Genomic DNA, 129,858 nt, shown 5'->3' with positions numbered 1-129,858 from the left:
CAATTATTTAATTTTCAAGAACATGCTTTAAGATAAATAATATTTTTTTAAAAAAAAGAAAAGGAATTTAACAATAAATAGGAAAGTCCGATGGACTAGTGAAGGAATTGGGATTGTTTTAAGGGCTTTCTATTAGTAAGCATGCTTAATTTTAATTGTTCAAGTTGTGATTTTGAATAGCTTTTATGAGTGGGGCAGGGTATTATTGTGGTGTCCTAGACTCATTTTCTTAATTGGTTTTGATGAGGGACAGTTCAATAACTCTATTTTAAATACATATGTAAATATTGTATACTGAATTTATTATTTTATTCGAATATTAAGATCAGTTTTTATGTAATAAAATTCATGGTGTCCTTTTGAGATGTTTCAAAATTAATATTCTTAATTTACATGGACACTTATCATTCCCAATGAACAATAAGCAACCGTTCATTGTTTTTTTTAATAATATGAAAAAATCAAAACATATATATATATATATGTTCAATTTCATGTATTGAAGGAGGACTTAAGTCTTTGACTTTGCACATAAAAATCAAATGCTTTAATTATTCCGCCATTATATATGATAGTGGTCTTTCATTATTTTTAGATTATTTTTTCATTAAATAAAATTTTTATTTTTAGGCTATTGGTAAAAATTTTAGTTTATTATATAAATTTTGGATTTTTAAACTAATAATGTTATTTCAACATTTGCAAGTATTATTTAATTTTTGGTAATGAACAAAAAGTCCCTTTGAAGTTAAGGTATTCACAAAAAAATCTTATGATTTTGATTATTTCCAAAATGTCATTTATTCTCACATATTATTTTTCAGACCTTTCTACTATAAAGGTGGTTGATGTTGACATAAAGGTAGTAATGTAAACAGGTTTGGCTCTCAGTTTTTTAAGTGGAAACACTAAATTTTAAGCGGGAAAGGCAAATTTTAAACGCAAATGTACTATATATTAAAGGGCTGTTTGGTTGGTAGTAAATCAAATTACATGTAAGTGGACTTACAGAATAAGTGAAAATACTGTATTTCAATTTACATCATTATTGTTTAGTTTGATGGAAGTGAAATGCTGTATTTACTTTGTGTGTTTGGTTTGATGTAAATGTGGATGTAAGTGATATGGTGAAATTACCTTCATTAATTTTTATTACTAATTATTTAATTCTTATCATACAAATTAATTTAAACCAAAATAATTAATTAAGTTAATACAATATTTATTTAATGAAAAATATTTAATATTTATTTTTTTAATAGCATTAAATTTAATTAGCAAATAATATATTTTTTTAACATAATTATCATAAAATTAACCAAGATCACCCGGATCCAACATAATTATCATAATATTTATTTTTTAAAAAATTAACATTAAATTTAATTAACAAATAATATTTTTTAACATAATTATCTTAAAATTCACCAATTGTCCTTTCCCAAGTTACTGTTGTTCTAGGTCTCACCAAGATCCAACTTCACAATTATCATAAAATTGACAAAAGGGCTTCCTACTCATCTGAATTCTTGAATTACCGCATCATCAGAATAGATCTTCAAATTTTTAACTCCAAGAAAAGATGAATAATAGCCGAGAGTTGGTAATCTCAGACTATCCAAAAACACCACCGGAATCATCCATCTATTTCATCCACATAACAAAATAACAACAAAAAAAACCCACATCTGATCCTCTCCACCAGATACAACAACAATGAGATAGATCTAAGACGGCAATCAGCAATCACAGATAACAGAACAACAGTGGGAGATTAACAACAAATCCCATAAAAAACACCAAATAAGCAAATCAATCTTCCATGACATAGATCGCACATCAAGACTGAGCAATCAAGACCGGTTTTTCCAGAAAGCTCAGAGCTTCTTGAGGATTCAAGGGCAGGAAGATGGAGAGAAGGCGATAGCTTGAAGCATGGGCATGGTGGCGGAGATTAATGCCGCTCATTCGCTCGCTGGCTCTCGTTTTTGGAAAAAGAGAAATCAAGGTTTTACGGTATTTCAACTCACAGCTATTTTTGCTGTGAGTTGAATCACTGTAAAATAAGGGTGAGAAGTAACAAGTATTACATGTTAAATGTACTTTTTACCTCAAACCAAACATCAAAAAGTAACTTTTACATGTAAAACTAGTTACTTCACTTCTACTTACACCTACTTACTACCAACCAAACAACCCCTAGGTGAAAATTTTATGGTTAAACGAAAACGTGTAATTTTAAACAGAAAATATATATTTTAAGCCAAAAGTACAGTAAAATAAAATAAACTAACGGAGTGAACCGCATTAATTAAAAAGTAAACTGTCATGCTTGAAACATAAACTGTTAAAAAAAAAAGAAAAATTGTTTGGCAAATACTAATATCAGAGGATCCGGAATGTTTTGAAAATTTTAAGGAGTTATAATTCATTTTTCTTTTTATTTTGTTAGTGCAACCGCACTATTTAAATTGGCATGATTTGACAGCAAAGCATATGGCGTGGCAACTATGTTGACAAGGCATAATTGATGACGTGACAAATATGGTGACATGGCAAGAAGACTTGGAATGCAAGGCAAAGATCTTGGTGAAGATATTGTTAGTAAGTCTACAACATGTGGCAAAATATCTTGAAGATCATGGTGAAGATCTTGGTGGAATTATTCTTGGAAACATAAAGACAAGATCATATCAAGACCATACTTAGAGACATATGATTGAAACCTAAATATGGTGGAGCTTAATTAAGGAAAGATCTATTCATGGTGAAGACTAATTGAAGATATGATTTGAAGAATCATTGAAGTCTTTTGAAGGCAAGATTTGAGGACCAAACTTGGGTGAATTGAAGATCAAGTTTGGAGAATCTTTGAAGACCAAACTTGGAAGATTGAAGACGAAGTTTGGCAAGTTTCAGTAAAAGACGCACAGGGACGTGCGCCTCTGCGAGGGGACTCGCGTGATGAGGAACCGAGGAGGTAGGCTAGTTGCTGGCGATCGGGATCGGGAGATTTGGGTCGCGATCGACTCGGACTAAGCATGACCGGGAGGTTGATGGGTCTCGAGGTCGTCCGCAACGTAACCGAACTCGATCAAGTCGCGATCGAGGGCCATGTTGCAATTTATGTTATAACAGGGAGTTGCAATGACTAATTTCGGAAGGTTTTTAAATTAGTAGCTGCGGAGATTCTAAAAGAGGTATGTGCTATATTTGGGACGTTGAGGCGTCTATATAAGCTACCTTGCTCGTAGATTGTAAGTGTGACTCTTGAGTGTCTCTTGGAGGAGAGTGGGAGAGCACTAGACAATCTAGAGAGGGTAGTGATCTTAATTGTTGAGTGAGTGAGTGACAAGTGTTTGTACTCATGTATTTTTACCTCTTTTAGTAGATTGTTTAACTCCCAGCTGGCCCCAGGGACGTAGGCGAGTGGACGCCGAACTGGGTTATCAATTTTGTGTGTCTCCTTCTTGTTTTGATTGTGTGAACTTTTTATGATGATTGTGTGAGATCTATGAGTGTTTGAGTGTTTTCTAAAACACACAAATCATACCAGTGGAACTAACATATTTTATTTAAAAGAAAAATTGTTTCACTTCAACCTAACTAAATAATGACATCAAGATGATGATTGTATGACATGGTCTCAAACATCCCTCCTAGCAACATGACATCTGTCAATCACAAGAAACCGGATAAAAAGGGACATTTCAACAACTTAATATTCAAAAGAAAAGCATTAATTATCCCCCCAAAAAATAACCTCATGTCATTTGACAAGGTTTAAATATATTAGGAAAATTACATGAGCATATTAGAAACTAGAATGATTGGCAACATGACAACCTGAGTTGGGAATGAATGTATAATATAATGATTTTCTACTTTATTTATATTTCAGAGGTCTCGAATTTAAAATTTTTCAAAATATAATATAAAAAAATAAAAAAATATTAAACACTAATTTATAAAAAAAATATTATAATTTGAGTCAAAAATATTAGGGTCATTCTATTACTTACACCAGGAAAAGAACCTTGATTTATTTTAAAAAAAAAATCTCTATAATATAAATTCATTAATATTGTTTTTGTGCTCATTCTTTCATCGTGTATTTTTCTATCTACTCCAATTTTTTTTTATTTAGTTTTTTTTAATATAACTTTATAGTTGTGCACCTATTTGTCTAATAGTAATTTATCAAAGAATGATTCGATCACTCTTCTATGGTTATAACTTCATAGTTGCACGTCAATTTGTAATTTTATCAAAAAAATGATTTGATAACTTCCCTCTCTTCCGACATTATCTTTGTCAAAGCAACCATTTTGGTATCCGTTAATTTGGTGGTGTCCTTCATTGGTATTGTGGTAAGGTTTTCTTTAGCTATCCCATTTTCTGATACTACAAGATGATGATGGAAAGTCCAATTAGTGATAAATGTGAAAATGCAATTAACTATTAGGATAAATTTTTGAATGTTTGTTTAATTTTCAAAATGAGGATAATTTTTTTTTACTATTTTCATAATTAATAAAGAATAATTTTGAATGTTTTTTTTTTATTTTGCAAAATCTCACCCTATAATGAAATATTAAGTGTGGGAAGAAAAATTAATAATTGACATCCCTTAAAAATCTTATCACATCAATGTGATAGATTTCATCTGTCATGCAAATTATCGAGATGTATATTAATTAAATTTTTATATAAAATAAATTCAAATTAAAAGCCTAAAAGCCTAAGTTTCTAAAAATAAGGAGCCAACTACACGTTAGAAAAAAAAAAGTAAATAGAAGTTTGTCTGGTCAAATAAAATATTTTAGGGATCTATAAATAATTACCTCAATAATTAAATCTCTTGAGCACGAAAGAGCGTCCATGGAGCTGATTTCCTTGTCACAAGAGCTATCAGTTTTGACAGGCTATTATTATTTATTAGTTTTGAAGGGCCGGTTGGATGAAGAGAAATATATATAACATCATGCACAATCCAATGAAGTTTGAGATATTTATTGCATGCTAAGTGTCAATACTTGGAAGGATCTAGTTTTCTACTATTTCATATATATTAATAAAGGTTGAATTTCACATGAACAACCTCGGAAAATCATGTTTGGGAGGATACTGTCGGATTAGTATCCGATAGACATCCAATCAAAATTTTTTTTCCTCTCATTAAATTCAAGCGTTTTCCTCTTTTATTTTTTAATATTTGCAGATTTTCAAATATCCATAATGTCTGTACAAGATGTTTACTAATATTAATATATGATAAGAAAAAAAAATTAAATACACACGTTATTTAGAACAGTATATATATATATATATATATAATGATCCGAAGTGTGAAAAAAATAGTATGATAAAATATATTAACATATTATATATATATATGTCCACTGACATAAAATTTAACTTATATTTTATATTAATTACTCTTTTATAGGTAGTCAATTGCTTTATTCCTCTCCAAACTTAAAAAATTCAAGGTTCAAATTCTATCTATAGCTTGTCATAATTCTTTAAAAAAGAAATAAAATTATAAAAATACAACAAGAGCTTCCATTTTCAAGCATAAGCTTAAAATTATACAATAAGAAATTTTAAAAAACTTCCTATTTATTTGACTGATATACATACAAAAGAAAGATTTGCATAGAGCTTTCAAATTAAATGGAGTATTGGGAATATAATATATTATACAAGAATATAATATACACTTTAATATCATGTCTTGCACATATAAGACCTATAATGTACGATAATTACAATGGTAGTTTTTTTATTGTATGATGATGTCAGTATTTGTGGCTAATGAAAGGGGCTTGAGCATCTTAATTAATGATAAATAAACCTGAGTAGTATTTTTTTTTAATTGTATTTTTTTAATAAAAATGAGTTTGAGTAGTTTTCTTAGGGTGCATGATTGGTAAAATGGGAATGATAACGAAAATTATGTTTAATAAAAATGATAGTTTACTGGAAATATGAAAGAGTAAAAGAGTATTGTGGTGAAAGTATATTCATGTCTTTAAAATAAAGAAACAATAAGAGGTTGTTTGGTTAATTGTAATTTTAAGTAGCTGTAATGTAACTATAAAATGTTGTTTGATTTGATGTAGAATAAGCTTTATATGTATAATGTTTTACATTTTAAGATATTTTTACAGTATTTCAACTTATAGTAAAATTTGATGTAAGTTGAAATGCACAAGTGGTATGTACTCACTATGATATTAATCTCATATTTAATTATAAAAATATTTAATAAAATAAATTGTTTTTAAATTTAATTATAAAATTGAAAATATTATATTGTTTTAAAAATTAATTATAATTTTTAAGTAATAAAATTAAATAAATACTATATTTTTATAGTGTAAATATTTATATAAAAAAAAGGTGTAATCTGGTAATGTCCATAAAACATCCCCAGATTATTTAGAGTAAGAGAGAGTTGAGAGGAAAGAAATAAAAAAAACTTGGTATTAAACAGTGTAATGAACAGTGGCATCACCATGGTACTTGTTCTGAATGGATTGGTGTGGTGTTATGTGTCTAAGTTTTTGTGTTTTTAACTGTAGATCAAGTAGAAATGGATTTGAACGGTTGAGATTGATTCAGTTTCTGTGCTCAAACTGATTGAACTGTTGGGATGAAAATACTATGTATCCGACTTTTTTCTGTTGAGATGAAAATACTGTGCATCCCACTTTTCCCTGTATTACTATTTATAAGCACACAGTTAAATAATTAAAAATAATAGATAATTGGGATAATCTCACCATCCACTTATATGATGACTATAGGTTTAAACTTACATCAAATCAAACAAATAAAAAATAAATACAGCATTTTCAGTTACAACAAACATCAGTAATGAAAGTTAAAATACAGTATTTTCACTTTTATTATAATTTCACTCATGTGATTTCACTGACAGACAACCAAACAACTCCAAAGTGTTTAATGGTAAATAATTTATATATTTATGTAATATATTAAATATTATTCATATTAATTATGATAATTAAATAATTAAATTAAAATTCTCACTTTAGGGGGCGTTCACTTTGACGTAAGTGGGAGGAAGTGGGGGGGAAGTGGACTGACTTTCCCCACTTCTGATGTTCTTTTACACTGAAGTGGGTTTTAGTTTAAAACCCACTTCAGAATTTTTGAAGCTGAGGGAAGTGAGCCACATATAAAAGGCCACTTCACCCCACTTCCACCCCACTTTCACATCACTTTGAAAGTCACGGAAGACTCTAAAAATTTCTCAGCCGTCACTTGGCACAGCCCCGATCCCATTGCTTGCTCTCCCTCCTCCTCCCATTGGCCGGAACCCCAACCCCAATCCCGTCACTTTTCTCCGGTCGCCTCCTCCTCCAGTCACCTCCTCCGACATCTTTTCCATTTTCGTCAACCATCCTGATTGTTGCTCCGATCGAGAAGCTGCTGGGAAAAAGACATCTTTCTGAAAAGGTGGGTTACTTTTGAGTTATTTTTGAGTTTGTGTGGATTTGGTTTTTATTTTAGGTTTTTTTATTGAGGATGAAATGAATCCGGGTGAAATGTTTGTTTCGTGATCCGTGACACGATACTGGATAATGTGAGGTGTGAATGGAAGATTTCTCTCTTCTTTCATACTTTTCATCCATTTTGTTATTTTTAATACCGTAAAGCTAAATAGTTGACATAAATGTATTATACATGTTCACATAAACTAAAGTCTAATGTTTAAGTTAATACTCTAATCTTGATGCACGGCATTAATTTAATGAGGAAGTTGGCGTAATAAACACTTGTTTATTTAATCCATTTCTCTCTTCTTCATTTTCTTAAATTTTTATCTAACACTTGTAAACCATTTTCTAGTCTTAGAACAATGAAAATAGTAGAGAACAACCAATATGAATCAATGAAAAAAAACCATTCCTTCGATTTTATTGGCTTATTATATCATACTATAATTGTAGTTAATTTTTACAAATGCAACAATGTTGCAGGCCAAGCTTGGACTAATTCGGATGTCTTCATTCTCAAGCAATTATATATAAATATATATAAATATATATAAACATTAATCTATAAGGGTTTCATTTTAATAATAGTCTTGTTTTCATTGTCTATGATGGCAAACAATGTGATGAAGAACTTGTTCAGTCCCTATGTACATACATTCACTATGTTTAATCTCATGGACCAACTCATACCACTATATGAACACCATATCATTCAAAGTGATTGTATGATTTACTTAAATTAATAGAGTATCTACACTGTGCTTTTCACTTTTGACCTTGTAAGATGGTCAACATCTTTTGGAGCAAGTCCCAGTTGACCGAAAAAATATGGTATTTAATGCAAAAAAATATTTCTTAGTTCTTGATATTTTTTTAAAGTTTTGTTCTTTCTTTAATAGCATTTCTGATTTAAATTTGAAATAAAAAAAAAAAATCACATCAACTAAACGCTTTTGGGAAAGAACACTATCCAATGCATTTTTCATTCTCTATTCATTATGAAATTGAAAACTTCAATTTTGTTGGGTTCCATTGCTTTCCATGAAGATGTTGACAACCTGCAGAGCATCTTAAACTTGTCTCATTACTCTTCTTTTGTTGCCACACTTTCAATGTTCTGGCTCCACATGCCACAACCTCCAAAGGAGTTTCTTTTCTTTGCTTTTTTTCTTATAGCTTTTGTATGAGATTACTTTCCTTATGTAATATATATATATATATATATATATTTGGCAGCTATAATCTACAACCGGCAATTGCACTTTGACATCAAGAATTCCTACAACAACCTCCACGTCAGCAGGTGTGTTACTGGGCCTTAAGTGTGTTTTATTTGTTTTAGATGGCATAGTACAACCACTTCATGCCTGAACATTGAATAGTGAACATGATTATTGATTATTGTTATTATTATATTTTAAAGTGCTAGAGATGGATATTGTGAACTTTGTAAACTATTTTTTATACTTGTTCAATTAAAAATGAATCTATGTCATTGTTATTCTCAATGTATATGTTTGTTTATTTTTTTATTTTTAGTTTGAATTAATAGTTATGATTATATGTTCCCCTTCAGTATAGGTCCATACACTACACAAAAAAAGTGTTTTTGAGGCGGTTTTCAAGCCCTATAGAGGCGGTTATAACCGCTCTATAGGTAGTAGCGTTGGTTTTTACCCTCTAAACCGCTTTATCAGCCGTGCTCTACAATTTAGAGCCGATTTGTACCTAACCGTTGGGGAAAGTTTTATCTATGGAGCGGTTTTTTTAATAAGAGTAGAGGCGGTTATAACCGCCTCTATAACTACTAAGTTTTCATCAAACATCAATAGTTTTAGAAGCGGTTATAACCGCCTCTATATCTATTAAGTTTTCATTACCATTTAATAGTTTTAGAGGCGGTTATAACCGCCTCTAAAAATTTATTAGTAGAGGCGGTTATAACCGCCTCAATAACTATTAAATTTTCATTAATCCTCAATAGTTTTAGAGGTGGTTATAACCACCTCTAAAAATTATAAATGGTAGAGGCGGTTATAACCGCCTCTATAGTTTATAATTTCTTGCATGTTCATACTTTTAGAAGTGGTTATAACCACCTCTAAATTTGTTCATTTAATTAAATTGAATTTTATTTTTTTCCACTATTAATAATAAATAAATTTGCTTAACCTGTAAATCAAAAACATAAATTTTCATTACATTCAAAAATATACTAAATTTAATTTCATTGAACATTATTGCCATGTTATGAATTAAACTGTAATGTATTTTGAGTACTAGCAAAATGTAAGAGTTTTACACTATTTGTGTACTTTCATTACAAAATATTTTTTGAGTTAATTACACAAAGTAAAAAAAGCTTCATGTATCCTTATCTTCAACCCTCTTGATCTTTAACCATGAATTCTCCAAAATCTACAAAAATATTAAACAAAATCCAATCTTAATCAAAATTGACACCAATAGACCAATTCTCATTCTTCATATCTTGCACATAAAACACTTGTTCAACTTGAGATGAGAACACATAGGGATCATGCTCTAATTTTTCACCGGTATGTATTAGGCGAGAAAAATTTACGAGAATGAACCCAAATTCATCTTGCCTAATACCCGTATTATGGTGTACATCAACCCAATCACACTTGAATAACACAACCTTAAAATTACCATAATAATCTAACTCAATAATGTCTCTTAATCTACCATAGTAATTTACACTTCCGACTTCTGAAGTGTTAATCACACCACTATTTTGAGTCATTTTATTTTCATCACGAGATTTGGTATGAAATCTGAATCCATTAATAATGAACCCAGAGTATCTCTTTGCTACTTTGTTAGGTCCCACACCAAGAGCCACAATTTCTTCTGGAATATCCAGATAATCTTTTTCCAAAACCTACATAGCAAAAAATATTATCAAAAACAAAATTTTAGATTTGACAAAGTAAACTATAAAACAATTGTACAACAAGATCACCTTGCTTCGAAACCACAAATGAAAATTTTCATTCACTAACTTCTCTAAATCAACTTCAGAGAGACGAGAATGTCGACGTCGCTTTCTTTTTTCCAATTCAATGAATTCTCTACATAAATATATCACATAGTAATTTGAGAGAAATGTACTTTTTTATTTTCCATTGAATCATAAAGCACAAACAATTACCTATGAAACTTCTCAATTTCATCACAATGACGAAGGACATAACGATGTGCTTGAACCAAGGAAATTTCATCTAAAACAATTTCTTCAATCTTCCCTATATGTTGGCCAACACTAGAGAATAAGTATTTTACTTGGTCATTTGTAGGTGGGTTTGGATTTCTCATTGGTCGGTTGAACTTTGTTTCAACCCCTTGAAGATATCGTGAACAAAATGTCAAAACATTCTTTCGATTATATATCCTTCGAAAGAATGGAACCTTCAGGATGAGTTCGATTTTTAACATAAGATTTGAAACGCATGAAGAACCTAAAAAGACAAAGTTGGAATATATTACTTCATTATACATTTAATATTAAAAATGATTTCATTATATAATGGCTAATGATAGTGTATCCGAATTAATCTACATCGACACACCTGTCTTCGTAGCTATGGCGGTTATTTTAGCAATGATGTCAAGGGAACAAAGACGAAATGCTTTACCCCGTGAACCTGCTTTGGTTAGGGATATTCATCGAAGAGCACACATGCCTCGGATATTAGATGGTGGTGTCCACAACTGTGTTGAATACATACGAATGTCTAAAGACACCTTTCTCAAACTTTGCACTATTCCAGTTACTCATTATAATTAAATATCTGAATTAATAATATTTGTTAAAGGAAAAAAAAATTGGGCATAATGAGAATTTCCCATGAAGGGAATATGTTTTTATGTGCCCATTTCACCCCAAATATGGAGGAATGGGCATCTCCATTGTGGAGGAACCATGATTGGGATAAAGACACCCACTCGATAATGAAACAGGTTTAAGTGATCCATTGTAATTAGATATGTTTAGATGTTCTTTTGACTTTAATATGCTTGACTAAGACTGAAATATTTTTTTAATTAAGTTGGAGGGAGTAAACAGACTCAATTTATGAACTCAACCCCCATTAAATTGACTCATTAATAAAATCAATTTAGTTGAGTCAAATCATTTATAAATTAAATCAAATCGAATCAAATCAAATCAACTGTGTGTTGGTTTAAGTTAAATTAAACTAAGCTTGTTAAGCCAAATCAATTGAACTAAATTAAGTTAAAATCAAATTAATTAAATAGATCAAGGTTAGCAAAATAATTAAATTGGTTAGATCAAAATGAAGAAATCAAATTCATCTTAATTGAATTTATTTAATACAAACCCAATGTCTTTTATTCCGGCATTTAATTAGGATTGACCTGTTAAAAATAAATAAATCACAAATCAAAATTTAATTTTTTTACACTTTATGAGATTGTGGGTTCATAACTCATATCATGTGTATGCCTTTAATGTTAATTAGCCCAGACTAAGTAATGGGCACCTTCAATAAAGAACAATTGTGAATGAGAAATAATGAATTTAAAGTAAATTAATTTTATTAATTTTGAGAGGAAAGAAAAAAAAATACATAAATACAAGAAATACAAGGTATAGAAACTCCTATTTTCTTAATCTTCCTTTCGCCTCACGTAATTCGAGTCTATTTGACTTTGTTTTATTCCAACCTCTTTGCCAGTAATAATGTTAAGGGTATCTTTTTTTACTTTGTTTACTTTGGTCTTTTTTTTTTTTTTTTTTTTTTTTTATCTTAAATATCAATTGGATGTCAAGTCAGTGATTTCTCTAAATCACGAACTTGTTGTCATTTGATTTAGACTTCCAAAAACTTCAACTTTATATGCTTGCAAATCATTTGATCTTGGATTTGTGAAGCTAGTAGACTCTTCGACTTTTGATGTCTTAAGATCTCTGAATTCATTTATCCAATCAATTGAACTTTTTTAAACCTCAACTCTCCTATCCTTTTGGGCCTTAACTTGTGCATCTCCAAGTCATGACTATAATTGAGTCACTAACTCATTTGTTTGTGAATTACAAACTTGATTTTTTTTTTAATAGAATTTGAAGGCTTTAGTGTCTCACACTTGTGATTTAGATGATAAAAAAAATTATTATTTTTTAAATAAGAGAAAGAATGACGTAGATACTGATAGGAATTGCAACTTGACACCTAAACTTGTAAAAATATCATTCCTTTATCCCTTTCTCTCTTTTTTCATATATATATATATATATATATATATATATATATATATATATATATATATATATCAATTTTTTTCTTAAATTTTCCATAATAATTTTTTTATAATTATTCTTTTTTAAGCTTATTTTGTCCTCATAATTATCCTATTTTTAATAAATATATAGGAATACAATCAGATTATGTTAAAATTAGAATCTAGGGTAAGGTTAGAAAAATCTATTTAAACACCAATTTTTTTTATTTATGAAAATGGTGGTCATCTTCAAGTGTAGATTTTAAATTTTACCGTGCCCTGTCTAGAGGCAAGAGATCATGCTTCCCTTATTAATTATTTATTTAATTAATATGATATATTATATGTCATGCACTAACTTTTATGATATGATGTGTCTGTAGAATTATTCGGTGTTCAAAACATGCAGCGGAAGGCAAAATAATCCAATGGAGGATTTATTTGCATTTAAAATTCATTTGACTAGTTAAAGATTGGATCTAAAACATACTCCAACCTTTGAAGGGGATTCTTTTTTCTTTAAAGCGGATTCCTTTTATTTGTATTTAAAATTCATTTAACTAGTTAAAGATCGGATCTAAAACATACCTTTCAAAGGGATTCCTTTTTCTTTGAAGCGGATTCCTTTTTCCTTTCCAAATCTCTTTGATAATGCGAAGACTCTATGCGTATCAACCCTTTGACAAAATGGAATCAACGAACAACTTGAACTATAGGTTTTGACTCTCAAAACTCACTTGATGGAATGCCATTATTTTTATTTATTTTTTTCATCTCCTTGTTTTTTTAGCCAATGTATGAGGCCTTGTGTATATTCTAAAAAACTTTTTTTTTTTAACTTTTGGTTTTCCCAAAACCAAAACCATCAAGCATTCAAGTGGCTTTTGGTTTTCCCAAAGCCTTGTATAGTTTCTCAAAACCTTTGGATTTATTAACTATCTTATGGTTTTCCCAAAACCATCACATGCAATTATCTTTCAATTTGTCCCTTAATATTAATTATATTCTTTATGCTAGTAAAAAAATATAATAATATTCCATTTTGACTAATTAATTTATTTATTTGATTAATCAAATAATCTAATTTAATTATCAAATAATAAAATAATTAATCTTTAGCAAAGATTAGAACACTCGTTAGTGTGTGACCCATAGGTTCAATACTAAGCCTGTAGCAAATTAGTCATACTAATATACTAATCAAGGTTGGTGTCTAGCAACACTCCTTAACGACCGAATAGCATGAAATATATAAATACTCTCCAGAACCCGTTGAAAAATAATGTAATATCTTCCTTCTGTCTATGAAGCCCCGGGACAACCCTAGGATATGGTTGGACTGTCAAATCCCAATAGGTTACCAACTATGTTTCATGTCAAATATAACCGACCAACGAATGACTTAAGAAACTCTTTTCTTCTTCATTCAAGTGCCTTGGCTAAGGACTTAATTTAGTCGTTATAAATAATGACAACATAGAGCTCAAACTCATTACCAAGAGTCAACAGATTCCATCTTGATAATTATTAATTCTACAAGTATTTAATAAAACACAATATCCTTTCAACTATTGCCCTAGGACAATAGATGTCCAGAATCAAAGTATGATAAATAACTTGTTAATTACTATGATGATCTCAGGTCAAAGGAACTATTATATCTCATTCTTCAAGAGAATATCCTATTGACAGTTTATGGTAACATTAACCATTAGGAATCCTCAATTGAGTCAGTTCAATGATCGTATCTTCATATGCATCATCTATAAATGTGAGTTAGTTAATGAGATCAACTAATCTTTATCTTATAGAGACTATCACACATATATTGATCAAATAGGATCACTAATGTCCTATTCTTAATGACCCTGTGACCAAGAACCTTTTTTTAGATTAAATAGTTTAAGACTTGACTCTCATTATTATGATCTCCATTATAATGAAAAGTCTCTAAATTTAATCAAGGACATTATCATATTAAACACTTAACATGATAAAAAGTTAAAGCCATATATTAAACAAACTGCATTGCTCAAAATGTATTCAAATTATTACATAAGAGATTGGGTCTAGGGCATATCAAATATATCCCAAACAGTGTCAACATGTTTAGATATAGTACAACATACTCTAATTATCTTTAACACCTTAATTTGAGACACCTTTCATTTTATTTACGGTATTAACAAAACTCTGAATGAAAGTTATAAACTCACAAACCTAACAACACATAAAACACAATTAAAAATAAGTAAATAAATTGTGACCCAAAGTTATTTTTGATGGATTTTCTAAGTATTAAATATGATTTTGACCCCCATAACGGCATGGTTTTTGTTATAGATATAGTTTTTATTATATTTAAAAATTTACCATAGGTTTGTCATAATTGTTGATATCTTAATCCCCAATTTTAATAGTTGCCCTTACTATTATTTCTAATTGTAGATAACGGTTTATCAACATTCAGTGAAAACTATTTATAATTTGATTCATATGGTAATCTTATATATACCACATTAACACAATTAAAATCACAAAAACATAGTGTCATTATTTTCATCTTTATTGTATAGCCCATAGTCCTTTTCCTTTACAGGCCGGGCCAACAAGGCCTAATAACTGTTAATGGGCCTAACTACATTTGTTCGAGTGTGAAGAGGCCTATATATGCTAATTCAGTCACGGCTATATTATATAGGTAGCTTGTTAGTTGGCACCAGCAAAAGCCGTTGAAAATTAAAATAATAAAATAAATAAATAAAAATGGATACATGAATATTAAGACTTAAACAGGGCCTTGGTTTAACGAGCAATAATTAAATTCGGATTATTTTTTATTTTTTACTTTTATTTTTTAAATTTTGACCAAACTTGTCATAAGCTTGTACTTTTTCCCCGGAGTCCCCATAGCACAAGGTTTCACAATTAGGAAAGCTTATTATTCTAATCTATTTCATTAACTTAAATTCATACTTTAAATTTGGACACAAATATATAATTCTTCTGGTTTTTTTTTTTTGCTTGTCCACTTTTAAAATTTTTTTCTTTAATTTTTTTTTACTTGTACATATAAAAAAATTATGAATCATTAAATATTATTATTTTAATTTATTACTTCTATAACTTCTAATAAATCAAATTTAGTTGTATATTTTATTAAATTTTAATTATAAAAAATTAATATAATTTTTTATAATTTTTTAGAATTACGAATTAATTTTAACTAATATTTTTAATTCATATTAATTAGTTAAAGTAGACAAATAAAAAAAAACCCTTTTTTTTTTAAATACACATGAGAAAAAAGGGTGAGATTATTATTTTAAAAATATAATTCATATATATATATATATATATTTCTTTATATTCATAAATAAATAAAGCAAGAAGCTTCTGTCGTGACGGCTAAGCAAATTACAACTCCGTCCAAAAAAGATTACAGAGAAATAACCAATACTAAAACGCCACGTGTCTAAATTAGTTTCTTTAATTATACCATACGTTCTTTGTTATTCCTAACTAATCCCCTTTCCCAATCGCAGCATCTTCTTCTCAACTCTCGAAGTCCCCATCCATGGCCGCAGCTCCATCTCTCAATCTCCAATCCAATCTCCATTCTCTCAAGAGGACCTTCTCCAATGGCCGCCTTCGCAAGCCTCGCTCCTCCTCTTCCATCGTAGCCCTCCACCAGAATGGTTCCCTTCGCTCTCACGGCACTCCCGGCCTCCGCGTCGCCTTCCAAGGCTCCACCGGCGCATACAGTGAGTTCGCCGCTAAGACTGCCTGTCCTGAGTGCGCCACCGTCCCTTGCCGCTCCTTCGCCGATGCGATCGCCGCCGTCGAGCGCGATCGTGCCGATCGCGCCATCGTCCCTGTGGAGAGCACCATGGAGGGCACTGCCCTCCGGAACTACGACCTCCTTCTCCGCCATGACCTTCGGATTGTTCAGGAAATCAACCTCTTCGTCCACTACTGCCTCCTCGCTATGCCCGGCGTCAGCACTGCGGAGCTCCGCCGGGTTATCAGTCATCCTATGGCTCTCGCTCACTGCGGTCGAGCTCTCGAGCGCCTTGGCCTTGATCGCGAGGCTGTAGAAGACACCGCCGGCGCTGTCAAAATGCTCCTATCCGAGCAGATGCTCGACACCGCTGCCATCGCTAGTCCTCGCGCCGCTGCCATCTACGGCCTCGATGTCCTCGCTGGTGGCCTCCAGGACGAGTCCTGGAACGTCACTCGGTTCCTCCTCCTCTCCAAGCTGCCGGAACCACTCCCTCCCTCCTCCTCCGGCAAGATGAAAACCAGCATGGTCGTCGCCCACCGTGGCGGATCCATGACGGTTCTTCTCAAAATCCTCTCCGCCTTCTCCTCCCGAGACATCAGTCTGACCAAACTCGAGGTGAACAATCCGACGATGGAGGGGAAAGGGCCGGTAATCATACTGGATGTGCGCTCACCGGCGATGCTGAAGACTTTCCCCCATGTCCTCTATGTGGACTTCGAGGGCTCGATCGAAGATGAGAAGGTGAAAGAGGCCATTGATGAGATCTCAAGCTTCTCAGTGTTCGTTCGGGTCTTGGGTTGCTACGCCGCCGATCCACACGTCTACGATCTCTATTAGCACGTAAGTACTCCATCACTATGCTTTCAATTTGCTTGTTTTCCAGCATCCTTCTTCGTTTGTAGATTACTCTTCTTCTTCTTCTTCTTTGCTTCTTTTCCCCCCTTTTTTTTTCCCTCTTTTTGTTAATTATTATTATTATTATTACTAATCTGCTTACTAAGTGTGTGTATCTTCACAATAATCACATTTCTCTTGAATATGGATTTCATAAACTCATAAAGAGAAACCAAAAGTGCAAATAGGTTGTGAATTCTTGAAATGTTTGATCAAATTGATTGAGATGACATCATAATAAACTCATAGTGAATATATTTAGTTTATAATTTGGATGTGTATATCATTACTAACACTATGATTGATCTTAGTTATGATTTTGATTGTGAATAATTCTAAAGTTGGATGTATTGTTAGTCAATAGCTCTATGATTATAGACCAAAACTAAGTTTTCTTAGAATTTGGGCTGTAAAACTATTACATAAACTATAACCTGACTCTTATTTGTGAGATTAGAGGCTTTTTAATTATATGATAAGCTTTTTATTTTCAATTGAAACTCAAGCTAACTACTGATAGAGATAAATATGACACATCAGACACAGCAGTGAGGTCATATCCTGAGCTAGTCTTTGTTTAATAGGATAATAATGTCTGCCATTAATTGTCTATTTGTGCGCATATGGTTGGTCTGAATCCTGAATTGTTTATCAACTCTTCTTCCTGTTCTCTTGGACAGATAATTAGTATATCATATCCTAATATTATAATATTGGTGTAATTTTTTAAATAGTTTTTTTTATTTTTTATTTTTTAAATTTATCATTTTAGTTTTTTATTTTAAATTATATTTTTTTAGTCTCTTTACAATATTTTAAGTGAGTTATATCAGTCCTCTATTTTGATGGTTTAGAATTAACGTTTAAGTTTCATGGGACTAATATGATTAAATTACAATTATAACAATTCAAATAAAAAGACTAAAAAAATAAGTTTGGATAAATAAAAAACTATTTAAAAAATTATACCTTATAATATACAACAAAGACATGATTAAATAAATAATTAAAAGTTGCTTGCTTGATAGTATAAAATTGTGAAATTATATATATATATATATATATATATATATTTGAAATATTAGAAAAGGGTGGTAGGTTCTTATCACCAACACCGAAGGTAGACCCACCACTGAAGTCATGCGCGCAACTGAAAGGGCATTAATTTATGAGGTAAAATTAAAAAAATAAGAAAATTTGTGAAGACCTAGAAACCATTAGTTTTTTTGGAAAAAGTAGTCATGTTAGGTTTGGAGCCACATCCCAACAACCTACTTATTCTGCTTAGGCTGAAGAAGAGTCGCTGCAGTAGGTGGAAAGGTTATATAATAATACAGACCAAGAAAAAAATTTTTAAAAAAAGTTAGTAGTACATTTGGCTATAATCATTTGGTTTCCATTTTTAATGCATTTATGATTTATTTTTTAAAATAACAATCTAATTGGTAGATAGATGTAGACGACCCAAAAATACAGGGCCCCTTTTTTTATTGTATGTTCTTTGTAACAAATTTAGTTGACCTCTAGAAAATTATCTAGTTACTTTGGATTAAATGTTCAATTAACATAAATTAAAAATATAATAAAAATAATGAAAATGACCAAAAACCTTTTTCTTCTATGCCTCTAGAGATTAATAATAAAACAAAATTGTTTTTAAGTTTTACATATGAACCCTTGAAGCTTATTGTGTATTTGACACTTAAATCATTAAAGATAACTTCTTAATTTACTTGCTTCTAATCATGGTTGGGTTAAGAAAAAAAAATTGTGTCCAACATCACTAGGTGATAAAAAAAATTATATTATATATAAAAAGAATAATCTATTTTAAAAGGATATACTAAGAAAAAAATCATATATATATATATATTATGTCAATAATATGAATTTAAAAATAATAAAATAGGTTGGACTTTTTCCTATATGAAGTTATTGGGAAGACTCAAAAGTAAAGCAAATGGAAAGTAGGCCATGGGGAAGGTGTTTGTTGTTTGTTGTATCACTAAAACAACCAGGCAATAGCATGAGCATGAGAAAACAAGTCAATGAGGTCCATATCAATTCTTTAAACAGAGAAACACTAGTAGCATCAAATGGATTTACTTTTAATAAAGTTTTCACAAAACCCAAAGATCACAGCAAAGCACCCTCCTAATTGGGACAAATTGGTATTAGATGCGTTCAATGATTTATTCTAGTAAAAACCATGCATGTGATTGAAAAGCACTTCACTAGTTTTGATAAGTCGTTTTCTATATCTAATTGGGTAATTTTTTTTTTAATACTTTCCCTGCTCATTGAGTCAAGTGCAACTGAAAAATTGTTATTTCATTTATATTAAATTTTTTACAATTTGCTTAATATTTAAATAAAAAAAATCATTTAGTTAATGTGGGAATTTTACACAGCTTATTCTACATGGCAGAATATATTAATGTTTGGAATAACTTTATAATCCAACCAAATCTCTCATGAAAAGGGAGCTTAGAATAGGAGCAGGATTTTTTTATTTTTATTTTTAATTATTAGAAACCCCACCGCTGTACATTAAAGATAACAAAGAGGTACATAAGTAACACAAGGCTACAAAGCTCTAACAAAAAACAGTGATATTCTGCAAGTAGAGAAGCATAATTTACTTTTAGGTTAGCATAGAATAAAAACAAAAGCAATCAAATAAGCATACTTATGACAGAAACAAATGATTTATTTTAAAAAATAGCAAGACTAGCTGGAGTGAAGTAAAATTGAAGATGCACACATTGCACTCCAACTAAATATTCTAGATTATAATTTTAACCAAAGAAATCCCACGATATTTAAAGTGGGCCTTGGAGCTTAATTCTTCATGAGCCCAATAAATATTCAATAGTGCTTGACAAATGCGGCCACCCAAATAAGTGATCATAGTGGTTCTAAATATTCTCAGCAAAAGGCACCATAGGAGAAAATGGTTCACCAATTCAATTACTGTGTGGTAAAACATGCAACTAGTTATGAGATTTCATTGAGTTGGAATTTTATTATCTTTGGCCAGCCAAAAAGGAATATATCGATTTTCTGAGAATAGGCACATGCACTTTCAAATGAGTAGAGTGACCTAGCACCGTTGCTTTCCATCTTCACAAAGAAATCTGTAAAAAAATTTAACTGAGAAGCCTTCTAAAGAATTGAAACTCCAAAGTTTGAGGTTGGAGGTGATGTCAAGTAGATGTGGATCAATTGAGGGAACGGTAGCCAGAAAGATATGTATCAAAATTTGAGTAAATTTTTCCAGTGAGTACCTAAGTTTGGCCATATATCAGTTTGAACACTAACTTTCAATTTGTATCAAAATGAGCATCAAATTTTAATTTCATTTCTCCGACATGGTAATTGGGGGTTTTAGGTGGATTTTTTGGTGATGTGGACGTCGGGAAAAGCTCGTGGATGCCTCGGGTCATGTCATCGACTCACCAATTCGCTAGGGTTAACCGATGTGGCTTTTTTTGATCCACTTAGGGACGTCTAATAGCTAACGTGTACCTCCCTACGTGGACAAAAAAACACCACATTGGTTAAGTAAACTGAGTGACGAGTCGATGACGTGAGCTCAGGGTATCCAGTCAAGCTTTTCGGCGTCACATCACCAAAAATCCATCGAAAAATCCCCAATTACCCCGCCGAGAAATGAAATTAAAAACGATGCTCATTTTCGATACTGAAATCGAAAGTTAGTGCTCAAACTGATATAAGGCCAAACTTAGGTATTCATTAGAAAAATTTACCCATCAAAATTTTGATGGTACCCATCGGGTGGTGGTTATTATTGAAAACTTTCATGCCATAGATACATTGACACACGCCCATTAACTTAACAATCCTACCAGGGGTGACATGGGTCCTGAAATCAAAGAGACAGTTTAAGAATTAAGATACTGTTTTGAGAAGTATGAACTTTTTCTAATACAGATTCCTAATGATGATGTTAGGAAAATTGGATGAACCACACCAATTCCCATTTGTTGTGGTCTTCCCCCACCACTTGATAAGTAGGGTCAGCTAATGTTTTGAAATTATAAATGATGTTTAATGAATTTGTGATTTATTTATTTTTTATATATAATTAATCACGACGACAGAATATTTTTCAAGCATTTATTCCAATAAACTTTTTGGTTAAAATTTGCTGTATGAATTTTTAATCCATTGAATTTACATTTTTTTGTTCTTAAATAAAGTTACAAGTCAGACCCAATCAATTGGCCCATATGCTATATTTGTCATTAATTTGGGCCATGTCACATTACTGTAGGAAAAATGTTTTTCCCTTTCTTCTTTTGAGGTTTTTTAACAATTGTTTTTGAGAATAAATCATTACTCTAACTGAACCAAACTTATCAGGTTGCATTAGAGTTTGGAAGGGAGTTAAGTTTCACCCTGTCTTACTCCAGTCTCCTTATTCTGTCACTGCCCTAATATTCCTTAATGGCAGCAAAAAAAAAAAAGGATATGTAATGGAGACTTCATTGTCATGATTGTGAAGTGCAAGGAAGAAAGATTCTTCATCCTTTTATCTGTGGATGTGGTCTTGAAAAAGGTTTGCACTAAGATATATACCAAGAATCATGGTGGAAATACATCATAATAATAGAGCACACTTTGGTGTATATCATAAGATTATTGATTTGAAGATAATTAATGTTTAGCAAAAAAGACATCAGTCTTTTACAACAAGTTATGAAATGCTCATGCTTGTGTGTCCTTGTTATGTATTATTGATTTTGTGGAAATAAAGGAACTTGTTGCTTCTCATTTGCATTGTTTGAGACTATTATGTTATGAGTATAATGTTAATGGATGTGGATATATACATGGTAAGGATTACATGCACCAAATTAAACTCATTCAATTAAAATTTAGGAATTTTTTTTTAATTAATAGTTAAGAGTTTATTCCAAATCTCAATTACTTATTAACTTCCTTTTATGTTAAATGCCCCTTCATTAAAAATAGCTTTCTAAAAATAAAAAAAAAAATCAACAAATAAGAAGAAAAAAAAATTATAAATACAATTTATTGTTAGTATGATGGAAATCACATATATAGGGGCCTTTATGTAATCTCCTATAATCTAGATGTATGCGCATCTACTTTAATATGTATTTCTTTTGTTAGATATACATTAGTTATTTTATATATCATAGTAGTCCACTTTTTATATATTAATTACTATTTTAATTATATAACTGTATCATTGCATATGGAAAGGGATTTAGTCTCGTAATTTTTTTTCATAAATTTGGATAAGACATAGACCCTCAACCATTGAGTTGGGAGAGACTTAAACCGTCAATTTTTGATTTAGAAGGGGAATGAAATATTACTTTCGGATAAATTTTTTTATAGGCTACCAAACTATGCTTTTTTTTCCATTTTAGAGTCTAAACTTCAATTCAATTTGAACGGAGTTCACCCAAAAGATTTTGACCCATATTTAATGACATGGAGGCCATAATTTCCTTGTCAGAACCTCCACGACACATCAATGATTCGGTTGGCTCACCGACATCATCATTGTAAGCCACATCACCCAAGTTTGTCTATCTTAGTACACATGTATAAAAAAAAAACCCTTTTTTTTTCCCCTTGAGTGGTCACCATCATTTCCTTCATTCCCATGACCGAGAAAGAGAGAGAGAGATGGAGAAAGAGAAGTGTGAGAGACCGAGGGCAAGCAAAGGGAAGACAAGACTTTGCGATCACTAATGAGCAACAAAGAGAGAAGGTTGCACAAGAAAGAGACTTGTCCAACAGTTGATACAAATTAAGAAGCCCAAAACAAAGATTTACTATCTCAATGTTACTTATCTTTTAGTTATACAACATAACAAAACAACAAAGTCTCTGGTACACCAAAAAAAATGAACTTATAAACATCTTCACAGCAAATATTAAAAACTTATAAACTGGAGACATGCGTCCATGGAACTTAGAAAACAAAAGAACATTTGCTTTCATTATCATTCATATTATAACTTTTTTTTCAAGAATATTACTTTTCCTTCTATTTTTGGATCCAAACACTATGTAAAGACCCCAATATTAAATTAGCCAACCAAATTGAAGATTAACCCAAGTTTCACATCTTTGATTCTGCACTCAACGCCATATTGGGAAAAATCAAATCAAATCAAATTACAGCCACAACAATCATTTCCATCAAAGATAACGATCAATAAGAGCAAATCTATGAAAACTAAAAACAAAAAAGAAATTCCAACCATTATGCTTGTTCTCAGAGAATTCCTTTTGTAACTCACATCCTTGGTTTAGCACTTAGCACCATATTGGGGAAAAAAATAAAATCAAACCATAGCCACAACAATCAATTCCATTGAAGATAAAGATCAATGAGAGCAAATCTATGAAGACTAAAAACAAAAACAAAAAAGAAATTCCAACCGTTATGCTCGTTCTCAAATAACTCCTTTGTAACGGCTAATCAAGCATACCAGAAAACAATTTGTCCCATTGCTCAGTTCCGCATCTTTGGCAACTATGAGTGAAGAACCAAGAAGTAAAGCACACACAAAGGAGATCAAAAACCAAGATCCAAGAAGCCCATGGCGTCAAGGACAACTCCTCATCACCGGAGAAGAATCGTAGCGGCCTGTGATAGAGCTGCAAAGCGAAATCCTAGAAAACGGCAGTGATGACCTCGATTTTTTTTTAATAACCAATAAAATATTAAAGTTAAAAAGGGGTTAAATTAACATTGGTGAGATGATATGGGCAACTTAAAGTGACATGGCATCCACGGGTGATGTGGATAAGTCAATAGAACCAATGATGTGTCATATATAGAGGTGTTAACAAGGAATTTCTAGCCTCCATGTCGTTAAATATGGGCCGGAGTTCCTCGTGTGATTTCGTGGTGAAACAAAATTGAAGTTGGTGACCACTTTGATTCAAATTAAAATTTGGACCCAAAATATTGAAAAAAGAGTATAGTTTGGTGCACTACAAAAAAATTTACTCAATTACTCTTTTCTCACATTGGGTGGTCTTTTGTAACATTGTCTTTGTAAATTCCTAATAAATGATGCTATATTTACATACTAGATTTTCCCAATAAATTTATCTAATGATGTCGATATCAAGTTGGCACTCACACCATCATTCAAGTCATTCTTTTTCAATAAGCTTCAAATGTAAATCGTATAAAACTTGAACTCTAAAAACCTGTAATAGAACCCCTTTAGTCCCACATTGGCTATGAGATGGATCCATTGTGTACAATCGATGAGCCAAATGAGCAGACTGTGAATCTCTAAGCCAACAAGGCGTCCACCATGGATCGCGAGGTAGATCAAATGGAGAAGAGGATAGAGATGAAGAGAAGATCAACTAGGGCATTCGTTGGCTTCGTTGGAGGAGAGGAAGGAGGCGGAGTGTAATGCACACAAGTGGAGGGGAGAGCGGACCCCAAAAGACCGGCCTAGTAGGGAAGGTTGCCCCCCACTTATATGCACACAATGGATCCATCTCATAGCCGATGTGGGATTAAAGGGGTTCTATTACAAAACCATTATAAATTATAAATCCCTAAAAGTTTAAATTCAAATACTATAAAATTATATATCCAAGATTGTAAAACCCGAAACCTTAAATCTTAAATGGTAAAAAGTTTGTTTTTTACAATTTGGGGTTTGGTGAGGGTTTCTGGTTTATTATTTTCGGTTTAAGGTTTTGATTTAGAGTTTGAAGAGAAAAAAAAAAATATGAAAGAGAAAGAATTAGGTGGATGGTGATGTAAATACTAACTTGCATCCACGTCATTTGTACTCAATTCCTAATAACTTCAATGATGAATGAACACAGCTCAGAGCCCCCAAGTGAATAGTGAATACATGATTCTTGATCTTTAGTTTGGCCATGGTTAGGGTTAGGGTTAGCGTGTACATAAATGTTCTTTAGTATCCTCCGTTTGTGATTGGTTTTTGCACTGCAATTTATCAAGGAGATATTCTTACTGTCGTTTTTAGATGACTGAATTACATTCACAAACAGACATATAAATGAAGGCACTCTACTAGTTTCCATCAACAAAATTCCACATATAACTTCAAAAGAAAGCAACCGATCGATTAGAAGATTAACACTTGCACAATTATCTCATCTTTTGAACATGCATGTTAGATCAGTATACCAATATATGCATGATGCTTGCATGCAAATGAAGCATTTGACACAAAAAAACAAAGAATAACTTACTGCTTTCACAGCCGCCCATGCATTCTCCCAACCTACCAACACTGATTTTAAATAGTATTTATAATCAAACACAATCTCTTAAGATTATATTTTATCCTCCATTTGGACTATAATCCATTGAGAACAATTCATTCACTTGGAACCAAGAAAAATTAAAAGCAATATTGGCTGTAGGAGAAGAACATGCACCAAGTGTGCTGCTTCTGATGATCACTACTTGAAGAGTTTTTATTTATTTATATATCTCTACGTTTGATATTTATGCTGAACAATATGTTTGACGTATGAGAATTAGATAATTATGCTGTTTAATAGAGAAAGTTCAAGGGGAAAGAGCTGAGTGTTTTCTTTAGGACATGAGAAGGAGAAACTAATTATGGACATACATGAGAATATTCTTGACTCATATACTACACAAGTGTTTGTTTATGTGCATATATATATATATATATATAAAAAACCAAAAAAATCTAACCATTTTTGTTTCTGAAATATATAGTACAGTTTTTAAATGGAAAGATAACTTTGAAAGATCACTTCAGTACATGCATCATGTTCTCAGCTGAAAAAAGTTTTTGAAATGCACAATGGCATGGGTATCCCTTGAATAGGACTTGTCCTAAATTGAACTCAATTATACAGACCACAAAGAGCAGTGTCCTCTCTGCAGTTTGAGATGTCACTCCAAACATAGATACGAATGGATGACTTTATGAATGCCCATGTGAACGTTTGTGCGGAAATTTTGCACATTTGGTTTGACCAAAACAAAATAATAAAAATAAAAATCAATAAATCAATAAATCAATCCGTGTGTTGTTTGATTATGTTTTCTTTTGGATATGAAGACATGAGTAGATAGTTTAGCACAACCATTAAGTCAGTTTGGCCTTATCATTTATTAGTAAACTGAGGCTTTTAATTTACTTGTATGAGAATGATGCGTGCAATTAAATCTATGTATTATTGACCGGATGATTTTGATGTGAACATGAGCGGAAAATTTGTACACCGGTTTGACTAAAAATGAATAAATTATGCGTGTCGGCTTATGATTTAGATATGAACATATGAGTAGATAATTCCTCATGTAAGCATGCGGTCTTCACTTTTCTTATATGATTGCGATATGCATAAATTATATGTATGTCCCATTAATATATATATATATATATATGATACTCAATGTTACTGTCCCACCTGAAAACTTGTACGTTGGTTTTAAAAAAATATTATCTGTATACTTTATTTATGATTTTTAATTTGAACATACAAATTGTTACTTCCTCACGTGCATTATTAAGTTAAATCCAAAAGAATATATAGTAATCCTCAAGACTTTTCTTGTATGAGTTTGATGCTTGGAATCCAATTATTGATTCCATGAAGACATGTCATGGTTGCAACACTATCAAATCCGGGTCCCAATGCCTAACTTTTAATTTTATGCACTTTTTTTTAAAAAAAAAAATTATCTGAATTTTTTTGCACAAGTATTTTCTCAACGTGGAGACTTGATCAGACGCGTCTTTTTTATTTTAAAAAATAAATAAATAAATTTCATTCAACTTTAAGTTGCATCAATGTAGTCAAATTAACTCAAAGCAATGTGGGATGCAAATTGGTGCTCTATGACATGAAACGTTCAGCACTGCGCGCGCATGCCTTTGACTCGGCCACAGCAAAACTACACAGCATCTCAATTAGCCCATGAAATTCACATTCAAAGCTTTCTTGTCTACTTACTTGACTCTTTTCAACGCGATGTCGAAAACTATCTAATTATCATTTAATTTTTTTTTATATTTATTCAATTAATAAATAAATATTTCAATTACATAAAAAATATATTAAACATCTAGAATAAGCACCATTAATCTCAAATAGATTAAAAAAACACTCTCTCATAACTATTATATTTATAAAAAAAAAGGATTTTTAATTGAAATAGTTTATCTACTTTTTAAAAAAGAAAAAAGAAAAAGAAAAAAGGCAACAAAAAAAAAATAAAAATATATCCAATATCTATTTAATAAAAAAAAAAATCAAACACATAAAGAGTACATAGTCAACAGGGAAAATTAAAATCTCAGAACCCTATAAATACACCCAATTAATCTCTCAATTCTCAAAACACAAAACACATACACAAACAAACTCCCCCTAAACCTCCAGAGCTCCAAACACAAGCAAGCTCAAGAAGCATCATCATGTGTAGATCTTCAAGCTCAACTCCCCCTCTTCCTTCATCTCCCAAAGAATGCAAACATCACAACATCCACACACCCTTCATACAAAAAGCCTTGCCAAAACAACAACAACAACAACAACAACAACAACAACAATCAGAGTTTCATACGTTGAGTCCACAACCTCATGATGATCAAATTCTACAACCATCAATTCAAGAAGCAAGTTTTATACTAAGTCTTGCTCTCCCAATGATCCTCACAGGCCTTCTCTTCTATTCACGTTCCATGATCTCCATGTTATTCCTTGGCCGTCTTGGTTCTTTACCACTTGCCGGAGGAGCTCTTGCTATCGGCTTCGCTAACATCACCGGCTACTCGGTCCTCTCCGGTCTCGCCATGGGCATGGAACCTATCTGTGGCCAAGCTTTCGGTGCCAAAAAAATCAATATCCTTGGCCTTGCTCTTCAAAGAAGTATTCTTCTTCTCATCATCATCTCCATTCCTATCTCTTTTTATGGCTCAACATGCGCCGTATCCTTCTTCTTTGTGGTCAAGACCAGCTCATCTCAGCAGCAGCTCAATCCTACATTCTCTTCTCAATCCCAGACTTGATATGCCAATCATTCATTCATCCACTTCGCATTTATCTCCGATCACAATCAATCAACATGCCACTCACTTACTGTGCTGCCGCTGCAATTCTCCTCCATTTACCCATCACCTATCTTCTAGTCATAATCCTCAACCTCGGCATCAAAGGCGTCGCCTTAGCCGGAGTATGTACTAATTTCAATCTAGTCCTTTTCCTCCTCTCATACATCTACTTCTCCGGCCTTCACGAAAGCACCGGCGTGTTAGACCTCAGTCTAGAATGCTTCAAAGAGTGGAAACCATTGCTTAGTTTGGCCATTCCAAGCTGTGTCTCAGTATGTTTGGAGTGGTGGTGGTATGAGCTCATGATCATGCTTTGTGGTCTTCTCCTTGATCCAAAGTCCACCGTGGCATCAATGGGAATTCTTATTCAAACAACCTCACTAATCTATATATTCCCATCATCATTGAGTTTTGGGGTGTCCACTAGGGTTAGTAATGAGTTAGGTGCAAACCAACCAAACAAGGCCAAAAGAGCAGCAACAGTGGGCTTGTCTTGCAGTGTGTTTCTTGGTCTTATTGCCTTTGCATTTGCTTTCTCAGTGAGGAACGTATGGTCATGGATGTTCACCAATGACGAAGGGATTGCAATGGTGACAGCGTCGGTGTTGCCGGTGTTGGGCTTGTGTGAGCTAGGCAACTGTCCGCAGACTACCGGGTGTGGTGTTCTTAGAGGCAGTGCTCGGCCCAAGGCCGGAGCTAACATTAACTTGGGAGCTTTTTATATGGTAGGGATGCCGGTGGCTGTGGGATTGGCCTTTTGGGGTGGGTTGGATTTCAAAGGGTTGTGGTTGGGGTTGCTGGCAGCGCAAGCGATGTGCGTTGTGCTCATGCTCTGGGTTGTCCTGCGCACGGACTGGGTTTTCCAAGCTGAGCGGGCTCAGAAGCTCACCGGTGTGGACGATGATGTTGTTATTGTTGTTGCCGATGAAGATGATGAAGAGAAGGTTCTACAAAGCATTGCAGTTGATGATCATGTGGATGATGATGACGAGAAGCCTTTAATTTGTTAGTTTAATTATTAATATTAGTAGTAGTAATTATTATTAAATTCTTTTATTACAGAGGAGTATAATTAATTAATGAAATTCTTTATATATTAATTGGTTTATTGTGAGCCACCCAAAATAGGGAAGGAAAGATAAGCCGTAATATTTGTTTGATGGTGCTACAGGATGTAAACAAACATTAGACAAATTATAGAATTTAAATCCAAATTTGACTCTCTAACTCTTTTTTGAATTGAAACAAAGACTACAAATTAATAACTTTACTCCAAGTCTCTGCAACTGTTGAGTAATAGTTGAGTAATCATGCATGCATGCAATTGCCTTTTGGTTCATGCATTTGAGATGAGAAATTGGTTTTGTCGTTTGTATTTTTCTTTCTTTTTTTTCCAAATGGGCTCTTTCACATTGGTTATGAATGAATTAATCAGAATGAATGAGGTGAAAATAGTTGATGAGCTAGATTTAGTCAAAACTGGAATGTTTCAAAGGACTATAAATTTGACCAAATCTAAGAAGAAGAAGAAGAAGATGATGATGGCGATGACTTGGACTGGGTATGATGGTTGTGATGGTGTGGTGAGGTGTGCGCTGGTCCGCGGAGTTGCCCCGACCCAAATGGCACGCTTGTTTGGTTGAGGCATTCTGCCGAACGGCTTGGGTGCAAACTTTGACAACACGTGTGACGGTGATGGGACCCACACCTTTGACATTGCTCATATCTGGAAAGTTCCTCGTTGGATTGTCTTGTCAGAGAATGTCTGGTCTGATGCTATTGGTGTGGGTTAAAAAAGTTAAAAAAAATAAAAAATAAAAGTAGGGATGGGGTTGGCTGGTGACTCATTTGGCCTTTTTTTTTAATTATTTTTTTAAGTTTAATTTTTTTAATAAAAATAAATATATCAAAATTTATCAGTAACATGCATGGGGAACCTGAGCTACCTGTGCTTATGGTTAAAAAGTCTTGAGTTTGAGTCTCTCATATTATAATTCACATTATGAGTCTCATGTGGGGATTATGTATGAGAAATTTTTCTCGTTCTCTCATCTAGAGTTGCATAGGGGGTTATTCCTAGGAGGTCAGTAAGCTACCGTAATTACTACACTTCCATACTCGTTTGTCCTCCGCTTTGTCGTTTGTCTGCTTGGTTGAAAAAAAACATACATAGGGGCTTTCCTCAATAAAAAAAAAACATACGCATAGAGGATGGTCCAAACATAGAAATTTCAGTAGTTTAAACAAATTATTTTTAGTTTAAATCTTTGTATAGAAAAAACACTCATTAAAAGAGATCTAGTTTTTTTATAAAAGTTTTCAGTACTAGTTTAGAGTTTGTGGCTCTTAAAAAATTGATGGGTAAAAAATAAAATTTATAGTAAAAACCTAATCACCTAAATTAACAAACTACGAGATTGAAAATAAAATATTAAAAAAATTATACGTGATTGAAAAATATTAGATATTTATAGTTACTTATAAAAGATTAAGTTATTTATTTATTTTTTATTTTTTATTTTTTATTTTTTTTACGAAAGCGACAAACGTTATATTTTTCTACGCAATATGGTCAAATACCGCTAGATTATTAGTCATTTAGTAATTGCCTATCACATAAATAAATAAATGCTCTTATATTAATTATTTAAATTTGTACTTTTGAGTAATATTTTTATGTTGATTTTCATTACAATAGGCATTAAATCACATAAAAGATTATTTAGAGAATAATTTTGGAAGTTAAAAGTCCATAGATACCAATATTTTATTTATATAAAAATCATCTTTGAGCTAATTTGAAGGTATAGATGTTTCTTAAGTGCTCTTTATTGACCATTTATTACAAGTAAAATCTAGCTTAATGTTACATAACAAAAAAAATATTGAAATAAATCAAAGACAGCTAGTAATTTATTCAACATTTAGTTAACATAATTATTTATTGATATTTAATTTATTTATTTATAAGATTTTAAAAAAGAATAAATTAACTTAATCTTAAACCTCAAAATCAATAAACATCATTCATTTGAAAACAAAAAATCTTTCGGTAGATGGATAACAAAGAATAATACGGCCAAAAAATAAAAGTAATACAAGATAAAGCCACAGAATATGATAACAAAAAGTAAGCGATAGAAATCCTCCAATCAAAAATCAAGATATCCTCATCGCTTAGAATGAGTGGTAAGTTGTCAATTTTATTTATTTGTCAAATATTAATGTAGTTTCTTTCCTTTGGTTCCATATATATATATATATATATATATAAAATATCACGAGTCATGAGATCAACAGGACAAAATTGGGGAATAGTATGTAATCCTTGCCAAGTCCGCTTTATTATTAAGAAGAGATCTGACTACACCATGGTATGTCTAACACCAACCAAGCATTTTCCTTCAATAAAGTGTTGATAAGATACACATTAGGATGTGACTCCTTGAGAGAGTGAGAGAGAGAGAGAGATATGGTTTGGAATGCATTAAAATTGTTATGGCAACCACTTGCATAGCATAAGAAAGCTTCAAAAGGTAATTTAAATGTTTTAGTGTACTTGTTCAATTAGACAAGAAACATGTGGTGGATTTGGTGCAAAGGAGAGACCAAATCTCAATCAATGCCATTTTTCAACCTAATTTGTGAGTGATGTGATCAGACATGCCTCCATTAGCACTTGTAAGTTTAGACACAAATTATTCTTTAAACATTATGTATATATCGAACATTTAGTTTGAACGTAATCATAGATCGAGTTCTTGAAGAAAGATAAACTTGATATCGATAAAACCTGTTAATCACTAAAGAGTGTGTTAGATGCAGAAGAAACACAAACATGAGCAAGAAAATGATGTACATGACCTCTATGTCCTTAATGTTATATAATTAAGCACATTAAATTTTCAGGAATTAAAACCTCTCCAACAATCAATTTCTAATTTATGACCAAATTAATATGATTAGATCATCCTTAATGTGCATTGAATTATAGTGTATGTATGCCTTATAATACGTTCAAGCCAATAGGAGATTTACTAAATAAACTATATATATATATATATGTATGTACATATTTTTAAACTACATTACTTGATGATGGCTAGGTATATATATATATATATATATATATTTTAACAATTTATTATATTGAAGGTGGCCGAATAATTAAAAGAACACAATAACAAGTTCAACTCTAAATTTTTTATGCAAAATCGTATAAGAATATTTTGCATTGAATTCAACAAGGAGAGCATGATCATATGTGAAGTACATAAAATTATTAATCTTAATCACACAAAAATAGCTTGTTAATTAAGTGAATATATATAACACAATCAAATACTAATTAATAAACCAAAAAGTCCAAACTTAATTAATGGTATATTATAAAATTACATTGCAAGAGCTCAATGAAGATAAGACGAATGGCAAGCATGCCTCCTGATATGGGGGTTAGCTACACCATCTCCATCACCATCTCCATAGACCTTCGGACCAGTGGGGCAGGGGTCCCATCACAAGAGAAACCTTGACACAATATCTACAAACACATACGCATATGCATACAAAGAGAGAAGGAGAAACATATATATATATATATATATATATGGATAGATAAATATTATTTGATTATGCAAGGGGGTCTTATATGGTAGGGTAGGGGGGGTTAGAGTCAAGAGAGTCCTAATGAAGGGTGTGAATTAAGGGCCATTACTCTCAATCAGTCTACGTTGTGGGCATGGCTGGTTGTTGGTTATAGGGGCCTTGGATGGTGGAGTGCACATGCGGTGGTGGTACCTCCGAGAGGGACGTAGTATCTTACACTTGTGCACCACTCTTCTCTACCTTTCATCATGTATACTTCTTACAAACCCTAATTAATTTTTAAACTCATCATCTATATATAAGAAATATCATGCACATATCCATGCAGGAAACCTTAGCCAGATGCATGCATGCATGCATGCATATGCAGCAATCTTATATACCCTTAATCAAAAGGTTTATGTGCATGCATGGTGAAAACTTTTCTTTGTTAAAAATTGAATAAACCATTGCTTTATTAGAAGCAAATAATTGTACAACAATTCAGAAAAGTACAACAGATAAAACAAAGAAGACAAAAGAAACATTATCATCGCCCACGAAAGGTAGAGTCCAAACTAGAAATAGCAATAAGATATTAGTGGTGTCGTGAAGTCTATATAAGGAGTATCGTCATCCATCCAAGCAATTGTTCAATAGATTTATGACTTCATTAGTCATATACTACAAAATATCATATAAGAATCATATCAACCGTCCTTTTATCTCTTCCCTTATCTCTCTCAGCAGTGACATAGTTAATAAACAAAAAGAGAGCTAGCTAGAGACAAAGTATACTGAAGATTGTTTAAATATAGCCAATTAACATTGCTGATATTATATGCTACTGTGTGACATGTATATATATATATATATATATATTGGTTAATAGTGGAGACTAGATATTGAATGCATTTTGAATGGCAGGAATGAAAGAGAAGGCATGTCTTGGGGGAAGGTGACAATGTACTTACCCCAGAGAGATTGACTGTTGGGGGAAGCTTCTAGCCTCCTCTTTGACTTCCTATTAAACAAAAGGTGGCGAGATGTGATGTAGTTTATTTAGAACTAAACCAACAAGTTGATCGTTGACCATTGCATTATATAGTCTGATCTAGATCTATACTCTATGTAAATATTAATTTAAATCCAACAAAAGACTTTTTTTTTCAATAAACATTTAAATAGAGGTGGTCTAGATAAAGTAAAGCTCTTGTTATTTTAGATAGAATACTTGACTTGATTAAATTAATTAATAAGATAATTTTTAATATTCAAGAAAATATTCAAAAGAATTTATGCAAAAAAAGTCAAAATCTAACTTTTAGCTAAAGTCAACCTAGTTTTTGTTATAATAAACTAACAAAAAAGTGAGTTTATTGTGTAAGATGATTGCTAAGTATGGATTTTGACAATGAGCTTTCAAATATTATCTAAAATAATCACCGTATTTCCAATTTTATACAAATGCTAGTAGAAAAAGGGACTCATAAGCGTTGACTTTGACTTAAAAGATCATTGTTCCTTAACTTTTATCTTTACACCGCCTTAATTGACTTTAACTATTTTATTTAGTAAATGTGACATATTAAGGTTTTATTTGAGCCGGCCGGCTATAAACTAAATTTAATTCTTAATGTTTTTCATGTTCTTAGAAGTCACTTTCTTAATTAATATGAGCATATATGTCATTTATTTGTTATTAATATTTATCTATTCTTAATATATGTAAAATACAAGGCCTAGATCTCTTATGCTATAACCAAGAATAGGCATTTGATTTAGCCCATTAATTAATATAAGTCCAATCCAAATACTGCCCGGCCCAATAGGGCCATCTGCGAGTCCTAATTTAGAAAAAAAATATATATATATTAAAAGAAGCTAAGAAGGTATATAAATCATAGAAAGCAAATAAAAAGAGAGAGGTGAAAAAAAGCATATAGATGTATACTTCATATTGAGAGTGACAATGGATGTTTTTAATTACATGCTTTAACACAAGTCAGAAGGATTTGGATTCCTGGTAAATGTGTATGGTTGATAATGACATATGCATGTGCCAAATTAACTTTTTAACATAGTTACCAATAAATCATATCACCAATTTCTTTTTTTCTTTTTTTTCAATTTATACTGCAGTTTTTTTTTATCATTGACTTTTAGAATGAAATCTTTATATAAAAATAGACCTGTAGCACCATGTGTATTTTTTTTTCATATACAACCACTTACTTAAGTGACACAAGCTTAAATCAACTCATTCTGATAAACCACCACTAACACATTATATATATATATATATATATATATATTACAAAATTATCAATTAAAATAAAAATAAATTTAAATAAATACATCAAAATATAAAAAATGAGAATAAAGAAAATGACTAATAGTTATTTTGAAGGGCCACCATTTGAAATATTTGGCTAATGTGAAATTATCATATATTTAACTCCTTGAAACTTTGTTATTCATGTCATTGCTCATAATTAATCATGTCATTGTTCATAATTAATCACATGTTTATAATGTAGGTGTTTGCACCTCCAAAGTCAAAAAGAATCAAATTAGAGGGCCAAATTTTGCATTATCCAAAAAAGCAAAGAGTTCTTGGGAGCTCAAATAGGAGAGGTGAGGGCCCTATCAGAACTATCACCACCTTCAAAGGTCTATTCTATCTTTTGGTCATTTTTTATTTATTACCTTCAGTTATGTGTTGTTGTTTTTTTGCCATTATAATTCTTCTCCTCTGTGTACCCTGTAATCTTTTTTATTTTAATTTAAATGATTTATCTATTTTTTTACAAAATCAACCTTTTCAGAAAAAAAAAAAAATCATTCAGTTTGTGATGATGCTTGTGTTGTGCTCTAAACTAATGTTTGAAAACGTTATCACTGACATAGTAACTCCACTTACTCCACTAAATTTATCATTGTAGCTTAATTAATGAGGTGGTGGATATGTTGGCGAACAACTCCTAAGATTCAGTTAGATTTTTGTGAGGTCACTCTGATTTTAATAGTTCAACACATCTTCTGTTCTGGCTGTTGTTTGCATATTGATTTAATATTTTCCTGTTCAAAATGAAGCAGAAGAGAGAGAGAGAGACCATGCACAACATTCCACATTAATCCATTTACTGACATTCCACTTGATATTATATATATGTACCTTTCTTGATGGACAGAAAAGTGAAAACTTGAAATCAAATTAAAGAAAGTAGTAATACATTGATGTACAATTTTGAACATGAAATCAGAAACATCAGAAGATGCAGTTAACTGTATATATTACATAAGTCTCATATGTTTCATGGAGACATTGAAACAAGAAGCTAGACATAATACTGAAACTAAAACAACAGAGGTATATCTATTTCCTGCTGAACAAGCTCCGCAGTTTCCCCCGTTCTAATCTCCCGATCAACTTCTTCGAGCCTGGCACATCCATCTCGGAGAGCTTCTTGAGGTAACCGATGACTCCGTAGGATATCATCAACTTCCGGCATCTCTTGCTCGAAGACAAACATAATAAGCAAGTAACTGCATACTTCTTCGCACTATTCAGAGGACTAGGATCGAGCAATTGAACCAGATTTGGGACACTCTTCTCATCCTTCTTGAGTTCTCTACTGTTGCATTGGCAGGTGATCAAGGTTGCGAGGGCTTGCACGGCAGCCTCTCTTGCAGTGTTGCTCTTGGTTTCGAGCATCTTGACAAGTAATGGCACAGAACCAAACTCTCCTAATAACCTCTTCATCTCCACAGAGTTGGCTAATTTACAAAACTACAGATGCTGCTGTCTGCTGTGCGGAAATTGATCCATCTTTGAGCACTATGATTAGATGAGGAAGGAGACCGAGTGAAACAAGTGTGTCTGTGGACACTGAGCCGATGAGATTTCTCAAAGCACTGATTGCAGATTCAGGTGGCGAGGGACCATCAAGGTAAGACAGGAGGCTCTTGACACCTCCGTCTGAGACCACTGACCTTCTCAGGTTGTCATTGCTGGCAGTGAGGTTCTGCAAACACTCCGCCGCGTGCTCCTTGGATCCCAAAACTATCCCGCAATCGAGCATGCTGATCATAGCTCTGATAACACCTTCATCTGCTAGAGCCTGCCTCAACTCTGGCACAGCAGAGAGATTCTTCAATGCACAAGCTGCTGCTGATTGAGATATGGAATCTCCTGCCGCACAGATTTCAATCAGAGGATGAATCCCACCATGACTGGCAATCATGCGTGCAGTGTCAACACACAAAGACAGCCTCTGCAATGAGATCACTGCTTTCTCTCTTCCCACCAAGCTTCCTGACTCTGTGATTCTTATCAATGCCGGGACTACGCCTTCAATGACAAGCAAATGCTCACAGCTACCAGACTCCACGAGCAATGAAACAATTGTAACGGCCTTTTCTTTGATCTTTGGACTAGTAGCAGCAAGTAGCTGAACAATAGAGGACACATTGCTCCGGCCAAGCACTGCCAGCACGTTCTTCTCATCATCTCGCATTGCATCCAAAAGGCCATCAAGAGCCTGGTGCTTTGCCTCAGCGTGGCCAAGCTGCAGACGAGCGAGCAGTTCCTGGGCATTCCACCGCGCTGGCTCAAGCTCCCCTGAGCGGGCAATGGCTGATGGTAATGTAGCATCACCAAGCACACCAGTTTTGACGAGCAGTGCACAGTCACGGAGGTTGAGGTCTAGCTTGCCAGACAGCGCATCAAGATCACTCTGCATCTGGAGTTTGCCTACTGGAATTGGCTGCGCAGAGATCGAGCAACAGCCAGCCAATTCGATGGTGTCTGAGAGAGTCTTGCATATGGACTGGAGTTGTTCTCTGCAAAGAGCGTTCTTGGAGAAGCAAGGGTGAGTGGAGAGGTCGGAAAGGCACGACGGCACACGCTCCAGCTTTGAAATGATTTTACTCCAGCGTGCGGCAAAGCCTGTGGTGCTTCGGGCTTTTCTCGAGAGCAATGGGGACTAAGTGCTGCGCATGAGCTAGCAAGGTGGCTGATGATCCGGTAGTGTCTACCATTGCTGCTGTTTGTTGTTTCTTCAACCTGGGAGTGTAAACAGAACTGTAAAATAGAAGGTAAATACAAACAAGGCTTCAATTTGAAGAAGATGAAGAACCGGATAAGAACTGAGAAAAGCTTCAGTTTGAAGAAGAAGAAGAAGAAGAAGAGTAGATAGCATTAAAGAAATGAAAAAGAGAAAGAAACATCAAGCGCAGCTTGTTCTGAGAATCCTTTTCTGAAAACAACGGTCGACCAAACAAATCAAAGGCAACAAGTAGAGTAAGCTTCAAAAAAGAGAAAAAGAAGTGCCAACGAATGCTCCAATAGTTGTCACTTTTCACACCTGTATTCTTTGAGTAGAGTGGGGTGCAAATAAGATGAACACCATTAATTAACAGAGGATTAGGTACTGAGCTTTGCTCACTGTATTAATGGTGGCAGTTCAATGGAGCTGCTTCAAAAGTAGAACTTAGCAGTAATTAGAAGTTATGTTTCTTATGAGGTTCAGTACTAAGAAAGAAACATAAAGACTAGTAGTGAACCTTTTTCTCCAAAAAAAAAAAAAAGGGTCTTGATAACCTTATTCCAGCTTCATTATTTAACCTCTTGAATATCTTGGTCAATGGGAACACAGTAAAAGCTAAACAGAAAGATGTGCTTAGAATGCTCACTTAGTGATTACTTCTTGCTTTTGCTCGGCATTAAAAAGCAAGAACTAACAGTAATTTGTTAAACAATTTTCTATTTTATTTTAAAAGAAGAAGAAACAAAAACAACAACAGACAAACCGAGAACAACAAAGGAAGGACCAACAGCCCACTGGGCATGAGCAACTTTACGACAAATACCCTGAACCACTGAAATTCACTCATTAAAATTTTTTTCCGTAAATTTCGTTTAGAAAATGGTCATTCATACAAAAATTTGGCCGAAAAAAAAAAGACATCACCCAAAGACATCGCAGTAATGCTGAAATGGGAAAAAGGTGTAAAATTTAAAAACAAACTAACCAAAATAAATATATATATATATATATATATATACATAATCAGACCTTCAGTTCTACAAAAACCCGGAAGAACAATAAAAAGGAGAAGAGCATAAAATGGTCAAAATTTCATGTAAAATACCTTCTACTCGCTTGACAAAACGACGACTCCTGAGGAGGAACTCTCAGAGAATGCCTGGAAACAGTGGAAATCCCAGGAATTGTTTCAGAAGTGGAAAGAAAGTGAAGGGAAGTGAACAATATAGTTACCTGAGAAAGAGTTTGAGATATGTATTTCTTCCTCCCGGATTTGAACTAAAATTGGTACTGGAAAACAAGCGTAGTTACCGAGGTGCATTACAGAGAAAGCTGCCCAGCCAGTCACGCTTGGAAGAAACAAGGAAACAAGTGATTTGCATTTAAAAATGGGGGTTAAGTATGGGGTCTTGTGTCTATTTTTTGAATAATTATTAATTAACAATTATAATACAGACTAAGATGTTACTTGCTTCACATTTAACTCCTTGAAAATTGAAATAAGACTGAAGCAACTTGCTTCACATTTTTAACTCCTTGACAATTGAAATAAGACTAAAGCAAGGGGTCAATTACTTCCCAATCACAATAAATCAAACTTCCAATAAATTGATAATAATAGTACATGAGATGCCTCTTGTAGTTACGGCATTACAACCTCCTGCAAAAAGTTGATCCCAATCTGCATTGTAATGATATGAAGGTTTTACCTCAGGTTGCATGAGACTGAGATTCTTACTGAATTAAATTCTCTTTTCTGCACATCCCGATGTATCACCTGGGAAATAAGAGTGACATCAAATTTACAAGCAAGAAGTATTAGCAAATTCTGGGACTTTTTGTGATCCTGTTCATATCATAACCCTTTATTTGAACGAGTGTTTCAACAAATCAAGTTAATTTTAAAAAAAATGTAGATAAACCATAAAATTTATTTTTAAAAAAAAACATTACAGTTTACTGGTGGTGGATGAAAACAGGCCACAACAAAAAGCACAACAAGACAAAAGCAAAATGACAAAACTAGAAACACAAAAAAAATAAGAAACAATCGGCAACTATCCAACCCAAATCAAGTTAATTTTGAGATTAATAGCAGGATTTTATATACTTCAATTTTTTTATTTATATTTTTATTTTTTTACGGGCAACAAATGCCACTCAAGAGTTTATAAAAAAAATAGACATGTATAAAGGTGCACTAGTTACGATAACTTATCGACCCATAAAAACTTATAAACTCGGTCAGACACTATATGAGACAATGAAAGCCCTTCATGTCTAAGCTCACAAGATTTATAAGAAATATACTAAGTTAATAAATCTCTTACCATACAATCTGGAGGGAAGAAATATAATTCATCCCACAGAGGATTCACCAAAACTCATGTGAACAATACTATGAAATGTATATGGTCCTAGAAACAGTGTATGAACAATATTGTGAACAATTATAGACGCATGGTTTCGAACCTGAGCATGCCCATGCACTAACAAGTGCTTTTACCATTAGCCTAAGCAAGTGTTAACAAATCCTACATTTAAAGGAAAAAAAGTAAAAAAAGGTTTGCAGAAATTATATATATATATATATATATAGTCAAATGAAGGATGCAAATAGCTATTTCAAAGAAATGGATTAAATTCACACAATTTCATCACAAACAAAAAAATGGAGAACATGATGTCCAAGTAAACATTGAAATTAAAAAAAAAGAAAAAAAAGAAAAGAAAAATAGGGTCTACACGTAAGTTGGATAAAGAAAAGGTTCTGCCCTTTTTTTTCCACATTTTTTTTTGTCTTTCACGCCTCTAATATAGAATCTGCAGTTGTGATGCATTTGACTATTTTTTTTTTCAATATATATATATATAGAAGTGGATTGACAATCTGAATCAATTCTGAAGAACAAATTAAAGTTTTCAACTTGAAACCATCTATCCAATGGCACATGGAACAAAAGTCAGCATATGGACCTACCCAGGCAATTATTGTATTTGGATCACACATGAACTCTGATACCTTGAAATTTGCTAGCAACTGCTCTTATCCAAGCCCTATCTCTATTGCTATATGCATAGCTCGCATTAGACGCCACCAAAATAATCCCTTTATTCGTTGAACTGCCATCACTAATGGGATCGACGGCTCCAAGCACTGGCTGTACTAAAAGTGAAAGAGTTCCTTTGGGTAGCATATTCTGAAGCTGTAGATCTGATTCAGAAAATGGTCAGCTGTCAGAAGAAAACTTACAGCATTTAAAGTTACAGAAGCATGAAAGCATCTTAAGCAAGAGTTGCTTTTCAAGCAAGGCAACAAAAAGAGTTACAAAAAGAGTTACGTGATATATCTTTAAAAGGTCTAGCAAGTGCCGTGTGATTGCTTGGAAATATAACCCCATAACTTGGTTAGTGTAAGATCACAACAATGAAATAGGAATACTGTGACTGATCAGAGAACAGCTCCTGGTTGTCAAACCATAATCAATTCGACATTCCACTAAGTTTAGTGCGGCCAACATCAATCCAACTCAAGCCAACCCTGCTTGTTGATACATGATTTGACATACTTCCGACAAACATGGAGATATGATACACATACTATATGACAGATGTGGAAGATTTTTCTTTCATATAAATGAAATAAGTTCTAATTAAAATCATGTACAGATGTACAAATTCATGAATCACATAAATAAATACAGCTTTGAAAGCAAATTAATCAGTCTAAATTTTAAAGCAGCTTCTCCTTTATAATTATGGTTCATTAAAGGCATATATTCAGAAAAGCATTTCCTTTCTATTTCAGTGACATGTATGTGATTTCCATAGAATTGCGAGTATAGCAGAAAGTTTTACCTGGACTTTGGGGGAAGTATACTGTTTCTTTCAGGTCCAAGAATCCAATTTGTTCAATCTGTCCCTTGAGCTGATCAAGTATATAAGCTTTTGAAAAATCTTCAGGTACATCCCAGTAGCCACGTACACATAATGCATCTTCTACCACGATAAGCTGAAGGCAAAGGCTTAAGTGTCAACAGTATTAATTGGAAACCTAGGTATAGGATTCCACTGAGAAAAATCCTTTCTATCATTGTGATGCACGATAGATATCTATATATTTAACATAGCCTAGCTCACTACAGTGATGAAATCTACAACAACATCAAACTAATGTTTACTGTCATTTGTTAGTAAAAAGTGCTAACTTTGAAACATGATCCCTAAGTGAGATGTGTCATGGCATGCCAATGCCCCTCATTCACACCAGACACACATGATCAAGATATGAGTTGCAATTTCACAAGTCTAAAAAATCCAACTCTATCCATTACTAAATACTCAGAGTGTCAACATAGATGAGATTCAGAAAGAATACCACTGACATGGTGTTTGTATTCCTCAAAAGAACATATGATGTCCAAGCCAAATCCTCTTTGAGAAAATCAGTGAGATTTTCGGACAATACAAATATTTGCTTGTTTCCTTCAGGGAGGGGTGCACGTTCAACTGAATTTTCACCCTGTAAAAAAGTTCCAACCAATGAAAAACAAAACATAATTTTCAAAAAATATTCTCCAAAGCATGATACATCACATGCTGTAAAATTTACAATAACAAAGGACAATTAACTTTGTGATACATTCCACAACTAAAATAACTACAACAAGACAAGACTACCAGCATTTCTAAGAGGCAGCACATCTTAAAATCAAAATTTCATGGCATATCAATAAGAGAGAACTCACCTTAAGAAACTTTCCAAGATAAGGAAGAGTAGCAGAGAAGGCTGCCAAGAAGACGCCCAAGGCCTCCGTTCTCTGAAACAAATAACTTAGTAACAATTAGGAAAGATGCCAATTTGAAGAAAAAAAAGGGATAGACGATTTCAATTTATCATACGAGCTGGGCAGGGGTAGGGGACGAAGGGGAGGACAAATGGTTGAGGATAATGAGCGAACCGCAGGCGATGCCGATCCATCTGGGCAGGTAGGACTCATCCAGACCCGGAATCCCTGAAATCCCATACAATCAATGACCACACAATTGAACAGAAAGCGAAAGGAAGGGGATTCAAGGAATAGCTTGCCGAGAGTGAAGCGAAGAACGGAGAGATTGAGCTGCTGCTGTGGTTCCTGGTCGGAATCCTCATTGGTGATGGCTGTGGGGCTTCGGAATCGGCGTTCTCTTCCAATGAGGAGGCGACGAGGGGTGAGGAGCTTCGATGGTGGCCGGGGATCGGTGATGGAGCGCCGCCTCCGACCTCTGAACTGGAGCAGTGGCCATGAGTAGCCCGGTGAAGCGCCAACGCTCCACATCCTTCGCGCGAAGCTTGGTATGTCTCTGAATACTGATATTTGTTATATATATATATATATATATACAAATTCGGCCAAAGACAAAGAAAAATAAAAATAAATGTGTTTATTAAAAAAATAAATTAATAAATAAGTATGGAGTATACCAATTATGTGATTTATTTATTGTTTAAAAATAACTTATTACAGTAAATATTTTATTTTAAAAATTAAAATTAATAAGAATTTATTTATTGTGCTTAGAGTCATGGAGAATTGTGTATATGTATGTATATACTGAAAGCACAAATTTTTCTATCACATATAATCTATAAAAGTTTTAGATTTTAGAGAAAAAGTGGTAACTTCTCCGTTAAATCCTTTTACAAATTCTTAATTGATGGAGGGACTCGTTGTCCAATTTATTCCCAATTCTGAAAACTCAAATGCCCAAGCAAAATCACACTTTATTTTGCTGGTTAGTTTTAGGGAGGACAAAATTCTTGCCTTGTCTAACCTTTTCAAAAAAAACTGTAATATAATTGCCACAGACACATGCATTCTCTGCAACAAAAACTCAGAAACAGTGAATCATCTATTCCTTGATTGTGATTACTCAGAGAGAATTTGGTCTTTCTTCAGACAAAGCATTAACTCCCATCTTTCCCTTCATTCAATTTCCAGTATTTGGTCCTCTTAGATATCTTCTTTAAATTCTAATTTACGAAATATCTGGGATTTCATTTCTAGAGCAATTATTTGGAATATTTGGTTAGAGCGTAATAACCAAAATTTTCAATCTAACTGCTTGCCCTTACATTCTACTTTACTCAAGATTACTGATACACTCTTAACTTGGCTTTCTACATCTCTAGACTCTTCTCAGCCGTTCACTTGAAACTTCCTAGAGAATCAAGAGATCCATCAACTTCTTAAGCAATAGACCCACAGATCACACCGCGACCCTGAGAGCAAACTTACCCCGGAGTAATCTCATCTCTTCAGTAGGTTGGGCAGACTTGTGTCTCCAAGAGGATGACTTAGCCCGCCCAGCTTCCTCTCTATTTGTTTTTTTTCCATATTTACTTTATTGTACCCTCACCGCTTGTGAGACTTTTGTCTTTTTTCTGTTGTTTCGTTTCCTTGTTATCTTTTCTTTTCTTTTCCGTATCTGTCTTGTTCTCTTGTCTTTTTATTTCAATAAAGCTGTAGTTTATTCACATTTATTAAAAAAAATAAAAATAAAAATAGATATACGACAAACTTAGAGAAAAAAATATATACATGAAAGAATAAAATAATTTCAATAGAAAGCTCGAAAGCTTAACAAAAGGTATTACAAAATATTTTAATGTTGTTTTTAGCATTGCTATTTTAATTCTTGTGTTTATTTTGACATTTAAAAGTTAAAATATAATTTTTTTAATTTTAAATTTTTAGAAATATGGATGAATAAGATTTGAATTCTTTACTTTTGACTTTAATGACATTTAAAACAGGAGTGCTTAATGTTACTGAAGGTTAAATTTAAAGGCCACTAGTACTTCCTAAGGCATATATATTTTTTTTAAATATATAAAAAAAATGGATAAACCACTTCAATTAAGATCGGAAGTAAACAACAGTCTTCCACTAAACTACCGTGAAAGGAACACAAAACCAGGAAACTACAACATTAAACCACAAGAAAGTGGAATCACAATGATCTAACAAAGACAAACTGAGGACAAACAGGAAAAAAAAGACAAAAGAAAACAACACAAATAAGCCACCTCAAATCTCCTGAAGCCTCACTGCCAACTAGCCAGTGTTCTGATTCTGTGTCTCCTCAGAAAGCAAAGCTCCTCCTGTCTCCTCCACTGATTGACCTAAAAAGTCCAGACTCCGGCGGATGGTAGTGATGGAATCCTCTAACTTGAGTCTTTATATTCATCCAATCTGTATTTGAAGTGAAAAAAAAAAAAATTACAAAATTATTATTATTTTTTTCTAAACTTTCTACCCATTACTTAAATATCTTAATTTTCTGTGTTATTGGGGTATAACTATGATAATCATATAAATAGATACATTTCCAAAGTAAATTTATTTTAATAAACAATTATAGTCCCTTAAAATGTAAGGCTGATATAAAAAAAAAATATATAATCTTTAAATAATTATATTTCACTTTGATAATTATAAATAGTACCAAAACGTGTTTTTACAATATTGTATGGCATCATGAACAATAAAAAGTGTAAAGTACTTATATAAATAAATAACCGTTAGATAATGAACTAACAGTTTTAAATCAAGAACAATAATATAGGAACTTACCTAAATTACCTTTTGCCATATATATATAAAGTGCCAAATATATATATATATATATATATAAGGGCACATCATCTAGAGACACCCTTAGATTTAAAATTAGAGATACTAAGATTTAAAAGCCAAAGACACAACAGTAATAGTTGGATTTGTATTTAAAAGTTATTATTATTCATATATAGTAACAAATAGTACACATCAGTTTAAAGGGTAAATGTCCTAAATGGTCGCTAAACTATACGTCAATTCCTATTTTAGTCACTGAAGTAAAAAAAATTCTATTCAAGTCACTAAACTTTTTAAACTCTTCCAATCAAGTCACTCAGGCATACGGCATCAACAACACTTTGATCTGGCTTGCCACCTCATAAATGCCCTCATTGCCACATGGTTGGAACTTTTCTCTCCCTTCAAACTGTTCCTTTTTCATCATCGTCGACCTCAACCTCAACTATGGCGACATTACCAATCATCTTCCTGAAGAGCTTGGTCTTCTTACAGATCTTACTTTGTTTCACATTAATTCCAATCGGTTTTGTGGCATTATCCCTCACAAGTTCGAAAAAATTCAAGTTTTTCTTTGAGCTTGATCTAAGTAACAATCTGTTTACCAAGAAGTTCCTCGGAGATGTTCTCTGGCTACCATCTCTGAGAGAAAGAGAGAAAAAGGAGCACCAGGGATTTGGAAGAGCTCATCGTCAGAGGAGGTGAAGGAGTGGGATTGGTTGACAAAGAAAGACTTGTAGATGAACATAGAGATTGTGGACATGCCGTGAAAGACGAGACGTAGGACAGAAAAAAGATGGCAGACGTCGAGAGTCCAGCCTAGAAAGAAGTTGGAGATGAGGCAGAGTGGGAGGGAGTTGGAGAGGTAGAGGGAGTGAAGAAAGTGGTGGAAGTGTGGGCAGAGATGGGTGGTGGTGGTTGCAAAGATTGGGTGAAGGTCCAAGAAGGGAAAGAGATTGGTGGACAACGCCACCGAAAAGAAGAGGGGATGCAGGGAAAAAGAGGATGGAGAGGTGGGCGGAGGAAGGAAGGTAGCATCGAAGAAAAAAGGGCATTTCCGGGGGTGGTGATGATGGTACATGGAGGTGGTGGTGGGTTGAGAGGAAGGTGGCAAGGTGGAGGAGTGGAATGATGTGGCCTTGCGCCATGAATGGGAATATCAAGATGCGAGCTTTCTTCACTTCCTTGGTGATGGGGGTGGTGGTGATGGTGATGGTGATGGTGGCGGCGGTGGACATGGTGGTTGTCATTGAGATAATTAGGATTAGGGTTGACACTTGGGTGGAGATGACCATAAGAAGAGTGCCAGGCACACGGCAATGAGGGCAGTATTGAGATTCCAAGCCAAATCAGACTACCGTTAATGCTGTCTACCCAGGTGACTTGATTGGAAAATTTAATAAGCTTAGTGACTTGAATAGAATTTTTTTTACTTTAGTGATTAAAATAGTATTTGACGCATAGTTCTGATCATTGAGGTCATTTACCCTAGTTTATAACAATACAAACAGTAAAAAGATGCAACAGTTAAAATTCTTAGTTTTAAGTGGAAAACAAATATATAAATAGAGCTCTGTATATCCCAAGAGAAGAGCACATTCTCTCCTCTCCCTCTCACTATGCTCCTCTCCCCTGTTCTCCTCTGCAACACCATCTCCATTGCTGCTTCTCCTCGACGTTCCTACCCTCAGAGCACAATCCGTGCATGTATCTCCCAGTTCCAGCTCCGCCATGGCGGCGCCCCGACGCCTAAGTCAGCCGTAGTGTCGGACAGCCTAAGGCTGCTCGAATGGGACAAGGTTTGCGACGCCGTCTCCTCCTTCGCCGGTACTCCTCTTGGCCTTGAAGCCACCAAGGTCTTTTCATCTTTCTTGCTCTTTTGATTCATCGCTCTCTGTTTCTCGGTGGCCTGATCTTTCTCGAAGGGGTTCTGTGCGTGTTTTTGATGTGATTTAGGAACGGCTTTGGTCTGTGGACTTGAGCTATGAGCAGAGTCTTAGGCTGTTGGAAGAAACGACGGCTGCCGTTGAGATGATCAAGTACGGGAACAGTGGGTTGGACTTCTCTGGCATCGATGTTGTTTTGGTAAGTGATTTTGTGTCTTTAGGTCAAGAAATTCGGATTTTCTTTGTTATTGTACCCTGCCTTTGTGGAAATATATTTCAATTCACCCAGGGGTTATTTATTTCTTGGATGCTATCTTGGTTCTTTCTTTTTTCTTTTTTTTTTTAAATTTGATCATTTTTAATAGGTAAAATCAGCAATTTATCGTGCTTCCAGAGGTATCCCGATAGATGGAATGGAAGCAAGAGCTGTTGTTAGTTTAATAGAGTTTAGTGAAACTTTGCAAATTGTTGTCAAAACAGCTGTTAAGGAGGATGCCGATTGGTTCAATCGCTTCATGCCTCTTACTCAAATGGTAATTTTTATTTGGTCCTGTGATCTAAGACATTCCTTTTTAATGATGAGATTTTCTTTTTGTTCTTTTAAATACTTGTAGATATTGGATTTTGCCATAAGCGGACCTTTTGTCAAGGCAGTACAACAAGTGATAGATGAAGATGGGTCTGTCAAAGACAGTGCGGTTTGTTTATAACGTTTACTGACTTTGTTAATTTTGTTCACTGGTCCTGAAGAATGCTGAGTCTTACAATTGACCGGGACCTTGAAATCTTATAATTATTTATCTGTTACTCATGCATTCTTTTTTTTTAAAAGGTAATTAAGCAGTTATGCCATACTAAGTTGCTTCCATGTGACACCATGTTGATGTGTATCTGATTGTAATTAATTATCTGAAATTTATGAGAAGTTATTTTCATAATGTAGACCCTTATTGTTCTTGGTTGACAAATTTTGCGAGTGTTATATTACATCATGGGTTCTTAAACAAACTTAGTAGACTTCAAGACACTTGTTTGCACTGACCATGTCATCAAACCTTTATATCAGAATCCCGAGTTGCAGCATAATTGAATAATTTTAAAAATGTAAAGTACTAGAAGACATATCAACTTGATTTGAAATTGATGTCAGACTCCAATTAATGAAATTTTTGAAATCATTTGTTGTATGAGTTTCTGGTACTGAACATTGGTTATAAAATTTGTTGTGTTATTTTTCTGAAATGGATTTTGCATGCGTAAAATTTTATTGATACATGCCTTGAAAATCATCCTGATTTCTTTTCTTAATGGTGCTAAGGTGTTTTTTTAAACATTTTTTATTTTTTAATTTTTGAATTATCAGTAGAGTATTCTTTGTTCTAAAATGAACTTTTTCAAACTCTTTTATTACCTCAAAGTCATGTATTTCATGTTGCTATCAGTCTGATTGCCTCAAAGCCATGTTGTTTTCATTTTTAGAGTACTGAGTTGAAGAGAGCAAGAGATCAAGTACGAGTCCTGGAAAGGAAGGTAGTATAAATTCTCCTATCCGAAAGATACTACGTCTAGACTACAGTGGGACTTGATTTCATTTTTGATGTATGCCCCAACTGGGTCATCTGCTATGTCCTTTAAATTTTGTAGGGTTAATCATACTGATTCATACATGCTGCACTCTAGAACTATTTATGATACAACAAAATCTTGCAGTCTCTATGCTCTATAAATGAATTATTATGGACCATTTGGTTTCTTTCTAAGCAGGTTTACGATCCAGTGGTTACCATCTGTCAAACCATTCATTATTCATTTCCCTCTATTAACACAATTGCCAGACTAAACTACTAAGCAGATGTTCTTGCCTAGCTCCAATCAAGAATGTCGCCTTCTTCTGATGCTTTCCCACATCCGACTTTTAGGCTACTTCTTGAATTTTAGTATTGGAGCACTTTTACCAATTCCAATTTCATTTTTTTCTATTTATGTGTTAACTGTAATTATATGAATGTTCTTTTTTGATTTGAACTTTCATGCACAGGAAACATATTTCGTTGTAGTTGATGAGTTCTCATTCTGTATCACAAGGAACATTCTACATGAGAACTTTTTTTGTGAAGTTCTTTGGTATTTGTTGTTTTTATTTCAAGGTCAAATCCTTTGATCTTTTAAATTTTGAATTATTTAACTGCTTAGAATTTAGAGAGACATTTACTATATTAAACTTTATTTTTAAATCCTTGCTTTTGATATGCAGTGTGATATATATATATTTTTTATATATTTTTATATTTTTTGTGTTGATAGTTGCTCTCCATACATCAATCTTTAAAGTTTTTTTAAATGCTGATCATTTTCCATGTGTCAGTTATATCAACTGATGGACAAGCTCACAAGGAACGAGAAAAATGAAGCTTCCTCTTTGGTATGGTCTTCTTGGACCATTTCTTTTCATTTGCAATTTACTTTTGATGAAATAACAAGGGAGGATTGATCACAGATCACAGATCTCTATGGAGGCTTCCGTAAGAATGGAGACTATTTACAACTGCCTGTCTACTTGCTTCAGGAAACGTTGGTTCCATTATGCGGGCAAGAAAGTCATACTAATTTTCTTTTATCCTTTGCTTCAGGAAATGTGTAATGTTAATGGAAGATGGTGTCTGAAAACAATGGATGCTCAGTATGCTCAAATTGATGGATTACTATTGTCCAGGTTTGCCTAGTGTTTGTCTTCTGTCTCCTTTTAATCAACTATACAATTGCTAGTTGTAATTATGAATTTAGTTTTTGTTGGTAGGTCCATGTTGCAGCACCTCTTTTTATAGAGAAATTAGCAAGCATTACTAACTTGCTGGAAAATATAAGCCAGTGACAAATTCATACCTGCTGATGGCTGGCAACATGTTCTTTGTGAGTTTGTCTTCATTCATCAAATCAAGTATTCTTGTTGGTACAGCCTCTGCAACAGAACATGAAAGAATGACACAAAATCTAAGATAATTTCATCCTAAATGCTTATATGAACAAACTCAGTAACTAACTAATAGATTTCATTCTAGCTTAGTATTAAATAATCTGAAACTCATAATACTAAGAAGTTTAATGCTTATTAATAATACATACCTTTAAGAGTTTCTGTGTAGGACTAATTAAGACTAAAGCACTTAAAGAGTCTGGGCATTGAAAGTAAGACGTTCTTCTTGTGATGTACAATGAGATCTATTAGTTAGTTACTTAGTTTGTTCTTACAAGCATTTATGATCAAATTATCTTTAAATTTTGTGTTATTCTTTCATGTTCTGTTGCAGAGGCTGTACCAACGAGAATACTTGATTTGATGAATGAAGACATACTCACAAAAAAACATGTTGCCAGCCATCTGCTGGAATATTAATTGAGTTTTTATCTTGTCTGCACATGCTTCCAATTTGATTTAATATAAATGCTGCATTGTGTAACTTGTTAGAAGCTAGAAGAGTTGAACTTTTGAATTGATGATTTAATTTTATGCAATATGATGCTTTAACTGAATCTTTTGCTAGACTCAGATGCAAATTCTCTTGGTGCTTTGCACTTGAATTTTAAGAAGCAAATGTCATCGGTTCAAGTTCTAATCGCCTTGCCTTTCATGTGCTATTTTCTAGTTTTGGTCTTATAAATGCTGTTATTTGTTATCAGTTAGCGTTATTTGTGTCACAAACCTGTGTGGACTAGCTCTGGAACCTGCTGTAGACACAAGTAGATTCTTATAGACAAGTTCTAGATAATACTCCATGACAGTGGCATATTCGCGGTATGGTAGTTTTTAAATTCTTATAGACAAGTTCTAGATAATACACCACTGACTGACAGTGGTGTATAGACAAGTTCTATACACGACTGGATTCTTATAGACAAGTTCTAGATAATACACCATTAACTGACAGAGGCATTTTCCTAGTATGGTAGTTTTTAAATTCAATCAGAATCAAAAGGATCTTGATTCTTTAGTTAACTGGTTACAACCAGCTCTGCCAGAGTTACGCCAGTAACTCAATCCCCAATTAGCATCAAATTGATTTTATTGATGTTGTCTCTGTTTGTGCTTCAGTTTACCATTATGGGTGTTTCATTATCCTTTTCTTCATTTCTTCTCTGTCATATGCTACTTAGTTTCAAGGTTTTCCCTGGTCTTATCGATATAAATTTTAATATATTTATACTGTTTAGCAACAATTTTTCATTTACAAGCAAGTATGAACGGCGTCCTCATCCATTATGGAGTTTAGCTAGCTACAACCTGCTCTCTCAGAATTTGTTAACAACTCAATCCCTAATGGCCATTTTTTTTTCAAAGTTTAATTAGCATCAAATTGATTTTATTGATGTTACCTCTGTTTGTGCAAATTAACCATTAAGGTTTTCATTAGCCTTCCCTTCATTTCTTATTCTTTGCCATATGCTACATACTCTCAAAGTTTTCCTTGGGCTTATCAATATCAATTTTAATACATTTTACTGTTTAGCAACTGTGTTCGTTTACAAGCAAGAACGGATGGCATCTTTTCTTACCCATCTTGAAAATTAGGAAATTAAACTGTTGTAGGTGGAGTATACTATTATTTTGGAATATGCTGATAATCTATTAGTTCTTCGAGGAAAAATTCTGTTTATTGCTATATCATTCCTAGTAAGTAATGATAATGGCGTGTGCACACACTCACATTTATACCATTATTTTGGAATATGCTGATAACATCGGTTAGTTCTTCTAGGAAAATTTTGTTTATTGCTATATCTTTCCCGGTAAGTAATGACACACATGCATGCACGCACGCACATGCATGTGCACATACTCAACATAATTTATCAATCCTTGATCCTTCATTTTTTTTTTTGGCCAATTTTTAGGCACTCTTTTATACTTCTACCATCTTTTGGGTAATAGATGGCCGCCTCGTCTGTACTGCCACGTGTTGAATTTTGATAGGCCCATTCAAATTAAAGGTCCCGCCTCTTTCCTTTTTCCGAGACTTGAATGGCTGTGGGACCCACCTCGATTAAAATAATATAAAATAATGAGAGAATCAATTCAGTGGCAAGTAAGGTTCAGCAGATTCAAAATGTGGGTCCCCCGTGGTATTAAACAAATGAAAAACGACATGGTGCTCGCTGTTGACACTTTGACCATTGGAAAGTGTAGACAGGAAGAAAAATAAGTATTCATACACCCAATGAGAAGGAAATGAGTAAACAAGATGGAGAAGGAGGAGATGATGGCCGTGTATTTATTATTTCTCAGATACGGGCCAACCACTCTCATTAAATGTATTCATGGTATATGTGTTGCAAAAGCCATTGAAGAAAACTCGCAGCCGTTGTTGGAGTACGTCAACGTGTTACAAAAACACGAAAGAAGCCGTATATCGTATGCTACGAGTAGCGGCAACGATAAGTAAAGATGATGAAGATGTCACTAAAGCATATACGGTTGTTGAAGAGGTTGACCTGAAGAAGAAAATGAAACTTGAGGATTTAGGCAATATAGGTACCTCGAAAGGAGCCGTATCAACTAGTTGTTGATGTGTAGACCGGATTGTTGTTACGTTGTTAGCATAAAATATGTATCTGCGTGTTATACTTCGAAGTAATGTAAGGCTGTACTTTTATTTATCTATAGTAAAATACGTATGTATTATCTTAAGATATTGTTATGGACCAGTATACACTTAATGGAAATGGACATACAACAGAGAACAATCCTTAATCAAAACTAATACAAGTCAAACTAAACATGGGCTGAATTTTCTACATGAAGGATATAGCGATCAAATCGGTCCATGAAATGTTGAATAGGTATAATGACATAATTAATAGAGATTATATCGTAACTACGTAGAAAGTTCATTACATTATATTGGAATACATGTAGAAAACTGTCACTAAGAGGCCAGAAGGTTGTCCATATGTTGAAGAATAGCCAGCATTTGTGTACATGCAATGCCCGCTGGAGGTTGTAGTTGAAACGTACTTCCATGGTTATGCAGTCCCAGTGGTGGAAAAAGGGTTTGTCGATATGATCTTTTACTTTGAAATACAGAGGATTATTCAGCTCGCAGAAAAAACGCCTGTATTAGCTAGGGTCTCCGTGATGATTTCACTTGTCCTATTGTCCATGAACAACGAAGGAAATTAACTATGAAGAAGCGGCAAGGACAATCAGGTAGCAGAGAGAAGACAATCACGGTTGGTGTTGTCGTCCGTGTGATCGAGTGGATTCTCTATGAATTCAAAATTGACATTCTTCAGCATCCAGTCACGTAAAACTATATTGTCCGACCTATCCAAGTATTCCTTATAGCTTGAATCATGTCCTAGATTACAGAGAATGATGTATGGGATCCTACTTTTAATTCGGATCAGTTTACCATACTTACAATTGGTCTGTCAATCTCGCTGAGCACCAATCAACTCCTGCTAGTGTTTCATTCGTAAGTAATTTGGCGCCACATCATCAATTACATTGTACAATACATTTTGTTGAAACGTGGACGGATTAAAGTCCAGATGCCCACAAATATAATTATGCGTACCTAGAGATCATGCCCAAATAGTCTTCCTGATATGGCTTGGTCCCTCGAGGATTAGATTTGTCAGCCACTGACATCCAACCTTTTGTATTATATTATTTTTATGAGGCTAAGGTTCAAAGGCATAGTCTGAGGGTTGATCACTGCAGAATAGAATATAATCCCCAGGTTCCGTTCAATGCAATTGGTTTGGTCGTCGTGGAGATTCATGATGAGCGGGTGGAAGTAGGACATACTTTGCAGGCGGAGTATTGCTTCTCTATAGCCTGTCAAATTGATCTTAATTATTTTTTCGAACTCTTATTTCTCCGTCTATAATCCTATACCATGGAAGGCTTTCTATTAAGTGGTTGATTCAAATGTCAGGGAGGGATCACATTTCACAAAATTCAAGGGTTTATTAAAGTTGATAGCTGCACGGAAATCCAATAATATCATATATCGCGGTCCGTCCGTCAAGATTAATTCTCCGTCTTTCAGCATGAATGATGTTGATTTTAAACATGTTGCTAAGGTCCCATGTTTCAAGAGCTATTTGTCGGAGTACATCCAATCTTCAGATGTATGATCGATTCTTGCTATTACTTGGTGAGTCTTACTGTGATACTGTGATATGGCTTCTACACTGGTTCTGGAGAATGAGTTGTCAAAGAATGGAGCCATGGCAACAGAGGTAATTGATATTAGGCCGTCTGTTTCGAAGTGGGCTGTTCCAGTCATTCCGCTGCATGTGCTAGTATTTCAATGGATCCGGACAAACTTGGTGTTATTATTGGTAAATCCATTTCTGAGGCAATGACAGTACTACGTAGTGAAACTACCTTACCGCTTCAGTCAAAACTATTATGATGTATTTTGGTAATTATGTATACTATATATTTTGGTATGTTTATATACCTATGTATTTTGGTATGTTTGTATACCTATGTATTTTGGTATGTTTGTATAACTATGTATTGCGCTGCGCGGCCGTTGTTGAATAATGTATGTTTTCTATAATTGAAGTGCTTTTGTGCGTATTGGTATTGTTGTTTATTATTTGTCTACGGCTAATTGCCGGAAGACGTATGTAGTAAATAACAAACTTGGAATTTACATAAATTTAATATTTAGTTCGTTACATGAAGCCGAAACGAAAATTTTATCCTACTTCGATACAGCTCTTTATTGTGCTGCCCCATGTTATATATAATAATAATAATGCATTTTTTTATAGTATTTGAATATTTGCCGGAGTGTTCACCGTCTTCATCTTAGAATGAACTCCAGACAGGATAGCGGCTTGACATTTTGACGTATTTCCTCATATCTTCTATATACGTCGATCCAACCTCGTTAATAATAATTTTCCTTTTCATCATCATAGCGTATCGAGATCGTAGTTCAGTCTTAATTATTACGTCTGCTTTGTACGTGGAGTAGCCCTGAAATACGCGTGTGAATTCTGGGAGGTTCTCTGATTCTATATGTGGCCTCCTATCCTGCACAACAAATAGTCCTATTACTCCTTGCATATTCATCATTGGTTTAATGTCTTCGGTCATTGTTTCTGATTCTGGCAGATTCAACACTTTGACTGAGCCTATTAAATAAAGAGATTTTAAAAGTATATAGCTTCTATCTCATTCGTTGTCCCCTGTTCCGGCGGAGGGTAATGTTATGTACGTTGACGCCATCATACCAGCCTTTATGATGTTTGAGCCACATTTTGTTTCTTCGCTGATATATTTTGTTTTCCTTTTCGGCTTTTTGCACCTTTCGGTAGTTGCTTCGTTTACTCCAGCTGTAATCCGGTGATTGGTAGATGTTTGCCTGTTTATATTAAGTAGGTTCCATACTTATTGTCGTGGTAACTGTACCGATTCCTATTACGGTTAGTAGTGTTTGGCAATTTTTAGGCACTCTTTTATGCTTCTACCATCGTTTGGGTACATATCATAGAATTGTTGCCCCTTTCATTCTCTCGATTTAAAGAATTCTTAATGAGAACTGAATTAGATATGCTGCTGATTCCTGGTTGTCACTACTTCCATTTCCAATCATTCTTGGTCACTCCATTGCCTATTTAGACAATTTTCTAACAGCTTTCGATGGAGTGTCTGTTACTGGTGGTTATGTTCTGACGTGCTCTAAGATGCATAAATGGTGTATCTTGATTTAGTTTATCTTTAATCTTGATGCCTTTCTTTTTATTTCAGCGGTTCAGATGTTGGTGGCCTTATAGAACCACTTGCTGCTGTCTCATTAAATGATGAATTGCAAAATGCAATGGCATCAACTGCCAAGGCTGAAGAGGAAGTACTATCAAGGTTGACAGACAAGGTTAATTGGAATTAAACATTTGTCAGCTTTCTAAAAATTAGCATTTTTATTTTGCTCTAATGTTGGATTCCTGGCTTCTTTTGACAGATGCTGGCAGAACTTGATGCCATTCAGCTGTTGGTGCAGACCATAATTGATTTAGATGCTGTATGTGACTGTCTGTGTCTTCTTCTAGTCAAACTATATATACTTGAACATTTTTGCATTAAAGGACATGGTATTAATTGGTTTGAACTTAGTTTCATGATAAAGTAGGGTTATGGATTGTGTTATATGCTTGGCAAATTTTTCTATGGGTGACTTCTTTCCTAAAAGGACTTTAGAAGTAGTCTCCTTACTCCAATTTTAAATTAAATTGTTTGTGCTAGTTAAAGATGTGGATGCACATATATCTGTGCTTTTTCCTTAGGACATGTCTAGGCTATAGTGACTATAAAATAATAGCGAAGTGATAAGGCAATTTATGTATAATTGCCATAAAATAGTTTGACTTTCATATTAGTAGAAATCATGTTTTTGTCATTTGGGCAATATGTGGAAAAGAGTTTGAGATTTATTGAATATTAAAAAAAGTTAAATTCATTGACATTGGTTTGATGGAGCATTTGAACAATTGAAGTCATTTTAGGATGTAACCAAAGTATTATTCTGAGATCTTGTACTTTAGTCTCTTGTGCTTTAGCAAGGCAACTGGCTAGTTTGTGATAATGAATCTCTATTTGCATATTGTCTATTTAATTGTTGTAGGAACTTGAAAAACATGCATTGGAGTAGCAATAAACTTGCTTGTTTGTGACTTGTGTCACAAGTTTGGGGCAAGAAAATAGTCTTTGCACACGAGGTAAGACTGTCTGTTAACCTTCCATAGAGCTGAATTCTCTTGAGTTATGTGCATAGGTTATCCTCTTTAGAAGGCCTAAGAATGTCTAGCTAACTCTGCAAAAGATAACATAAACATTTTGTTAATGTGGTGTGGGCTGCCATAAGTTGATATTGCTTTTTTTTTTTCTTGAGAATTGACTGCTTGATTTGGCAAAAATTGTGTTGATATTTTTGTCAAAGTAATTTAATTTTCGTATGCTTGAAATATGTTACCCGCACTTATGTTCATGAATTTAGATATTAGTTCTATTTGACCTATTTTAAACTGTTGAAGCTAGCAATTGAAATATGTTACCTGCACTTATGTTCATGAATTTAGATATTAGTTCTGTTTGACCTATTTTGAACTGTTAAACCTAGCAATTGAATTTCATATATCCTTATAAAAACTTATCCTTATCTGCATTGATTTCTTATCTCATTTGTTAGTTTGTCGGGCTTAACCTGTAAGATTAAAAAATTTGTGGAATAAGAAATCAATCTTTTTACTTAGTAATAGGTTGCCACTCCACCACTCTTTAGTTATAAGTGGAGATTCTGCCTATATAACTAAGATTGGAGGATTCCTTGTCATCCTGAGCCTTTCATGGTTGACTCTATGTTTTTGTGCTCATTTGAAGACATTGAATATTGATAATTACTTGTTATAGTTGGAAGCATTTTGCTTCATTTTGGAGAATCTTATGTGTGATTTGCATCAAAATGTTGATGCCTAATACAGTGGCTGGCAATATGCCAACTGTGGTGTGATGTTTGCTCATAGAACTCTAACTTGTTCGAGTAGCTAATTCAAAATCACATTTAAGAAGTTATATGGCCAGAAAATCTTGTTAACTATCCAACTAAAGCTAGAAAACTGGTTTGCCCTGAGAAATCTAACACCTTCAATGAAGTGAGCAGCAAATACTTCAATATGATTAAAGAGTCATCAGTTATCAAAATCTCAGATAATCCCCCTTAGTCTGGTGAGGCTTTAGGTAGATTGCGAGTGATGAGGTCCCATACTCTGGCAAGCTTGAAGGACACTAACTTTATATAGGGATATGATTGGGAATTTATTTTTTCCTCCAAGGCCACTTTCATCATAAATTTTTTGTCAAAGTGCCTTGTCCTCCAATCTTGGCTTTTGGAAAAAGGTCCAAAACCATATTTTTGGGGCTTTTGCTTTTTGAAACCAATCCAAAAAAGCTCTTTTGTCACAAGAAGCACTTATTTCATTCATAGGTATAGTGTTTTTTTAAGAAAAGAAAAGTGAATTGAAACTGGCCAAAGGCATTGAGAAGAGTTATTGTCATCGTTACAAGTACACGAGGAATGTCTACGACTGTGATCAAGAGGAGTATGTATTGAATCTCAATTGGTCTGAAAAGCTGAATTCGGAAATCAAAGATGATACACTGCGATTCATATCCTAGCCTTATCATGATGATGCAATGATTGTTTCAGATCCACTTGATCTTCAAATGTTGTGTCCTTACGTCTGTCATTTCTTTGAAATTAATGCTTTTGGATGCAGATCTTTGCTCGAGCAAAGTTCAGCATTGCATATGGTGGTTCTTGCCCAGACTTGTTCATTCCTGGTGATGAGAAGCAAAGAGGCATCAATAAGGGCAAACCCTCTAATGAAAGAGCTTCCAGGAAAGCTTTGTCTTCGGGTCTTCCTCAAAAGGAATGGAAACTGTATATGCCGCAAGCTCACCATCCTCTGTTAATCCGGAAGCATCATGAAAACTTAAATAAAGCAAGAAAGGATGTTGCCAATGTTTATGCGGTATGTTAGGTTCACTCGAAGTTCTATCTACTGATATATGCAGTGGTAGTGAGGTCTGATTAAACAATCAACTTGCTGCTGTGATTGTTCTTTTTCTGTAGGATATCAGGAGGAGGAGATTGCAAGGTAAAATGGATGATAATATGGATTCAATTCTTTCTTCAATGAAACTTAAGGTTAGCCACTCCTCCGGGAGTTCTATCTGTGAACTTTTTGGCTTTTGGAAATTGTAGAACCCGTTAATGTAGTTTTACGCAGGTCGCTGCTTTGGAAAAAAACCTTCCAGTCCCAGTTGATTTTATGATTCCTTTAGAAACTGGGGTGTTGGTTATAACTGGCCCAAATACAGGGGGGAAAACCATTAGCATAAAGACTGTTGGTCTAGCATCGTTGATGGCTAAAACAGGTTTGCACATACAATTTTTCCACTAAATAGTTGGAATTTAAATATTCTTGGGAATATCTGATGGTTTATGTAACATATGCTATTTCCTTATATCTTTACCTTTGCTTTGGTATGTTTAGTATCTTATTGCTCTGTCACATGTATTACTCTATTCCGCTAAATAGTTGGAATTTAAATATTCTTGGGAATATCTGATAACATATGCTATTTCCTTATACTATATGGGTACAAAGCCAACAACTAATTTGCACAAGAGTAATGGCAATTTTTTCACTTGTTCAGATTAATTTAGTGCAGAGCCTTTTAAACAGCCATTTAATTAATATAGCTATAACTATATATACTGTTCTCATGCCTGATTCAACAAGATAAGTGGAACTCTAATCTAATTGGTCCTCACTTAAGCAATTCATGAAGCCTTGGATGAAAAAATGGAATGGGATTTGGATTGATATGCTTGTCTCTTTTTTGGATAAACATGAGTTGAAATGCCTTCAATATTGATATGTCCCAAGTTGGCCTTATATTCTCCCGATGTGCACTCCCTATGTCAGACCCATTACTTTTAATTGGCCCTAGTTTTATTTCCAGCCTTACTAAAGTCAAATTCTCCATGTTAAATTGCATCTGATCTATCCAGATTAGATTCCCCTTGTCCACTAAGGTTAGTGTTTGTTTCAAGGGATTTGGAGTTACATGTAACTCCAAATCCCTTACCTTTTTAAAATCCGGTGTTTGTTTTGATGTATTTCCTTTTTCATGTGCTTTTGAAATCCCATCATTGAGGGATTTTGGTTTACGGTCAAAATGACCGTAAAACCAAATCCCGGGAATTCAAAACCAGTATATATGCATATGTATATATACATATATATATATATATACACAGAAATCTATACATATACATATACATATATACACATACATATACATACATATATACATAAATCTATACATATACACATATACACATACACATATACATATACACATATACACATACACATATACATATATACACATACACATACACATATACATATATACATATATACACATATACATATACACATACACATATACATATACACATATAGAGCGGAGTCGAGTGGGCGGGCCGACCCAGCGTCACTAAAACCCGCTCATTTGGCGGGGCAGGGCGGGCCGGCAAAATGCCAACCCGACCCGACCCGTTTCGGTTTTGTTAGGGTTGGGCGGGCCGCCCGCAAAAAATCAAAATAATTAATTTATTTTATTTTTTTATAAATGTTGTAATATATGAAACATTGAAAACATTCATTATAAATTCATAAAAAAACTAAATTAAAAAAATTAAAAACATGCAATAATTAACAAAAAATAAAAAAACATCCATTATAATATTCAAAACCTAACAAAATCAACAATAATTACAAAAATCTCTAAATAAAAAAACACTATTATAAATTTACAATCAACAAAAATTTTAAAAAAACAACAACAAAACCACAAGATAAAAACATTTATTACAATTATAACATTCATCCATTACTAATCAACAAAAAAATTTAACAAAAATTAACAAAGCACAAAAATAAAAAAACATCCATTACAATCATAATATTCATCAAAATCAATAGCTCATTAAAATGTTTTTGTTATCTCCATATTTCTTTTTAAAAACATAATTAAATGCATATTAAACTTCATTAAAAATTATTTATTTATTTTTTTAATTTAAATCCTTAATAATATGTCAATCTCAATATATATATATATATATTATATAAAATACATTATATATATATTAGAGGCGGGTCAGCGGGTCGACCCGTCCCAACCTCGCGGCCCGCTACGGGTTGAGCCTCGCTTTGAGGCTACGCCTCCAGGCGGGCCAAGCCCGAATTGACAGCTCTATACACATATACATACACACACATATATATACACATATACGTATATGTATACACATACATATACATACATACATACATATATATACATAAATCTATACATATACACATACACATATACATATATACACATATATGTATGCACATACATATACATACATATAGTTATATATACATACATGTATGTATATACATTCCCTATATATACCTATATATAGTATGTTTACATATATAAATACACATATATATGTATATATATAAATATATATGTATATATACACAAATATATACATATACATATATATATATATATGTATATGTATATGTATATATATATGTATATATGCATATACGCAGACATATCCATACACTTATACACATGTTTTCCAATTCCAGATTTACAAATCCTTCCAAACAAACATAAAATCTTATAATACAAGAATTCCAGCTTACATCCAACCAAACACAAGATTTGACTCAGATCAGTATTTTTGAAAAGCTAAGTATTTCCAGCCATATCAGTAACTAGAAATCCAACGTGATTTGAAATTACATCCAACCAAACGCTACCTAACATTTAGATTTTCACTATTCTGACATCTACAGTATGTACAATGTTTGGGCAACTTTGGTCTGTCTAATTACAAGTTATGTTAGGGTTCTTGATACAATTTTTTGTCAGATGTGCATATTGCTTTATGGCTGAAAATTTTGGCCCCCTTTTTTTTTATACTCTGCATATTTAAACTAAGGGTAGAAGTTCCTGCAATGAACAAAATTTGGGACTATCCCACTGCAATGATGTTGACCATGACATACATTAGAGTAACTGTTAGTCCCATATTGGCTTATATAGTAAAATATGGATTTGAATACATAAGCCCATGCCTCTCGTCCTATTTAGCTTAAAACTTCTGTTTAAAAAAACAAAATCTTTCTTGTGTTCGTATCAAATGTAACAGTAAATCTACGCACCTGATGTGAATTCCCTCTCTCCAGCCAATGACTGATACACTGACCATGAAAACTATGAGAGCACAACAAACATTTGACCATCATATCCTCTTCTCAGCCTTTGTTTAAGAACTCGTATTTGTGAGTGTGATTTGTGTTTTATGCATGCCGTTGCAAAAATAAGAAAAAAAACTTCTGTTCATTATTTACAATTGTTTGAAGTTAATTGATGCAATCCATCAAGTTAGTATAATTTCTTACCTGCATATCTTTGATTTTGTGAAGAGATTTATCTGCCACATAAGGAAAGGTTGTTGGCTATACTCCGCAATTAAAGAGAACATAGTTTGAATGAGATTAATGTGTGAAATAGCAAGTTCTGTTGTTCTAGAATCATATCATATTTCCTGACTGTATACATTTTTAGGTCTTTATGTTCTGGCATCTGACCCTGTCAAAATCCCTTGGTTTGATGCAATTTATGCTGATATTGGTGATGAGCAGTCATTGACGCAATCATTGTCAACGTTTTCAGGTCACCTGAGGCAGATAAGTGTAAGTCACCAGTTTTTCCTCTTCTAAATATCTCATGGTAGTGCCATGTCACCAATCACTGTTCAGGTTGGCAAATGCCTCTACACTTGGACATCATTAATTAAAATTTTAAAGTGTATGCTGAGTTTAAAGATCCATGAGCGCAACTGTTATGTTTTACCCTACTGCCAAAAGGCATGTGGGTCAGTCAAAATGATTATCGACACCATGTAGTATGAAGTGCCTTTTGCGGTATTCCTGTGACAAAGAAAATGCACACTTTGGACATAATTTTATTGCAGATCTAACTTCAAAATGTCATTTCTTATTTTTTACAGTAACCATTGGTTTGCATGACATTTGAGATAATGCTGATTAAGTAGAATGGTTTGGATCATCAATTTGTGGTAATGCTCCCTCTACAGTCTTGGCCTTATCCACCACAATAGGTATATTATATATGCATATGAGAAGCTTTATTGTTTTGTGAGGACATAGCATGTGCAGTTGTCAATCACATATTCAATTTTTACAACGGATGATGCTTCACCATGATCTTCTAACCACAAGTAGTGTCTGGGCCAAAATTGATTTATGACCCAAGTTTTTTTGATATCATAGTTAACTTGAACTTTCGTTTTTGCTGGTAAGAGATGAGAAACTGTTTGTGTTTTGGCAATGTAGCACCAGATTAGAAAGCTAAGCATTTGTTCTTTTTTATATAAGATGTATGTAGATCACAACACACTTTTTTTTAACACCTTTTGAAACTTCAACTTTTCCTTCAAATATATAAAGCATCTCATTTCTGCATCTATTTTACCAGGCTATTCGTTCGCAATCATCTAACAAGTCCTTGGTACTACTGGATGAAGTAAGTTGTCTTCTGTATAAGATTGTCATATGTGATTGATATTTTGAATTTTCTGTCTTATCTATTTAATCTCATGATCATGCTATCATGCATGATGTTCCATAAAGGAATGCACAAGCTATTTTGCAATTGATTTATACTTTCATGTCATTTTCAACTGTCTTTTATATATATGTATATATATATATATATATATTGATGGGCTGTCAGAAAGTCGAGGTAGAAAAATTTTTCATTTCTTAAAAGCCTATTGATAACTTAAATTCATCATTCTAGAATTTCTATAACATGCTCTATGAAGCTATTTTTGATAGGTGTATTACTTCTCACATAAGTTGATAAGTTCTTTTTCAAATGTGAGTGGCCATGGCAAAGATGCCACATGCAAGAGAGTGTAATCTTAGTGTCACCTGTGCTTCTATGATGCTTATGCATTATTATCTTGAATTATGTTATTATATATATATTGATGGGTGTGATGATTAAGCATATATTGAATTTTTGCTGTCTGGTATCTGTCAACAAAAGGTGGGTTCAACACAAACCAAATCTCTCACTGCTTTCTTCTTGATCTCTTCAGGAAGGATTTTCACTCCGACACACACAAACATATCTTACAAACATATGCAATCATCATTTATTGTTCTTGTACTTGACTTAAAAACACGTGTATTTGCGATGTTGTTTTTCCCTTGACAGGGGTTTATGGGAAAGTTTTATGAATCAGCGCTTGCTTGCGCACGCTCACACACACACTCACACTGACACACACTGTGCAGTGATTGACATTATACCATTAAGGAAAATATTTAGCCACCAATGCCATTGATCATTTAGCTATTATGCTAATGTGCTAATGCTGAGTAGGGTGTCAATTCATCATCATCCTATTTTAGTTTCCGAAAGCAGCTATACATGGATGGCTCACCTGGTGGGGTTTGTTTTTGTATTCTTGATCTTCAGGTTGGTGCTGGTACAAATCCTCTTGAAGGAGCTGCGTTGGGAATGTCACTTCTTGAATCTTTTGCAGCAGAAGGTTCATATTTGACAGTGGCTACCACTCATCATGGCGAACTGAAAACTTTGAAGTACAGGTAGATATCTAGCTGTCACTATCATCCGTGGCATTGTTGTTAGTTATTTGGTGTAGAATTCTCATTCGCAGGCTCGCAGCTATCATTGTGCTTTAAATTTTTTAACACAAGCCTTCTGTCATGTGTGCGAATACATTTGAAACTCAAATGCTGGCAGTGCTTTATCTTACTATGCTCTTTTTTTTTTTTAAGTTTTAAATTGCAAGCAAATTTATTCTAAATATATTTATTTATATTTTGAATAATTCTTTAAAGCATGACATTCTTGTAGGCCCATCTGCTGCAGTATGAAGAACTAACACATTGTCTATATAAAAATGTGTTATTTCATGGGTCATGCAAATGATGATTTGACTATAATATTATCTAGTTGTTTTAGATGGTATTTTCTTTGGTCCCAGATGTTGGTTCAATATGCTTGTTATCCAAATGCATAATTTTCGAATTAAGGCTAACCAATGATAGTCAGTAACGAGTTTCTATGCCAGAATGTTTAGCTGTGCATGTTGATCTTAGGAGGTAAATCTTCTGATTATTCTTTGCCCCATTCATTTAATCAAGTTCTCAGACATTAATGCGATGTGCATGTTGATCTTAGGAGGTAAATCTTCTGATTATTCTTTGCCCCATTCATTTAATCAAGTTCTCAGACATTAATGCCTAAAATATTTTTATTGTCATTATCTTTACTTGACAAAAATATTTGGTTTAGGCTAGTATCTAGCACTTCACTAAGCAACCATTGTGCTTGATGATGATGACATATTTGTTACAACATATAATTTTGATTATACATGCAATAGATTTAATTAAATAGCAAATCTGAGTTAGAAACTCAAAGCCTGGGATTAGGCATGCTATAAGCATTGCCCTAAGACTGATTTCACCCCTCCATGTAAGGATCTCCGCTGTCACTCTGGTCATTAAGGTACAGCTAAACCAAGGATCAAAACGTCTTTGCCTAGCAAGTCTCGGCAAAGACATGCTCAAGTGTAGAGATTGAGTGAAGAAATGAAGATGGCTGCTAGATTTTTCAGTGAAAGCGGGAAGCAAGTAGTAGCAGTGATTCAGAAAAGTGGGGTATATAAGAAAGGTAGCTTATCCAACAACCCAACACGAACCCAAATCACATGTGAACTTTTTCCTCCATTTCTATTCTAAAAAGTAGAAACCAAGTTGGCTCAGGGTTGGTTGTAACAAATGAACTAGGTCCGGCCTAGCTTCAGTAAAGGGTCTAGGTTGGCCCAGTTCTAACAATATTAGATGTCTTCATCGTTTTCCTCATCAATGATGTCACATCTGGTCCGAGCCCTTTCTTGATGTAGCATGAGTTGCATACTGCAGGGCAAGTTCTCACCAGCAATCATTAAAATAATAATGTAACACATGGCATGTGATGCATTTTCTTATCATCTGATTTCTTGCCTTGAAATATTTTCATGTAACTTAATTTTAGTTTTTTGTATGATTATTCATATGTTGCCATATTCATTGTATTTCTACTATCTCTCCTTTGCAGTAATCATGTGTTTGAGAATGCATCTGTAGAATTTGATGAAGATAGTTTAAGGCCAACATATAAGATCCTTTGGGGAGTACCAGGTTCTTCTTCTGCGCATATACAATGACTTTTTCACTGTTTATTGCACAATGACCTTTTCTTATTGTACTAATGGCAGTCGGCAAGAAAATGGATTGATAGTTATCTCTTTTATCCATGGAATTTACCTGAGAAATAGAATATTCCTATGTTTAAGAAGGATGCCAACCTAGTCTAAATTTCCCTTGTATCATCTGCTGACAATTTATTTATATATACACACATATAATTAGTATTTTAGCATTTTACAGCACAGTGAGAGTGATGGAATCTCCTATGACTCACCATTCCTCTTTGTGTGCTGACAAACTTGCTTAATGTATAAACATTATGATTTCTTCATCTAACCTATTTATGATTGATTGTCTATAATCATATGCAATGCCCATGCTGCTACCTTAATTTTGCAGGTCGATCAAATGCAATTAATATTGCAGAAAGATTAGGGATGCCCTCAAATATACTAGACAATGCCCGTAAATTACATGGAGCAGATAGTGCTGAAATTAATCAGGTAAACAAATCAATCTTCAAAACTTTGAACTTAATTCATTTGTATTCCTTATTTACTCATGAAATTGCTTTATGGCTGGGTACAAGGCTTCGTATACAGCGGGGAAAATTATTTCTAGAAACTATTAACTAAAAAACTATTCTAGATAACATACTTAAGTTTAAATAGCACCAGTCTTAATAAAAAGCGCAAAAAGTGCCCAAGTGAGGCGAGGCGAGGCTATAGAGCCTCATAACCCACTAAGTGAAGCGCCATCAAAGAAGCACTGCCTAAGCAAGCGCTTTCAGCCCAAGTGCAAGGCAAAAAAAGCAAGAAAAACCTTGCCTTAGTTAGTTTTTTTTTTAACATTTTTGAAATGCTATTTAGGAAACTATATTATAGAGTAATAAATGTTGTTTAGGAAACATAAACAATTATACATGAAAAGTGTAGTTTTCTATTTTTTCAAAATAAATTAAGGCAACTTTTTGGAATATGAAGACTTTTTAGAAGAGAATAAAACAAAGAAAGAAATAAAACAAGAAAGATATTTATAAAAAAAGAAACTTCATAAGAAAACTAAAGGAAAAGACTAACAAAGATAATGATTGGACTAGAATTAAGATTCTAAATTAGGTCTTGCGAACTCAACTTGAAAGTTTAGGTTGTCGTTTATGGTTTTATGTTAATGATTTTATTTTGGATCTTCAATATTTTAGTAGATGATTATTATATTAATTTAAGTTTCAATTTCAATGTTATTTTCTATATTTTTATTTTTTATTTTTTAAATAGCACTTCATGTCGCTGAGGTGAGCGCCAGGTGGCGCTTAGCGCCTCAGGTGATTTACATTCTCATTGCCCCAAGGGTGCTTAGCGCTTTTAATTACATTGAATAGCATACATAATATTATACAAATTTATCAAAGCCGATCTTTAGCAAGTTCCCCAAAGAGACTTTTCTCAAATTATGAAAATTTTCCAACACTCCCAAGTGAATGAATATTCTCAATCCCAGCTTGTTTGTCACTTTTAGAAAGCTAGCACTAGATAATCTTTAAATGAGTGCTTTTGCAACTAACCACTTGTAGAAATGAATAGTGTTTATGTCAAACCGCTATCTAACTTTTCCTTGATGAAATGCTTATTAACCTCAATGTGTTTTGTGCAGTTATGTTGTATCGGATTGTGTGCAATATTGATGATTGATTTATTGTCATAATAGATCCTCTCTAGTGTCTTGATGCCGGTCAATGCTTTTTTCAAGGTATTTTCCCCTTGAATTCATTATGTGCTTGTTGCCTCTTGAAATCCACCACAAGCCCATTACAATTTAATCCAAGGAAAAGAGCAACATTTTCCAGCCTAAAACTCAAAAAGGTTTCCATTATTTGAAATCTTTTGTTGTGCTGCCTACCCTCCCGTTTCTTTTAACACTCCTAAATAGGTAGAAACAGACGCTTACCTTGAGAGATTAGAATTAGAAATTTATCATCAGGAATAGGAAACCTGAAATTACGTCTATAATTGAATTCAACTACATAATTCTTATGGTTGTATGTAAAATGTTCGGAAAGATTTTTTATGGAGCCTTGGAATGACCGAATGAGCAAGATGACACAGGACAATATTAGGACAATAACATTTAATGCCAAGTTTCAATATTTCATAAAAGTAAGATAATACAGAGGAAAACAAAAGGCTGTTTTATTTATGAAACTAGATTATGACAAAGTTCCTCCTAAAGCATACCATGATGTAAATGGAATGAGAGAATGTCGGCAAACAGTAATCGGGATGCTCTTCATAAACTCTTGATGCATCTCCGTCTTTATTATTAGTGTGCCTACAACATACCAAAATATTTAACAACTTAAAAATAGAAGGGGCTTTTGCAGGTGTACCCCTAAAAAATTTTGAAATTGCATATTTGCCCCTGAATAAAAGTTAATTGCATAAATACCCTTGAATAATATACATAATTGCGTATATACCCTTGGGGTTCAAATTAGTTGAAAAATCATCTATTAACAAACAACAAATATATAAAATTACCATTATACCATTGCATATATACCCTTGAAAAGTTTTTTTAAAGTTGTACAAGGGTTATTTTAGACCTTTTGTATATCTTAATCCAAGTTATAACCATAGTTAATCAAGTTTGATTACCTGAATCTAACAGTAATGGCATATCCGCAATTACCTATATTTTTCAGGGGTATATATACAATTATGTTTTTTCGGAGGGTAAATATGCAATTATAGAACTTTTGAGGGGTTTATAACCAATTCTCCATAAATAGAACGTATTAGTAATTCTCTCAACAAAGCTCGAAGAGGCGTATCAATGGTGAAGCCCTCCATTGATGACGCTGACGAGAGCGGCAGTGCCAAGAAAAAGGAAGAAAGTGATTGAAATCCCAGAGAATCTAAACCAGGAATTCTTATTCAAATGGAGGCAGATGCCTAAGATTTTCCTATATGTTGCGAAGCTTTATCCTCCAATCCATCAGGTTTGATTGTGATTGATTGGTGCATTTTAGGTTGAGATTTTGGTTTTTGTTCGAGATGTGCTTTGATTTTTCCTTGTGATTATTTTTATAAATTGTTTAAATTTCCTGTTTTGATTGAGATATGATCAATTCTGTTGTGCTTTCTATTGATTATATTGGCTGATTTTAATTTTTCTCATGTATTTGAAGTTAGTTTCCTCATTTTCCATGGAATTAAGCTTCAACTTCTACTTAATAAGCTGTCAGTAATGGAATGCATGTTAAAAAAAAACCTTTTTTTTCATTTTTTCTTAGCATGTTATGTAATAGCTTTGAAATGGTTTGGCATTGATTTCTAAATTTAAACCAGAAATGTTTGAGGAAGCTGTGAAAGCTATATCTATCTTTAGCTATCTTCCAAACCTTGATGAAATTTGAGTATTGGAGTCAAAATTTGGCTATAATTTTATTGTCAAAGGTCTTTTATTGGAGGCCATAAATCATTCTTTTCTGGCGGTTGACTACTGCTATCAGGAGGGTGGAAAGGATGCGGATGGTGGCGGAAGGGGGCATGCTGGGGTGGGGTGGAATTTTAATTTACACACGCTAAATTAAAAACTTGGTATTGATAAATTAGAATATGGAAAGATCCTTTGGAAATTGTTAAATAGTGTGGATTTTTTTTTATTATTTTTCAAATATTGGCACAAAAATGCTTTGACAGGGCCATGTCAAAGCAAAACATACTGCATGCCGAATTAGTCATGCGCTACCTTCCTTTAGAATAACCTAAGGTTAAAGTTGGTATAAAACTATAAATAGACTTAGGATGAGTGGGCTGATATATCAGACCAAGAAGTAACACAAATTGACTAAATAATTATAATTTGGATGATTAAACTACTTTTGTGTTTGAATTATTTGTCTATATACAGTATTATCTTAAAATCATCAAAATTACAAAAAACCCGACGCAAACAAGGGAATTTAACAAGTAACAGTTTTTTTTCAATAGAGCTCGAAGAGGCGTACAATGAGGAGTGGTTACTTCCGAAGTACCTCAAAAAGTGATCTATGAGAAAGAGGACAAAATAAATTTGAATAGGGAAGGCTTGTGACAATGGCCATAGATGTGCTCAAAAACAATATATGACTGTATTGAGGCCCTGATAGGATTTCAGGCTCAAACAATTTTATTTGGGTTTAAACTATTAGATATGTAACTTTAATATTTTTAAGAAACACTAATAAAAGAATTATTAGAATAATATTTTTAATGATTTAAAAATCCAAATAGATTATTTTTCTTTGTGATAAGTTTAAAGTATTTATTTATAAAAGTAAAACATTATTTATCAAATTATGAAATTAATAATGATAGATATCATACTTGAAAAACCACCTCATCCTAAGAAATACCTAAAAGCCGTAGACTTGGCATCCTCTTCCTTCATCACATCCTCAACCTCCTCATCCTTCTCCTTCTCATCATCATCATCATCGTCCCCATCATCGCTGGAACTTGATTATTTGAAGAATTCACAGGATGCCTTAATACCACTCTCTTGTACATGTACCGCATCAGCTCTTGCTTGATCATCAACCGAAAGCAGGAAGGGCTTCATCTTTGTAACATGATTTGGCCAATTGGAGAAGTCCAACTTCAATATTGGCGAAGGCAAACAAGAGCACTTTTTCTCCGCCATAAGAGGATCAACAGTAGTGAAAATACCTTCTCTGCTATTATTGATGGTCTTTTCGCCTCTGCCTTTATTGCTCCTTTTTCCTCTTTCCCTTCTTTTTCTCTTGTTAATATTATTCTTTGTTGATGAAATTTTGATTTACCCATGTTAAATTAAAAACTCCTTTGAACATGTCAAGCTTAAACTTCTTGCATCACTTGAACTTGTCTAACAACTTATTAGGAAGAATTCTAATTGATGTTTCTCTGAACAACTTGTCTAATAATCACTTAAACTTCTTGCATCACTTTAATTTATTGATGTTTCTCTGAACAATTATCAATCAACCCAAGATTATAACAAAAACCTCCGAAAGAAAGAAAAAACAAAATAAACAAATGTATTAGCTTCTTCTGCTTTTCTTGAGGCCAAACACCCATCTCTGCATGGCTCACTCATCTTCCTTCTTTTTCTTTTTTTATCGTCACTAGATAAGAGAAAGGTCAGCGATCTGAGATCGAGTTCAAGAGAAAGAAAAGGGTAATTGGAGAGGGGGTACTCAAACATGTATGAATACCGTAATGTTATAGTGTGATGATGGAAAGTGAAGGTGGGAGCGAGTTAATGTTTTGAATTTGAATTGATTGGGGTTCTATCTATCTGATCATAGCACTCTATCTAGCTCTTAGTTCTATCAGGAAATTTGACGGTCTAGATATTTTTGAATGTGATATGAGCATAGTTATTAAACCCATCATGGTATGTGGTTTAACCTTTTAACCCTATGAGCCAGGACCTAAACTGGATGATGGAGAATATGAAGGAAGAAATGAAAGTAGGGTGAGGCGGGGCGAGGATTTCATCAAATCCTTATGTTTAGGATTCTTAGGGGTTTCAGCCACCTTCCTCCTTTTCTTGGCGCTGCCGTTCTCGGCGCCGTGGTTGGAGGGAGTCATCATTGATACACCTCTTTGAGCACTCTTGAGAAAAACTGTTACTACATTATATGTATATATATATATATATATATATATATATTTGTTAAATTCACTTGTTTTGCTTCCGTTTTTTTTGTAATTTTGGTGGTTTTGAGATAATATTGTATATAGACAAATAATTCAAATACAAAGTAGTTTAATCATCCAAATTATAACTATTAAGTTAATTTGTGTTACTTCTTGGTCTGGTATATCAGCTCACTCATCTTAAGTCTATTTATACCAACTTTAGCCTTAGGTTATTCTAAAGGAAGGTAGCAAATGACTAATTCGGCATGCAATATGTTTTGCTTTGACATACCATGTCAAAGCATTTTAGTGTCAATATTTGAAAAATAATAAAAAAATTTCCACACTATTTAACAATTTCCAAAAGATCTTTCCATATTCTAGTTTGTCAATACCAAGTTTTTAATTTAGCATATGTAAATTAAAATTTCACCCCACACCGGCATGTTCCCTTCCGCCACCGTCCTCATCCTTTCCACCCTCCTGATAGCAGTAGTCAACCACCAGAAAAGAATGATTTATGGCCTCCAATAAAAGACCTTTGACAATAAAATTATAGGCAAGTTTTGACTCCAATACTCATATCTCATCAAGGTTTGGAAGATAGCTACAGATAGATATGGCTTTCACAGCTTTCTCAAACATTTATGGGTTAAATTTAGAATCAATGCCAAACCATTTCAAAGATATTACATAACATGTTAAGAAAAAAATGGAAAAAAAGGTTTTTTTTTTAACATGCATTCCAGTACTGACAGCTTATTAAGTAAAAATTGAAGCTCAATTCCATGGAAAATGAGGAAACTAACTTCAAATACATGAGAAAAATTAAAATCAGCCAATATAATCAATAGAAAACACAACTGAATTGATCATATCTTAATCCAACCAGTAAATTTAAACAATTTATAAAATAATCACAAGGAAAAATCAAAGCACATATCAATAAAAGGGCAAAATTATGAACAAAAACCAAAATCTCAAGCTAAAATGCACCAATCTATCACAATTAAACCTGATGGATTGGAGGATAGAGCTTTGCAATAGATAAGATGGAAGGCCTCGCCATTGATACGCCTCTTCGAATTCTGTTGAGAGAATTGCTACTACGTTCTATTTATAAGATGTTAAATATTTTGGTATGTTATAGGTGCACTAATAAGAAAGACGGAGATGCATTAGGAGTTTATGAAGAGCATCCCAATTCCTATTTGCCGACATTCTGTCATTCCATATACATCATGGTATGGTTTAGGAGGAAGTTTGTTATAATCTAGTTTTCATAAATAAAACGGTCTTTTGTTTTCCTCTGTCTTATCTTATTTCTATGAAATATTGAAACTTGACGTTAAATGTTATTGTCCTAATATTGTCCTGTGTCATCTTGCTCATTCGGTCATTCCAAGGCTCTATGAAAAATCATGCTACAAGTACTTGTTCTTCATTATAACATTGTTAAGGGCTCAATGCAGAGTGGAAGAAACCTATGTTGCTTATTTTGGAACCAAGAGCACCATAATGAGCTGTCGAAGGTGCACATACACCACAATAGTTGCGTCGGCTAGTTGCTCAACTCTTGTAGTTCCAAACGGGGTATCCACTAGGGTCCCTGGCCTAAGGTTTTGCTTTAAGGGCTAGATCAATCCAATGATCTACAATGCTTCTTGGTGGAAGTTGCTTAGGGGGTTTAAGAGGCATCCTATCTTTGAATTCAGTGAAGATTGAAGTTTTAGTTCCATGGCAGATGACAAGACAACCTTTTTTTTCCTTTCCTTATAGTATGCTTATAATGAAACATTGCTTCTTTTCATCCATACAATTGATTCCTCCTAAGGCACCACAACACATTTTGCTGATAAAAGAAAATCAATATGCAGTATGATTTCAAAATTATCAAGTGACACCACCACCAAGTTTGTTTTGCCCATCTAAGAACCCAAGTTGGTTGTCATAAATGATGCCAATCCCTGCCATTAGTTATGCTTTAGAGCTAATGCTCTTGGTTCGACATGTGTGGTGTATGTTTGCCTAGATCAAGTCCCAGCTATGCTGCCACATAATCAACAACATGAGTATCTACCATGGCATCGACCTCCTTATCATTCTTTTCAAGAAATGGTCATATTCATAAGTGGCAAAGGTGAGTTACACTTTATTGTTCTAAGAGTTCCCAGTAGTTGTAAAGGATTGACTGGAGGTAGGGATTCCAAGTCACTATCTTATTCAGTCACCAAAGCATAGAGTTTCTTCTTTGTCTGACAATTATGGGCTCAGTGGGGGTCGTTGTATATGAAACACACTAATATCCTTATATTTTATCTTGCTTTGTTTGCTTTGAAGTTTGGCATTCTCTTTTGTGATTACTAACAAATGGCTTCTTTGGAAAGTCTTTTCCAACTTCTTTTGAAGCTCTTTTCTTTGAGTATGTTCTTCGCTTCTCTCTTTCAAGTGCTTTGGAGACCTGAAAACCTACCAATGCCTAAGTAATAGCTAAAGACAAGTATTTTGCGTCTTGTTTTTGGATTTCTAGTTATGCCCAAGAAAGACTGTTACCTTGAAGGAAAATTAAAGAGCTTTTTTTCCTTAGGCATACCCTTGATATCCAGTAACAAGAATGTGAATTCCTCCTAAGTGCTATAGATACTTGGCCAACATAACCATCATCTTCTTGGCGTGTGTGACACACCAAACTTTTGCATCTCCTATTAGGTACATACCTACAAGGGGTTCTTGCTCAACTTTTGGGACTTTGGCTATCTTGAAGTATTCCTCCATTTTCCAAGGAAAATTTGCTAAATCTTTGGCATTCTAGAATTTTAATTCTACTGTTGTTTTTCACAAGCTGGAGTCTAGAAAGATCGCCTCTTTTATAAAGTTCATTTTTGTAGCAAGAGTTTGCAACTCTGGAGATAAAATTTCCTTGAGAACTGGGGATAATTCTAACATCTTGGTAAATTGCCATACCTTTTAGAAAGTGAAGGATGCTGGCTATCATCTTCCGAATATTTTCTCCACATATTATTGATTGACTGTTGATGCGTACCTGCAAGAGCACGGATCATTTAAGTAGTAAATAAATATCTTTCCCACAAGGACTTTGTTGCTAATTACCAATTTCTTACAATTAGGGTTATTTAGACGAATTGATAGGTATGTGAATTGTGGAAATACTAAGTAATGAAAACTAAAATTAACAAAATTTAGATTTCAAGGGCTTCTAGGATTAAGATTCACCACAATGATAGGTAAAAGACTTCGTATTGACTCTTTTTCGGTTTAGTTTAATTGCTTTGAAGATGGAACATCCTAAGATACTATTTTTTTTTCAGAATATAGCGAGATATCTAACTTAGAACAACTCCTACTTTTGTGGTAATTGAATCTAATTAGATCCTTTAAGTTCTCGGACATTAGTTACCTTCAAGAAATCATAATCTACTCGCTCGTGTTCGATTTATAAACTAAAAGGTTCATATTCATCATAGATCTAAACATGGAATAAATCAGAATAAGAAGAAGAAACTCTTGATCCTCCACACGTGATGTTCTTGTAGATCGATTAATCTTTTCCCTTGATCTTTGTCTTCTTTCTCCTCTTTTATAGCTTTAGATGATCTCCAACCCTTAGAGAAATCGTCTCCTTGTTCTTGTAGAGTCAAAGATGCTTTGAAATTCTTTTCTTGGGCTTATATAGAAAATGGTTAAATTAGGGTTGTGACGGCGGCAAAGATCTAGGCTATGTTAGCTAGCAAGGGTGGGTTGTGCTTCTTCTAGTGTTTTAATCTTTTAAATTTTTACACTATGATCCATAGGTGTGGTAACTGCCACAGGTCGCCGTGTTTCAAATAAAGGCTGAACTCCACCTATCTATATGTAAACTGATAAAATGCAGTAACTTGAACTAGAAGAGTAAAATTAATTAAAAACACAGGGAAAGATGCATGATCAACTAAGAAATGAAACCAAAATCTAATAAAAATATACTATAATTTATTACTTATCAATGGTATCCTCTAGACGGTCCAACTTGTCCTTTGTTTCTCTTACCATCGTCAACTTTGGAGATAAAATTTTCTTGTGAACTGGGGACAATTCTAACACCTTGATATTAAAATTGCCACACTTTTCGGAAAGTGAAGGATACTTGCTATTACCTTCTGAATATTTTTCTCCATATACCATTGACTGACTGTATCCTCTAGACGGTCCAACTTGCCCTTTGTTTCTTTTACCATCATCTACTTGGCTCTGGTACCTTTGTCTTCCAGGATGGTTTATTAAGTTAGCGAACTTGTTCTTAGCCTTCTTTTTTCCAAAACTTACATTACTACAAAAGAGAATGTTAGATTTTATATTTTGGTACTAGTGGGCCTTATATGGGCTCTATATGGGGTTAGGGGTTTTACACCAAAAAGTCTCAAGACTTGGTGGCTCAACCCCTATACCTATATATAAACCCATTACACTTCTATCACACAACCGATGTTATCACGCCCCGAACCCAGCTCTATGGACTTGGGACGCCGACAAACGGCCGTACACCTACGAGGCCGAAACCATGTAGGCATATAAGGCCTCAAAACCTGATTCAAAACAGAACAAAGAATCAAACTTAGTGGATTGCAAAAACCAATATAAACTTATACAAATAAAACATAGCCACACAAAAAACGGGACTTAATACATGCTAATATTGACGATTGCCTAACGATCCCCGCTAAGCTATCCGCCACTCAACTCTACTCTTGATCTGAAAAGATATTAAACAATAAATTATGAGCTTGACAGCCCAGTAAGCACCCACTAAAAAATTATAGGGATTATTTGCAAAAATAAAAAATTATCAAAATCAAAATCAGAAATCAAATTTATTTCAAATAAACATAGATGTTAAAACCAAGCATATAGGTCCCCCAAACAACTATTGCCAAAACAAAATAACAGAACTCATATTTATCCTCGGTGACCCGAGCCAGAATATCAGAACTCATAAGTTTACCCTCGGTGACCCGAGCCAGATTTATCAAAGACCGTTATTCTTCACCGACGGAAAGAGGTGGGAAACTATAGTTTCTATATCAGAGTACATGTCGACACGGTTAGTGTTTAACCCCCAGTGACAGGGTTATTGCAAAGTTAGTTTGGGGACTACGAGTACTTTGTTAAAATATTTCATGTTTACAAAACAATAAACTATCAAAATTCATACTGGGCAAAATGCAAGTAATTTGCAGTCACATGATCCCATTTTTCATATCAAAATAATCCAGTTAATTGAATCCAAACATGAATAGATAATAAAAAAAACACAATAGTAATTAATCGGAAAAGTAAATAAATATCCGGAATTCAAAAAAATTAAGTAATCCAAAATGTAAATAAAAATATTTAAACCTTTCAATTAATTCTAATCCAAAAATAAAAATATCATTAAGCTGGAACTTTAAAATAATTTAAAAATAATTCCAAAAAAATAATGATAAACAAATAATTCAAAAATATAAATAAATACATAAAATCATTATTTTTTTCTCAAAAATTTTCGGATGTTCGAAAAACTAGAGTATATACATATAATATGATTTATATGTAGGATACCGATTAATGACTAGATTTTGTGAATTCTTACACCAATCGAGTATTTCTCGAGAAGTCCTAATTTGGGAATAACCCATCGAATTACAAGTAAACAAATTCTAAAATTCACACGAATGCAAAAACAAATCAAACACTAACAAAATTACCAAGGTCAAGACCAATAACCAACTCACCTACAAACCTTAAGATTAAAATCAGCGTAGCTTTGCAAATTCTAACCCAAATCAAAAATTTCAAACTTATGAGAAAACTAGGCATCTTCATCTAAAACATATCCAAACCTCACAATGATTTGAGACCTACAGAATTTAAGCCACCAGTATTAAAAATCATACTTATGTAAACCAACAGCTTCAGACATGTCTATTGCAATAAAAAATATCTCACAACATATAACTTCAAAAGTAATACAATCTGAGACACTTATACCAATTCAATCTTCACAGAAATATCTTTAGGCTATGCACAGAAATATCATCCGAGACACTTATACCAATAGGGTTATATCTCAAAAACTACAGATGTATAAAATCTGAAATTTTGCAGGTATTTAGGTAACATCAAACTATATAACTTTGTTATATTACTCTTCTCCAAATTCCATATACAAGACCATCAAATTGTCTAAGAAATTGTTATATTCTCTGCAGAAATAGTATTGAGCACACCTACAGAAATCTGATCATATCTCACAATTTACATGGCTAAAAATTCTGAAATTTTGCAGAGTCAAATATAACATCGTCCTATATAATTTTATTATATAAATATAAATCTAAAACAGAACTTACAATTATGAAAATAATCAAAAACTGTTCAAGGGCTGAACAGAAAATCCTGTCCGCGTCACCTGCGTCTAGAAATTTATAATTTGCAGGATACTACTCCAAACATTCTGAAATTTGGTAGCAAGCTAAATAAGATCTCGATCTACTAGTTTTCTATTTTGATCTCTTCCAAATTCCATCTCTAGATCTTCGAAATAAATTAGAGATCTCTACTGTGCTAACAGGGACTTTCTGAATTTTATCCTCAAATTAAAATCAAATCAATTCTCACCAAACCCTAACCCTAACTAGTAACATGTCACAAACAAGCATAAGAAAGAGCAATAACAAAAACTCAGAATCTTACCTCAACAATAACAGTGAAAAGAAATCCGTGACGATGAGACCCTTCTCCCGTCCTCGACGCCGACACCACCCGCAAAAAGGAAGAGAAAGAGATGAGGCAAGTCTCTCTCTCTCTCTCTCTTTCCCTAAACGGTGATCTAAAACCAAAGAAGCTAAAGAGACGGCTAGGGTTTTGAAATTAAACAATAACAAAATCAATGGCCAAGATTAAAAGTAAAACCAACGGCTAGGATTAAAAGATAAAAGCAGTGGCTAGGATTTGATTAAAGGGTGGGGCTTACAGATGTGGTACTATATTTCCAACACCCTCTCTCAAGTTCAACTCTGTCGAACTTGCTCAGACTTGTACACCAGAGGTCTGTTTACCAGGACTTGTACACTATTTTGCGTCTCAGAGGTCCTAGACACATGGAATTGTACACTACTTGTGTCTCAGAGGTCTTACACCACTTGTGTAAATATATATTGGGCTCCACTATATTTTTCTGATACTATGTTAGATTTTTATATTTTGGTACTAGTGGGTCCTATATGGGCTCTATATGGGCTTAGGGGTCTTACACCAAAAAGTCTCAAGACTTAGTGGCTCAACCCCTATACTTATATATAAACCCATTACACTTCTATCACACAACCGATGTGGCACTATATTTCCAACAGAGAAAAACAATGAAGATAAGCAAGAAACACTTATTTTACACAAAACTCAATCTTGTGTTGTACAATAAAAGCTAGTGGTTTTTTTATTAGGCTACAATGAAAACCTATTAAAAGCTTGTGCTTGATTTCTAGTCTTAGTCGGCGCGTGCACCTATTAATAGCACACTCGCCTATGACTTACCCCACTGTGTCTTAGTAGTCCCTTGCCTAGCTCCTTGTTATAGTCGAGTGTGCATCTGCCATACTTCCCGGCCACTTCAACACAATGCCTCAGCAATGGTTGGGCTACTAGCTCTCGCCTTCACTTGCATGGTGCCTTGACATTGTTTTGTCTATGTCTCTCGTCCACTATCACTTTTCAGCAAGTCTAATCATCTTGTTTGTGCCATGTTTTTAAAATACACAATGTTATGGTCAAGTTAGAATCCATGGTAAGTTTTCTAATTGATACATGGTTGGAAGACAATTTCAGAACGTAGAGGATATTCGCTCATTCACAGAAACATCTCCCTGATTAGCTACAGTTGTAACTGATCCATTGGCTGTAGTTATATTTTTACTGCTAAGACATGGGGTGTATGTGATGAATTTTTGAAAGTATGCCATGTTATTGATTGCATGAGAGTACAACTCATGAATTTTGAGAATTATTTTTTTAGGAAGATCGTAAGAAACAAAAACTCTATAAGATGAGGAGGAACCATTACTTGCGAACAGCGAGGAACAACTGAACAAGTGCCTGTAGTAGATGGGTCTTACAAAGTATCCATCAATCTTCTTAGTTTCTTGATTCCTTCTTTGTTGGAGCTCTAGTGTTGAGATTGATCATTGTTGCCAGGATGTGAATGTGTTATATATGTGTCAAAATAGGAAAATTAGTTCATATATTTTATTAGGGAAAGAGTACAAGGTATATATAGAGAAATATTAGGATTTTGTGGTAGGAGCCTAATATGGGCTAATAACCAATTTAAACTATAACATGACTCTTAACACTGCTGCCTCAAGCTGGAGTATATATATCGAGTATGCCCAATTTGTTACATAGATTACTAAATACTTTAACATTTAAACCCTTGGTGAAGATATCCGCCAGCTGCTTAACCGATTGAGTGTATGGCATTGAGATGACTCTCCTCAGTACTATATCACGAACATAGTGATAATCAACCTCCACATGCTTGGTACGCTCATGGAATATTAGATTATTTGTAATGAAGATGACGGCCTAATTATCACACATCTGCATAGGTATCGTGATGGGGAATCCTAACTCAGAAGAAACTGCATGCAAACCATCTCACAAGTTGTCTGTGTTATCGATCTTTACTCTGTTTTGGCACTCGATCTTGAAACCACATTTTGCTTCTTGTTGTGCCAAGTAACCAAATTTCCACTAACATAAGTACAGAAGCCCGATGTAGATTTTGTCTCCTCTATCGTCAGTATAACCTAAGTCAGAATAGGCTGCAACATCCAGGTGACCATGATTTTTGTAAAGAAGACCTTTGATGGGAGCTACTTTAACATATGCAAGAACCCTTAGAGCACCTTGTCAATGAACTTTCTCCTGGCTCATACATAAACTGCCTAAATAGTCTAACTGTGTAAGATATATCATGACGAGTAACTGTTAGATAAATGAGCTTGCCAATCAGACGTCTGTATGGACTCGGATCTTTGAGAGATGGGGAAGATGTCTCCCAAAAGGGTGGTGAATGCGCAATAGGTGTATTATCTGGTTTACAACCCAATAAACCAGTCTCTTTAAGTAAGTCTAACATATACTTCCGCTGTGAGAGCGTCATTTTTCCTTTAGAATATGCAAACTCAATACTAAGGAAGTATCTAGGTCGTCCCATGTCTTGTGTAACGAAATGCTTCATTAAATGTTCCTTAGTTCTCTGAATGCCCTTTCGATCGTCACCCGTAAGCAAGATGTCATCGACATATACCGCAAGTTCAACACATTCAGATGATGTGTTTTTATAGAACACAGAGTGATCCACATTGCACTTGTGAAAACCATCTTCAACTGCTATTACACTAATTTTTTCAAACCATGTACGAGGACTTTGTTTCAGACCATAGATCACTTTTTCAGCTGGCAAACAAGATTTTCCCCTTAAGCAACATACCCCGGAGGTTGCTCTATAAACACTGTCTCAACTAAATTTCCATAGATAAAAGCATTCTTCACATTGAGTTGACATAGTGCCCACAATCGATTCATAGCTGCCGATAGTAGGATGTGATTGGAATTCAGACGAGCAACCGGTGAAAATGTCTCAGCATAATCGACACCATAAGTCTGTGTAAAACCACAGGTCACTAACTGGGCTCTGTAGTGATCAACTGTACCATCGACTTTATGCTTAACAGGAAAGACCCAACGAGCTGCCATGTACCACGAGATTTCAAGGTTTCCATTTCCTCATTTATTGTCGTCTGCCGTTGTGGAAGTTGACACATATCCTGGTAGTTTCTGGGGATTGACTCAGGATACAAGAAAAGAACAATGGTGTGGAAGGACGTGTGAAGATTATCATAAAAAACAAAAAGTGAGTTGGGATGTTTGGTACAAGAATGAATACCTTTGCAAAGGGAAATGGGAACATCAAGAAACGGATCTGCATTGTCCGGGGAGATGACCGGAGGGGGCAGATTTGGTGGTGGTACATGTTGGCGGCGATGATAAGCTTGTCCAAAATTATTACACTAGGCATAGGCACAGGTGGAGTGATTGAAACATGGATAGGAAGAACAATATCAGATGATGTAGTCAACATATCATGAGAAACTGAGTCAAAAAAATGATTGAGACTTAAAAAATGTGACATTCATAGACACATTACTTTCGACTAGTCGGGTGATACAAACGGTATCCATGTTGAATGTGGGAATATCCAACAAAGACACATTTAAGCACACACGGGCACAACTTATTCAAACAAGGAGTTATTCCAGGTTGACGGCAGATCCTCTCGGGACGAAAGACATGACTTGTCTTCTGTTTATGTCGATGCATTGAATTCTAGATCAACAGATACTGCTTTACAGATTATTAGAGAAAAGGATCCCAGAGCATTTACTTTACAGTATTATAATCTTAAGTCTAATTATGAACGTATATTTGCCAAAACATTGGATCTTTACATCTCGTATTGGGATTATTCAACGTTCGGATTACACCACATATGCAAGAATGACTTGAGCACCATTAATCTTAAAATCATCACAGAGACTCGGGCTAATATGGGAGTATTTTTTTTTGGAGCTGAATAATCCCCTCTATTTCCGTGTTAAAGAACACATAGACAGACCCTTGTTCAACAACTAGGATGCATAACCATGGAGATACGGTTCAACTACAATCTGAGGAGAGCTTTAAGGATTCACAAATGCTGGCTGTTTTTCACAATATGGACAACCTTCTGACCTCGGACTGAGAGTTTTCTCCATGTATTCAAATGTAATGTTATGAACTTTTTACGTAATTTCGGTGTAATTTTCATTAATTCTGTAATTAGAGCTGTTCAACATTTCGTGGGCCGGTTTGATCGTTATAACCTTAATGTAGAGAATTCGGCCCATGTTTAGTTTGACTTGTATTAATTTTTTTTTAAGGGTTCTTTGCTGTTTATACATTTCCTTTACGTGTATACTAGTCTGGAACAATATACTCCAATAAAACATACGCATTTTAATATCAATAAATATATCTAGTACATAATAGGACAATCTTATATTATTTGAAGTACAACGCTAGGATACATATTTTATATTAGATCCGTATAATACAACCGGTCTACAAATCACCAGTCGGTTGATACGGCTCCTTTTGAGGTACCTATATTACCCAGGTCCTCAAGTTTCATTTTTTTCTCCTTTTGCCACCTGTTTAAATGATCGTGTATGCTTCGGTGACATTTTCCTCTTCTTTACTTGTCGTTGCGGCAACTTGTAGCATACGGTAGACAACTTCTTCATGTTTATGTAGTGTGTTGACGTACTCCAACAACGACTGATGGTTCTCTTCTATAGCTTTCCCGCGATACATATACCGTGAATACATTTAATGATAGCAGTTGGGCCGTATCTGAGGAATAATAAATACTTTGCCATTATCTTTTCCTTCTCCATCTTGTTTACTCATTTCCTGTTGAGATTTATTATATGTTTATATATTTTCAAGTTTTTCAGGGGCCTATGGGAAAATAGGTAACTATGAAATAGTCCAGGGTTGTTTTTATAAGAGTGAGGTGTAAGACTCTATATAAGCCCAAAAATTTATCAATGAGAATAGAACCAAATTAAAAATAATATGGTAGCAGAGAGAAATCTAGCAAAACCCTAACAGTACCGCCGCCGCTACAGTACCACCATCGCCAGCTACAGTACCGCCGCCCATCTTTTCTCTACTCGGCCACCACCTTTCTCCTTTTTCGTCAATTGAAGTTTGCCCAAGTGAGGGGGCCAATACTCCACCGATCCCGAAGAAGGGGTTGAGATGGGTTTGATCTAGATCTTGATGTCTTGAAGGACCAAGATTGTGTCAAGAAACGAAAGAAAGGTTGAATGAAAAGGATCTTGATCTTGTGGGTGAAGAAGATCGAGACTGGGTCAAGTTAAGAAGAGAAAGGAAGTTACGTGAGATCTGTATGATCTAGACTTTGATACTTGAGATTGATCGATGGAGGATATTATGAAAAAATTGAATGAAACGGAGCTCAAAACCTTGCTCTGGTGTTGGGTCGGCAAGGGAAGGGATCGACACCGGTATATCCACAGCCTTTGAGGCTAGATCTCCCTCCTGTAGATCTGAAGCTTGATGGACCAGCCACGTATCTGAGTTGGTCGCGTCGGATTAAGGCTGCTCTAGTAGGGAAGAGGCTAGATGGATACCTGACAGGAGTCAAGGCTGAGCCAACAAGTGGAAACGCCGAGGAGGATGAGTGGAGGACCACACACGGCTTGCTTTACACTTGGCTATTGAACTCAATGGTTCCAAAGGTTGCTTCATCAGTGGATGGTATTCGAAAGGTATAGGATATTTGGGTAAAGCTGAAGAGGACCTATGTTGGGGCTGAGAACCACATGAGGGGTGTTCGGATCCGGTAGCGACATAGAAGCGGTGGTGCGTGGTGATAGATCTGTCGAGGAGTACTCCATGGAGCTGGAGCAGTGTGGCGAGATCTTGATCATTTCTCGCTATATCGAGCTGCGGTGATCCAGGTGCGAAGCGAAAGAGTTGATCTGCAGATGAGGACTATGCGGTTCTTGGCTCGTCTAAACCCGGCCTTTGATCGAAGGAGATCGGTCCTTTCGACTCAAACAAAGATCCCTTCGTTGGATGAGGGTTGTCTACGCTATGATCACAGGAGGAAAGTCGCATGAGGCTACGCTCCGAGTCGAGTAGACTTCCAGGTGTTCGATCAGCTTTGGCTACCTTGAGCCTATGTATCACGAGTCGGAAGGGAGACGTCGCGGGTGATCTGTCTGTGGAGAAGTGAGCCAGCAGGTAAAAGCTTGTCCAAAGCCACGCTAAGGAGATAGAGGCAGATGGGTGAGAGACAATCCGGAGGTCGTGGTCGTGGGACGTGGGGGGCTATGGGGAGGCGGAGGTGGAGGTTACGAGCACGTCGATGATAGTTCCATAGTAGAGGAGAGTCGGGTTCTTCTTGAGGGAGGAGCATGAGCTCTTCGAGATGCTAAAGAGGAGCAGAGAATGGCAGAACATGGGGGAAAGAAGAGCATGACAGATAAGATATCCACATCTGACTCCAGGGGTAATTTTTCTACTTTTGCTCATTCAACCACAGGTACTGCACATGCTTTTGCCTCTATATCTCCCACTAGATCACTAGAATGGATCATAGATTCTGGTGCATCTCAACATGTGACGGGCATCTAGTGAGTTCACTTCTTTCACTCACTTGACCCCTCCAGAAAGCATCCAAATAACGGATGGCACAGCCCAGCCTGTGGTTGGTAAGGGTACGGTTAAATGTACCGATTTAGTGACCTTGTCCAATGTATTGTATGCTTCTTCATTTCCAGTAAATCTATTGTCTATCAGTGCTATTATCCTCTAACTAAATTGTGTTGTTTCTTTTAATATTCCCAAGGTGAACTTCACAGAGAAGGGACAGGTCGGAGACTTGGGACTGGCACGTGGCATAGAGGATTGTGGTACATGGACAGAGAGGGGATGGATTCAGCGTTGACATCTTTGGTAGATGGGGCAGGAGTAGGAGTGTTTGGGATCACTGTAGCGGTGTTTCTACTACATCATCGACGTATGTAACACATTTCATTGCCTGTTTTGAGTCGGTTGTACCCTTAATTGTATGGAAGGGCAAATGAAGAAAAGTTAGTTTGTGATGCTTGTGAGTTAGGAAAACATACCAGAAGCTCTTATCATAGCTCTGGGAATAAGAGTTCTGGTGTTTTTGATCTTATTCACTCTGATGTGTAGGGGCCTTGTCCGGCAAATACAATCAATGGTTATAGATATTTTGTGACTTTTATTGATTGTTTTTCTCGTGTTACTTGGTTGTATTTGATGAAAAATAAGAATGATGTACTTGCTTGTTTCAAAGACTTTCATAAGGTAATATAAACTTAATATGGTGTCGTAGTTAAGGTATTGAGATCCGATAATAGGACAGAGTACACTAACAAGGCATTTGGGAAGTACTTGTCTACACAGGGGATACATCATTAGACTACTTATCCATATACACCGGCACAGAATTGGATAGCAGAACGGAAGAACAGACACCTTCTAGAGGTAGCCCGGTGTATGATGATATCGATGAATGTCCCAAATTATCTATGGGGCAAGCGGTCTAGACAGCTGCTCAGTTGATCAACAGGATGCCCTCGAGAATATTGGATTGGAAGTTTCCCAGTGAGATTTTGAAGGGTGATAATAGAGGAGTTCTTGCGTTGAAAGTGTTTGGATGTGTATTTTGTGAGAGACAACAGACCAACAGTGGGGAAGTTAGATCCTAGAGCGATCGAATGTGTTTTCGTAGGCTACTCAGAAACTCAAAAAGGGTATGTGTGTTGGGGCCCAGGAGAAAGGCGATTGTTTGTAAGTATGGATGTGACTTTTCGCGAGTCTGAGCCATACTACCTCTTCAAAGTAACCTCACCCTTTGGTGACTCGCCAGATAGTGAAGAAAGTAGAGGGCGAGAGGGGGAGAAAAGTTAGGGAGAAAAGCTGATTTAGTTAGAGATGGGATCGGGTCCTGTTTTGAGGGAATAATCGACTGAGTATGAGCTGGAAGAAGAGGCTGAAATAGAGGTGGCAGTAGAAGAAAGAAGAGAAACACAGGATTATAGGGAGCTGAGAGTGTACCAAAGGAGGAGAAAGGTGAATGTACCTATGCCTACAGTACCACTCGTGCCAAGGTCCTTGTCTCGGCCTTCTCGACTCACGAGACACCTACATCATCCACCCATGAACCCTAGGTGATATGATTCCTCTCTTTTTCTCCCGTGACATTAAGGAGGATTTCTCATGACAGTCGCGGGAAATCCTGCAGATCGCTTTAGGGTTTCCACATAATATTGGCCAGTTTGTTTAATACTCTAATCTATCATTCACATATGGAGCATTCATTACATCTTTGGACATTGTCTCAATACCCAAGTGTTGGCAGGTAGCAAAGAAGGACCCAAAGTGGAAGGCAGCTATGCTGGAAGAACTAAGGGCTCTTGACAAAAATCGCACATGGGAGTTAGTATCACTATCATCCGGGAAAAGGGTAATTAGATGGAAGTGGGTCTTTACTGTGAAGAAGAATCCAGACGGGCAGGTTGAGTGCTACAAGGCACGCTTGGTGGCAAAAGGGTACAACCAGACTTATGGCATCGACCATAATAAAACCTTTGCACCTGCAGCGAAGATGAGCACTGTGCGGACGTTGATCTTGCTAGCAGTGAATGGTGGGTGGAAGCTACACCAGTTAGATGTGAAGAATGTATTTCTTCATGGGGATTTAGTTGAGGAGGTGTACATGGATATACCACCAGGATTTGGCACAGACCAGACAGTGGGCAAGGTCTGCAGGTTGAAGAAATCTCTTTATGGCCTAAAGTAGTCCCCTCAAGCTTGGTTCGATAGGTTCAGGAGAGCTATGATAGGTATGAGATACCAGCAGATCAACGCTGACCACACTGTATTCTTTCGACGAAATAATGGTTGCGTTACTATACTTGCAGTATATGTGGATGACATGATCATCACAGGGGATGATGAGAAGGAGTTTGCCAAACTCAAGGTGAGACTAGACAAAGAAATTGAGGTGAAGGATCTTGGTTTGCTTCGATATTTCCTTGGGATTGAGATAGCTCGAGGAGCGGGGGAAATGGTTCTCTCTCAAAGGAAGTATGCAATTGATCTTCTCACGGAGACTGGTATGTTGGGGTGTAAACCTGCAATTACACTGATCGACCAAGGATTCAAGCTGAGCGCAGAGGCCAGAGAACCAGTTGATCGCGAGAGATACCAGAGATTGGTAGCTAAGTTGATCTATCTATGTCACACGCGTCCTAATATCTCTTTTGCAGTGAACGTGGTGAGTTGCTACATGCATGACCTGAGGAAGGGTCATATGGATGCAGTGTACTCGATCCTGAGGTATTTGAAAAGTGCCCCTGGAAAGGGGTTGATATTCAGGAAGAATGGTCATATGAGCATTGATGGAAACTGTAACTCTGATTGGGCTAGCTGTTCCGATGATAGGAGATCTACCTCGGGTTACTGCATCTTTGTAAGAGGGAACTTGGTCTCTTAGAAGAGTAAGAAGCAGTCTTTGGTGGCAAGATTGACAGTGGAAGCAGAGTACAGAGCTATAGCTTTGGGAGTTGCAGAGTTATTATGGTTAAAAGGTATGTTGGTGGAGTTGAAGCTGGATTAAGGAGTCAGAATGAAGTTGTGGTGTGACAACAAGTCAGCCATAAGCATTGCCAACAACCCAGTGCAACATGATAGGACCAAGCATATCGAGATAGATAGGTTTTTCATCAAAGAGAAGTTGAATAGTGGACTACTGGAGTTAGGCCATGTTTCAACCAAAGACCAGGCAGTAGATTGTCTAACGAAAGGGTTCAATTTGTCAGACTTAGCTAGAGGATGTGACAAGATGGGCTTAGTGGATATCTTTCGCCCATCTTGAGGGGGAGTGTTGAGATTTATTGTATGTTTATATATTTTCAAGTTTTTTAGGGGCCTATGGGCAAATAGGTAACTATGAAATAATCCAGGGTTGTTTTTATAAGAGTGAGGTGTAAGGCTGTATATAAGCCCAAAAATTTATCAATGAGAAGGAATCAAATTAAAAACAATTGAAATAGGTTGCATAAAGAAAAAAAAATGAGACTTGAGGACTTGGGTAATATAGGTATCTCAAAAGGAGCCGTATCAACTGGTTGGTGATGTGTAAACCGGTTGTATTATACGTATCCAGTATAAAATATGTATCCGAGTGTTGTACTCCAAATAATATAAGGTTGTCCTATTATGTACTAGATATATTTATCGATATTGAAATACGTATGTTTTATCGGAGGATACTGTTCCAGACCAGTATACACGTAAAGGAAATGTACAAACAACAAAGAACAACCCTTAAAAAAAATTAATACAAGTCAAACTAAACATGGGCCGAATTCTCTACATTAAGGATATATAACGATCAAACCGGGCCACGAAATGTTGAACATCTCTAATTACAGAATTAATGAAAATTACACCAAAATTACGTAGAAAGTTCATAACATTACATTTGAATACATGAAAAATACTCTCAGTCTGAGGTCGAAAGGTTGTCCATATTTTGAAGAACAACCAGCATTTGTGAACACTTAAAGCTCTCCTCATATTGTAGTTGAACCGTATCTCCATGGTTATGCGGTCCCAATTGTTGAAAAAGGATCTATGTGTTCTTTAACACGGAAATACAGGGGATTATTCATCTCCTAAAAAAATACTCCCGTATTAGCTTGGGTCTCTTTGATGATTTCACCCGTCCTATTATCCATGATGAATGAAGGAAACTAATCAAGAAGAAGCATCAAGTAGAATTAGCTTGCAGAAAGAAGGTCGTCACAGTCACTGTTGTTATCCATGGTGTAGAGAGGATTATCTAGGAATTTAGGGGGCGTTTGGATCACGGATTGAGGGCTTGGGAATCTCATTCCCAAGCCCTTGTTTGGTAATCAGGAAAGGCATGAGTTGCCTTCATGCATGGGAAAAGGATTACTCCTAGGAGAGGCATCCTATTCCACCCAAAAATGGGGAGAAGTATGCCTTAGTTATAAAAATTACTAATATACCCCTAGCATATATAATTACATATTTATATATTTTTAGCTTTTATTTATTAAAAATAATTTAATTAAATTATTTTGGGAAATTAAAATTAAAATAAATAAAATTTAATTAATTTAATTAAACGTATTTAATGATATTAACTAATTTAATAAATATATAATTGTTAAATAAATTATTAAGATTAATTATATAATTATAATATATTGAAATATATATTTATATTATAAAAATAATTAATAATAAATAATGTTAAATATTTTCATTAAACATAATCTATTATTTTATATAATATCATATTATTTATATACAAAGGTATTGATGTAATTTTACTACATCCTACCTTTTCACTTTTTTTATTCCCAATCTTTATTCCCTTAAACCAAACGCATTATTCTCGTTCCCCTTATTCCCATTCACATTCCTCTTCTTTTTTTATTCCCACTATTCCCATTCCTATTCCGCAATCCAAACGGGCCCTTAAAGTCATCATTCTTCAATGTCTAGTCTCGTAGAGCTATATTCTCGGACTTATCAAGATATTCTCTATCGCTCGAATCATGACCTGGGTTACATAGAACGATAGATGGGATTCCACCTTTAATTCAAATGGGTTTGCCATACTTACAGGTCGTCTGCCAATCTCACTGAGCACCCATCAACTCCTTCCAATGTTTCATCTGTAAATAGCTTGGCACCACATTATCAATGACATTGTACAATACATCGTGGTGAAACGTGGCATGGTTTAAGTCCAGATGTCCACAGATGTAGTTATGCTTACCTAAAGAACGGGCCCAAGCAGTCTTCTCGATGCGGCTTGGTCCTTCGATGATGAGACTTGTCGGCCGCAAACAACCTTCCTTATGTATTATTATATCTTCGTCCGGCCGCACAGCGCCATTAATCTGAAAATTATGCTCAAGCCATTCCTGCATATGTGGTGTAATCCTGAACGTTGAATAATCCCAATACTAGATGTAAGGATCCAATGGTTTGGGAAATATATATTCATAATTAGACTTAAGATTATGATACTGTAAAGTAAATGCTTTGGGATCCTTTTCTCTAATAGTCTGTAAGGCAATATCTGTTGATCCGGAGTTTAATGCATTAGCATAAAAGAAGACAAGTCATGTCTTCCGTCCCAAGAGGATCTGCCGTCAACTTGGAACCGAACCCAGTCGATGTAGTCACCCTCTTTTTTGATATATGGCTTTACATCCGAGCTAGACTTTGCACATTGTATATTCGGATGGAATACGATAGATGAACTATCGGAATGAAGATCAAACAATCTAGGATTAGTTACCTATGCCTGACCTTCGAGTTGTATTAAAATATGTAAGTGTGGAGTGCCATCTTCATGTAGTTCTCCGGCAACTCGAATGAATTTTCTGTTGCTCGAAAGGGATACAACCAACAGTTGTTCAGTGTTGTTTCCTTTGCCAGATTACGAGGATATGTAAGAAAAAAATTCTTGGGATTAAAACGAAATCTCTTTGGCTGGAGTGGCATAACTGCTACACTAGGCATAGGCACAGGTGGAGTGATTGAAACAGGGATGGGAAGAACAATCTCAGACGATATAGTCAACATATCGTGAGAAACTAAGTCAAAAAAATGATTGAGACTAAAAAAACGTGACATTCATAGACACAGTACTTTCGACTAGTCGAGTGATACAAATGGTATCCATGTTGAGTGTGGGAATATCCAACAAAGAAACATTTAAGCACACAGGGGCACAACTTATTCAAACAAGGAGTTAAATCCTGAACAAAACCTACACAACTGAAAAACACGAGGGGACAAGCGAAACAATTATGTATCAAGTTGAAGACAACATAGAGGGATCTCTCTCCCTAGGGATGCAGAAAGCATACAATTAATAGGATATACTGCAGTTAAGATAGTATCTGATAACAAATACATAGGAACCTTACGCTCCACCAAGAAAATACGCGCAACATCCAAGATGTGGCGATGCTTTCTTTCAACAATCCCCATTCTATTGAGAGGTGTGTGGACATGTGGTTTGATGAATAATCCTAAAAGACGCACATAAAGAATTTACAACAGAAGATACAAATTCTAAAGCATTATCGGTGTGAAGACATTTGAGAATGGAGGAAAACTGATTTTGTGCTTCCAAAATGAATGTTTTAAGGACATTAGCAATAAACCGACGGTCTTTTAACAAATATACCTATGACACTCGGGAAAAATCAACAAACACAACACAGTAACGATGACCAAAAATAAATGCGACCTTAGAAGGTCCCCAAACATCACAATGAACTAGATCAAATAACGGCCGGCTAGACACTTAAGTAGAATGTTTAAAGGTAGCGCGATGATGCTTACCCAACTGACATGACTCACATTGAAACAACTAGACCCGAATCCAAGGCAAAGTCTACTGAAGACAACTAAGACAAGGATGACCCAATCTACAGTACTAGGGTTGTGGGTGGCCGCTAGGGTTTAACTCAGTGCTTTGGTACCATGTGAGAATAGGAAGTATAGTTTGTATATTTCATTAGAAAAAAATACAATGGTATATATAGAGAAATATTAGGGTTTTGTGGTACGGACCCAATATGACCTATTAACCAATCTAAATTATAACATAACTCTAACAATATGCTTGACCTTGTTGCTGTCCACGTCTATCTGTTATGCCCTATTCATATTCGGGAATGTGCCTTGGTATGTTGAGGTACTTCTTGACTGGCTTTGACAATTCTTTTTTTCTGCTGTTTTCACTAACTCGATCATAAGAGCTATGACTCTCTACAGCTGATGTTTTTAATACTAAAGCATAACTTTCCATTGAATGAGGCTCAATCATAACTTTTCTTCCCTCCTCTTTAAGAACAATTACTATTGTTTCATTCACCAATGGCAGATCCTCCTTCCCAATTATCTAAACTATGATGGTGTCTTCACATTAAAACTTGCCAAGAAATCATAACTTAAGTCCTTTACAACAAATGTTCTTGAGATTGCATCACTACGTTCACTTGGATGTCCATCTCCTGCTACAAGCCCTTCAGAACATTAGAGTACTCAGTGATCAATTCCATTCCTTGCTTGGTGGATGAGATTTTGGTCTAAATTTCTTAAGTTTGGGCAGTTTCAGGAACGTTTGAGTTTGCTTACCGACGTCCCATATCTCCTTGTCAGTGCTTGAAAACATGCATGTGTTGCTATTTTTTGTTGCATCAAATTCCACAACCAAGACATTACTATTTAATCTTGTTCATCCCAAGAATTGAATTCGGGTTTTACAGTTTTCGTCCCAGTACCAAGTACATGGCTCAATTTTCCTCTACCTTTCAAGAACGTGCAAACCAATTGTGATCCCTTAAGATTTCTATTTAGTCTATATGTTGCCTAAATGTTTTGCAGTTCTCCCATTTGGATAGAGCAGGCAAAAGTTGAAGGTTCTTAGGTATTGCTAACTTTCGTGAGTTCAGACATGTTAGGAATAACAGACTCAGGGACAGCAGCAGCAGAAGAGGAAATTTGGCCAACTCTGTTTAGCAGTAAAACGGGCTGAAAATAGAAAAGAAACAGATTAAGAAGAAAGGCAGAAGAGGCTCAAAATTTAGTAATGAAGGCTGTAAAACCTCCCAAGAAGCCAAATTAAGGCTATGATACCATGAGAAAAACTAATGAAAAAAGAGAAACACAATGAAAAACCAAATTCAATAGTTTAAATTGAACTGCTTTGAATGGCCTGGACAAGACTTTTTATACAGCTGGGAAAAAACTACTTCTAGGAACTATTGACAAACAACCAATCTAGGGAGCATTGTTAATTTTAAATATTGCACATATATCATACAGATTTGTCAAAGTTAATTTCTAGGAATTATAGCAAGTTTCCTAAAAGGAAAACTTTCCCAAGTGCCCAGCTGGATTCTCTATTCTTACATCGTACAGTCATCACGCAACCTGATTAATTATTATCATAGTCTGCATTCTTCTTCCTTTCAACTGTGGAGTTCAAGCTTAGTTTCAGCAAATCACTGCTATATTCTCTCAGATTTAAACTTTTGTGAACTGCATTACTGAAAAGGATAGTTTAAATTGTGCTAGTGTGAATATTGTGTTAGTTACTTTCTATTTCCGTTGAATCTAGAAATCTTTAAATTAATTAGAATTTTGGTATTGTTGAACCTAGAAAAAGACATGTTTAGTTTTCTCACAGCCATCATAGATATTAGTCACATATTCTGAAACCATGACATTGGAATTCTCAGATCTTGCTGAAATGGATTAGATATGCAATGTCTTTATGCATGAAGAAAAAAGCTCCTCAGATTAGGTTTTTAAGTGATGATTTTCTCTATTATAGTAGTTTTTTGACTCTTCATTTGTAAATGTGGTACATAAGGTTCAGTGGTTAAAGTTCAGTGCTCATTCAATTGTGTATCATAGTTAATTAGTCCTCAGGATATTCATACTTTATATGTGTTTTGCTGTATTCAGATAATCCTTGATATGGAAAGATGTAAGCAGGATTTTCGTCAAGGTCTTGAGGGAGGCACAGCATTATTTGATGTGAGGATAATTATATTTACTTAAACCACCAAAATTAGCATGTCTTTCATATTCTCATGTGCTATTTTCTGTGAGAATTTTTCACAATTTTGAACTCTTCCGTGACTTAATTAGGTATAAATATAAAAATCGAATTAGGTATCATCTAACAAGTACATTCTGGCGTATGATTTCTGGTTTGTGGCAGATGATATGAAACTCTGCCTTCAGCCCTTCGCTACATTTATGCCTCATCTACATTGATTCTTTGTTTCTATTTTGATGTAATGTTCCTTCTCTTGTAGTGTGGGCAATTTTGCATATTTACTTTCATGCTTCTGTTTGTAGTGTAACAAAAAAATATAATGCCTTGTTGTGGAATTATCATTTAATCATTTTCCTGCACTAATTGAGCTCCACAGTGTTGTACAGGGCCATGTTATGGATGCAATTAGTTTCTTCTGAACTGCTGTTGTATATATATATATATATATATATTATTCACTAGTCAGGAACTTTCTCGACTGTTTTACATCACTGGCCTATGTCATTTCAATTTTACATCACTTCGCTATATGGTTTTTGCATCTCATGTTTTATGTGATTCTGCTTGCTGATGGCATCTATCTCTCTGATTCGATTTTTTAATATATTTCATTGATGTTTATGATTTCTACATGATCTCATTGACTTTATGAGTTCACCTTCATGATTGCATATTTCCTTTTTGCTAATTTCCTCATTTCACTGTTCTATTTGGAAACCTCTCCCTTTGGACTGCCCATTGCATCTGCTTGGAGCATAAGCCCCACTGATTCTGCCATATGCAACTACCGTAACTTTATTCAATAACTTCTGGCAGCATGTGTGGAGTTAAACTCTTTTTCTGCAGCGTTGCATATATTTGAAGCATAAGCAACAATGGTCCCGCTAAATGTAACTATGTGAAACTGTTGCAAGTTTAACTTGTGAAATGCCATATCTAGATATGATGCAAATCACCAAAACAACCTTTTTGAAAGTAAACCCGACTAAAACATTGGTGATCATGAGCCTTTTGATTTTTGATTTTTATTTTTTTTGGTTGGTAGTATTTCCTGTTAAAATACTTGAACCTAGTCTTAGTATGGCTCTAGATGTCAAAAGAAAATTTGATTATGAGAACCATTATTAGCACTAGTCTTGTATTTTATGAACTAGAGTTTCTGTTTAAAATTTGCTAATGAACTTCATGATATGCTGTCTGTGACTGAAGGCTGTGTAGGAAGCTTCAGGAAAGCCTGTCAATGGCAAGGCAGAGAGTCACTGCCCACAATATCAGTGAACAGAGAAAGAAAATGAAAGCAATCTCTAATATTGCCGCTGTAGCACGTTCAACTCTTCGCAACAAACTTCAGCATTTCCGTGAATCAGCACTTGCTCAAAAATCATCACAAAACACGGCAGCAGATAATAGCTCATCTCATGTCGAAACTCGGGAACAGTCATCATCAACCTACAATTCTACCCAGAACAATCCAATCTTCGAAAACTGATCAGCCTACTCCCAGTAATATAATATAATTTAGCCTGTTCAAATTCATTATCATGATAGAAATCATTTTGTTCAATGTCACTTTCTTTTTTATTGCAGAGACACACAATGTAATTCCTGAAGTTGGTGATACAGTGAGTGTACCATCCCTTGGAAAGCAAGCAGTGGTTTTGAAAGTGGAAGCGTCTAAAGGGGAGATACTAGTCCAAGCAAGTAACATGAAGTTAAGATTAAAGCTGCATGATATTCAAACCTTAAAATTGAGAACCAAACAAGGGTGAAACTTTTTTAAGGTATGGATTGGTCATCTGATTCTGATAGATCAAATGATTTCTAATGCATATAGTTTTTTGTTGAAAATGTAAGTTTATACATAATTCTGTTTGGTATCTGCATCATTGTCATAATTACACCAATCCCACATCCTATAACTGGTATCCTAGAAATTGGCAGATTATCTGATGAGATGTTTCTCAAGGGCCAAGGTGTTTAGAAAAATCCAAATCCTGTCATTGTCCACCACCTGCTTTTTTTGAAACTCATGCCATCAAATTATATTTATATGCATGCAGTGATGACCCCACCCAGTGTTTGCACTTCTAATATTTATTGTCCCCAGTTTTTCCATATGTGATCATCTTCTAATCCTCCTTGCTGATGGTCAAAATTTAAGGGAAAAATTTAAAAAAAGCAGACTCTATTTCTCAAATTTTCTACATGATTTGATTGAAAAGAAATTGTTACTGACCTTAACACCAGAAACATATAAAATCTCTGAAAATGAATTGAAAACAAATTCTTTATTTAAATGTCAAAAGTTAATAATAAAATACTTGCCATGCATCTCACGAGGCCACACATTTCACGTGCATCCCACGTGTTGCCCTTTGTTCTCGCACTATTTGACACTAGTCTACCATCAAAACCATCTCGTCTCATCAAACTTAGAAAACGACAAAGAGCTGGTGAGACGGGCCCCACGCATTGGGTGGGCCCCCATGTCGTTCTAATTAATACGTCACGTGCTACGCAGTCAAACCAAACCATATCGTGCCACGTGTCCTAGTAAAGAGGGAGAAGAAGAGGCTTCGCTCACTAGAGTTAACAAAGACCCAGTCGAGTGCGGGAGCGAGCAACGCGGTGGCAGCGAAATGAACTCGCTCGTATTTGACCCCGAAATTTCGTCCGCATTTCATTTTCATTTCATTTCATCCCGTACCCATAAGCGCCTATAAATAACCCTGCCATTTGCCCCTTTGGTTCTTCGAGGTCGTGGCCGAGGTAGCGGTGCTGGGCGGTATTAGGGTTCTTCTTCTCTTCGTTTTTAGTTTTTTGTCTTTTGTTCGTTTTGGTGGAAAGCTTGTCTTGGGGTTCTCTGTCTCCCCCCGGTGCTGCTTGTAAGTGTCCCTCTTCTCTTCTTTTATGGTTTTAATTTAGGGTTTCTATTATTGGATTTTGCTTTTATTGGATTTAGACTTAATCTTATGTTTGTATCTGTGGTCCCTGTTAAACCTTTGGGTGCTTGGGATTTCAATGTCCTGGCGAATTATAGATGTGAAATTTAAATTGGGGTCAGCGACTCACTGGCAAATTTTGTTTTTTTTATGTTAATCTTTATACATCATGTTACGGGTCAACTGTGCATAGGTTGCAATCCGTTATACTTGACTGGAGAAAGCAACAAAGGAAAATTGTTTTTAATTGTTTTGATACTATATATGATGAAGGAAGAATCTTTTTCTCTTGTGAAACGTTTTTTTTTCTGATTAAAGTTGTGGCCTTTATCTGTAGATTGTTGTAATAATGATTGTGATTAGTTCTGTTTGGATGGTTCGAGTATGGAAAGTATTTTACAGGCTGGAATGGGGTTTATTTGACAGCATTGCTCAGTGGATCTGCGTGTATGGTTGCCTATTCCATGTGTTGTTGGCCGCTTTGATATAGAAAGAACTCGGTGTCTTATCCGATTGGAGATCTAACTATTGCATGCTGATATGATGACCTTGTAAATGCTGGCAGACCCCTTTCTTTGTCATTTCCAAATTTCTCTGTCATTGCTTCGTCTGAAACCTATGATGTTCCAGATTAACTCTGTTATGTTTCGCCTCACTGAACTGAAGTCAAAGATGCTCACTACTGGCTTTGCTCATCCTTCTTTTTTCTGGACTGCAGAACGAGGCTTTGGAGTGCAAGAAATCTTAATATAGTTCAGATTCATTGATCAGGAGCAATGGAGGTATTTGGCAAATCCATGATTGCTGAGACAAGCAATGTCATTTTTCTGTCAAGTATTCTGAATGGGGAAGGTCCGGTCCCTAGTCACAAATGTGACCAGCGGTGCCAAAATGAACATGTGTTCGGAAACATGTATCGCTGCAAACTAACAGGAATTACACACATCTGTGATAGGAACTGTAACCAGAGAATCCTTTATGATAACCATAGCTCTCTTTGCAGAGTGAGTGGCCAGGTTTTCCCTCTTTCACCAGAGGAAGAGCAGGCGGTTAGAGGAGTCAGGAGGAAGTATGAAGTCGAAAACTCTGACGGCTGTGCTTTTAAGCGCAGGCGTGATGCTCAGCTGCATCCTTCTCCTTTTGAGAGGTCTTTTTGTGCGGTCCCGCCAATCTGCAGTCAAGTTGGAGATGGCATGGACATGAGTTAGAGGAGTGTTAGTTTCACCCTTTTTTTTTTATCTTTTAATATTTCTTTCCCTTGGAAAGAAATTAAGAACCAACAAACTCTGATGAGAGTTGAATTTAAAACTGAAGTACTATGAAACTGAGAAGCGAACTCGATATGTTCCAAACTATTAGGAAATCTCTTGAAGTTACTTATTCAGCATCTTTATAATGGAGTAGTTATGACTTGATGCTTAGCTCTTTTATTTGCGTAGTGATTTAACTAGTAACTCTTGCATCATTAATTAAATGCAATTTCTATGAATAAGTTCCCAAGAAATTGGGATGTGCCAATTTCGCTTGATATGGTTAGAATCTTTTATTTTATTTTATTTTATTTTATTTTATTTTATTTTATTTTATGGGTTCTATGAGATGGATGATTAAGAGACATCAAATTTGATTAGATTGGTCAATGTTTTTTTCCTGAATTTTGATTGTAATTGCTATTAATAGTTCTAATTTAAATGTTGTTCATTGGAATGTGGTCCAAGTCTATGAGGTATATCAGCGTGTTCTATTGTGTACTTCAACTGCAGGTATTGGTGATTCAATTGAAGGCTGGTGTGGTTTGCCCTTGTTAGATATTCATTTATTTTTTATTATAATTAGTTTTTGGGTGCAGGGGATTTTGATTTTCCTGATTTCATTCTTTGCTTTATTATATTTACTTTGAGTCCTGAACTTCCTAGTTGTTTTGCAGGCTTTTTCAGGTTTTCAAGCTAAGGAGAATTCAAATTTACTTTGTTGTATCCTTTCCTTTTGGCTTCTTGATGTACAAAATGTCTAATCTCATGTTCTATATTTTGCAGGTGTTGTATGATATGCCATGATAAGCCGCTACTTTTTCAACACTCACTGTTGCTGGGATAATATGGGACATCAATATTGCCACCCATTCGAGGAACCAAGAGCATTAGTGCCACTTCAGTTGTAGCCTGTTCTTAAAGAGGTTATCTTCATTTTTGCTGCAAATCAGCTCCTTTTATCAGCTTGTGCACATTCCTCTGATGCATGTGGGCGGTGGAGTAGATCAGGAGATGTGCTGACTTTTTTGAAGCGTTCACCTACTCTTTTGACAACCAAATAGGAGTTACTAAAGTTACGGTCCACTTTCTTATAAAATAGATCGTTTGTTCTATGATGGTTTGACTATTTTTACATACCTCCAGACTGACTTTGGACAACCAAACAGAATTTCTTTGATCCACATTTGAGACTAGCTTTTAAATCCGTTTTTATGTCTTGGAAATTGAGAACAACAGTGGCAGCAGCTCATGCCTTTGGAGTTTTGACAACAGTAGATTATCCTGTCTTCTGTTTCTTTGTATGTTATTCTTTTATGAATACTGTAAGTGTTTTACATAGCATATTTTATTTCAAGTTGTTGCTTGGCTATTCTAATCACAAGTTTCAATTTGGACTTGCAATTTGCTACGCTTTGCTAATATTTATTTTTTCCATCTATTAGTTAGGGAGATCTCGTAGTGCTTTCTGATATTTCAGATGGGCATTTATATTTAGCAGATCAAGGTGTTTTTAGTTGGTTCTTAATGATCTGAAGCTGTGGCATTTAACTTGCACTGCTCTGGCCCGGTACTGATCATTTATAGCCTCCTGCTGTGGTCTGTATGCAACTTGGCTTTTGCATGGTGGATATTTGATTTATTATTTTGGTTTCTTTGGTGCTAATTTCTAACTAAGTTAATTGGTAATCAATGAATTGTGACTTTCTTCCGTGGAAGTGAGTTTAAATGTAATATACATGTTTTTTTTTCATTATTATATTTGTTGTTTATCTAATTATCTTGGCAACAGAACATTGAAGTTAGCATACAACTGGTATGGTATATCCAAGCCATTCTTGCCACTGTTGTTATGCGGACAGATTTACTGTAAGTTTGTTTCTGCCTCTTCTGTAATGACAGATTTATCTAGAAACATCATTTGCAGGTTCGCGAATCAAGTTTGTGGATTACTACCAATAGTCATTGTTTTGCCTAGTTTAATGAAATGTAAAATGAATAAAGTTATTCAGGCAAATTGTGCTACTAGCTGTCTATGAAATTGTTTCATCCTACTTTCTTAAACTTTGTTCTTTTTTTCAGAAAGAATCAAATTGACAAGAATGTTGTGTCATCCTTGTACACAATTAAGCACCTATTTCTGTCATTTGTACCATCAATGCTATGCAATACATCCATATGTTATAGTTTATGGTCACCTCTCTTGTGGTTCTACAATTACTTTATTTTTCCTGATCAGATGGGAAATGACTTGAATTGGTTTCTTTGTTTATATTGATTTCCCTGAGGCTGCATTTTGTATGCTGTGTTGGCAAAACCAAATTGGTTTATTGTGAACAGATGATGTAGCCTGATCATGCTCTCTTCACGCATGACTTGAATCAAAAAAGAATTGTGTTGCAGATTTTGCATGATTTCTGTGGAGGTTCACACTTGTCTCAATTGCTGCAAAACTGGGTTTGTCCTTGTGAAAAGCAGTGATGAAAGACCCAAGTATGCCTTTAGGCTTTTTTGTTTTCAGGCCATTCCAAAATTGAAGAATCTTCATAGATTTATTTGTACTATTCAATCTTCATCAGGATCCTATTTCAGATGTCCTTTTGTCCTGTGCATTTATTTAATAGGGAAACCCGGGCCCCTGTTGATTGTCAAGGGATGTGTTTGTTTTATATTTTTATGTAAATGAACTGTTGAGCGAAAATTGGTGATGTATCACTGATACTGTCAATGATACATTGTGCATTTTTCTTATAGTTAATCTTTGATTAAGAATTATTTTATGGTCCAAATCTGCCAAATATATATATATATATATATATATATATATATATAAGTGTGTCGGTTACCCCGTTTTTTGTGTTATTTAAAATTTTATTTATGTAGATAAGAATTATTTACTTTGATATAGTAATTTGCTTCTCAATTGGATTTTCTCATTTGATCCAGAAAAGCCCATTTTTTAAAGTTAATTACTATATTTTATAAATAAACATTTATATATATATATATATATATATATATATATAAAATAGATAAATCAGTATAATTTCATCATAACGAAACAACAAGAACACTACAAACTGGAACAAGAGACAAAAACACATAACCAAGAAATAAAAGAAGTTCATCACCACCAGAGGTGATGTACTTTTAACAACCATAAATTTACATACCATTTTATTTTCAGAAAATATTATTTATAGACTTTTTTTTTCTTCAAAAATCAGTAAAAATAAAAAACATTACAAATTAACATCAGACTTCATCTTGTAAAATTCAATCATAATTATTATCATTCATTTATTACCATCAAAACTAAAGACTCATTTACATGCATGTATAAAATTATAAATATCAAATATATATAAATCAAATAAATTGCAGGGTGTGACACTTGGGCGGCAAACCGTTGAAGCCCCACCACACCACGAGGCACGAGGCCTCCCTGCTCTGTCAATTTTTCCTCTCTTCATCGCTTCTTTTCTTCTCTTCTCTCCCGCTTCCCAATCTCATCTCTCCCAGATCCATCTCCTACAATGGCGCCGCCCTTAGATCCATCCCCATTCCCTCTCTTCATCGGCTATCCATCACCTCCAACTCCAAAGCATTTCCTTCTCAAGCTCTTCTTTTGTCCCCCTCCTTATCATCCCTCATCTATCATTCCGACCTCCGCTTGTTAGGCTTCCACAACTGCAGCACCGCGCTGTCCTAATCCCCTAGACTGTTGGCAGGTTTTCTCCTGGCTGGATGGATGGATGGATGATGATGATGATGATGATGATGCCATCGGCGAGGTTTCATTTTGTGGAATTTGATGACCCTGAGAGTTTTCACGAGGTGATTCATGGCGAGTCTGGCTGGCACTGGTTTGAGAGGTATAGTGATTGTTAATTTGCCGATTTATGGCTCAAGGAGTTGGAGGAATGAAATGCGTATGCGGGCGAACAATGAGGATGATGCTTAGCTTCTTTTCGTGGGGGTATGTTTTCATGAATCCATCTTTTTAACTTTGAATTGAATGATTCTGTTAGTACTCGCCTTTTGCTGCTGGGTTTCTTCTCTTTTTCATTTATTATGCCTCAAATGCTATTTTAATGCTCTGATTATATTGCAAGCTGTAATTTGTCTTCCATTTGCTGCTCTTGGTGTATGTTTGGTAATGAGATAGGAGTTGTAGTATTTCTTATTTAGCCACTTCTGATTGTCTTTATTTGATGGCATTATTCATTGATGAAAGCTTTAGACATTTTTTAATTCCTCGCGTGTGCATTCTGAATTAATATAACAAACTGATTTGTTTCAAGAACGAGGGGTTCTGCTAGCAATTCAATCTCTGTTTGAAGGATCATGTGGTAAATAATATTGCAGATTAAGTGAAGAGTTGGGATGTTATTATGGTTTTATCATCAGGAGAACTTAGTCATGTATTATTGAAGTTGAGCATCTTAATCTCATCTAAGTTGAATCAAATGCGTCAATTTTAATGTTCTAAGTAGTAGGTCTGACAGAAAGGCTTCTTCTTTCTTTTGCTTTGGCATGTTGCCTAAGTGCTATAGCAGATAAATCACTTGTATCTGATTAACATTTTGTTGTGGCTCTTATTGAATCATGAATTCACAGGGTCAATGCAATCACAGTTATGCAAGTTAGGTTTGTAGAAATGCTCTTATTGAATCATGATTCACAGGCCAATGCTATCACAGTTATGCAAGTTAGGTTTATAGAATTGTTCTTATTGAATCATAAATTGACAGGTCAATGCAATCACAGTTATGCAAGTTAGGTTTGTAGAAATTCATCTGCATTAGATTTGAATCTTTGTGTACACTTCTTTTGTTATAAAGCAAGAACTGGTATTTCATTAGATAAAAAAAGAAACAAAAAAATTAGTCCTCTCGTAGTAAGTTATGGGTGTAAGTGATCCACTATTTTTCTCTGCTCATACCCCTGCCAATACTGCACAAAGAGAATATTTTTCGGCTGTGTGTTTTACTAATTCAGTCAGAATTTCTATGTCTATCTGTTTGCTTGGGCCAAAATCCTGTTAACTGTCTGAACATGCATGAACCCCCTATGGTACAATGTTCTTTTCTCATGACATAAAGAATAATTCCCTGGTTTTCTTCGAGTTTATGAATATAAGTTGATGCAATAAAACGTGGAAGCATGTTTTACCTTGAGATAACCCTTCATAAAGTGTAAAATTGTTAATGGAAGTTGTTTTTTATGAGAAGTATAAGCTCTCGGGACCGTTTTCTGAGTTTGAGATCAAAGGAAAGCTTCCTGCAAAAACTTTCAAGTCTCACTTTTCATGAATTACTTTTCATCTCTTAGAAGTGTTCTAGAGTGAAAATTAAAAATTAGTTAACCAACTGAAAGCATGGTTGTGTGGCTGGTAATGAGCTTGATTTTGAATTTAATGGAGATATAGTTTTGAAATGTATACAAGGAAAAGGTTTCAGCCATTGACTACAGAGGAGAGGAAATTGAAGAATTTTCTTTGAAGGATTTTTACTTTTGTGTAGGACCTTCATCTGGTTATTATTGATATAGTAATAACATATGATTAGGTATCCTAGTGATCTATTTGCAGGCTTAGAAAAGAGAAGGGCAGTTGCAAGTGAATTTCAGCCTTGAATTACTCCATAATTTAACTTTTTTAAAACTCCATTCTGGTTTAATGGAACCTACGTTGAGTAGTTATACTTGAGTACGAGTAACATTAGCCTTATCTGTTTTAGAAAAATGAGATCCTATCTAAACATCAAATGATACAAATATTATTACATTGAAATTCTTGAGTCTTCAAATATTAGAATACAAAACATGGAACTATCTTGTTCTTTGAATATTGTGCAATGGATCGGTGGCATAAGACTGAGATTGCCATTGAGATTTGTCACTGGGAACTAGCTCTTTTTATTAGATTGATGATAAGTAAATTCTGTCATAAGTTTAAATATTTTCTGGAAACTGAACAGGAGGTTGTACATCAGGGCAGGAGGAATTGATTCATATTTCAAGTGGTAGTGATGGTGGAGGGAGATGATGAAGTCCTTGTATATATCCTTCTTGTCTTTTTGAGATAAAACTTATTTATGCTAACAATATCATCTTAATTTTCAAGTCATGTTTTAAAAACTTTTGTCAATTTCTAAATTTGATCCTTATTATCTTAACAAACTTTAATATCTTGGGCTCATTTCCATCTATTTCTCTGCATAATTCTCTAATTTGTCATTTTTTTGTACCTCATGTTTTCAACCTGCAGTTACAACCGGCTTTGAGGCCCTCTGATAAATGATCTGCACCATAAGATATTGTATTCTGTTCAGGTACTAAACAAAATATGCCTTGGAACACTATAAGCATTACCTGACTCATATTAATCCTTTTAGAAGCAAGTTGGTACTGTGAACCTACTCATTCTCATTATAGTTGATGATGAACACTAAGCCGCGCTTAGTAGCAATGATTCTCGGAATGGTCTAACTGTTATTTTTAACTTCAGCTTGCTGTTTTCCAGTGCTCACAATCATTTCTCGGTTTATGTGGCAGTTAAACCAAGGATCTCTATTCAAAGCTTGTTCCGTCAGAAACGTTCATTGATTGCCACTTTGCATATAACAGTAGTGTACCAATGATTTAAGACCCTTAGAAGAAATCAATTTGAGTTGACCCTGAAATAAACCTTATTAGGTTTCGCAGACATTTCTTTTTGAATGCCCTCAATCAATCAAAAGAATGGCGTGAGAGTAGATTTAAGAAAGGCATCTTAACAGGAAACTTTTATGTATTGAATTGTTTGACTTGCTATGCAGGGACAAGACTTGAGTCTGCAGAGTAGAGCCAGTACTATATAAATGACTAGTCTGATAGGTAATTCATGTTTGGGCTGGATGTGCTACACGAACCCTTGCTTATCAAAATTTTTAGTGCGTTCCTCCTGAAAAGGTCACCTTTTTCTGAGAGGTCACTGCACCGAAAATACTGGTTGTTTCGATTGACTTAGAATAGGACGTGCAATCTTACTAGCAGAAATAGACTAGCCTAATGATCTACATATAGCAATTTTGTTTTTCTTCAAAAACTGCTGATGAGTGGAATTGACTGGATGTGATAGACAATGACATCAATTGGCATGTAGTTAATAATTCTTGAATGACATGCCATTTGCGTTATACTTTGGATGTTTGGCATTATGTACTACGTTACTTTTTCAACATGAAGTTTATCCATCCCACTAAGTATGCATGTCTTGTCAGCTTCAATCGGATTATCCTTTGCATCATTGTGTTAGTATTTATCCATTTTATTTGCGGCATTCTTATCCAAGTGTTTTTTTTTGCTATTCGGTATGATGCTGCTATAAATTTAGTTTGAGTACAACTTTATTCTGTTTCTAAAATATTTGCCAAACTAATCTGGAAGGTAAACCTTGGCATCCTTCCTGTCCTGGGTAAGCAAAGACTTTTTGAATCATGATAATATATGTAATTCCTTCTTGGTCTCTATAAGTTTGTATTCAACATATTCAATTTGAAGCTTATGCTTTTCAGCTAGAAAGCTAATATATGAGCTGCTGCTGACTTGGTTCTGTTAGTTATGTTTGACTATATATCATCTTATATACCGGTAGTTTGTTAGCATATAGGTCATTACTTTGTGCACTCTACATATATTCAGATTTAGTGTGTTTTCTAACCTGGTATAGATATATATATTTTGTGATAAAGTACCTGGTTTATATTCAAACTAATTCTTCTTTGTGATTTGATTTGAGTTATTTCCTTCATAGTTCATGCCATCTAACAACTTGTTTAGTTTTGTCTTCTTATATGGTGGCCCCATAGTGATTTTCTAGAGAGCATGCATGTTCTCACATGGAAAAGCCAGCACCAAATACATGAAAGGATTTACTTTAGGTCATTTGCTTGGCTGGCCACCCAACAAAGAAAAGAACCTACATTGCTTGTCCTTTGGTGGAGTGGTTCACAGGTAAACTAAGTAGGTTTCAATCACTCTTTTGTTTTTATCACTCCATGTTCATCTCATTGCTTTATTTAATGAGCCCATAAAGTCATCAATCAATCTCCATCACACGCTATTGATTGTTATTTCACACTTAAAAAATAATATATAATAATCTACATCTTACACTCCTTATCTTGGAAGGCTGGTGCTTTCTTAAAAGTAAAAGTAATGGATGCTTAGCTTGTAAAGTCACATAGCTTCTTGTTAGAGTCTTTAGTAAGCAATGAGCTAAGATCGTATGGGGGGAAAGCTAAAATATCTTTCCCCACTTCTGTTTTGGAATTTTCTATTTGAAGTTGTGCCATTGATTGCAGTTTGGATGCCCAAAAAGGAAAGGTAAAGCCTTATCACAATGATTAGCATAAGTATTGGGATTGCCAGGTCTTTGATTCCACTAGTGATGGGATGTGTTAGGGTGACCCATTCCTCAAAACCAATAATTTGCACTGGTATCACTTATATATCTATGTATGAGTTTACAAACAGGCAACATCCTGAGTTAATAATTATGATAATATAAAATCCCTAGCTTTGCTGTTTTACCTATTGCCCCCTGAAAAACTCGATATTGTTTTCTTGCTTGCTTCCGTACGTTCCAAACATTAGCTTTTGGTTAACTTTAGCTATGCCCTTCATTATTATTTTATGAATAGTGTTCATATTCTTAAATGAACTTTGGTAAATATTATTACTAGCTTAATTTTTTTAATATAAATTAAATCAAAACAGTATGTTTAGTTTGCATTTAACAAATTATAAATATGATCCTAATATTGTATTGATCGTCCAAAAAAGTATTATTACTATTGGTTATTTAATATATATATGTGTTGATATTTTTTTTCCTTTTTTTATTATCTCCTCCTGCCATAGCTTCATTATCCGATTGATTATTATTATCATCTTCTCTTTTATTTTACATTTGGTATCAAAAACTTGATTGATTTGGTCTGCATACAATGCATTAAGGGAGCTTGATTATATCTTTATTGATTTTAGTTTGTTTAAACATCAATTTCTTTTCATCTTTAATTTTTATTGGTTATCAACATCTGTTGGGTCATATTGACCTAAGTATTATTCATATTGCATGCACCATGAGTTTGAGGGGTATATTGTAATATATTACAGAAATATATGTTAGTATCAAAATAGAATTAGTATATTAATAAATAAGAAGAAATTACATTTGATATTTTTATTAGTTAGAAATAATCCCTCTATGTCTAGCTCCTAATATTATTGTTGGGAATAAATGTTACGTTTAATCTGTATAAACACAAGTCCTTTATTATATATATTAAAGGAGTGTTAATTATAAACAAATTGTGATTTCCTGAAAGAGCCAACAATGTCTTTTTGTAAGTGTGCTAGTGGCAACTGCAAGGGGTTCTTGCATGTGTTCTTTAGCTCAATGGTGTACTATGTCCCGAAGACGGCGAGCGAGGTGGCGTGGAAGGGAAGAAGCTTCTACGGAGTACACTGGTGAATGAACTTAAGCACCAACAGAGGCCAACATATATATACCCAAGCGATCATGAATCAGTTGATCCAAAGGTCTGCAAACTCTTCCCCTCTTGCTTCCTAAGTGTTCTGCAGATATTTAGAGTTTTGTGTTTTCTTTGCAAAGGACTTCAGCTTTTTGGGTGAATTATCTTTGAATCTAACGTTATAAATGTTTTGTCAGGCATGTAGTAATTATTTCTGAGATTTACATGATAAATTTCTATGATAATGTAGAGGTTTATTATAATATTTTGATTTGATATATAATTCTCTCTCTTTTTTTTTCATTTCCTCCTTGTTTCTACTCATAGTTTCAGTTTAGGTGAATCATGATTATCACTTTGATTTGTTTAGTTTGATTTGCATTTAAATGTAGTATGAGAGAGAGTTTGGATTATATATTTAGATTCTTTACAATGTAGCAGACATATATATAAGGATGATAAGTTCGAATAAGTAATAATAATCTCATATTAGTTAATATGATAAATTATATGAATGAGGTTTGTAAGTTAAATATACTTTATCCAATATATGTTTGATTTGCATGAAACAAATACAAAAGCTTTTAACATAAACATTGCTATTGCTAGACCTTCTATTCCCTTAGTCATGGAACTTATCAGGATTAACTTAATTATTCTCATAATTTCATGATCAACTGATATGAGTGATGTCACATCTCGTCACACAAATTAAAAGCTCTTAGTGCTAAAGTGTTAATTATATATCATGTAGAGTGAGTCCCACCACCTTTTTAGAGTTGCCATGGTTTACATCCTAAACAGTGGTTGAAAAGCAAAGCCTTGAGTCTTATCATCATCATCATCATCATCATCATCATCTCAGCACACATCTCATATCATCATTGGATAACAAAAGCAAGCCGTTGTTGTTCATTTCTCTAAAAAGCCATTTTTTGTTCATTAAGTTCATAGAAAATATATATATATATATAGGGAAGGGAATATATATATATATATATATATCACTAGTAAGGGTCCCATGTTGTTTGCTAGATGACATTAAGGATGGAGAATGAGAGCATGTGCAAAGGATGCAAGTGGGTAACATGGAGCAATATATATATTTATGCCCTCCTCATACTTCTTAAAGTGCATAGCTTTCATTCTTGTTGGATTTCTCTGGCATGCATGAACTAACTGAAAAACCTCCCAATCCTTGACTTGTTTTTTTTTTATACTTCTTTATGCCTTCCCACTCTTGCATTTGAAGATGCTTGTGTGGTTGTCATTAGTGGGAGAGTTCATGGGACTTTGGCTATTTGTGCCTAGCTTGGATACAACCATTAGAGAATAATAACCTTTAATTTTCCTCTTGGAAACATCTATATATGAAGAGTTTAATTTATTATAGTTCTTGGCTACTGAATATATATAGGAGATCATTTTTTTCAATTTAATTTTGGTGTTTATATATATTTTTCATATAACATTTGTCTTCTTATTAATGTTGATAAAATAGAGACTTGTTATGTTATGCTATTTTTATATTTTTTTTTCTTGAACAATTAAGTATTATGTCTTGGAAATGAGTTTTAATAATTAGTAGACATGGTTTTTATTTTATGTTGAAGGATGCTTTTGCATCTTTGTACTGTGTACATTTTTATAAGTATTATTATTTTGAGATCAATCTTTCTCAATTAAAAGAGACAACGTTTTAATATTTCATAGTGTTTGATTTATAATTGCATTAAATGTATCATCTACTCCGCTTGGTGAGAACCAAGACAAACATGAAAGATACCAAACTCATTAAGGACAAATTAAAGAGTATAATAATCTCAATAATTGTATTTCTCAACAGAAACATTTTAAACAATTTTGATCTTTGCCACAAACAATACAACGTTTAAATTATAAGAAAAATAAAACCAAAGTATAAAATTAAATACAAACTCTTCATCCTTCATTGTGAAAAATGATACTCTTATACATAAATCAAGCAAATAATAATAATAATTATTATTATTATTATTATAAAGCAGGTGGTGAGGGAGGTAGTGGGGAGACAAAAGGTGATAACTCATTTAAGTTCAGGCCCTTCAGGGTGTAATGTTTAATAGTAATAATAATAATAATAAAGAAAAAAAGGTATCCTCATTCCTCACTGAAACACTTGCTTTTCTTTTTTCCATTTTCTTTCACTTCTTCCTCTCAGTAGTGTTTATTTATTTATTTATTTATTTAATAATTTCCTTTATATGCAACAACAACCTGCCCCCCTGAGTGTGCTAAAAAGGTTTGCCCCCCATCCCACAGACCATCAAATTATAAAACCAAACAAAAGTTTGGGCATCTCAACGCCTGCACTGCAACCTCCACGTTCTCTTCTTAACACCTCTCTCTTTCTCTCTCTATCACTGTATCCTTTTACTGTCAAACCTTACAACAAAATACAACACAATTGCTCATGCATTGCAGTCATCACTGATTCTCTTGAAACAAGTAAAGCAAACAATAAAAGCAACAATGACAACGAGAACAATGAGATTGAAATGAGGATGAATATATAGTAACTAACACACACACACACACATGATGAACAATAATAATGTGAAGAATAATATCAAGGAAATAATTAATGTGTACAGTGTAACAGTGCCACAAACCAGGATCAAAAAAAGACCTTCATCATCATAAGTAAATAATGTAGAGAACTAATCATAAATAAATTAAAAGATAAAAAAATGGAAAATATAGAATCCTCGCACCAAACATTCAGCTTCTCTCTCTCTCTCTCTCTTTTTCTCTCTCCTGCCATTAAGAAGAAAAATATACACAGTTCTTCTTCTTCTTCTTCTTCTTCTTCTTCTTCTTCTTCTTCCTTGAGTTTCCATGTACAAGCCGGCCGGACTCCCACCATTGATTCTTCCACCCATATTTCTCTGAAGCTTCACAATCTTTGTGGGTACTCTTGTGAGTTTATGTCTGTGTGTGTGTGTGTGTGTGTGTGTGTGTGTGTGTGTGCTTGAGCTTATTCCTGCCTTCTTTTTGAGACTGTCTTTGTCCTCCCTGTTGGCTGGAGAGGGATTTCCTTATTCCACAACAAATCAATAAAATAGAAAAACAAAGGATGAATCAAAAAGCTAATGGAAATGAATATATGAAGCTTTGTAGACAATGAAAGAGGATGAAGATGATGATGATGAATAGATAAAATGGTTATGAAAGGATATATATGCCAAAGAGGAAGATGAGATGAGTATATAGAGAATGGATTGGAATGGATTTGATTTGATTTGATATGAGTTGAGTTGAGTTGAGTTTCACCGGTCTATATAGTAGGTACATATGGTACAATTGAGGAGAAAGGCAAGGAAAGATGAGATATCTATTGGACCATGGCCAAGAAGGAGCCGGCAGCGGTGGCCGCCGCCGCCGCCGCCGCCGCCGTTTTAGTGGAGGTACCATTACCGGAATCCCCACCACTACCACCACCTCCTCCTCCTCCACCTACATTGGGCCTCTGGAACTGGATCTTGTACTGCATTTTCCTATCCTCTTCATCCTCATCCTCATCCTCATCTTCATCATCCTGCTCCATGTTATCGCTATCAGGTTCATCAAGCTTTTCGGTTTCGTCCATCACCCCTTGATGGTTCTGCTGCTCCATCAGCTCCTTCATAATGTCTTCTGGCTTCAATGCAAAGAATAGAATCAATCCAGTTCACAAGAGATCGATCTCTTCTAATTATGCAATACTATTAGTATAATATCATATATCCCTTACCTTCTTCATCATCGAGCTCCCACTACCACTTCCATTGCCACCACTAGTCCCTTCTTCGAAGAAACTAGATTGATGATGTCCTCCATTGCTAGTATCCTGGTTGCTACTGCTGCTTCCGTTCTTCACCTCAGATTGATCTTGTTGAGCTACTTCTTGTTCTTGTTGTTGCTGCTGTTGTTGCTGTTGTGGTGGTGGTGGTGGTGGTGGTGTTGCAGTTGCTACTGGTGGTGGTGCCATGATTGCAAGAGGCCTTTCTTGTTGCTGTGTACTCGTCGTCTCCGGCTCCACAGTAATGCTTCTCAGATTTGATGATGAACCTCCATGTTTTTTCCGATAGAGAGCATCGAGCTGATGGAAGTAAGGGCAGGTCTTGGCGTCCTCCGGCCGCTTCTTGTTACTCTCCTTCACTTTCTTGAAGTACTTGTTGATGTTCTCCCACTTTTCTTTGCACCTTTTGGAGCTCCGGTTATATCCAAGCCGCTGCATTTCCAACGAGATCTCCTCCCACAACGGTCCTTTTGGCCCGGCCTCTACGTACTTTGAATCCAGCCCGCTGCGCAGCTGGATCAAAGCATGGACTTCCGCCTTCGGCCAGCGAGACGATGCCACTGTCTCGAACCCTCCTCCTCCGGTTACAGCCATCTCATGAGACGGCTCCGGCACTAGCACCAGCTCTGATGATGACACTGGTGGTTGTGGTGGTGGCTGTGGTTGTGGTTGCCTTATAATCTCAATGTTGTGTTGTGGTGGTGGTGGTGCCGGTGCTGGTGGTGGTGTCGGTGCCGGTGGTGGAGTAACAACAGCAGTGGTAGTAGATGGTTGTGGTAGCTGGATGGTCTGACCACTGATCTTTTGAAGGAAGGCAATGACAGCAGCATCACGGGAAGCAGCCATGGCTCTCTCTTGAGCCATGAGCTCATGCTCTCGGTTAAGCCTGGCCATCTCTTGTCTCCTCCAAGCTTCCTCTCTGATCATCCGATCTTGTTCTCTCTTCTCAATGGTTTCCAAGAATCTCTGTTGCATGGCCTCCTGCCTCTCCATCACTTGCTTCATCAACCCTTCAAAGAAAGCCATCATCTTTCTACTACTACTTCACCACCACCACCACCATCAGATCTTTTCCTCTTTCTTCCTTCTCTCATCATTTCTTCAGTGTCATCATCATCAGACTCGGAGGACGAGGAGGAGGAGCTGTTGGATGAGAAGCTAATGCTGCCAGGAGGGAAAGCGCTGGTGAGTGGCGCAGCGGGGATCGGTGGTGGTTGTGGTGGTGGTGGTGTTTGCATCCTTCCAGATGAGCCACCGCCGGAGGTTAAGCCGATAGAGGCTGGGGTTGTTAAACTCGGTGTTACAACAGCAGCAGTTGACGGAACAGTTGCATATGTTGTGGTAGTAGCAGTAGCAGTAGCAGTAGCAGCGGAAGTAGTAGTGTTGGTACTGCTGCTGTGAAGAGCTTCGAGCTGGCTGAAGAAACGGTAGCTCTTACCGTCTTGACGGCCGGCGCGGCCTTCCTTGGTCCTCTTGTAATATTTATGTACGTTCTCAAACTTTTCCTTGCATTTCTTGCCACTTCTCACGTACCCAAGCTCCGCCAGCTTCCTTCAGATTGATGAAACAAAAGAAAAGCAAATGCTATGAGATCCCTCATCATTGATAGATTAAATAGATAATAGTTAAATAGATATATATATATATATATATATACATATATATAGAGAGAGAGAGAGAGAGAGAGAGAGAGAGATCTAACAAATTTCACTCCACTTCATTTCATTTGCATTTGCATTTACTATCTTTATCTTTGATTATATTAAAAATAAACAAAGAAAGCTCATAACACTAATGGCGCATTGAGAAAAGAGCTGGTAATAAAAAGGTAAACCAAAGCTAAACAAATGGAGCATTGGTTGGGATTGATGCTACGGATCTGACCCAGGCCTTATCGAATTCAGAAACCCAAAAAAATAATAATAATAATAAGAATAAAAATAAAAATTTTACTCAATAAAGATGCTTGAGATCTGTGGGTCTGTCTAAAATGAAAAAAATGAAGAAAAAGAAAGAGAAAGAGAAGAAGAGCAGCAACTACAGCAGCAACAGCAGCGGGAGCTACAAGTCCACCCGATCCGTAGTACGAACTGGATCCTCAGATCCCAAGATCGTTGGCTAGCTGTTTCTCCAGGCCTCTCCTCTCGTTCACCCCCTTTCGTCCATGGCTGGCGCGCTTGGAACCCGAGAATACCGTTATCCATGGCTTTCTCCATCCTTTCTCTCAATTATAGCACTCCGAGATCCGTGATTCCATTCAAAACCTCCCCGCATTTGCAGGCAATTGGATTAACAAAGACAGACAGACAAAGAACTAACCTGGAGACCTCCTCCCAAAGAGGTCCTTTCAGTGTGGCATCTCGGAAAGCGGCGTCCATCTCCGACCGGATCTTCAGCAACGCCAGCGTCTCTTGGCGAGGCCATCGGTTACCTGGAACTCCACCACGGTCAGCCTCTTCACCTGCTGCAGCTAGGGCTTCATCATCAGGGAAGTTCCCAGGCACGGCCGGCCCTAATTCCTCAAAATTTATAGAACGAGTTGGCGGTGGCCGGCTACTGATCGGCGACGCCGCTTCAGCGGTTGCGCCGAAGGAAGGCATTCCCGGCGGCGGGGGAACCCCGTACTGGGACCCCCCTCCTTGCTGCATAATTCCAAGATTACGCAGTTCTGCTGCTGCTTCTACTACTGTTACAACTACAGCAACAGCAACAGCAACAACAGCAAGTACTAGGGCAAAATACTAGTAAGAAGAGATGATGATGATGAAGAAGAAGAAGAAGAGGGAGATTGATTGAATGATTGATTCCCTTCTAGGGTTGGGTTGTTAGAGAAGGAAGGAGCGAGCGAGGAAGGGAGGGAAGTGGTGGGATTGGAGGAATCGGAAATTGGAAAAGGATATCAGTACATGAAGGGGGTGAAAAAGATGGAAGCTTGGACAACTGGAAAGACAGCAGAGAAAGGGAAGCCCTACGAGTGAGTGCTGGCATAAAAATTAAAATTATAAATATAAATATAAAATTATAAATAATTTTTTTTTCCCAAATAAAATAAAAAGGAATATGGAAATACATGCAAATTAAGTATAATAATAAATTTAAATGTACATCCAAAGAAGAAGAAGAAGAAGAAGAAGAAGAAGAAGAAAGAAGATGGAGAGATCCAGGAGAGAAGAAACTCAAAACTCAAAAACTCAGAACTCTTTAACTAAAACTCAAATTGATAAAGTACTGAAGATGATGATCATGATGATGATGATGATGATGTGAGAAAGAGAAAGAAGGAGGAGGAGGGTGTGTGGGATGGGGAAATGATAAAAGAAAGAAAGAAGATGCTTGTGCCTAATAATAGTTAAAACATGGGAAAGGACATGGATGAAAGCGGTGTGTATTGAGAAGGTAGAGACAGAGTGGTATGTATGGGTATACGAGTTCAGAGTGGATGGGATGGTTTCATCTTGGGGGTTGAGCTGGTGGGTTATCCGTAGCCCTTTTTTCTTTCTTTCTTGAATGTAATCAGTGGTGGGCTTTGTATATTCACACCCAGTGGCAAAAATTATATATTAATTTTTTATTTAAATTATACATATATATATTATATTATAATAATAAAAAGGTAGGGATTATACAGAGATGTACGCAAGCGAAGCATGTGGCCCACCACATGGACGGTTGGGTTAAGGCGTGGGTGATTTCCAACCAGATTTGTGAGGTCTTATGGCGGTGGTGGGGCCTTCGCTTATCTGTAAAAAAAATTCCACCATAGTTTACTTTCATGTTTTTATAAATACTTTTATATTTCAGTTTTTTTTTTGTTTTATATTTAAATAATAATAATAATAATTTTATGTGTTTAACTGGTTGAATTGTATATTTTTTATATATTTTTTATTATGATATGTGTATCACTAATTTATTATTGTGTCAATTTTACATCGCTGATTTTGTTGGCATTTAAAATAGCAATCCACGTGGAAGTTGTAAAATAAAATGTATTGAATTGATAAATATAATTTTATTATGGTGGTTTCGTCTTTCACAAAGTTCAAATGCCATGTGTGATATCAGTGCACAGAGTAAACGTTCAATTCAGAAAAAACCAAAATTTTAAAACCAATGATGAAAGCGAGCAAATCACTGTATTTCAAAATTAATTATATTTTTTCATAAATTTGTTTTTATATAACTTGTATACTTTATCACGTTAAAGATATGATCACCGGATAAACTGTAAATTTACGTTACAACAAATTTAGAAATATACCATGACATTGAATAAATTAAAAAGTTATAGCAAAATTAAGAAAAAAATAAAAAATATATATATATTTAAGTTAAATTACAATAAAAATGAGATGAGACAAAAATGTCCTTCTCCCAACTCAGTTACAAGACGCAAAGCATGAAATATATGGTTAAATCAGCATCCATCACTGATGGATGATAGCCAAGATATTTTGCTCAAAAGAATGCCCACTTTTCATGTCAATGCACATTACAGTTTCACTTATCCATAAAACCACAAATTTTCACTAAAACATAAAAATTAAATTAAATTAAAGAATAACAACCCAAACATCAATATTAAAAAAAAAAAAGTAAAAAAAAAGAAGAAAGTAACAAGGGAGACAAGAACCCATTTGCAACAGCTGTAGAGAGAGAAAGGTAGAGTTAGGGTGTAACATGGCAGGCGTTTATCACGGAGCCCACATAAGAGATGAAAACCCAACTTCCCACCTATCTTTAACTCCAAATTACATACATATCCTTATAAAATATCACAATCTCAAAGGTTTATACGAGGGGTAAATCAGGTAAATAAATATTTTAGAGATATTTTTTTATTACTTGCATGTTACCAATAAGTATTAAACATAAGCTCTTTGATATAATTTTTTATTATTTAAATATTTAATTATAAAGAGAGAGACAGAGAGGAATCTATACATCCAAAGAGTGATGCGTCATAAGGGCCCTGATTCTTCAATCGGTGATTAATGATTGAGTGTGAGTTGGCGAGGTTGGAAAGCAAGCTGTAACTTTACTGAAAAATAATTTGTAACATTGTTGTTGATTTTTTTAATTGAAAGATTAAGAGTGTGATTAGATTGTGGTTAAGAATTTGTTCTTTATTATACCTTTTTCTTTGTTTTTTTTTTTCATTCTCACTTCTTGATTAAGATGTGAGTTTCTCACTCTCTTTTCTTCAAAGTTTAGTCTTGTTTCAATATAATTAGTAATTAGGTATCACTTTTTCCTTACGTAATTGATGGATGAAAAATTAAATTATTATTTGGTTTTTTAGTCTCCTAAATATTTGGGATAAAATATAAAAAAATATCCTAACACGTCTCGTTTGGTTAGAGCATTAAAGTCATCATAATTGGCATTTTGAAAAAGTAATCAAATATAGATAACGACAAAGGTGGTATAGTAATATATGAAAAAAATAAATAAATGAATTAACGAAATATCAAAGACAACTTACTTTGGAATCAAGATTAAATAAATAAAATAAAAGCATGGTAATGCATAATGATTGTGATGAACAAATATTATGCAATTGCGTGAAATTGTCATCTATGTATCATTTTTTTTTAATAGAATATATAAACCATAATTTATTAAAAAATTTAAAAAACAAACAAAAAACACTATGAGTGATTGAATTCACCAATAATAGAAGTACAAAGAAACTTTTATAACACGTTTTATATGTATGTTTAGTAAAAAGGCTAACATTTGTATACATATTCATAATTTTTTAAATAGTTGATTATAAATAATTTTTAGCTAAAAATATTGATGATTCATATGAATTTATACATACATACATACTAAAATGAGTTTTATGACAATATAGTAAATTATATTGTGTGTATTTGAGGATAAATTGTTTAGGATTTTTTTTTTTTATATGGATATGTTACTATACACATATTTTATTTAGGCCGCAACCATGTATTGTGTCACAGGCCCAATCATGATTCATATATGTATGTGATATCAACTGTGTATTAAAGAAATCTTAGATTTATAAACAAATGGGCAATCCTTCTTATCAGGTTGATCTTTTGCAATATGAACACAGTATCTTAACAGTTAGTATCAGATCTATTATAGGGGTATTAGAGATGTGAGGGCCTAATCAAAAACCTCTGGGACCAAAAGAATCTTTAAATTGACTGTGACCCTCAACGAGGGTGCCATGAATTGGGTTGGCAGAATCTGTTGCGAACCCATCTAGAATGGATTTAGTTTTTACATCGATTGTATATCAAAAAGTTTTAGAATTATAAGAGATAGACAATCCTTTCTTTCAAACTAGTTTTTTAAAATATGGACTTATCATCAGACAAATGAGAGGTAGTCATTTGTCATTGTGATGGTGGTGTTTAGGATTTTATATATGTGATGAATTTATATTTATTAATAATATTATGATATTATTAAATAATTTATATTTAATAATAAACAAATCTATTTATAGCCAAGAAAGGCGTTCTATAATTCTTTGGGTGATATAGACTTTACAGTTTACAGTATGTGTGTACAAATGTGTGTGTGTTTTTCTTTTTTACATATTTTTTTAATTAATTAATGATATATATATATATATATATATTAGGAAGAATGCATTGCAGGGTAGTGGAACTTGGAAGTGAGAGAGAAGGATATAAAAAGAGTTATTGGGAAGTGGGCCCACAAAAATGGGACCCGCCAATCAAAAGGTCGGAGAGTAATAATAGAGTCCAGAGAGGGCCATCAACTCCCCATCATACAAACTCCCTTCCGTCCTCTCTGCCCTTATTATTATTATTATTATTATTATTATGCCATTCTCCTTTTCCCCATTATTATTATTACTATTATTACTGAATTATTTGAATATATTATCGCACATCTCAATCTCTTTCGTCTTGAGCAACATCATAAAAAACACATATGATAAATATGGAGTAAGACTTGTTATGGATATCACTAAATTTAAGTTGCAGTCATTTTTTTTTATAATATAGATAATTTATATATATTATTTTATCTTAATTATGTATTAGAATGGAATTCAATTTTTAACCTGCTTGTCTATTGAGGTGATGACCATTGTAATCACTTCCGATAGAATTATTTTTTTTTTAGATTTAAGAAAAATATATTTTTGTAAAGTTAAATTTTTGTATAAAATTAAGTTAAAATAAAAATCTTTACTTGTGTGAGAATGTGAGAATGGATTGAGAATTGAGATTAATATATATATATATATATATATATAAGAGAGAGAGAGAGGTGAAGGAATAAGATGCTGTGTCTTGAGTTCAATCATGGCCGTACAAAGCTTGATTGAAGACTTTACAACGCCTCTCCATTGGAGCCGTCCACTTGGACACCGTACGAACTAATAACTATATTCATTCTTACCGCTTCTATTGTTTTGTTTTGTTTTTTTATTTTTTTAACAAAAAGGCTACAATACAAGCTCAAAACAGGGAAATATAAAAATATACTAATTATATTGATTTAATAATTTGATGAGTTAACACACAATAATGAAGATTTATCATATATGTATAAGATAATATACCATAGAGCATAACCCAATAATAAATTTTTCATCATTCAATTCTAGATGAGTGAAAAATACGACTTATTCCGCTGCCCCATAAGAGATCCACACTATAGCTGAATGAACGGTATCTTAGTGCATATTATATAAATAGTGTTATGGTCCATTACGTAGGATTTTTTTTCAAAAAAAATTCGATATCGAATCTCAAAACCTATGTACAAAAAAGCATAGCCGCTTATTGAGCTTTCGATAATGCTCCACATTTGTGTACATCCCTGATTTTTTTTTAAAAATATGAGTGCTTATCTTCTATTTGCCAAAAATAAAATAAAATAGACCCAATTTGTGATTTTCATCAATAATCATCTTAATATATGGATTGGTTCTTTAGATTTCCACATATACATATACAATAAATATATTAAATATAAAATGAAATATATACTTTAATTTATAATCCATATATGGGAGAATGCGAACTAACATTCCTGTGATGTATATAGTATCTAGTCAATTTTATTTACTATTATTTATTTATTTATTTATTTTTATAAGATGGACAAGTAATCACTCACGCACATACATTAACGCTCAACTTACTACTCAATTATTTTACAAGCTGTCTAATCAAAATTTTTATATTATATAAAAAATTAAATTAATTTTTTTTTAAATTAATTACACTTTAAATTAAAAAAGGTAAGCTGTCGTAACAGAAGGTCCAAACTAGGGGCATTTCCGACAATTCAAGTATTACATAATGGACATTCAAGATGAATCCAAAGGCAAATTTTACGGACAGGTAACTAAGTTTCATATATTCGTTATTACAGTGGTAATGGGACCATGTTGTCTTGGGGACCACCCTAGCAAAGGTTTACATTTGGATTTTATTGGCTATGGTATAAAGTATAGATCAAATATAATGCCATTATATTTCAGTGCTTATATAAAATTAAAAAAAAAACTTAAGAAACACTAAAGTTTTGTTTAATTCTTAACCTTTATTTTTAAAATTTTAAATTAAAAAAGATTTGAATATCTGATATTTGTCTAAAAAAATAAAATAGTAACTCAACGGATGATGAATGGATGATTTAAAAGTTATTTATAATTTTTTATTTTTTTAAAATATGAATAAATTATATTATGAATATGTACAGAAATAAAATTAATATTTCAGTATATTTATATATGCATTATGTGTGAGTTGGAGTTTAAATGTGCTTTTTCAATAAAAACATAGATACTCAACGCCGGGACCCAATACAAAGTAGATCAATTAATCATTTTATTTTTTTTAATTTTACACATAAAATTAATATATGTATAAAAGTTAAAAAAGAAAAAATGTGGGACCCATTAAAAAAATAAGGTGAAATGATGCAAGGGGGAGGTGGGCATGGCAACAAGCACATGTGCACATGTGGTCCTTGCATGCCTCATCCTTCCAACTTTCTGTTTCCCTTCCTTTCCCACGTGCCAACCTGCCATTTTGCTTTGGCTCGTGTGCCACCTTCTCTAATTTTATTCCTTTTTTTTAATTTTTAATTATTTATTATTTACATGTCACCGTACTAGGTGCATTACGTGATTTTTTGACATTATTTTATTTATTACGTAAAATGTAAGAGAGAATTACTAGCATGCCCATGCAAAAAAGCCAGTACTACATTAAAAATAATGTTTTCTTATAAATATTTACTTCTATATTTGAGTTAAAATTATTTTAATTATTTTAAGAAAATATATTTAATGTTGTTGATTCTTTTCATTTCTCTCAAAATTGATGAGAAGAAAGAACACATTATTTTTATTTTAATGTTTCATAATTTTTTATATTTAATTTCACATCAAAGTAATCCACAATAAAAAAAAAATTATTATTATGATATTTAGTAATAATTAACTATTTTTAAAAGGGTACAAAAACACCCTAAATATAAATACTGAAACTTTAATATTAAATTACAATTTACAAATCATGCATATCACATGGTCTGTTCATTGAGGAATACAAGGGGAATATTATGACAAACATTTTTATTCACATCTAAATAATATAATTTTTTTGTTGTATATTTGTATAATATTAGGAGATAAAACAGGGATCTCAGTAATTGTGCTTATAATTGAACCAATAATAGTGATTTTGTTGGTAATTTTTAATCATAAATCTGAATAATAGAGAACACAGGAAAAGAAAAAAAAAATTTAAATATCAGAATCCATTAAAAGAATTCCATAATAATTAATGAATCACATGAATTAAATCAAAAAATAAAAGCAAGTATGCTGAAAAAGACAGTATGATGAAATATTTAATATTATACAACCTAAAAAGTACAACATCAAATGGATGATTCTTAAAGGGGTTTTGTTTCCATAATTGGATCTTCACTATTTAAAAAGAAAGCCAAGCTTTTCAAGTTTGACAAATCACAATTATTTAGTATTAAGCATCAATCAATCATTTGGTTTTAAGATGTACAATATTATTTTAAAAATGCTTAATTTTAATCCTCTATTGCTTTTTAAGAAAGGAATCTTTTATTTCAATAAAATAAAACATTTAAGCAATTTTATTTAAAGCAATGAATAAGCTATATCCATTATAAGTAAAAGATATTACAACAATATAGACTAGAGCATGAATAAAGACTAATAGACAAAAGACTAACACCCTATTTGACATGTGCAACTTACATAAAAAATCCTGAACCATTGATGAGAATGAAAAAAAAAATCACACAAATATATTGACAACAAAGACGTAAAAAAGATAAAATACTACGAAAAATTGTATATATCCAAGATGAAAAACCCAGGCTATACTCGCAAAGAGTAGACAATTTTTAAACTTTCATTTTTTTACACAATATAAATCACATCTAGCAATTTATAACTAACATGTTGTGCTTAAAAGAATGATATTTCCGTATTTTACTGTCAATTGGTTTCGTTTAATCCCATAAATATATAAAAAAAATAATTTAATATACACCACCAAAACAAAAATATTAAATACATATAGAATAATTTAATCTTATTTCTAATCACAAAATTTTTTTTTTAAAATTATATACAACTGTTTTTCTCTTAACATAAAACTAAATACGACATTGAAACCCCAAAAATAGAAAAGTTAATACCTCATTCTTCACTTAAGTCAAAGGCTTAGGGTTTCATGTCTTGTCCATATATATTTCTTAAAAAAAAATAAAAAGAAATATGATAATGAAAAACATAAAGATGTATATTAGTATATATATATATATATATATATATATATATATATTTGAGTTTTAAAAGAGCATATTTACATACATAATAATTAATTAGGTTTATTTTTCACTCAATCACACAAAAGAAAAGTTGAATACCCTAAAGAGGACCAATTCACACACACACACACACACACACACACACACATGTTTTCCCCACCACCACCAAAAATAATAATAATAATAATAATAATAATAATAATAATAATAATAATGAAATAGAAGGGGTCTTGTGGGACTACGAAGAGCATCAATCCACACACATCACATGTATGGGTCTATGGCATTAGAGTTTGGCCTTGGGATTCCCTTTCATCTCTTTGTTCCCTTCTATTTGCCTAACCTCATGTGAAAACTCCTAACCATTCACACCTCTACCCCTTTTTTGTATTAATTTTATTTTGTCTTTTTACCATATATTTTGTGTTCCTTCTCTCTTTCTTTGACTCCCCCCACAATTCATATAAATCTAGTATTTGCCTTCACATTTGGGACAAATGGAATTGGGTTCTTAATTTCTATCAAATAACACCACAATTTATTTGTACTTGTGTCTTCCATTTGTTATTGCTTGCTAGCTTTTTTTTTATTTATTTTTTTATTTTTATTTTTAAAGATATGTACTAATATACAATTTTGGTTTTTTAGAGGTATTTTACCAGGACTTTTTTTTTTAATTTTGTTTTGATCACTGTATACATGTTTTCTCATTTAATAGACTCTTTGTTTTTTTCTTATATTTGGGTTGTTCATCTTTATATTTATGCAAACTCTTTATACTTCTGTGTGTTTATAAATTTATAATTTATCTTATTTTTTTAAAAAATGCATTTCACATGGCCAAAACAAATCACAAATAACAAGGAAAAAAAAAGAATAATTTGGATGCATGTTTGTGTTCTGGTTGATTTAGTTTAATTTTATAAATAATTGAGTGAGAAGGAACATTAAATGGCTTGGAAAATCTCAATAAATTTGTGGTCTATCCACATTTATTTATGGCTTGGAAAAATGCATGTATATATATATGCAAATTAAGATTTTTTGGAGAGTTAGCTGGGTGTTGTCAAACCAACCAAACTAATACTTTTGATGTTATAGTTTGATATTCATAACAGTTTTATAATTATTAAATTACATTAAACTTAGACGAAACAAATATGCATGCAATTTGGTTTTGGAGTTTCTCCTAAAGTCAGTTTTCAAACATCTCAATTTGGTTTGTATGACTACCATGATGTTCAGATTGTAATATATATATATATATATATATATGAATTTATTTATATTTTTGAAACTAATTAATGATGAGGTGGATATTTAAAGCTTACTATGGTTGTTGCCACGTTGGTCCATAAGGAAAATATTCTTTTAAAAAATTGATTTTTTTTTTTTAATGTAGTATAAGCAAGCTGCCCTTGTTATAGCTTGTACGCAAAACGGTAAATTTTTCACCGTTTTGCTTACATTGGTAATTTATTAATTACATATTTATGTAATTAAATAAAATATATGCAATATTTTTTCTTAAAAAAACCTATAACTTATCATATATGTCAGCATGAAACTTATTATTTTAATATCTTTTCCATCTCTATCATCTCCTCATGGTTGTGTCTTCATTCTTCACATCTTTTTCTTTCTTTCTTTCTTTCTTTCTTTCTTCTCCTCTTTCTTCCTTGTTTTACCCATCATTTGAGATAAAAAGGTAAAGGAGAAGAAGGAAAGCAAAGGAGATAGAGAATGGAGAAAAAGACCATATGTTTATGTGTGTGTATATATATATATATATATATATAGATGGAGATGGAGGTGAAAGAGAAGAACTAGGTGGAGATTAATTGGAGGAGGCCATGCCATGGATGGAGATAAAGGTGGAAGAGGATAAAAGGAAAGAAAAATAAGTGGAGAATTGGGATGAAGGTATAGAATAAGTAGAAAGTATAAAGGGATAAAAATTATGAAAAGAAAACCATGGATAGAGATGAAAGTGGAGGAGAAAAAGAAAGAGAAAGTGACAGAGATGGAGATGGAGAAGAAAAACATTTTAAAATTTAAATTTTTTAAAAAAATATATATAAGGTTTTCATGTTGACACATGGCACATTATAAGTATAGAGTTAATGAAAAAAATTAAATATTTAATTTTTTTTTAAATTCACTTGATAATGCCACGTGGACTCAACATGTCAACAGCCACATAAGTGTGTGATATCCACTTTATCATTAATTAATTTTACAAAATATAAATACATGAATGTACCTTCTTCATATGGGTTCTATGTCAAGAATGCATGATCAAAGTGAACTTTTTATAGGTATAAGTACAAGAGTAATAAGGCACTTTTTAAAAAATATCTGGATTAAAGTGCACTTAAGACTAAAAATTATATAAAAGCAACTATTTTTTTTGTCCACTGTTTGATCCAAAAATATAATGAAAATTATGAGTTTGAGAGATACAGGTGTGTTTAGTCTTTATAAAAACTTTAAGTTAACTTCTGTTTTCAAATTATTTAATTATATATCCTTACAAAAGAAAGCATTATTAATAAACTATGCTCTTTTAACAACCATAATAGCTCATATATTTATATAAATAATTATGTGTTTTTTGCTATGATTTTTAATGAAACCACCTATTCATATTTGACACAGATTAAAAAAATTAATTAAAATTAATTACAAATCTAAAATTTATAAAAATTACATTAATTTTTAAATATAATTTATTGAAAATTGTAGAAATATATTATACATGAAGGATAAAATTTAAAAAATAATATTTACAAATTTTGAAATGAACAAATAAAAAAATTAAAATAAGACCAATAAAAAAAATAATACCGCAAAGAGTAGTTTTTAATAAAAAATATTATATAGCCGAGTGAAGCCGAGCCGAGCCGGTAGAAGCCAAAACGCATGAGAATCTAGTGCGCCATCTCCAGCAATGCAGGAAGCCAAGTCCATTATGCAGAGAAAGAAGAGAGAGAAAGAGTGTGGTTGACCCTGTGATAGAGGACTACGTAGGACGCGTGGCAGTCGCACGTGCGATGATAGTGAAGGATGGAGAAGAGAAAAAGAAAAGAGAAAAGAAGTGGGCACGAGGCCAACGATGATTGGATGAAAGCATGGACTCGGCTTTTAATGACTGAGCCAAAAGCCGACAGAACAAGCCTGACTCTCTCTGTTTTCAAGATTGGTGTCTCTTCTTTATTTATTTTTATTTTTATTTTATTTTTTGCATTAAAATATAATAATTTGTATAAAAATTCCAAAATAATTAATATAGTAACATCCAAATCATTTATTTATTTATTTTTACCGAATTACATTGATTCTACTAAATACAGTAATAATAATCAATCTCTAATTATGGGTGTGAGATTACAGCACAAATTTGATGTCATATGTATGAGTTAAACGATCAATTTTTTGTATTGTGTGCATATTTTTAACTATGTTGTATTTGTTATATTTCAATAATATATATATATATAAAAATATATATATAAATAAAATTCGAAGCAGGCGAATTGATAAGGGTAAGGGTAATATTATATTAAAATGAGTGGCATCTGGGAACAGTGTGGGTAGAAAAAGGCACCACGGATCCGGTGTTCATCATCATGATGATCACGTCCCTTCTGTTTTTTTCATGCCCTCAATGTGTTCGTTGTTTTGCGTGAATGAATGACCCAAAGCTGGTGCTGGTGCTGGTGCTGGTGCTGGTGCTTATGCTCAGCATCTGAAAAGAAGAGAGAGATGAGAAACCGTTGGCAAATGAGAGATGGGGACATAAGAGTCAATGATTGCCGCCTTCTCTTTCTGGGAACTCGCCTTAATAATAAATAATTAATATTAGCTTTTGAGGAATTTTTAACCATGGTCTGAGTTCATGATGATAAAGTTAGGAGGGAATTTGATTGAAAGGATTGGAGTGTTCTCTTGGTCAAATCATCCAACACGCCTTGTGCCCATCTCAATAATTAATCTCTTTCTTTCTCTCTGTTTTTATATATATACATATGTATATATTTATTTTTAACTATCTCTGGTGTATTGTTTGGGGAAATAATAATGAAATTAAATATCATTTTTAAAAATCATTCAGTTCAGTCAAAGATAAAATTCCTATTAAATTGTAATCATAAAGAGAGAGAAGAGTACACATCTTTTTGTTCATATCTTTGAAGATGGACAACCAAAAATGGTCTGAATACCTTTCTTTCTTCTCATGCTAAGCCACACATGCAGAAAAAGGCGGAAATAATAATAATAATAATAATTAGTAGTTTGAGAAGCAAGACATTGATGAGCATGGTCACACATTTAGTTGGTGATAAGATACACAAATAAATAAAAATGTACATAATCTCATGCCGGGAAATCGAATCCTGTAAGGAATTAATACCCTTCAACCATTCCAAAGGAATGACTGTTTTTTGTTCCAGGCTTTGTAATCACCTCCACAAGTAGTTGCAACTGCCTGCCCCCACATTTCTCACCCAAACATAAAGCATGATACCATTGCCTGCTGTTTCTGCTCACCTTCAGATTGAGATTTTCGACTTTTTCGTCTTTCAATACCTATCTCTAATTAATCTTCACAAATGCCCACCCACCGATAATCTAGATCGAATAAAAACAGAAGAAGTAACTCATTTCCTTGAGAGTCAAAGTTAAATTGGAATAGAAATTAAAAGAGGTAGTTAGGAATGATACTGACAGCACAAATGGTGATATTAGAGGAAACGGACACAGGAAAAATTTCTCTCTCATAGATTTATAGCCATCATTCTTGAAGTTTTGCTTGACAAGCCGGATTTTTATCTGCCTGCCACCAAAGATAAAAGATCAAGTTAAAGACTACCATAAGGAGAATGGAATGGGACCAGTAAGCGGTAACCATGAAAATGATCTATGAAAACAACCAATTTAAAGTTCAATTTGGGGAATCGGCTGGAATTATTAGGTGCAAGTAACATCGCTCATTTAATCCTCATGCGATATTGTTTGAAGGTCTAATAGTGGACCTGATGCGGCTAGACTTAGTAGCATGTGGCACCCCAACTACTGATGAGCTTATGTAACTATATATTTGGCATCAAGGAGACTTACAAAAGATATAGAAGGGGACCGGACATTGAGAGTACAACCAAAGCCTCCTGACCAACCAGGCAATAGGAAATGGAGGTACAAAGAGGAGGCGGCCCAAGAAAATGAATCTAAATAATGTCTAGGTATTACAAAGATCACACCTGCCTGATGACACACACATCTGTCAAAGGTAGCTTTTATTTAGATCTGTTGCGCTAATAACATGAAGAAATAAATAACAAGGCCATATGAGTTTCAAAAGGGTCGACCAATAAACTAAGACAGCAAGGGGGATAAAAAGAGTAACCAAATTATAAAAGATTAATGGAACTCCAAATATAGATGAAAAATGATATTTCAATTGATGCCATTACTTATCCATGAGCACACATCAATTCAAGCGTCTTGTTGCTGATTCAGCTTATGGTTGACTGATGGTTAAGTTGCGGAGCTGAACATAATTGTCTCTTGAGTAGCCAATTTATCATAACAACCATGTCAGACACGACCACGCAGTTCTTACTGACCAAAATTACGACGGAACCAAACTTCCCTCTCCTTTCCAAATCAAAGTAAAGGAGTGATTTGAAAGTAATTACGCGAGGAATCTCATCCATATCTATCCAGGTAGTCTTTCAATGAAAGACTGTCAATCGTTCTCTGATGGAAACATCAATGCACTTGAATTATTCAAGAACTGATTAAAATTAAAGTTTGTATGATAAGACCGCACTACGCAATGGTATAAGAATGGAGGTCAAGCTCTTTGCATATTTCTAAAATCGAAAAAGCCTCACAGATAAAGTATCAGTATCTATTAGTGCAATATTCAAAAATATTGTTGGGATGTCTTGCTTTGCCACCACTAATGGCCAAATTAGCTTGAGAACATAGACGGCAATCAACTGTAACATTCACTGGAGTAAAATATTCAACATCATTTTAATTCTTTTCACCGTATATTCCCAAACCTAAAAATAACGTCAATCTACCAACGAAATCAAAATCAAGAAACAAACAAAAGCATATATTGTTCAATTTATGAATCATCACACACACCAAGTTATTGGGATTTTTAAATTGATTAACTTGGTTGAAAGGCATCTTTATGCACACGCGGAAATTCTTTACTTTAGAATTTCTAGAGTCGTACTCGTAGCTGGTGTTTCCATGTCTCTAAATTATCACCACCTATTAAAGATCAGAAACACAAAATACTTTCAAATAATAAAAATATTCAATGTGTAAAAGCAATATCGGCAATCTCTAAAATGCTAACTAATATTCTGTAGTATCTGTCCATCACTGCATCACGTATCAACATAGATCCACCTCTAGGTTAGGAAAAATGTCCAGCTTATGTTTGCAGGGAATCATTGAAGACTACCCTAGTAATGTAACTTTTCACTTCAAAATACAAATGCAGCATAGCTATAAAAATGGTTTGGAGAGCTACCTGCCACTTAAACTAAAATTTGGTTAACGTGCTGTACAAAAACACAAATCAACTACAAAAGCAGTTTAACAATGTTCGGCAAAAAAAAATCTACAAAATTTATTTACGTTTGAAGATCAAAGACCGGGATGAAGAAATATAACAATCATCTAATAGCCCTGAGCCAACAAAAATTGACATGATTTAATAAAAATGCATTAAATCCTTTTCCTAGTCAAACCACCAAATAGGTACCTCTTGTAACATGTAAAGAGTGAAATCCATGGCCAACAATAATAGCAATACGTAAC

The 129,858-nt window shown here is 34.2% G+C and overlaps 7 protein-coding genes and 1 long non-coding RNA gene across 12 annotated transcripts; 5 read left to right on the top strand and 3 right to left on the bottom strand.

Moving 5' to 3' along the window:
* The first annotated feature begins 16,265 nt into the window (after positions 1–16,265).
* On the top strand, positions 16,266–22,272 carry LOC120255533 (arogenate dehydratase/prephenate dehydratase 6, chloroplastic-like). The gene is made up of 2 exons (XM_039263343.1): positions 16,266–17,421; positions 21,862–22,272. The coding sequence occupies exon 1, from the start codon at positions 16,375–16,377 to the stop codon at positions 17,416–17,418; it is 1,044 nt and encodes a 347-aa protein (XP_039119277.1). The 5' UTR covers positions 16,266–16,374; the 3' UTR covers positions 17,419–17,421; positions 21,862–22,272.
* Positions 22,273–27,818: 5,546 nt separating this feature from the next.
* LOC120255527 (protein DETOXIFICATION 49-like) lies at positions 27,819–29,764 on the top strand. Its single transcript, XM_039263334.1, is given in 2 exon segments — positions 27,819–28,434; positions 28,437–29,764. Coding segments are annotated over 2 exon segments (1,644 nt in total). The 5' UTR covers positions 27,819–27,944; the 3' UTR covers positions 29,591–29,764.
* Positions 29,765–36,384: 6,620 nt separating this feature from the next.
* Positions 36,385–39,443, bottom strand: LOC120255531. The gene is given in 4 exon segments (XM_039263338.1): positions 36,385–36,957; positions 36,959–38,137; positions 38,139–38,235; positions 39,324–39,443. Coding segments are annotated over 3 exon segments (1,662 nt in total). The 5' UTR covers positions 38,211–38,235; positions 39,324–39,443; the 3' UTR covers positions 36,385–36,546.
* Positions 39,444–39,767: 324 nt separating this feature from the next.
* On the bottom strand, positions 39,768–43,551 carry LOC120255532 (protein COFACTOR ASSEMBLY OF COMPLEX C SUBUNIT B CCB2, chloroplastic). 3 transcript variants are annotated; one of them, XM_039263341.1, is made up of 7 exons: positions 43,308–43,551; positions 43,121–43,233; positions 42,967–43,038; positions 42,597–42,740; positions 42,077–42,230; positions 41,199–41,432; positions 39,768–39,995 (listed from the first exon to the last, which is right to left on the bottom strand). In XM_039263341.1, exons 1-6 carry the CDS (start codon positions 43,534–43,536, stop codon positions 41,221–41,223), a joined length of 924 nt encoding a protein of 307 aa, XP_039119275.1. In that variant the 5' UTR covers positions 43,537–43,551; the 3' UTR covers positions 39,768–39,995; positions 41,199–41,220. The 3 variants fall into 3 exon arrangements, with proteins under 3 accessions (XP_039119275.1, XP_039119273.1, XP_039119274.1); XM_039263339.1 differs by having other exon boundaries at positions 41,241–41,432; XM_039263340.1 differs by having other exon boundaries at positions 41,241–41,432; positions 42,600–42,740.
* A 3,884-nt stretch (positions 43,552–47,435) lies between these two features.
* Positions 47,436–101,011, top strand: LOC120255528 (endonuclease MutS2). The gene is given in 23 exon segments (XM_039263335.1): positions 47,436–47,693; positions 47,794–47,922; positions 48,089–48,256; positions 48,338–48,421; positions 49,203–49,253; positions 50,089–50,145; positions 50,354–50,436; positions 50,508–50,516; positions 56,491–56,614; positions 56,702–56,761; positions 59,013–59,267; positions 59,369–59,443; positions 59,526–59,673; positions 62,947–63,074; positions 63,880–63,927; positions 64,891–65,021; positions 66,541–66,623; positions 67,032–67,135; positions 94,532–94,582; positions 94,584–94,603; positions 95,838–96,131; positions 96,216–96,409; positions 99,607–101,011. Coding segments are annotated over 21 exon segments (2,325 nt in total). The 5' UTR covers positions 47,436–47,456; the 3' UTR covers positions 96,118–96,131; positions 96,216–96,409; positions 99,607–101,011.
* On the top strand, positions 97,257–100,177 carry LOC120255529. Of its 2 annotated transcripts, XM_039263337.1 has the most exons (3): positions 97,257–97,513; positions 97,997–98,121; positions 98,289–100,177. In XM_039263337.1, exon 3 carries the CDS (start codon positions 98,347–98,349, stop codon positions 98,776–98,778), a length of 432 nt encoding a protein of 143 aa, XP_039119271.1. In that variant the 5' UTR covers positions 97,257–97,513; positions 97,997–98,121; positions 98,289–98,346; the 3' UTR covers positions 98,779–100,177. The 2 variants fall into 2 exon arrangements, with proteins under 2 accessions (XP_039119271.1, XP_039119270.1); XM_039263336.1 differs by lacking the exon at positions 97,997–98,121 and having other exon boundaries at positions 97,259–97,513.
* Positions 101,012–102,609: 1,598 nt separating the features above from the next.
* On the top strand, positions 102,610–109,917 carry LOC120255535. 2 transcript variants are annotated; one of them, XR_005535033.1, is made up of 4 exons: positions 102,610–102,799; positions 104,802–106,279; positions 106,674–106,818; positions 108,221–109,917. It is a non-coding gene; the product is annotated as an uncharacterized LOC120255535 (long non-coding RNA). The 2 variants fall into 2 exon arrangements; XR_005535032.1 differs by having other exon boundaries at positions 106,645–106,818.
* A 1,008-nt stretch (positions 109,918–110,925) lies between these two features.
* On the bottom strand, positions 110,926–115,245 carry LOC120255534 (trihelix transcription factor GTL1-like). The gene is given in 4 exon segments (XM_039263344.1): positions 110,926–112,023; positions 112,117–113,205; positions 113,208–113,715; positions 114,484–115,245. Coding segments are annotated over 4 exon segments (2,232 nt in total). The 5' UTR covers positions 114,813–115,245; the 3' UTR covers positions 110,926–111,717.
* Between the last annotated feature and the right edge of the window lie 14,613 nt (positions 115,246–129,858).

This window comes from Dioscorea cayenensis, unplaced genomic scaffold, assembly GCF_009730915.1.
Source record: "Dioscorea cayenensis subsp. rotundata cultivar TDr96_F1 unplaced genomic scaffold, TDr96_F1_v2_PseudoChromosome.rev07_lg8_w22 25.fasta BLBR01001049.1, whole genome shotgun sequence".
NCBI lineage: Eukaryota > Viridiplantae > Streptophyta > Magnoliopsida > Dioscoreales > Dioscoreaceae > Dioscorea > Dioscorea cayenensis.
Note: the sequence above shows the minus strand (reverse complement) of the source record. Positions and strands in the feature narration are given on the sequence as shown.

Bases quoted from the DNA above. Each gene is read 5' to 3' on its own strand.
- LOC120255533 (XM_039263343.1), top strand. From the start codon at position 16,375: ATGGCCGCAGCTCCATCTCTCAATCTCCAATCCAATCTCCATTCTCTC.
- LOC120255532 (XM_039263339.1), bottom strand. From the start codon at position 43,536: ATGTGGAGCGTTGGCGCTTCACCGGGCTACTCATGGCCACTGCTCCAG. The intron at 43,039-43,120 runs GTATGATAAATT...TATTTGTTTCAG, and splicing joins CCCCTACCCCTGCCCAGCTC to AGAACGGAGGCCTTGGGCGT. The intron at 42,231-42,596 runs GTATTCTTTCTG...CTTTGCCTTCAG, and splicing joins ATACAAACACCATGTCAGTG to CTTATCGTGGTAGAAGATGC.
- LOC120255529 (XM_039263337.1), top strand. From the start codon at position 98,347: ATGGAGGTATTTGGCAAATCCATGATTGCTGAGACAAGCAATGTCATT.